Source organism: Mytilus californianus, unplaced genomic scaffold (genome assembly GCF_021869535.1).
Source record: "Mytilus californianus isolate M0D057914Y unplaced genomic scaffold, xbMytCali1.0.p SCAF_1, whole genome shotgun sequence".
NCBI lineage: Eukaryota > Metazoa > Mollusca > Bivalvia > Mytilida > Mytilidae > Mytilus > Mytilus californianus.
In genome coordinates, this window is record NW_026262581.1 from 115801448 (window position 1) to 115945626 (window position 144179).

A 144179-nucleotide genomic window follows, 5' to 3' on the forward strand; every position below is an offset into this window, starting at 1 on the left:
ATGACCCTTATTCAATAGGAAAACATAATCTAACACCTTGTTCATTTATGATGCAAATAAGCTGAATGACCGAGTGTGTTCAATTTGAAAATAAAGAGTTAAAATGCCGGAATCGCGAAAACAGATGTTGGACACCAGAGTTATCTCGGACTATGAGTATGAGTTTTGGGCAATTTGTAAGGAGGGGGGAGGGTTCAAGGGAAGCAAATGCTCTTTAAATTATGCATGTTTCAAAAATTGGGGAAAAATTACACAGAGAGTTGAGTCATTTTTTTTCAGACTAAATTCAAATAATGACTAATGTAGAATTACCTTCTAATTCTATAAAAAAAATTCACAACTACTGAACAGGAACAATCATGGTACTTTTTTACCTATGAAACTACACTATGACATCTGTCGATGATCTGATCTGCAAAACCTACAAACAGACACAGAAATATCATCAAATAGTGAAATAAAAGATTGATTGCACCTTGTATGGATAGTTCCGACACGTGTTACATGGGGAGCCCGTTTGTTTACAAATAATAATGTCACGTGATCACGCACTGACCGTCACAAATTTTTATCACACAATATTACTGTACTTACACAATTCACAAATGCATAAGCATAACCCATTTATCTTGCGGACATGCAATGGGAATGTGCACGGTTATCAAAAACTACAAAAATATTGCATGTACAGTTAATGAAGAAGTTATTTCATCAAATAGATAAGATTTTCACTCATGACACAAATCGACTGGGTGTCGTCGCCATCGGGGATAATTGATAAATGGGATTAAATTGACCGCCAAGATGGTGTAGAGAACCACCTCTGGAGAACCTTAACATTAATAAGTAATACTCACCAAAATTTCTCTATAATTAACGCTATTTTCTTTTGGAAAATTTCAGAACGATGCTGCCAATCTTATTCCTCATTTACATAAATGATTTCCCAGAATATTTACAACACAGCACCTTAAGGTTATTTGCCGATGACAGCATCATCTATAGAAACATCAAAAACATAGATGATGCATCCAAACTACAACAGGATTTAAATTCAGCGGCACAATGGGAAAAAGACTGGTTAATGTCATTTCACCCAGACAAATGCTCCATACTTAGAATTACACAAAAAAAGAAACCAGTCAACCATGACTACATCCTTCATGGTCACATTCTCCAAACTGAAACAGCTACAAAATATTTAGGCATAACCATCCAATCTGATCTCAAATGGAATAAACACATAAATAATATAACAGCTAATGCAAATCGACAACTTAATTTCCTAAAACGTAACCTTAAAGTTTCATCCAAACAAATTAAAGAAAGGGCATACATGTCATTAGTTAGACCTAAGCTTGAGTACAGCTCTTGCGTCTGGGACCCTCACAATAAAAACCAAATCAATCAAATTGAGATGGTCCAACGAAGAGCTGCTCGCTATACATGTAATAGATATCACAATACCAGCTCAGTCTCAAATATGCTTGATCACTTACAGTGGCCTACATTAGAATTGAGACGTATACAAACAAGACTAGTGGTATTCTATAAGATCATACATCAACACATAGCAATCTACCCTAAAGATCTTCTCGTTAAATCAGACAGTAGAACAAGATATAAACATACCAACCACTTTAAACAAATTCAAACAAATAAAGATTCTTACAAGTTCTCATTTTATCCACATACAATAGTACAATGGAACCTACTTCCTACACCAGCAATCCTTTGTACAACAGTCGAAGGCTTCAAAGAGCAGATTTCTATATCTGCTCTTTCACAAATATTCTAAAAACTGCATAACATGTACATAGTTTTACCATGAAATATACATAGGATAACAATCCACAAAAAAATTTATTAAATCACTGTTATATTTTTACTTCATTTTCTATGCACCAATGCAATGTAACGTAAAATTACTGAAAATTTATTTCTTTTAAATTGTAAATAAGCCACGCATGCAACGGCACGTAATAGTCAAAGTTGTGACTGAGTGCGGAAATATGAAGATAGATAGATAGATGATAAACTTATTTGGTGACACAGATTATTTTCTTGTAATGAAACAAAATTTGTATATAATTATATTTAACTAAAGCTCAGCGTAAATTTGCAGAAGCATGACAAAACATTAATAATAAAATGTGTAAATATTTCTGTAAAAGAACATAATTTTACTTTACCAGTATACTTCACTTAGAATTACATTTGAGCGCAAGAAAATCTCTATGTGAATCGGCTCGGGGTCGAAGTTCAACATTTCAACGGAAATTTTTGCGTGTGCTTGCGTTGCTTTAGATCGAGGCCACAGCTTTTCAACCAATCGGGGAATGTTTACTTGGGGCATACATCTATTTTTACTGCAGGTTTCGACATGTTTAAATCGGGATTATAGAAAAATGAAATGTTGTTGGTAGATACAGAACAGAAAATGATGAACACTTTTAGCAAAAGATCAATTGGATCGGGGGTCTGTGAATTCACATTATTTGTACAACTCTCCTTACTCTTGGGAAGCGTGTGCTTTACATCGAGGCTTGCGTTGCTTTACATCGAGGCTTTCGTTGCTTTACATCGACGCCATAGTAGTTCAACCAATCGGGGAATGTTTATTTGGGGCATACATCTATTTTTACTGCAGGTTTTGGCATATTTTAATCGAAATTAGAGAAAAATGGAATGATGTTAGGAGATATAAAACAGAAAATGATAAATATTTTTAGCAAAAGATGAATTGGATCGGGGTTCTGTGTATTCACATTATTTGTACAACTCTCCTTACTGATGGCAAAAAATGGAATTTCCGTGACCTAAATGGTTCGCGAAAATTAATATTTTTATATATATATATAGTAATAAGATATCTTATAAACTAAATACGAGATCTTATAAACTAAATAAGATATGTTATAAACTAAATAAGATATATTATTAAGCAGTATATAAAGGATATCTTATATACTTTATAAGATATCTTATTTACTTGATATGATCTCTTGAAATTGAATAAATATAAAAACGGTTTGCCATATATAAAGAATAGGGAATATTTTATTATTCCAATCAAGGGCCCCAGCATGACATGTATACGCACAAAACAATACATTGTGATTTGTAACAATTTTTTTTTTTTTTTTTTTTTTTACATTGAAATGAAATATTAAAAGTTCATATAGATGTTATCATGATAGATCACATATATTTCTTCATTTTATATAAAGTATGTACATTTAATTCCAGGCAGGACAGGAACCAGACAATCATTACAATAATCATCGTCATTACGTTTATTAACTTACATTTCGTCTAACATCTAGACATTTAATGATATAGTTCCCTAAATATTTTAGGACATTCAAATTTTCATTAGTAAATATCCAAACAAATTTTGACTCATTTGAGAGATATTAAGAATCATGACAAATACTGTTTATCTCCTTGAAAAATATCTCCCTATCATCTTTGTATGCTGGACAACTCAGTAGTAATAAAATGTTGTTCATCTTCAACCAAATTTCTTACCAAGCCTTTGATCTCTTTCTATATATAAAGTTTTATACCTGTCCCTTTCTATTTTGAGATCATGGGCACTAATTATGATTTTACATATGGCACTTCTCAGTTGATAATTGTTTAAAGATAGATGCATTTCTTTAGAAAAACAAGTTTTTAGTTTGAAATAAGTTTGTTCATTGATGTATCATTGTCATTTTGCTTAGTTTCTTTTGTTACCTATTCTGACATCGGAATCGGATTTCTTTTAAACTGAGTTTTACTGTGCGTATTGCTATGTGTTTCTTTATTCTACATTAGCTAGAGGTATAGGGGGAGGGTTGAGATCTCACAAAACATGTTTAACCCCGCCGCATTTTTGCGCCTGTCCCAAGTCAGGAGCCTCTGGCCTTTGTTAGTCTAGTATGTTTTTTAATTTTAGTTCATTTATATGTTTTGGAGTTTAGTGTGACGTCTATTTTCACTGAACTAGCACACAATTTTATTTAGGGGCCAGCTGAGGACCACCTCCCGGGGTGCGGGATTTTCTCGCTGCATTGAAGACCCATTGGTGGCCTTCGGCTGTTTTCTGCTCTTTGGTCGGGTTGTTGTCTCTTTGACATATTCCCCATTTCCATTCTCAATTTTATCTAATTTACTACTTCTTGTATCTGTTCTTTTTGTGTTCCAAAATTTTACAAAACTATTACAAAGTTTTTGCTTAACTGACTTGATAAAAAAGTTTAGCTTTACCTCCAAATTTTTAATATTCAGCTTTTTAAAAATATAATGTATGGATGAATACCAGCATTCAATATTATTAGTAAACATGTTTTTGTTACACATATAGGTATCATACAGTAAACCATCTTTCATATTTTTTATTCTAAACCAATATGTCAACATTGATAATACAACCGAAAAATATAGATAGAATCTACCAAGTTCTCCTAGCACAGTTAAGTTTGAAGACATTTTGTTTACACCTAAAATATACTGTATATAACTTGAATTGGATTTATCTAAAAAAATCATTAATATAAATGTGCTGTACTAAATATTCACTTTCTTTCTGGCATGCTGCAGAGCTATTTTTAAACATACCTGTAATTTCACTGCCATACATTAAAATAGGTTTTATTGTACGGTCATATATATGTATAGAGTAGAAATACTTGGATTGGAAGATGATAAAGATCTTTGCAATTTGAATACTGTTACAGCTTTTAGTGATTTTTTGTATAATTCTTCCTTTCCTTGCTTAAAAAGTCCACTAGATATAAATTTTAACCCTAATTACTTATAACTGTTTACACATTCTATAGTATCTTTCTCGAAATAGAATTATTCTTTTAAAAGTTTACCAGGTTTGTTAAATATAATAACTTTGGTTTTTGATAGATTGACCTCTAAACACCATTTAGTACAAGATGTGGATAAACCATCAAGTCGTTGTTGTGAAGACATGCTTGGAACTAGAAAAAATAACAATATCATCTGCATACATGAGGCAATCAATTCTGCGGCCATTAATATCCGCAGCATCTGGACTTTCATTAAATACATCCGGTAAATCATTTATAAAAATCTTGAAAAGGTTGGGACTCCCCTTGCTTTACTCCAATTTGAGAATGAAAATTTGGATTAAGCACATTGTCTATTTGAACACATAATTCACTTTTATTGTACATATCTCTCTGGATTGCATAGAAATTTCCACCTTTATTATGTTTTAATGACTTATATTTTAGACCAGAATGAATGACTTTGTCAAATGCATTTTTGAAATCGACAAAGCAAGCAAAAAGTTTCCCACCTGTCATACTGGTGTACTTATCAATTATAGTTTTTAATACATGTGATCAGATGTCCTACTTTTACTTGAAAAACCAATCTGACATGGATTTATGATATTATTTGTTTCTAAATATTTATCAAGCCTTTTGTTTAGTATTGAAGTGAACAGTTTTCCAATACACATATTAATTGCAATACCTCTGTAGTTTTCAGGTTTAGATGGATCTTCAGCTTTAAAAATTGGACAAATATAGCTGATGGTCATTTTTTTTATATATATGTTTATGCTGTATAGTTTTTTAAACCCTAATTGTTTTGTTACTTACATAGAAGTGTTATCATTTATCAGCAAAAAGTTCAGATTTTAGCAATTAAACCAGAAAAGACAAGATAGTACAGCAATTCATATTGCCTTACAACAGCAGTGATAATGTATCTATTTGATGACAAAAAATAGACGCAATTGAGATTTCATTCCAAATCCATTATTACTTACACCTAGATACCCTGTATGTATTATGCTTTTCAATAACATATGATCAAATCGCTGAAAGAACCCCTCCTTAAGGGAGCTATCATTTTAATTTTTTATGGGGAAAAAGGGGGGGGGGGGCTAGGATGAAATTTAAAAAAAAAAGGCAGGATGAGCAACTTGGCAAAAAAAAGCAGGATGAGACAATTTATGTAAAAAAAGTCAGGATAAACCAATTAAAAAAAGGCATGACCGAATAGAGTGATAAATAAAAAGGCAGGACAAAAATTTTTCATCCTAGCCCCCCATAAAAATCAAATGGTAGCTCCCTAAATTATTGAAAACTATCATTCTGCATTGCTAATGATATCTTGTTGTAAATTAGATACACCCATTCGGGCTAACGCCGTCAATGTGTATCTAATACAAAACATATTCTGTTACTGCATCTGGAAAATCTTAGATAATGACACTTTTCCTGTTAAATCAAAACTAATAGCTCTTTTTAGAACAATGCATGAACGTTTCACAGGCTAATTAACACCTTATTTCATGGTTGTAGTTGTTTTTACAAGTTGTCAGCGACTCATTTAGAAAAAAAAATCTAACAAGAAAAAATGCGCGTAAGTCATGAAAATTTCAGTATAACTTACGATCAATTTTAGTTGAAAGATTTTTTGTGAAAAGAGCCCCATGTTTGTTTTTATGTTTTATTGGTTATTATTTTTAGAGGGGCGAATATAAAACTATTGTATAACAATGAGAACAGAATAGATAGATGTCTACAATTTCGGTCCAGAATTGTCAAAACGAGGATGGCAGTTTTGTGCTGAGTGGGCTGAATTCTGAACATCTATCGAGCCGTTAAAAAATATAAGTATTTGGCTCAGTTTCGTTTTGTTCTCAAACGTTGTCATATTCGCATTTCAAGTACCAAAAAAAAGCAAAGAGGCTCATGCAGCTCTGGTGAAACAGAACAGGATGGTAATGAAGATGTAGTATTAAAATGAAGTTGTATTGGTAAGAAAATAAAAATAATATTCAACAATTAAGAGACAACCTCTAAAAATCCGATTTTAAAAGGACATTAACAAAGATTATTTTTAATTCATCGTCTAAAGACACCATTTTGTGCCAGGTAGAGTAAGATCATGTGACCATCGGGAGTACAGCAATTTAGTTCCAATTCATGTTTTGTAAGAAAGACACGTTAAATTCTATTGTAATTTTTTCTTTTTATTATGAATCCACCAATACAGAAAAAGGAGACACTATTGTTTATGTTTTAAAATTATGATGTAAAAACAAACAACATTTAACAGGACAAAGGACAATTGTAAACTTGTTTGTTTGTTTGTATTCTACAAGCAGTTTTTCATGTTTCACTAATGTCTAACTGACAAAGGAAAATGTAGTGAAAGCTTGATTGCACGAGTTAATGCCTACAAAACGCTACAATTGATACAATTCTCTCACTTGAAAATTATGAAAAATGATATCAAAATTAAATATTATAATATCTAATAAACATTCAAAACCACTTTACATAACCTTTCGTAAATTTAACAGATGAAAACAAAGTTAAAAGTGTGAAAAACATTGGAAAAGAGATTGAACAGACGTATGTTTACAAGTCAGCTGGTTTCCGCTTCAGATTATCTTTCAAAGTACAGCGCAGACTTGTGTTGTTTCATATGTGAATCAGGAAAAATAGATTGAAACTGATAAGAACAACTGATCAAATTTCTGAAATTGTTTTTAATATTAAGTACGCGAACTCTGCAGCATTTCAAGATTGAAGACATGGGAAGTATTAGTTCCATTTTTGTATTTGTGCTTTTGTGGATAAATTCAAGCTCGGTATGTATGCAACTTTAAAAAATTGTTTTTTTCTCTCTCTCTCTCTTAACCTCAGCTCTTAACTAATAGAAAATTAAGCTTATCGTGTCATTATCATAATTGAGCAGTAAATGTTGATTGTTCAAACAACACCAATTCGGAACTTAAAAAATGAACGATTGTCACGATTTTTCAATTTTCATATTATGACAGAATTTCCGCCTCTTTATTTTTTTCTTTCTTTTTTTATATATATATTTTTTTTAAGGGGTGGGGTAGTTAAATTTCAATAATTGGGATTTTTCTTCATTAAATATATGGTTTGTTCTGAAGATATATGTAATAATATATTTATTATTGATATAGTTTCGTGTTGTACTTGTATTATAGACATTTTTCTACAATTTACAACTTTGTCCATTCATAACGATGCAAGCCTGGTACTCGGCCTGGTATTTATGAAGCTGATTCATAATCCATTAATTTAAATTGAGTTTGACATTTTGCAGTATCTGTTCATTCTACTGATTTAGATTTTATGCTTTTCAGGACGGGAAATGTAGTAAAAAAATTAACTTAAGCTTTAAAATGTTAGTCTTTCTAATTTTGAAGGTTTATCATCAACAAAGATAGTTTTATCAACTATGTTGATACCATGATAATTCGTTGGAATGTAGATATCGTTCAAAATATAAAATACGCCTCTCCTTATTTATAATAAGATATGGCACAACCGTCTGGTAAATTTAATAGTACTTCTGTCTTATATAAACAAGCGTTACCCACAGTTGACCTTTCTTTGTGTGCAAGAAGTAACCACTCATATAAACAAGATAGATATGTATATGCACTTAGATTTAATTGAAAATTTATGGAAGGAAATAATGCTGATATATTTGTAACGTTGATGTATCAATTTGTCATCTCGTTGATACTTTATTGACATGTCATATGTTCTATAAATACTCTTTCCACACTAAAAAAAAGGTTAAACTGTAATAAACTACTGTCTTGGATTAGCGCAGTTTTGACAATCGCACTACAATAATATGGGTCAATTAGTTTACCTGATGTTTTTGTTGATAAAACTAAAGTGCGAACATATCCCAAAAATCTATTAAATTTTCCGCCTTGTGATTTGCGAAAGATTTTTAGATTTTGTTATAAAGTATATGAATCTATGTCTTGAAACAAATTTGGTCTGCGTTCAAAACTAACTGTTGTGTTTACATAAGATTTGGACGAAAGCAATAAAGCCAGGCTTATAATGAGATCATACTAGGGCGGTAGAATAAGTAAGTCGGCATTTCTCTGTCAGCCATCATATCTCTTGTTAAACTTATTGCTCTACGTCACTGATTCCTTTGAGACATGTTGCTTATCGATAAAAAAAACAGCACCATATCTATAAGAGATATGATTTATAGCACGTGGCTAACATACAAACTGGCGAATCTCTGCTTTGCTCTTATCTTTTTTTTTTAATTATATTTTTCACAAAGTTTAACAAATTACGTAACCGTTTGATGTTAATCATTTTAAACTGTCAGTTCATGTTGAAGAGTAAATCCTTTATTCATTTTTTTTAAATAACTTTCCTAGTTTGAAGGAAATAAGAAATTACGCTACAGCAGCCAATCTTAATCTTCATTTTAACATTGAAATTGCATACAAGTACTAAAAGATTGAGATAAAGATATTTTTTTCTCCAAGTTAGGTCCCAGGGGGGCATACACATATAACAAATATAATCTTCACAACATACAAAATTGGACATGACATTCATATTAGATTTCTAATATACAATGTACCTAAAAAATTGATATAGAGTGATATATGTTAAATAAATTTTCAAAAAAGTATTTAAGGGTTGCTACTCCAGAGATGTGTCAAATGTTCTCTCCTTGATTTTATTTGCAGTTATTTTTTCCTTTTTTTTTCTTTATTTTTTTATATTTGCTGGAAATATATATATATATATTTGATTGTTTACCTGCAACAGGTACCAAGGAATGATGCTCTAGGATTTGGAGCTTACGAGCTCTAGCAAACCTCCTCGTATCTGATGCAGAGAAACAAACATAAAGGTAACAAAGGTACAATTTTATTGACAGCAAATAACATATACTGCAGTAATAGGTTTTGAGAATAGTGTAGGTTTTCTTACTGCAACAGACACTAGGGATGGAGCTCAAGGAGGTGTGTTATTCACACAGTCCTCGTGTCTGAAGCAGACAGAAAAACCACACCATTAACAGTTTTTTTAAATAAATTTACCAGCAGCAGTGAGAATTAACTTATCTTCTGTGTTCATAAGCCATATCAGTTTATCCCTAAAGTTAGATTTAGAACATAAGGGCAACTTTTACTTATTTCTTGAAATAGATGAATGCAGCCATCATCAAATTTAACATATTGAGATAGAAAATGATATTCATCCTCCACATCTCCAGAGTTACAACGAGTACAAGTTCTGTCATTTTTTAGAGTACCCCGATACCTTCCGGAAAAAAAAGACAGAAAAGTAACCAGTTCCTACTTTAGGATACGTAGAATGTTATCAATTTTTATAAAAGTCCGATCTTTATCTCAGGCCTTATAATTACTAAGAAACTAAGGTTCCAACTCCCTCTGGCAAAATGGACCGCGTAGATGGTTTGGGCTATTCTGTTTAGGTCCCTTTTCGTAGTGTCTTTCAAGTATATAAACATCCTTAGCTGTAAACGTTTTAGTTTAGAGCGTTCCTAATAAAGGTTTGTCAAGAAAAGTGCTTCACACAATATTCATAGAGTTATTCTTATTTTGTACTATTGAAAGATACCGGTAGTTTAGTATCGTCTAACAGGTGAATAATAGAAATAAACACTTTTTTATGCCCCGCTGTCACCGTAAGGGGGAATAAAGTGTTACACTTCTCCGTCCGTACGTCCTTACGTCCCGAAATTGGTTTTCGTTCTCTAACTTTAGTTTGCCTCAACCAAATGTTATACACAATACTTATTATCACAAAAAAAATAATCAGTTCGAATTTTGGTGGCGTCACTTTAACCGTTCTCGAGTTATGCCCCTTTATAACGTTATATGCAAGCGGGGGTATCATCTGTGTCCCAGGGACACATTCTCCATTTATTTTTCAATATTTTCAAGTCTTTTTATGATGATCTTTTGAAACTCAACCATGTATACTTTCATTCTTGCAGTGTATACTACTATTTAAAGATGCAAATTTTTATCAATCGTTATATAAGCATTGATTTTTTTTTCATTGTAGAAAAATTAACGTATTACTAAATGTTATCTTTATTAGCGCTTGAGAAGCGATACAATTTTTGAAGCAAGCTGTCAGACAGGTGTGAAAATTTATGATTTACATTTTGTTTTCTACTGATCACCTGCTGCAAAATTGAAGTCATGGTATCACAGAAACTCGCTGTATGCACGTCCATACCATAACATCTTATCACTGTGTTTTAATATAAAATGCGTGCATCATTTTTGATTTGTGACTATTGCACCTCTTACGTTTTTCCATTCGGCAGTGATGTAATTGCTGAGAATATGAAAGACAGCAAACAACGACAACCGCTGAATTACAAGCTCTTGGCTTGGGACAGGCACACACAGAATATTGCGGGGTTAAACATGTTTGTGAGCGCTCAAACCTTCCCTTACCTTGGACAGTGGTATAACAGCACAACATAAGACCAAACTGTTTTTTCAGAGAAGTCTCAGTCTTGTCTGAGATGTACATCTGTCACGGAAGAACGTCCGTTCAAAGTAGTCTCAGTCTGGTCTTGTCACATGAAGTGTATACACCTGTCTGTAGTATTTTCAGCCTCTTCTTTTCCTGTGAAATGAACATCTATCACGGATGTCTGTGAGTTAAGAGTCTCCTTCGGTCGTCTTCATACCATTTTTTTTTTATATCTTGATATCAGATGTATTGTCTCACAAAAACACCATTAAACATAAAAAGGCATCCGGGTCTTTTTAGTCCCCTACCGACGAAGTCGAAGAGGACTTTAGGTTTGCACTCCGTCCGTCTGTCTGTCCTTCTGTCAGTCCGGCAAATCAGTTTTCCACACTTGAAGCTCATGCTTGAAGATATTGATTTGATATTTGGTATATTGTTTTATCATGACAAGTTACAGATCAAGTTCGAATTATGTACCGGTCTGATAATTTTGTGCAGAGTTATGGTCCTTGGACTTGGAAAATTCACTCAAATATTCAGTTTTCCGCACTTTTTTCGTCATTCTTGAAGATATTGATTTAATAATTGGTACATTGTTTTATCACGACAAGTTACAGATCAAGTTCGAATTTTGTTCCGGTTTGATGATTTTGTGCAGAGTTATGGTCCTTGGACTTAGAAAATTCACTCAAATAATCAGTTTTCCGCACTTTTTTTTGTCATGCTTGAAGATATTGATTTGATAATTGGTATATTGTTTTATCACGACAAGTTACAGATCAAGTTCGAATTTTGTTCCGGTTTGATGATTTTGTGCAGAGTTATGGTCCTTGGACTTAGAAAATTCACTCAAATAATCAGTTTTCCGCACTTTTTTTTGTCATGCTTGAAGATATTGATTTGATAATTGGTATATTGTTTTATCATGACAAGTTACAGACCAAGTTTGAATTTTGTTTCGGTTTGATGATTTTTTGCAGAGTTATGGTCCTTGGACTTAGAAAATTCACTTAAATTATCAGTTTTCCGCACTTTTTTCGTCATGCTTGAAGATATTGACTTGGTATTTGTTATATATAGTTTACACCATGACAAGTTATAGATCAAGTTAGCATTTTGTTCCAGTACAATTAATTTTTAACCGGTAGGGGACTATGTATTGCCATGCAATACTCTCAGAATGCTTGTTATATTTGTTTCATCTAAACATATACATTTGTCAGGGGATGCGATATGCTTACCAATGAGACAAATATCCACCAAAGTTCAACTGAATGGATATAAGCAGTTATAGGCAACCGTACGGGCTTCAACAACGAGAAAATCCCATACCGTATAGTCGTCTATAAGAGGCCCCGACATGAAAAATATGAAACAATTCAATTGAGATAACTAAGGGCCTAAAATATAACAAAACAATTTACGAAAAACAAATATGACAGACATAAACAAACGACGACAAACTATATACTACTGACTTGGGAAATTTAGACTGTGTCGAATGAGATAATTTTCATTACTTTACGTTCTTGTCGTGGCTCATTAAGCTTTAGAAAATTAAATGTAGACAGAATTAATGAGTCTGATATGTAACATATAGCATTGTCTAAAAATGATTTTCTCGGATCGTACATTCTTAAAGATCAAATACGCAGATACATTTATGACTGTGTAGATACGGTGCTAAATGTATATGGTTATATATATATATGGAATCTTGCTTACTAAAATTGAGAATGGAAATGAGGAATGTGTCAAAGAGACAACAACCCGACCATAGAGCAGACTACTAGTCTATATACATGTAGGTGTGATATAGTTATTGACAGAATATGGTGTTATTGCTTCACGTATTTTTAAATATTTCATTGAGGTGCATGAATACTATTAAAGAGGGTCTAGATGGGGTTTACAGAATAGAGAATAATGGACTAATACTACATAATAATAGACAAAAAATAAAGACTATATTATACAGAAAATTAACACAAAACAATAAAAAATAGACAAACTTTAAAATGGGGTGATAAAATATATAGAATAGAGAACAATGGGCAAAAGTATAAAGAGTAGAAAAATATGGCTTAAAAAAATGAAGAATATAGAATTGAGGGACCCCCATCCAGACCCTAAAAAAAAGAACAAAAATATGGATTAACTTCTGTCGTTCGGCTAAAATTGGCTAAAAATATGGCAATAAAACGTCCGATATTTTCGCTAAATTGTCCTACAACGGTTCGCTAAAATGTCACCCGCCGACTATAACTCCAGTCTAATCATCATTTTTTTAAATAAAGAAAAACACTTCTTTATTTGAAATTAACCATTTTTAATTGACATACATGAAACTAACCATTATTAAGATTACCAAACACTTGTAAATGAAAGCTCTTCCGTGTAATTTACATCTTGTTGTTATAGAGAAGGTAACATGAAAGCTTTCAATATACATATAGAAAGAGGGTGGGTTTACGTCTTTGTGTAATGTAACCTTATGTTAGGATATATCACGATATCCAATTACATTAATAAATGAAATCATGCTACAAAAACTTGTAACTTATATAGTATCATCTTATTTTATTTCAGGGACAAAATTACACCATAACTTCAGTACTGGTAAGTATTTTCCATTGACAATTTTTATATAGTTCCAGACTTGCTAAACTCATTACCACATCAAATTCTCATTACGACAAAGCATACACACTACATCTGTTTATATTATCTGTTCTAATTGACAAAAGACAATTCCAAGACTATGTTACAATTGGAAAGAGAACCTGATAGATCCATTGATTACGTGAGAATTAAATCTAACCAAAAATACTTCAACATTCATCTTATTGTATAGCTAAATATCAATTCCTTCTAAAATGGTTTCATGAATTATCAGTCTGCATTTAAAAACTGAAGCAACTTGTGATATGTAAACTGTATGCATTGCTTCACATAGCAAATGTGTTAGATGATCTCAGTTTTAACACTATAACAATATGACAAGCATGCATGTGCTACAATTTCCCTGATTAAAATAAACTGATAAAGGAAAGACCATTTGATAGACGACGTGGGGAAGTGGTACATGAGGGATGCACCTGTCCTTACAACAACAACAACAAAAAATAACGAAAACAAATCATCTGTTCAAGAGGTTGCTTGACAATAATTTGTTTGTTTGTTTAACTCTAGATGGCTTTTGGGTTTTTTCCTGATGTGATGTTGTCTCATAAGTTACGTCTCTTTTGGGAACAAATTCATGTGGCATTGTACTTGAAATGTACATCTTGTAATTAATGACTGAAAATCAACAATGTTGTCAGAAAAAAACCCTCATCTGCATCTCCTTTACACATGACTAATGATTGTGTCTAAAGTTACATCAAATTGAGCACAATATATCAGCTTCCTCATTAAAACTACCATTAGTATGAATACAAACTGACGAAAATAATCCGCGAATTAAATTTTGTCCCCGTCTCACGTGTACAATTCTTGCCAGATTTTTATGAAACTGATATCATAGATTTATATCAACAATGTCTTGGACGAGCTCGAAAATCAATGCCGATCAATTATTTTTAGAAGAGTTATGCCCTTGGAAACATTTAATTTTATAGAAAATTGCATCGTTAGCGCTCTCGTGTATTCAATTCTTGCCAGATTTTTATGAAACTTATATCATAGGCTTATATCAGCAATGTCTTGGACGAGTTCGAAAATCAGTGCCAAGCAATTATTTTTAAGAGAGTTATGCCCCTTGGAAATATAAATTATATGGAGAATTGCATTGTTAGCGCTATCATATGTACAATTCTTTCCATAATTTTATGAAATTTAGATCATAGGCTTATATTAGCAATATTTTGGACGAATACTCTGTTCTATTATCGTCATTGATTATCATAAAATAAGTATGTCACTTTTTACCTCTGTGCGTTATCATAAAGTTGTTACATAGAAATACAGAAAAAAAACTTCAGATATCTTTGCACTTACATAACCACTTATCATACCGACAAATTGTTAAACTGTTTCAGTCGAACGAAAATATTTTATAAGATCTAGTTAAGCTACCAAGTGTTATTCTAATTGCTTTAAAAGTAGTCAGATCGTAGATAGCTGGGTTTTTTTCTCTCTCTCTTTTTACACCTTAAACATATATATGAATAGTATTTTAATCAAACTAGAGTATTGTTCGTTTTAGGAGGATCCTTATTTGATAGATAATGGTGATGGAACATTTTCTGGTTTCATGATAGATCTTTTAGATGCTCTATCAAAAGGAGGTGGATTTTCCTATGAAATAGGTTTAAATCCTGATGACAAGTATGGGTCACAAGATGGCTCAGGTAACTGGGATGGCATGATAGGTGAAGTACTTCAAGATGTAAGTAATAATCATTTAAAATCTTATATGAGGGTCTAGAAGGATTTTTCTGAAAAGAGAAAAATGGGTAATAAGTGCAGAATAAATGTTTAAAAAAATAAAAAATAGAGAAAAAAATAAGAATAGAGAATAATAGGGTGCTGATATATAAAGAATAGAGAAAAATGACCAAGAAATATAAAGAATCGAGAAAAATGACATAGAAATATAAAGAATAGAGAAAAGGGGCCTTAAAATTAAAGAATACAAAAATGAAAGACCCCTCCCCATCCAGACCCTCTAATATCCTTTTTTCAAAGAGATTAAATATCCTACCTCTTTATAAAGTTTACATTGAATTTGATCATTAGCCTAAGAAAATAGAACCACATTGCTCTCATAATAGATATAGGAAGATGTGGCATGAGTGCCAATGAGACAACTCTCCATCCAAGTAACAATTTATAAAAGTAAACCATTATAGGTCAAGGCAAGTTCTTTATTAAAATATATATGCCTGTACTTCCCCAAGTTTATTTATGGCAGGTAGTAACTCCATTGTTTTATTGTATTTCTATGTTAACTGCTTCACTATAAATTGATATGTTTCAAATTCAAAGTTTTACCTCAATTTACTACATCGCTTGGTATCACTCCCTCAGGTAAAGTTGTTAAACTCTCCAATGAAAGTTAAGTTTATCAGCCGTCTTTGACTATGTACCAATGTGTTTTTTTCTTCAATTTTTTGTTTTATTGGTGAACCTAGTGAGTTCTTACTGTTGATATTTAACCCGAAACAAAGGGAACACTTATATAAAAAATAAGAAGATGTGGTATGAAGTCGCCATTGAGACAACTTCCCACCAGAGACCAAATGACGTAGGTTAGCAACTATAGATCACCGTAGGCCTTCAACAATGAGCAAAATCCATACCGCATAGCAAGCTATAGATGGCCCCGACATGACAAATTTAAAAAAATTCAATAGAGAAAACTAACGGCTTAATTTATGTCCAAAACAATAAACGAAATACAAATATGATACAGCAAAAAACGACAACCAATGAATTACAAGCTCCTGACTTGGGACAGTCTCATGCAGAATGAGTCGGGGTTAAATATTTTTTCGGGCGCGCCAACCTTCCCGTAGTCTTATGCTTGACAACAGCTCTGCTTGGAATGACAACAGCATAACTAGATTACTTGTAGTGATGTTTTGTATTTTGTTGATATTTAACAATAATACTGAAAAATGTCTAATCAAATATTTTACTAGTAACAAATGAATAAAAAAAAAATGAAAATAACACTTTATAAATTGGGTGCATTCGAAGCGCTTTTCTTGATTTACCTTTATCAGAAACTGTCAACCAGAAATACTAAAATATGATAAAAAAAAAGAAAGAAAATAACTCTTTATAAATTTGGTGCATTCTTGATTTACTATCAAACCTCAAAAATTTGATAGCCAAGGATGTATAAGTACTTGAAAACGTTAGGAGCTACATGAACAAAAGGCACACAAAAAGAAGCCAAATTCAAATTTCAAAAAAAGTTAGAAGGCTAAAACAAACATGAAGTTGAAGAACATTGGAAACACCCCAAAATCCAATTGCAAAAAGTTGTGCCAAATAAGACTAAGATTGTCTATACCTGCGGGATAGAAAAACCTAAGTAAGCCGGATAATTCAAATTTCTATAAACAGAAAATGACCATATCAATGATATTTCATGTCAGCGAAAGTGCTGACTACTAGGCTGGTGAAAGCCCTTGGATATGAAACGTCTACCAGCAGTGGCATTGACCCAGTGGTGTGAAAACTCATCAAAGATAACAGGTTTATAATTTGTAATGCCAGACGCTCGTTTCCTCTACATAAGACTCATCAGTGGCGCTGGAAGGCCAAAATCAAACATGAAGAATAAGCACTGCAAGCTCAGGCTGTAGAAAAGCACCCAACTACGTATTTGGAAATTTTTATACCGTGAGATTTAAAAAATGTAAAAAGATAGAAATAATTAATTATTTTTTAAAGTGTTTATTATTGGATCAATCTTCAGGTAGGATTCATCAATATTTTCATTTTTAAATTATCTTATAGCCGGATATTCAAATTGCTGCAGCGCCAATATTAATAACAGACGAAAGAAAATCAGCAGTTCCGTTCACGAGACCGTTTCTTAATGTTGGTCACCGTATAGTAATCAAGAAACCAGTGGTGAAATTTCAAACCTTGAGTGTTTTATTCGAGCCCTTTAGTTTACAGCTATGGATTATGGTTATCGTCATATGTTTCATTGTTTCTGCACTCTTGTTTATCGTTAACAAGTTTAGTCCTTCAGAGTGGAGTAGGATCCGCCCGGAAGACGACCCGACAAACGCCAAAGATAGTTTTTCAGCTAACAACGCATTTTTCTTTGTCCACAGCACACTAACATGGCAAGGTAAATTATAATTAAGAAGAAAAATAATGAACAAATAGCAGAATGAAATGAATTAGGAGGCTACTGACAACTTTAAAGAATCATGATAACATTGGAATAAAATAATACAAGTATGGTTATCAGGAACTAGTAAGGCACCGATCATTTATCTTGTGTAGGGGGACATTTCAAATATTACACCATTCTTTTTTTATTCCAAAATTCTTTGAGAAAATAGTTTGTTTCAGATGGGAAGTGAAAAAAGGTCTGTTTTCATTAAAAAATTGAAAATAACAAAAATAATAAATACTTTGAGTTTTAAAAATCTTGTTCCCGTATATTATTAAAAAAGCTATTGTTAAGTCGAAAAAAGTTTGTCCAGAGAAAAAAAATCCATCCCCCTCCAACGGAATATGAATGGTTGTTGCCTTGATATTTTAAACACGATATTTGTGGAAAAGAATGGATACGAGTGTACCTCTTCTATCACTCCATCCATTTTAAACATCTTATATACGCAACACTTAGTTTACGTTGTTTTATATAACTTTTGAAAAATATCTACAGAGAAACACACAGATAAAATGGCATCTATTGGCCTACGAAGTTTAAGACTTTGAACAGATGTTTAGATAAATGAAACGGTCCAAATCCTAAACGCTTGTAAACGTTGAACTTAAGTTACAAAATTTCCTCTTTTCTATTGGCTTCTGTATCCGATATTTTACTCGCATCTGTATTCTTATGTTTGTGTTTCTATTTCAGGATACAAAGAAGTACCACGGTCTCCGGCAGGTAGAATTTTAGTAACAATGTGGTTTAGCTTTATATTTTTCATGGTCATTGCCTACATCGCCAATCTCACGGCATTCTTTTTAGCCAGAGAAACAGAAAAGCCAGTCGTTCCTTTCAAAACCTGGCAGGAAATGACAACACAGTCAAATGTTTTATATGGCGTCAAACCATATGGTGTTATGCATAGAAGTATGAAAGTTTCGAAAGATCCCATTCTGCAACATGCTATTCAAACTATTGAAACATATTCTACGACATTTAGTTCTTCTGAGGATGGAATAAAGAGAGTCAGGGAATCAGATGGATCATTCGCAGCCATTGTTCCTGTAGATGAGGGTTCAAAATATATCAACAATGAACCATGTGACCTTATGTTTGTTGGAGCAAATATTGTGAATACACCATATGGAATGGCTTGTAAATCAGTTGACATATGTAACAGACTTACTGTCGCGTTGATAGAAGAAGCAGAACTTGGAGGTTTATATTTGCTGGAGCAGAAATGGCTTTCTCCAAAGTCAAATTACAAGTGTCCAGCTGCCAGTTTAGAGAACTATATTAGTAAACAAGAAACAGCACGTCTTTCAGCACGACCATTGACTATTGCTGATGCATCTCTGGCTTTTGTTGTTCTTCTCATCGGTATAGTCTTCTGTATCATCTTTCTCGTCATCGAAGTTATTATACACAGACGACGTAAAATGGTAAGTATTAGTATTGATTTGGAATTAGAACAACAGTAAAGCTACATGTTAAATATTGAATATTCAACGAATAACTCTGCAGATCAGAGGAAGGGTACGTAAAGTAATGATTTCCTTTGTATCTAGTTAAATTATGAGTTCAACATTCTATAATGAAAAGATCGCATCCATGCATTCTCTGTAAAATTCATCATTTATAAATAAAAACAAAACAATTTTCGTCTCAAGATAATGTATACATGTCTGCCTTCATACGTCTTTTTCACACGTCACATTGGAGGAAGATATTTCAGAAAATAAAAGAAATGGAAATTAAACTATTTTTTGACATTTTAGAAATGAGTTTGTTAAAGTAGTGACATGTGTTCATTGATCACAGAAAGCTCTGCGAGAAGTCAATTTAACTTAAAATTTAACTTAAACACTTGCGGTTGTCACATGCTTCGCTATCATTGCGATAAACAGCATTAAAGCAAAGTTATGGTTTCTTTTGAATTTTTCTTAATAATTGTTGTTAACTAGTATATCAGTAGGTTCAGAGCCAGGTTGTTATATTTGATTCAAGATTCAAGATTTATTGATAACGCTCAGACACATAAATGTGTAACATGAGGTCAAAGTATAATACATAAACAATTGAATGACGAATTGAGCATGCAGTACTATTTAAACACATAGAATTACATTTGTAAATATTTTAGAATAAACAAGCAATTTTCTTAATAAAAAATGATAGTCGTTTGTAGACTTCCATATTACATATGGACAATAATCCTTCCATTTTAATGTATTGCGGATTAATAGTATAATATCTAGGTAAGTATTGGTTTCTATAATTAACAATAGAATCATGTTGACATACAAATAAAATATGAAATTCATCACCAACAAATTTATGACATAAAGTATATATTCTCTCTGGTCTAGGTATATTTTGCCAACGGCCTGTCTCGATTGGAATACGTAAGTTCGATGTCCTTAATTTAGTTACCCACCCTCTGTTCTGTTCAGATAGTCTGTTCAGATATTTTTCTAATCCAAAGTCCTTTTTAAATGTCCCATAAAATTGTCCCCGAGATGAATTTTCTATATCGCCAAACCATGAGGTAATAAACTGATAACTCAATATTCGGTCGAGATAATTTTTATCACAAAAGCCAATTTGATTCATGAAAATGTATCCTAGACCAGTGTTGTTAAATATTGATTCTACAGAATCAATCCATTTGAAAGCATAATAACCATGATTCTTCAATGATAACATCAGCCTGTACAAAGCACTACTAAGTTTACTGCTATTGTTTACAACTTTACACCAATACGAAATCATTCTACATTTAACTCGAATTTGCAGAGGAAATCTTCCCAATTCTCCATACACCATAAAATTGGGTGTAGTATTTCGAACTTTTAAAATTCGTTTGCAATATTTTAAATGCATCTGTTCAATAATTTTCAAATTCTCAAAACCCCAAACTTCAGAACCATATAAAAGAATTGGTTCTATCATGGAATCAAATAATTTCAGTTGCAAATCTATAGGAATGTTTTCGTTTCTAACAATTCTATGTATAAAATGCATCGATTTTTGTGCTTGATCAATAAGTTTCTTTTTGGTATCTAAAAAAGTACCGTTATATTTAAAGATAACACCTAAATAAGAAAATTTTTCAACAATCTCAAGTTCTTTGTCTTGTAATAAAAATTTAAATTTCTTTTTACTTTTCCTCTTTCTAAAAATCATAACCTTTGTTTTATTTAAATTTACTTCTAATTTCCACTTTTCACAATATAACTGAAAAATGTTTAGTGATCGCTGCATACCTTCTTCTGTTTCAGATAAAATTACAGTATCATCTGCATATAATATAACAAATAATTAAAAAAATATGTGCAATTCACTTTGAAACTTCTCTTTTACAGTTTCTAGTGGAATCCCATCTAGACTCTTAAAGTAGTCTTCTAAGTCATTAAGAAAAATTGAAAACAAAAAAGGCGATAAATTCTCCCCCTGTCTTACACCTGCTAAACAGGGGAAAAAATCTGACTGACATCCATTATATTTTACACATGATTTGATTTCTTGGTACATATTAAAAATAACTTTGAAGCACTTCCCTTTGATATTACTCAATTGAAGTTTTCCCCATAAACCAGATCTTGATACCGTATCAAATGCTTTCCGAAAGTCTACAAAAGTACAAAAAAGTTTTTTGCCAAATGAGAAATACAGCTCTATGAGTGCATGAAGTACAAAAATATTGTCTACAGTTGAATACCCCTTTCATGTATAAGTGAAATTTCATTTGCAAAAAAATCCAATCGAGTATTGATTATGGAAGTAAATAATTTCCCTATACAACTAATTAATGTTATAGCTCTATAATTATCTGGATCCTTTGGACAACCTTTATTTTTAAAAACTGGTATATTTATTCCTGCTGTCCAAGTTTCAGGTATAATACCTGTATCCAATATCACATTAAATAGTTTAGTGTAAATACATATCAAAAATGGTGGAGAGTTTTTCAAAAACTCATTCAGTATCCTGTCAGTACCAGAGGCTTTACCATGTTTCAAGTTCTTAATGGCATCCACAACCTCTTGTTCTGTAATGACGCCATTTAAAATTTCATTATAAATTGGGTCACTACACAACGCATTGATGTCAATGCCATCAATATCTTCTTCGTCACTTGCATTCATGTTTTTAAAATATTCATGAAATGCTTCATTACTGATAGAGGGATTGTCTTTTTTGTAGCCAGAATATTTTTTAAGTGTCTTCCAAAATCCCTTAGGGTCATTTTTTGATAGTGCTCTCAGTTCATCCGAACTTTTTTCTTTATACTGCTGATAGTTAATGTTAAGTGTCTTGCGGTATTCCTTGGCCTTACTATTCATTGCCAGTTTATTAACACCTGATTTCACTCTGCTATATAAGTTTCTAGCCTTGTGAAACTCATTACGTTTGTCTTGACAATCTTTATCAGAACATGGGTTTTTTTTGCGGTCGGGATAAACCGGTCTTTTTTTAGTCTTGCCTAGTACTCCTTCTGCCGTATCTAACAGTACATTGCCAAGGTCATCAACTAGACCGTTTACCTTTTCAAGAGTAACATTATTTGTGTCAATACTACTCAAAACGTGATCAATCTGTTGTAAAATACCTGAGGCACTGGATAACGCTTGAAAATATTCGTCTGCTTTTCTACAGTCCCATTTGATGTGAGTTTCTGTGTTACCTGTATTTTTTTCTGTGTTCGCCTTATTAGTGTAGTTACTATCAGTATTGAATGACAATGTAAAAAATATACTGTTATGGACATCTGAAAACATGGGATTAAACTCATCTATTCTAAATTCAGAGATATAATCAAACATGTGAGGAGATACAATTGACAAAGTGAAGTTGCAGGGATTGGAAGGTTAACAGTGTTATTCTTCAAATGAAACTAGTCTTGATTTCACATGGAATAATCAAATAACACAATGCAATTATTTTAGCCGTTTTTTTGTGTTTCAAGTTTCAGTGTTGATAACACATATTTTTCTTATATCCAAAACTGTTAGTATAAGAATTGAATGCTTAATGCAAAATATGATGGTCAATTGGTTTCATTTTGCGTATATTCAAAAAGAAAAAAAAACAGCATTCAACTATAAACATTACAAACATATTATTTATGTTTAGAAAGAATACATGATCTGATCTATCGTTTCAGTTTCCTGTATGTAGTTAACTGACTGCAACTGATTTGACAAATATTTAACATGTTACTAGTATAGCAATATGAGATTGCAATTATTATAGTTAAAAAAAAAGCATCAGAATTTATATTCATTTAAAAAAAAAATGATGTTTCATGGTCAAACAAGATAATTGAACATTGTGAATAATTGTTAAAATATGATTTCACTTGAATGAATCCAATAAAAAGTGGTATTTCTCACCCAGCCGTGTAATAAATCAAATTAATTTCGGAAATGCTACTTCAAATTTATCATTTAATCTCTATAAACTTATTTAATAAAGATATAGTTACACTGCTATTATTAAATCATTGCGCATGATATTTGATTTAGAATTTAGAATTTTCTAATTTAAAATAAGTATAACTGAATCTAGGAAAATAGCTTCAGATCACGTCTGTTGATGTTGTTTAATTATGTCTGTTTATGTTTTTTATGTCTGTTGATGTTGTTTATGTCTGTTTATGTTTTTTATGTCTGTTGATGTTGTTTATGTCTGTTTATGATGTTGCTGTAAGAATTCTTATACGGAGTAGAACTGCTGATATTAGAGTATAGGGCTGCATGATTTAATAACAACAGGTTATGTATTTATAACTGTCTTTCAGTAAGTGCATTCTTTGATACGGTATACGGTATAATTTAGTACTTTTTCCGTGTCGCTTTACCGGCATCAGTACTTCCTTTTTGAACAGATTTATGTACATTGACTATAGTTCTGTTTACTTTTTGTTTATTAAAAAATGACCGAGATTGAAAAAAATGCTTTATAAGATTAAATTCACTCCGCCACAATTTGCTTTGCCTGTCACAAGACAGGAATCTTGTCAGTGATTGTCTTTAGTTATATAGGACGATTTAGATATTGACATACTCTATAGACAAATCTGTATATGATGACCTCTAGAAGCCGTTTGGTTTTTATGCCGTTTAGTTGTTGTGCCTTTGATGTACACACCACGTTTCTTGTTATTATTATCACTATAGCATTCGATTTACTTTCTTCTTTTAGAAATCAACAAGAATCAGTAAACAAGGTCAAACAAACAAGAGTGCTGATGTTGAACAGGCAACAGACGAACAAGAAAAGGCGCCAATTGCTACTAACGAGGCTACAAACAATATAGACTGAACTAAAATATACCTAATTATAAAACGTTTGTCAATATTGAGAATATTTCACGGGCACAAAGTTCGGCGCTACTAAAATATTTTTCCACAACTTCAAAATGTAAAGTCAAATATGATTACTAAAATGACGTGACGATTATTTATTTTATTTTAAAATTGAAAAGCGGATTACATTTAAAAAAGAATAACGGGGTGTACATTGAATTATAAAAAAAATACTCGATTTATATAATTATTTGATTTGTTGGCTACAAAGCCTAAAATAAAGTAGAATGTTTTATAAAACAGATTTTGCTTTTTATGTTGGTCCTTACCGTTTTTTAAGATCTTGCCGGGTTCGCTGACTTGTGGTCACGATTGCCGCGTGAATTGGTGAGGTTGATTCCAGTAAAACTTCTTGTGCGCATAGGAATCATTGTTTTATTGGAGCTTGATAGTATATGTTATAGTAAGTCAATTTCTTAGCATTCAGTGCCTAATGTCTCTGATTCTCCGGACGTTCAAGTCCATCTCCATCTCAATTATCCGCAGTTGAACTAAACCGGTTTGCCATACTTGTTAGTCTGGCGCTGTAGTAACAGTATTAAACAAGAACCCTTTCTGGAACATTATTAGTTTGATAACAGTATTATAGACGATAAATATGACATATGGAAGGAGAATATGTTACTCTTATCCGTTTGACCGTCCATATATCTCAATTTGTTTATTTTTAAGATAACTATATATGGACACCAAAATCTTACTACCTTTTAATGACTTTGATTTACCTTGGTGATTTATTCCATAAAATAGAGCCATATTCTAAATCACAAAAAAAAACTGTTTTCTTTTACTGCCACATGATCATTTTATATAAGCCTTACGAACTGATAATTTGATTAAGAACTTTCCTATACCAAAGAGAGATAGGGACATACAAGTATGGCGAGTCATATAACCAAAAGCGGTAATCGAGAAAATATTCAAAACCAAGTAAGATTTACTTTGCATAACGTTCTTACGGCTTTAGTTTTAATAATATATCACAAAATAATCAGGTGATAATTTAAAACAAAAATATAAGTCATGAATTTCGATTAATACCGGAAAATTTACAACCTGGCTGCCAATGAAAAAAAACATTGCAAAAACAAAACAATGGAAGAAAACAAAACAAAAAATTACCCAATAGATATAATAAAAACGAGCGAAAAAAATTAAGAAGAAAGAAAGGTTTTTTCCCAACTTGAACAATCTTTTGAACACTTTCTGTATATTGTTCAAGTTAAACGTACTTCATGTTGGCCTTAACATCCGCAAAAGCTGATCAAACATAAAGACAATAAATCCTGATAAGTGGATTTTTCAACATTCAGTTCAACATAGTTTTCACAGTAAGGAACAAAATCACATCTGCAAAACTGAATGATATGATGATATTAACTATGGATAGTTTAGATTAATTGGTATTAAACATGATAAAAGGGAAATCTTTCCAAACAAAATGTCTCCTGATATTGATTATTACCGCTAAGTGTCTTCTTATATATTATTGTTGTTGGAAAAGTTCATATGCCCATCCATCACATTACCTTAACTGATTTACAGTCTTGACGTTGTGTTGTTTTACCACTGTTTCAGGTTTGGCGAAGATTCAGCGTTAACAAAAATGTTAAACCCTGCCATATTCTTTGTGTGCCTGTCCCAAGCAAGGGACATGTAATCCAGTGATTGCCATTGATTGCTGTTTATCATATTTGTTTCTTCGGTCATTTTTGTAGTACAAATCAGTGTGATGATTTTCTCTTTTTAATTGCTCACTATTCGGTATGGGTTTTGCTCATCGAAGGCCAAACTTTGACAGGTAATTGTTCATCTCTTTATGGCTAATTATATCATCGGCAATCATACAGTATCAGACTCCTCATTTCTTTTCTACCTCAAGTTTAGATTACCTTAGCTGTATTTGGCAAAACTTTTAGGAATTTTTGGTCCTAAATGCTCTTCAACTTCGTACTTTATTTGGCCTTTTTAACTTTTTTTTAATTCGAGCGTCACTGATGAGTCTTTTGTAGACGAAACGCGCGTCTGGCGCAAATACAAAATTTCAATCCTGGTATCTATGATGAGTTTATTTCTATATTGTAAAACAAAACCTTACAAATCATGTTTAGAAAATAAGGAAATATGTTTAATTTTTTTCTTGTGTATATAGAAATATGGTTATCCCTATATACTTCTGTCGTCCGTCTGCAAAACGTTAAATAAAGTAGGACGTCCGTCCGTTTGGCTGCGCGGAATAAATAAATATTCAGTCACGTCGGGTCGAAATATGGACTTACTGAATCCGATGCCTCGTGCAGGGAAGGTGCTGTGCTATCTGCACGATAAAGAACCTTTGTAACAGCTGTTTGAGAGGTCGGTAGAATGTTAGTTATCTTGGTGTAATCAGGGGTGTACAGAATTTTACACCGTTGTGGAAAATTCATACACCCTGAGGCGCAGCCGAATGGGTGTATGAATTTTCAACACCGGTGTAAAATTCCGTACACCCCTGATTTCACCAAGATAACGAATTTATTTCTTATGAACAATTCCTTTACTCATTTTTAAACCAGGATGTAAAATTGAAAAATGGTAATGAAAAATTTCCAATGTAAAATTTTTTCAACGTCGATGTTGCTGCCCATAATTTGTCAAATACTTTTTTTCTTTATTTTTGGGAAAATTCAGAAATTTTTGTGTTCTTTTGAACTTTCGGGAAAAAAATTTAAATATTTTTTTTAATTTTTTGTCCTCAAATTTATTTATTTTTTATTTTTATTTATTTATTTTTTTTGTTGACATTTTATTATTTTTTTCTTTATTTTGGCAAAATTTTATTTTTTGAAATTTTTTGGCAAAATTTTATTTATCCCGGGGTGAACAAGGGTGGTGTGTTATTTACACCGGGGTAATTAACCAATCAGATTGTAGTATTTTTGCTGCATAAGAAATAAGGCCTTTTGCAAGGAGAAATGACTGTCCTTATCCAGCATATTCCCATTTACAAGTGTCAGTCCAGGTTTCCAACTCTTCATCCAGTTTGGCCCTTTTTACAGAAGATTCCATATGCACGAGATATTTGCCACTAAACGTAAGCGAGCAGCAATCAATAAATTAATGTTTCTCTATAGTAAACCTACAATGCCGTATAACAGGGATAAGTCGGTTAATTCTTGACTGAAAGTCTTCCTTGAATTGCTGACAAAGATCAATATCTGATAAACATTAATTCGAATGACAAATGCCCAATGCAAGAATTACTTTCAAATAAGAGCATAAAGCAGAATTGTTTTGTTCATTATCCGAAAGTGACATTCGTAATTACACAAATAATTATACAATGATTTGTTGTCTTTACCGAATGAGAAATAAATCAAATGAGTCTGAATGTTAGATTCTCTTGGGCACTGATATAGTGAATTTATCAACTTTTATCAATTTGCTCACGTGCATATTTATGAAATATCAAATCTAATTTTGTCAGAAAATAAAAAACTCTTTTAAGATATGGAATATTTTCATATTGTTTTACACTGTCGCTACATTTTTTCCAAGGCTTCAAGGCTTCGAACTCGCATATTGCAGACTTGAAAACATAGGGAAATAACGTACATTGACATTAAAATTACTTGTCTGATTTTCAGAAACAATTAGTACGCACTAATTATGGCGTACTTGTACATTGTCCATGAGATTTAGAAATACAACTACTTGGACTTCCCCGTCGGCCAGTAAGACCTTACAATAACTATTTCAGGCGTTTGTAAGTATGTGACCTATTGCAACCAAATGTTTCTTTAAATCGATCTGCAAGTTTAGAAGGCGCAAAATCTTGACTGCCACTGGAAAAAGAATATAAGGTGGGTAGGTGGAAACCTGCATAACTTTTTTATTATTTATTTGTTCTGGTATCATCAGATTTCCTTGTGTCACAGTGAAATCTATTGTTTCGATTATGATCAATTCAGAAGCATAAGATTTTAACAACAGATTTTTACTGGACATTAACTTTTTGATAACTTCATTTTGAAAGTGATATGCTATGTCGATGTTTCCTTTTCAAGTACTAGTACATTGTAAATCTACTTTTCAAATTCACTTCCACAACATAAAATATCATTCTTCTTCACATTTATAAAACATCTTACATCACTTTATAGCATTGACCATTCAGAACTTTTAACATATTTTGAATCCTCTTTAAATCATCAATGACAACGTTCGATTAAAAGATCGTCTGTCATGATGTGTTCTTGATGCAAGCACTGACAGTTTTTCTCAAAGTTAGAATAGATTTTGGAATACAATGTAAGCTTTAAATAAAATATGACAATTTGAATATATGATGCTTTATACACGAATTAAAGGAATGTGAAAAGTAAGTTATTGTACTTTAATTTATAAATAAAGTAAGACAATTTATTCTTCCAATGGAAAGGTTCAATGAACTGTCATTTTTCGTCATAATTCGAAAAAATTTAATAAAATAATATGTTTCTTCTTAACCCTATATATGATTTTAACTTTAACTTTCACTTAAACGAGGACCACATGAAACATTGAAATGCAAACATTTTGAAAGAAACATAAAAGAGAAACATGACTCAACTTTTTGATAACCGCCTTTCTTTCAAGATGACTGACCGTGTAATATTGTTAATTTAATATGGAAGGAAATGATTAAAACAGACCAACACTTTGATGTTAGCTGTAAATTAGTCTGTTTAAAAGACACAAAGTAAACTTTGGTTAACAGGATTCATGTTGCTTGATTATTATATTTTTAGACTTTTGTTTTTCTTCGTCTGTTTTGTTTAGCCATGGCTTTCTTTTGTCCTTTATAACACGTTCATGTGGGTTATTGGACATTCTAAGTTTCCTTTTCTTATTTGTTTCAGGCGACTAACAGTTTCAAAACAAGGACGCAGGCGGGTAAAAACAACACTGATCATCAAGTTACCTGAAACGAACACCTTGCTTGATACTTTTATTGACAACATATGTGTTGTTATCAGTGAGGCAAAAGAGACAAAAGACAAAAAAGCGGCAATATAAAATCATAAGTCGAAGAACCGACACAACAATGACAAAATAAGTGGAGAATCATGGACACAGATGATGTCCCCTCTTGCATATAACGTTATAAAGGGCATAACTCTAGAACCGTAAAAGTCACCCAAATTCGAACTTGATCTGTGTTATGTGGTAATAAGCATTGTGTATAAGTTTCATAACATTTGGTTGAGGCAAACTAAAGTTAGTGAATGGAAACCAATTTTGGGACGTACGTACGTACGGACAAGGGTAACACTTAATGCCCCCTCCGGTGACATATAACAATCCACAAAACACTGCATAGAAAATAAACTGAGCAACATGAACGCCGCCAAAAACCAGTGATGGTATCAGGTGCTCTGGAAGCGTAAGCAGATCCGGTCCACAAGTGGCATCCGTGTTTTTCAACAGTTACCGAAGTCGTCATTCATAACGAAACCAATTGTGCTCCTCTGCCCTCAGACTAGTTCTGTTATTCAAGGAGGCTGACTTTGCATAAGGGTTTGTGAGTAAAAGTAAAATAATTCAATAAAAAAGCCTTATCATATGCTGAATTAAAAATAAAATGTTACTATTTGGATGTTGACACCTTTGACCTATTACCTATAAAATCGAGGCCATTATACGACTTCATAACGTATAAAAATGTCTTTATGGTCGTACTTATCTAGCGGCAAAAAAAATGTAAAACAGATCTTACCATGTATTTAACATAGAAGCCTACTAAATTACAGCAGAGATTTACAACTGAGTACTAAAACAATTTTGGGTCTGAAGCTGGCCATGGTTCAAGAGAGTCCGAGACAACAAAATCAATTTGAAACTTTAAATTCTTTTATTGCATTTTTACTTTAAAAAACGATATAAAAATGTAAAATTAAGTATACAGTTAATATAAGAATAGAAAAAAATCATTCATATAGATGAACATTAAAATCTTTGGACACCTACTGTGTATAAAAAAAATCATGACGAATTAAAATCAATTAAATCTCAACAATGTATACATTATTAACAAGATAATTTTGTACTGAAGCAACCAAACTATACTATATTGATGAAGACATAATAAAAAAAAAACCAACTGTGTCAAGAGCACTGGTTACTTCCGTCAACAAATCAGCTAGACTGGACATTGCTTGTAGACTAAGATGTGATTAGATGAAAGCAAATTTTGCAATCATACCAATGATCTCCATATTTTTATATTGAGTTATCACCAGACATGAAACATTGTCTATGTTTACAATTTAAGTCAAGTATGTCTGGAACAACTCAACTGAAAATCGTTAGATACTTTTCATGGAACTTAACATTGTGTAACAGTTTGAAAAGAATTAAGTAAATAATACCGGCGAAATCACAAGACATGGTCGGACGAATAGATGTTTGAATGCACAGACCGACAATGGTATACCAAAATACACCTATGACAGACATACAAATACTCATCAAATATACCAGGTACGTCAGACGTGCATTTTGTCTACACAATACTTACACAAAACTGGAATATTTTAAGCATAGAAATTCAAGTCGAATAAAATCGTATATACCGGTATATGATTTAGGAATTAACTCCAGAGAAAGCAACTATGTTTACTCTATGATAAAAAGACATTTTTATATGATTAATTGATGATGTTGCTTAATGTCCCGTGGCAAATATTTCATGCTCGTCATTTTCACTTCATGTGATATGCAGAGCCCGATTGTAATACAAATGTTAACATATATTATATAAAGTAAAATCCTTTATCATGACAACAGTGAACAGCAGGAATAATTGGGAAGCAGTAGATTTAAGCATGTTTGCCAATACGAAGTATTCATAATCCACATATCCGTGACAGTTCAATCAGCATCTGTATAATCAGCTGCCCAAGTAAAATTGTTTATTTTTGCAGAACTTCTCCTTCTAAGTGATGATGTAGGTGATATATTCTGGCTCAATGAAACTCCTGTAGCCCAGGGAAGTGCCTGATCTATTCCTGCTTGTATCAAACTATCATATGCTTCATCTCTGTATACAATGGCACCAAATGTAAACACCTACAAAAAAATAAACCTATAATTGCATCTTGCCACATAACTATTGAGGTCCATCAAACAAGGGTATGCTAAGACAACTTTTTTCAAGTACTAAATGTATAATAAACAGACCCAAGATTCTTTTTTTTTTTTGCCCTGTTGCCTTTAAGCTCTAAACACATTTATATTTTTGGTTTTCAAAAATCTTGGTGTTCAGTATACTTGATAACGTTTGTTAAAATAAGTTTCTATTCATATCACCAATAGAAGTTCACAGCTTGCAGTAGGTGTCTGACAGAACCGAAAAAAAGCTGACACGTTACAAGTCATCACTGTCGAGTTGCAGACCAGATATCTACAATCTGCAACTAAGGGATTTAATGGAGGGATTATCCACAATTTCTCCCAGTTCCCTCCCAAAATTATGGGAGAGTTTCTGGAGTTTTTTTGGTGTGATACCATTTTTAATACGACCGCAAAAAAATTTTTGTGGTCGTATATTGGTATGACGTTGGCGTCGTCGTCGTCGTCGTCGTCGTCCGGCGTCGTCCGAAGACACATTAGTTTTCGCACTCTAACTTTAGTTAAAGTGAACGGATCTCAATGAAATTTTACCATAAGGTTCAATACCACAAAAGGAGGGGATTGATTTTGGGGGTTATGGTACCAACAGTTAAGGAATTAGGGGCCAAAAATAAGCATTTTTGTAACTTCCAGACATAACTTGTGTGTAAGTGTATGGATCTCTCTGATATTGTACCACAAGGTTCCATATTACAAAGGGAATGCTGGGATTGATTTTGGGGGTAATTGCCTCCAAATTTTAGGAATTAGGGGCCAAAAAGGGGCAAAAAACAAGCATTTTTCTAGTTTCATAACAATAACTTTTGTGTAAGTGTATGGATCTCTCTGACATTGTATCACAAGGTTCCATATCACAAAGGGAATGCTGGGATTGATTTTGGGGGTAATTGGCTCCAAATTTTAGGAATTAGGGGCCAAAAAGGGGCAAAAAACAAGCATTTTCTAGTTTCATGACAATAATTTGTGTGTAAGTGTATCGATCTTTATGAAATTGTACTACAAGGTTCCATATCACAAAGGGAAAGCTGGAATTGATTTTGGGGGTAATTCCCTCAAAATTTTAGTAATTAGGGGCCATAAAAGGGCAAAAAAACAAGCATTTTTCTAGTTTCAGGACAATAACGTGTGTGTAAGTGTATCGATCTTTATGAAATTGTACTGCAAGGTTCCATATCACAAAGGGAAAGCTGGGTTTGAGTTTGGGGGTAATTGCCCTAAACGTTTAGGAATTTCGGGCCAAAAAGGGGCCAAAAAACAAGCATTTTTCTAGTTTCCAGACAATAACTTGTGTTCAAGTGTATGGATCTCTCTGAAATTGTACTGCAAGGTACCATACCACAAAGGGAAAGCTGGGATTGAGTTTGGGGGTGATGAATCATAAGTGGGTTCAAAAAATTTGGGGGGGGATTATTTTTTCCTTTTTTTTTTCTTTAAAATTTTCCATTTTAAATTGGTTATTTCTGATTTATATATAAAAGCAAATAATAATGATATGGTTTGAATAGGTAAATTAAAATTTTTTAAGTTCTTAGACCACTTTCATTCTGTGTCAGAAACCTATGCTGTGTCAAATATTTAATTATAATCCAAATTCAGTGCTGTATCAAGCTTGAATGGTGTGTCCATACTTGCCCCAACTGTTCAGGGTTCGACCTCTGCGGTCGTATCAAGCTGTGCCCCAGCGGAGCATTTTATTACAATGTGTTTGGGGTATGAGATCTATTATCATATTTCCGCACTAATTACGTTATATTTGGTGAACAGAAAAATAAAATATATTACATTGATTTTTTGAAATTTTTTGTGGATTATTATCCTATGTATATTTCTTGGTAAAACAATGTTCATGTTATGCAGTGTTTATAATATTTGTTAAAGAACAGATATAAAAAGCCGTCAATTGATGTACAAAGGACTGCTGATGTTGGTAGTAGGTTCCAATATATAAAATGAAACGTTATGAATCTTTATTGGTTTGAATTTGTTTACAGCGGTTAGTATGTTTGAGGCTTGTTCTGCTGTCTGATGTAATAAGAATGGCAGATTGCTGTATAATTTTATAGAATATAGATATGAAGTCATTCTCTACAGGAGTACTTGGGAAATGTGTGAGGAAAATGTTAAGTTCATTCAACATTCGCCGAATGTGTTGCAGCATTTACTTGATAAGTTACTATTGTATTGTAATAAATGGAACATAGCGGTAAACACGGAGAAGACAAAAGATGTTGTTTTTCGAAATGGATGGAGGCCTGTGGTAAACCATTTTTATTTCAACGATAGTGAATTGGAAATTGAGAACTCCTATGTATACCTCGGTGTGTTGCTCCACTATAATGGAAAATGTTTGCAAACTCAAAAATATTTATCTCAACAAGGATCAAGAGCGTTGTCTTCACTTATAAATTCACTGAAACAAATGTATGTGACTACTGAACAACATATATTTCTATTTGATAGTATGGTTTGATCCGTTTTAAGTTATGCGGCTGAAGTATAGGGTTTTCATCGTGCTGGTGATATAGAGCTAATATTTAATCGATTTTGTAGATTTGTTTTAAAACTTGGCAAGAAAGTCCCTACAATTCTTTTATACGGTGAACTTGGACATTTGCCATTGCATATTTTGATAAAATCTAAAATCCTGAAAAATTGGATTCATATTGTAACTAATAAACCTCATATTGTATATGAAGTTTATAAACTTTTGTACGAAAATGCAAATAATGGTAAAATTAATTGGGCGTCGAACTTCAAAAATTTGTTATGTAACCTTAGATTTAACGATGTATGGATTTCACCAGATTCTGGTAAATTATCATTTGATTATGTTAAAACACGTATTAAAGATCTTTTTTTACAAAGCTGGACTACAGTTTTAGAAGAATGTAACAAACTATGTATTTATAGACGATATAAACCAGTATTTGGTATTGAAAAATACTTAGATTTTCATTTTAATGTATCTATGTTAACTAAATTGCGTAGCGGCACACTTAAATTAAATGTTGAAGTTGGTCGTTATCAAAATACACAAAGAGAAAATAGAATTTGTATATGTTGCAATATGAATGTTTTAGAGGACGAATATCATTTTGTTTTATCATGTCCAGCATATAGATCTGTGCGAATAGAATTTGTACCTAATTTTTACTATGCATGGCCAAATCGGCACAAGTTATATATTTTATTACAAACTCGTTGTAAATCTCTGACAGTAAAACTATGCAATTGTTTAAAAGCAGCTTGGAAAATAAGATCACATATATTATAGAATTATTGTATACTCTGTTACTACTGTTCTCTGCTGTCTTTTGTTTGTCATGTATTGTATATATTTTCGTTTGCCATAGCATGTACATGCTTCTTGCAAATATAGTATTCATTCATTCATTCATTCATTCAACATAGTAATGTAATGTGCTATTAATGATTTATCTTATTATAATGTGTTGTTTACATATGAAATTATATATCTTTTTTCTTTCTTCTTCTAATAACACTGACACTGACAGGCCGTATCTAAAATACGTGCTTTTGAAATTGCCTATGACTTTTGTGTGAGGTGACATTTGGGATATTTAAACATAATCAAACTGAGACTTATATTTTGGTATGCAAGCTGCGTTTTTCTTCAACACACGACTAACTGGAAACAAAACAGTAACAAACCTAACGAAGTTGAAGAGCACTGAAAACCCCTGAAACTCTCAAAGTGCCAAATCTGGCTATCGACATCTACAAAACCTTAGTCTTTAATATAGTTTTAGCGTTTTATGAATAGTTTATTAAAAAGCAATTGATCGATATGTCCACCAGCAGTGGCATCAACCCAGTGGTCGTAAATACTCATCAAAGATACTTGGCTTGTATTTTAGTATTCTAAAAGCACTGTTCGTCAACTTAAGACTCGTCAGTGGTGCTCGTAAAGAAAATAATTTGAAGGCCAAATAAAATTAGAAATTGAAGACCCCTGAAAACCTATTGGTAGAAATCAGCAACGGAGCGCGGACTACTTAGTTAATAGGTAAATGTGTCCGAAGAAACGCCCACCAGCAGTAGCATCGACACAGTGGTTGTGATAAATCATCGAACTTTAAAAGACTCATAATATAGTAAGTATGCTAAACGCAATACCCCCATCACACTAGGACCACGATCCAACTACAGACTTATAATATAGTAAGTATGCTACACGTAATACCCCCTCACACTAGAACCATAATCCCACCACGACCTAATGAAACATTTTGGAAGTCGTAGTAAGATCGTGGTGGTCGTGGAAGGACATGTATAAATGTCTTCATGATCGTGGAGGTCCACGACCAACTTTGAACATGCTCAAAACATTCGTAGTGCAGTCGTGGCCAACACTAGTCGAAGTAGAAGCGTAGGAAGGTCGGGATGGTGTAGAAGCATCGTATTGGAAATCGTGGTGCAATCGGGTAGCCAATGGAAAAGATTTCGCTGCGACCTTACTACGATTTCACTGCGACTATCCCGATTTCACTACGTCTTTATTACGCTTCTAATACGATATTGATAAGACTATACTACGACGAGGAAAACAATAGTACGCTGCTACTACGCGCTTGCCGTCCTTATGATACTACTACGTCCTAGACACGATAATTGCACAACCTCATTCTGTTATAAAAAAAATTGCTTCGCCCAGCGCAGCTGGAAACGACCGCAGAGGTCCAACCCTGAACAGTTGGGGCAAAAATGGACACAATATTCGCGCTTGATACAGGTCTGAATTTGGATTGTAATTGAATATTTGACACATAATAGGTTTCTGACACAGAATAACTGAAGTCAAAGAACTTAGAATTGGTTATATGATTTGAATTGATATTCAATTTTTTTGCTTTTGTGCAATACACTAAGCTGTTGCGCATTGACCTCCCCCCCAAAAAATGTTTGTTTACCCCCCCCCCCCCCTTTTTCTGTTTGATTTCTTAAATCTTGAGGAGAAAAAATTGTCCCCATCCCCCCCCGGCCCAATTTTTTTTAACTCCCCCCCCCCTTTTCCAAAAAAAAAATCTTTCCCTCAAGATATGGTCATAATCTCAATTCAAATTTCCAATGGAATTTGCAACCATAATAATCCATTTAAATACATCATAAAAGTCTTGAAATAGAAAATGACATACATAATCATGGCTAAAATTAATTTACCTTAATCAGCATTTTTAAAATTATTAAAATAGTAACTTCTAGAAATAAATTGAAAGCTAATCACCTCAAGACAATACAACATTCCTTTACACATAATTTAAAAGCAGTGTAAGGGAGGTAATTCAAACACAACATTGAATTACCTCCCTTACACTGTAATTTGTACTGAAGTAATTGTCCATTAACCAGGACACCCTTGTTTTTTCTCACTTTTTTGCCCCTAATTCCTAAACGGTTTGAGCCAAAAAAAAACCAAAGCCAATCCTAACCATCCCTTTGTGGTATGGAAACTTGTATAATTTCAGAGAGATCCATACACCGTTCCACAAGTTATTGTCTGGAAACTAGAAAAATGCTTATTTGGGCCCCTTGTTGGCCCCTAATGCCTAACGGATGCAATAACTTCTACCTGTAGTTCAACCATGGACACACATGAGCAAAACCTACTTCTGCAATCTTTAATTCAGCTGCACTATATCTATTTGGCTGATCAGGCTACACTCTTAGTTATAAGAAGTAGGTGAAGACATACTAGACAGCGTAGGTCATAAAGATGAAGTCATATCCTGTCCAACAGAACCAAATGAAAAGCAAGCTATTGCCGAAGAATTTCAGAGAAGATAGAACGTGCCACACGCTTGTGGTGCACTCGATGGAAAGTATGTTGCTATTAGAAGCCCGTCTAAAAGCGGATCCGTGTTTCATAACTATAAAGGTTTTTTTTATGGCACTGGCTACGGTTACATGGAAATGTAACAATAATAGAATAATTATTGATACATTGGAGACTAATTGCCGGAATGCAGTGTTGGGTAAGGAACCGATTAATTACGAGTGTAACAATAATAATTGAGTCTACGGTTACATTGCGTTATTGTTACATTAATGCAAAATAAAACTTGAAAACTTTTATTTGAATATTGCAATATTGCATACAATTTTTAATTTTTTTATTTACAATGTCAATTCTACAAATCCCGTATGTTGTTTATGGAAGCATGATTTAGTCCCACGCATTTTAGTGAAACCACTAAGCAGCCATCACAAACAAGTGATGCAGCAATGTCCACGTCTGTATTGCATACTGTACAATTACATTTTGCACTATCCCTTTTTGAAGTATAAAGAAACTTTCAATGTCTGTCATGATTCATATGAAATTTTTTTTTTTTAATCTTGATATGTTTATGTTATATTGTGAAGGCAATTCAGTAATGTTAACATTTGCCGACATGGTAAAACTGGTGGAATCAGTGCTTTCATTTTCTGAGTCCAGATATTATGTGATCGTAACTTCGTTCTTATTGGCGAAAACAATTCAGCATCAAAACTATAAGGTTTAAGTTTAATAAATCTAGCTTACATTGAAGTGCATAATCAATAACGATAACGCAATGTAACCGTAGACTCAAATATTATTGTTACATAATTAATCGGATCCTTACCCAACCTTGTATTCCGGCAAATAGTCTCCAATGTAACAATAATTTTATTATTATTGTTACATTTCCATGTAACCGTAGCCAGTGCCTTTTTTCATTACTACGGTGCTCCTTGCCTTGGTGGATGCAGACAACACATTTTTATGGATAGATGTAGGAGGATATGGTTCCATGTCGGACGCCCAAGATTTACAACGCGGCAGAATTAAAGGAGTGTTTGGAAGATAAGACTATTGGATTTCCAGAGTCAGATCCCTCACCTATAATGACGACCTGAATATGCCATACTTCATCTTGGGTGACCACGCATTTTGGGTTGAGAACTTATTTGATGAAGCCATATTCTAGAGCACAGTGACAACGTAATGGAAATATAGTGGAGTCGTGGTTCGATCGTATAGTAGACTTGTATTGAGATCGTAATGCGATCGGGAAGGTCTTGCTAGAAGCGTACATAGATCGTGTAAGTCGTTGTATATTAGACGTAGCAAGAGCGTGACAAGATCGTAACTAGAGCGTGTTACTATCGTAGCGGAATCGTAGCAGGATCTTATCAGGATCATGGCATGGTCGTGGTTTGAATGTGAAAACTATGAAATATTGAATATTCAAGCCAACCATAGCACGATCTCACCGCGATCTTAATTTTTTTTATAGATCGTAGTGGTATCTTCATGGTCTTGGTCTAGTGTGACGGGGGCTTTACGTGATGCTTGTTGAATAAAAAATGGAGAATGTGTCCATGGGACACAGATGATGCCCTTGCATGCTTGCATATAACGTTATGGGACATAACTCAAGAACAGTAAAAGTGACGCCACCCAAATTCAATCTTGATCTGAATTTTGTGGTAATAAGCATTGTGTTGAAGTTTCATAACATTTGGTTGAGGCAAACTTAAGTTAGAGAACGGAAACGAAAATTCAGCAATTTTTTTCATTTTTAAAGGGACATAACTCTAGAACGGTAAACGTGACACCTCCCAAATTCAAACATGATCTGTGTTTTGTGGTAATAAGCATTGTGTATAAGTTTCATAACATTTGGTTGAGGCAATTTGCCAAATTAAAGATAGAGAACGGAAACCAATTTCGGGACGTACGTACGGACAAGGGTAACACTTAAAATTGATAAGAAATAACAAATATGAAGTTGAGGAGCACAAAAAATCCATGATTGAAATGAAACGTTATGACCGTAAATTCCTTGTTCATGTAATTCAACTAAAAACTAATGTTGGAACTCTTTCCTGCAAGATTGACCTCAAATGACCCTAAACGGGTTTGCTTTCGGTTTAAGCATATTTGGTTCTCATGCCCCAAAAGTAAAAGATGTATGGCTTGAAGTGTACTTGATGAAGTTTTCACCAGAAATCACTTTAAAATAAATCTATCAATGTCGTCTAGAATCAGAAGAAAATCATGGTAAAAAAAAACAATTGTATTTAAGGTTTAAATACTAGTATGCTTGGAGGGACAAATATCATGTACTATTATTGCCAATTTTCCACCTGTTTAAATGTGTTTCAATTCATAGTGGGATACCATACCAAAAGCAATAATAAACCAATACATATATTTTTTTTATCAACAGTGCCCTTTATTTTTTTTACCTGACACCAAAACCAATAGGCTTCTTCTACTTTCCTATATCTTCCATCAGTATAAGTTTCATTCAAATCAAGCAAGGGAAACTGAATCTACCAATCTGAAACCTTTTTTTTTTAATATTGAAAATGACCCCTTACCTTTCTCCAATTTACCAAAAAAACTCAATAGGCATTCACACTGCCAGAGGCATATATGTCTCTGGCACTGCCTATATCTTCTAACTGTATAAATTCCATTGCAATCAAGGAAGAGAAAATCAAGTTACCATCCAGAAACCTTTATTCTAAAATATGTTTTAGTCACAGAGACCTTGACATCTGACCTAAGTCATCATTGGAAACATTTTTAGTTTTATTTTGCTATTCTAGCAACTGCTACATGGACCTTTGATGCATTGACCCCAAAATCAAAAGTCATCTTGCCCTTCCCAATATCTCCCATATGTATAAGTTTTGTTCCAATCAAGTAATGGATACTCAAGTCACAGAAGGACAAGTGATAACTATATGTTCCCAAAATGTTAACAAAATCAACTTGGTTCATATGAATTTCCTTCTATAATTCAGCATTCTTTTTAAAATGTTGGTGTAGACACCATTATCAATGTGGCCTCAAATTTGCTCCTCATAAATGTAAAAACTTTATTCAGATAAAATTATAATACATTTTGAAACACTTTTGTTTATACACAATTTCTGATTTCTAATGTTAGGCAAATAGAAATGGTTAATTTTCAGACAAGATTTTTACTTAAGGCTATTCCATTAAAATGTATGTGGGCGGGTAGGAAGGGACTTCAAAATATCCCTACAACCAAGAACCATTTTTTAGATAATTTTGCATAATGGTAATAGACGCATACTGAAAAAAGACCCATGACCCACATTCAATAATTAAAATTCCCTTCCTACCCTCCCACATACATTTTAATGGAATAGCCCTTATAGTAATCCAAAGTAAAATATCTTCAGTAAAGGAACAAGGAATTCGCAAAAGGCTTCAATGATTAAATAAATAAGATATGTTGGAACTGCTTAACACTTCATTTGTGACTGAAGACAACCTTTTTCCATTAGAAATTTGATGCATCAGTAATTGTCTGTTTCAGACCTAGCATTAACATTCTCTAATGTGCTCTAAAACTGACAGAAATTCAGAATTCCATGTATATTTCACAACCTCATTCGAAAGTATCACTATCAATTTAAAATTAGAAATCATTAATGTGATCAGTGATTACTAAAACTGGCATCCATTCAAAACAGATAAATAAATCTGCACTTAAATGTTAAGTTTAATGTTTTATTAAAACCATAAAAAATGTCTTTATTGCATAAGATGTTTTGAAGAATAAAGTTCAAGACTAGTGTATAGCAGCCAAATAAAACATTTATAAGTGATAAAATATCACATTCAAATATATTGCAATAGCTTGATAATATATTCATCCAATAGTTTGATGTATTAGTTATCTTTGGTAATATAATGAGGAAATTGTGCATACACTGACATTTCTAATGATGTTTGAAGTTATGAATTGTTGGTTAAAGCGTAATTATTATTGTTATTATGAGAAGCATGATAAATTGTAACATCTCATTCATGTGTTGAGGAGTAAACATCATCATTATGTCAGTAAGATATTTTTTTTAAGATATCATATCAGCTTTCACTGAAAGTTAGGGATTTTTGTAAAAAAGCTAAATGCTTATCTCAAACAATATTATTATCTGACTTATAATAGACATTTAGTTTAACAAAAATCAGACAGTGATGGCCATAGTGCATGACTGGTAGAAATATCTAATATTTAACTCCAATCAAATGATAAAGATCAGTATAATATACTAAGTAATTCATCAGAGATTTTGCATGTATGAAAAGAAAACATTGATCAGCCATTATAGACAATTTGTAAAAAATCCTAACAATAATCCTATTATATTCACTATTACTCTGAGCACAGACTAACCTGTGCATTTGGAAAAGTTTTAAGGCATAGCATGCCTTAGATGAATAAAATTCAAAGGCATTTTATGTTTTAGAAAATTTAAAACTTAACTGGATTTTGCTGTGGACTTTTTTTTCATCCCGGCAGAAGATGATAAAATTAACGAACAGCTGAGTTTCACTTGATATGGTCCACTCATGTACACAGTTTAAATCACAAATTATTGTCAGGTATCTATTGTCCCTCTATTGTCCATGTTAATCAATACAGTTTACCTCAATTATTAGCTGTGGGGAAGTTCTCAAACCTCTTTCCCAACTTTTAGTTTGGCACCTTCTGGAGGAATGAAAAAAGTGCACTGCAAAATTCAGTTAAGTATTTAATTTTCTAAAAGAGAAAATGCATTTGAATTTCATTTATCTAGAGCATTTTATGCCTTAAAATTTTTCCAGATACTCAGGTTTGTCTGTACTTAGAGTAAATTTTGAGGTGAAAATGCAGCCATTTTAACCAAAGGGTCCACATGAACCTTAAGGAGACTAGCCAAACCATTCAATGGTTATTGTTAAATGGAAATCACCCACTTCATTTGGACTCTGGTGGAAAGTTGATTCATTGGCAATCATACCACATCTCCTTATTTCATATCAAGTTATATAAATGTTTAACAAAGCTCTTTATCTTAGGCTAAAAATATTTCTTATTGTGTTTCCCTGTCCAGGCTTTAAAATACCTGCCATAAATTGTATTAATATTTTTTAGTTATCTTTTTTCCTTCATAACCCTTCATAAATCAGCTAATTGTGAAAAATTATGATCAGATGTAGATATGGTTGGTACCCGGTTAGTCTAAATGACCATAATCAATTAGAATGCTTGCTGTACAAATCAATGTTTGGTTGTATTCATCACATGATTTAGTTTCCATGTTAATCAACGTACCATATAAAACATTATTATACTTCCTGTAAGAATGCCCTTCTATAGTAAAATTGCTCTATTTTTGCACAGTTTTTGAAAGAAATATATAGTGTTAACTGCATTATGCGAAAATAGTATGCCTTGCTGTTGCAACAGACTATTGATTTTCACGTCAATCATTTTCAATTTCACGTGCAAAGGCGGAGCTTAGTTGCTTTGACAGACAAGTGGGATGGATTTATTAGCCTGACAATTAATTAACTATTACAATTGAACAATAAGGGGAAAAAAGTAGATATCATTTAAATTTTTCTGACATTTTAAGAGACTTTAAAATACTGTAGTTTCTGTTAGAACGTTTTTGTTCTTTGTTTACTTCTGCTTACTGCCGTTGAAGCCAAAATTGTTTGAATACTTTATAAGTCATTTGTTACAGATAAATAGTTATGATCACATCAATGTTTTTTTTGGTAAGTTATTAAGTACTATGGAAAATATTAATGAGAATGAAATGGAAGGGGTATGAAGTAAACCTTGTTTAGACAATATCCAAAATAATACCGGGAAATCAAAGCTATGACACAATGTCTTTTTGGTACTTTTTCATCTTGAAGTCAACATGAGTTCATGCCTTCAAAATTAAGCAAAATAAAGGTACCTCATAACAAGTTTAAGACAACCTCTAGCACCAGCTTAAGCAGAATTCTACTTGTTTAACTACTCAATAATGATTAATATTCAGAAAGAGTTAAAATCAATCATTTCACCTCAAAACACATACTTTTGAATCTATTTATTTGTAACTCTTTCTAACAGTAAAGTAGACAAAATCAACTTTCTTTAAGACAGCATATATATATGCAGAGTTACATAAAGGGCTTCTTTTCATACTATAAAGCATTTTTTTTACATAGAAATACACAATTAGCACTATTTGAAATAATAAACAGTCAGCATAATAATGATATTAATGTTGTGTTTAACATTGACTATGGAAAATAGTAGCCAGGGTGAGAGACAATAGTGCACTCCCCTTCAGGTTGTGCACTATTGTGTCTCACCCTGGCTACTATTTTCGCATAGTCAATGTTAAACATAACATTATTTTATAAATATTGGCTGAACATATGTACAAAAAAGGTGAACAGACAAACAAGCTAAGAAGATGACTCTAAGGAACCTGAATCCTTCAACTGGTACCTATACATCATTCATCTCTATAAGATGTTAAAAATAGCATGGTGATTAGGCAGGGGAAAGTGTCTTAAATTGCAAAACACCTCCTTTGGAAAAAAATTTCATTAAAACTTCTTGAGATGTTTCCTATTCCAAGTTTAACTTGGTGCTCCTGAATATAGTCATCAAATGAAGCCCTGAAAAGACTTTTTGATACCCTAATTAATATGATTACACAGACAGATACACTTTCAGTCAGGGAGATCTTACTGGATCAACTATGTCATCAAAGTGCTAAATAAACTTCAAATCTGCTGTTTACCAGTTCCCAACTTTTTCAGTAAAAAATTATCTGTACTGTCAGCTATTGCTGACTTATCATACCAGGACTCATATGTGATGAACATTTCATATTTGTGCATGACATTTCTAAAATATAAGTCTTTGGCAAACAGGTAGTAGAATATAGAAGGAAATAAAAATGTGTCTCACAGTATTGCATAACCAAATGGAGCATGTGTCATATATGAAGAAGCTATGACTTGTAGATGCTGATATAAAGGCAAAAACAATAAAATGCTTCGCTGAGCGCAGCCTGATACGACCGCAGAGGTCAAACCCTGAACAGTTGGGGCAAATTTGGACACAATATTCATGCTTGATACTGTCTGAATTTGGATTACGATCAAATTTTTGACATAATATAGGTTTCTGACACAAAATTAATGTGGTCAAAGATCTTATAAATCCATTGCACAATACTGTGCAATTAAAGATTTCTTCTTGAAACTTTTCAAAAATTTGAAATTCTAAAAATTTTGAAAAAAAAATATGAATCCCTTAAAAAATTGGGAAAAAAATTCCCCCACCCCCAACTTTTTTAACCCCCCCCCCCCCCTTGGAGCAATAACCCCAAAACTCAATCCCAGTCTTTCCTTTGTAGTATGGAACCTTGTAGTACAATTTCAGAGAGATCCATACACTTACACACATGTTATTGTCTGGAAACTAGAAAAATGCTTGTGTTTGGCCCTTTTTTGGCCCCTAATTCCTACATGTTTGGGGCAATTAACCCCAAACTCAATCCCATCCTTCCCTTTGTTATATGGAACCTTGTGGTACAATGTCAGAAAGATCCATACACTTACACACAAGTTATTGTCTGGAAACTAGAAAAATGCTTGTTTTTGGCCCCTTTTTGGCCCTTAATTCCTATAGTGTTGGCCCCATAACCCCTAAAATGAATCCCAACCTTCTACTTGTGGTATTAAACATTGTGGTACAATTTCAGAGCAATGGAAATACTTATACACAAGTTATTATCCTGAAACTAGAAAAATGCTTGTTTTGGGCCCCTAATTCCTAAACGGTTCGTACAATCATCCCCAAAATCAATCATAACCATCCTTTTGTGGTACTGAACCTTCTTAAAAAATTTCATAGAGATCCATTCACTAAAACTAAAGTTATTGTCCGGAAACCAATGTGTCTTCGGACGACGACGCAGACGATGACGACATCATACCATTATACGATCCCAAAAAATTTTTTGCGGTCGTATAAAAACGTTTTATGGAAAAACAGAGGTGAACTAGTGAATTTCTATCTCTGAAGGGGTTTAACAAAAAGTAAATAGAATAGTTTGATATCAAATAACAAAATAATGTTATGTTCATGTTATACATTTTTTTGCAAAATATGCATTATAATTGTGTCTCAACCTTTTATATTTCATAATACATATAAATATTCTGACATACTTCAATGCAAATGATGTTGTTTGTGATATTCCATTCTATACAAGATATTCTTTTAAAGTTTTAAACAAAACATTAAGATCACTGATTAAGATAATACAGTACATTCTGGTTATTTGCATAGCCTATTTGTCAGACAAAATTATGCAATAAAGCGGAGTATGCTTATATCCGAAATGACAAATGACGAAGTCAAAGAACATCGATAGAACAGATCAGTAAAGGAAATCCCTGAAGAAAGATGAACGTCTATAATCCATATTGAATGTTGATTTATTCTAATAAAAGTTATATGTCTATTGTCATTCATGTTATTTTATTTTGTATTATTTCAATAAAGATTATAAACACATTTTGTTTTAGTTTATTTGCGTACCGACGTTTCCTCTACCAGTTTACCTGGGATACGAAAATAAATTCATTCTAAAAATAGATTTGTTTCTATGACCCGTATGTACAATGTACATTGTTACGCTTTGATTAAAATAAACAGTTTAACAAAACTACACAGTTTATAATCATTTTAACAATAGATGTGTACTAAACTGCCTTTGATATACAATATTTACAGCTTGCAGAGTGAAGTAACACTGTTTATTTGTATATTTATACTAAAAATAAACATTCACATCTATTTAAACACTGCTATAAATCTATTCATTGCATAATTTTATCAAAACTTGTGGAACATACATGTTGATTGTATTCTACCATGATTGTCATCTCTCTTTTTCTTTTTAATATTACAAATAACAAACCTGTTGTTGCCTGGATACTTTTGCTCATTAAATACGACAAAGTATTACTTATTGCTTGGTAAATACATTCCAAAGGAACATTTCTTTAGTACCACAGTGAACTTTTCTGACATATTGGTTTCATTTGTTTGAGTAATATCATGAGGAAAATTTATCTATGTATTACAATAGGAAATAACTTCAATCTAAACATCATACTGGTGGTCATGTTTGCAGGATGTATATGCACCAAATTAAAAACTCATTTTCCTTACAAGGAACCTTCCATGCATAACAGCCAACAATTTCACAAAATTAAAATGTGAAAATTCTACAGCTAGGTGATGTATACCAAATAGCTCATCAAGTCTTTGGCTATGGAGGTGACAACCTACCGGTCACTTTAAGGCCTTAAAAAATGAGTGATCCATTTACAACATTCAGGTCAAACATGCAACATCAAACGTAATCAAAAGCTTTTACCAGTTCTCACGCTAGGTATATTTTCAGAATCAACTTTGATTATGAAGATTCATCCAAATGCTGGAATGTATTTTTTTTCAGTTTACCTACCTTGCCACCAACTAATTTTATTTCTATTGACATTCCACTGCCTGGTAATATTGCATATGGTTTGGCCTTAAAAATAAAGGATATTATGTCTTTACTCCACAAGGCAATATTGCATATATGGTTTGGCCTTAAAAACAAGAGGCTCTCAAGAGCCTGAATTGCTTGCCTGTAATTTTTTGCTTAAATCTTTCATCATTGATTATTTTTGCTTTTCAATATATATTAATGAGTGGCTTAAAAATGCCATTTAAATGTTCTTTGTATCTGTCATATTTTCTTCAAAAGCAAAAAAATGCAGTTTACCACTATGTTCCATTTTAGCCATAGTGGCTATGTTTCTTGACGTACAGGAAATTGAATAAAAAATTATACTAGATACTCTGAAACTCATTCAGCCCAAGTTTGGCTGAAATTGATTCAGCAGTTTCAAAGGAGAAGATTTTTTAAAGTAAGCAAACTAGATGAACAAATTGTGAAAAATTGTCTTTAAAGGGCAATAACTCCTTAAGGGGTCAATTGACAATTTTGTTCATTAAACTTATTTGTAGATCTTACTTTGCTGAACATTTTTGCTGTTTACAGTTTATCTTAATCTATAATAATATTCAAGATAAAACTGAAAACTGCAAAATTTCCTTAAAATTACCAATTTAGTGGCAGCAACCCAATAATGGGTTGTTCGATTCATCTGAAAATTTCAGGAATGATAGAACTTGACCTAATTTTTAATGAACATTTTACCCCATGTCAGATTTGCTCTAAATGCTTTAGTTTTTGAGATATAAGCCAAAAACTGCATTTTACCCCTATGTTCTATTTTTAGCCATTGCGGCCATGTTTTTTGACGAAACAGAAAATAAAACATAAATTTTATTCTAGATATCCTAAGGATCATCCGATTAAGTTTGGTTGGAATTGGTTCAGAAGTTTCAGAGAAGAAGATTTTTTAAAGTTAGAAAACATGATAAACAAATTGTGTAAAATTGTCCTTAAAGGGCAATTACTCCTTAAGGGGTCAATTGACAGTTTTGGTCATAGGAACTTATTTGTAGATCTTACTTTGCTGAACATTTTTGCTGTTTACAGATTATCTTTATCTATAATAATATTCAAGATAATAATAACCAATAAAAACTGCAAAATTTCCTTAAAATTACCAATTAAGTGGCAGCAACCCAACAATGGGTTGTTAGATTCATCTGAAAATTTCAGGAATGATAGCACTTGACCTAATGAACATTTTTACTCCAGTCAGATTTGCTCTAAATGCTTTAGTTTTTGAGTTATAAGCCAAAAACTGCATTTTACCCCTATGTTCTATTTTTAGCCATGGCGGCCATGTTTTTTGACGAAACAGAAAATAAAACACAAACTTTCTAGATACCCTAAGGATCATTTAGCTTAAGTTTGGTTGGAATTGGAATTGGTTCAGTAGTTTCAGAGGAGAAGATGTTTGAAATAGTTTACACCGGACGTACGATGACAGACGCCAAGTGATGGCAAAAGCTCACATTTCCTTTGGAAAGGTGAGCTAATAAAAGGATATTATTCCACTGTATGTTAAATTTGATAGCTTAATCAATATTTGATTGGTTGAGACCATTCCACGTGACATTGAACAAAACTTCATATTCACCTCTGAGTATCATATTCCCCTCTGAACATACAGACTTCCTCATGTGCTGTTACGTGCGGTTAATGCAAATAAGGTTTTGAATAGTAAATGTACTATCGTGTTCAAAATTATTTCAGACGTAAATTCAAAACATAAATAATAGATTATTATCTTTTGATCGGTACTGTTTATCAATGTTTTAAATTATGTTGTGTTTAGTGATGAAAACAAGTGGTTGAGAAAAATGTATTTAAATTAATGTTTTATGTTCAGGTATTTAGTAGTAAACAAAATATAGGCAGTGGAATAAAACATTCATTTCCCTTGGCTTAGGGAGATATGAAGATTTCTTCACCCTCGAAAAGTCATATTTCCCTCAGGCATGGCCCTTTGGAAATTTGAATTTTCTTGAGTGAACAAATCTTCATATCTCCCTCAGGCATGGGAAATAAATGTATAATATGTCTTTACTCCACAATGTTATATTGCATATGATTTGGCCTTAAAAATAAAGGATAAAAATTGCATACAGTTTGGCCTTAAAGATAAAGGATATTATATCTTTACTCCACAAAGTAAAATTACATATGGATTGGCCTTAAAAATAAAGGATAATATGTCTTTACTTGGCATTAAAATTAGAAAGATCATATCATAGGGAACATGTGTACTAAGTTTCAAGTTGATTGGACTTCAACTTCATCAAAAACTACCTTGACCAAAAACTTTAACCTGACACGGGACAGACGGACGGACGGACGGACGAACAAACGGACGAACGAACGAAGGGACGCACAGACCAGAAAACATAATGCCCCTACTACTATCGTAGGCGGGGCATAAAAACCCAATACTCAATTTTGCCATTATTGGTCATAAATCAATGCAATATCAAACTTACTTTTGACATTTCTGTTATATCTGCTAATGGTATAACAATATTCTTCTTTGATGGCGTCTTTGATCTTTCAAAGCAAAGAAAACTAAAGAAAAAAATTAATACATCTAACTTGTCAGAATATCTTGCTTTTTTCCAAAATGAATTCTGAGTTAAACATTTTTCTTTGAACAAAGCACTCTTGTTAAATCCAAACTTATGTCAAAAATGACAATCACCACATCCAATATAGCCTACTTAACTTCCTGAAGGTCTGTAGCAATTTGTTCATTAAAAATATCTTGTACAGTATTGCTTTTATAATTTTTTGTTTTAGCAACAGAGGCAGCTAACTATGAGGTCTTAACTGCAGTCATCAAGCATATCTCATCAAAATGATGGATGTTTGGGATCCTTAACACACATTCTTAAGGGAGATTACAATTGCAGCATTTCCAAAGTTTGATGGAACTAGCTATTTAAAGGATCACAGAATTATTTGCTAAATGTTCTATTTATAGAAGTGATGACCAACCATAATTCTTAAAGCGATCCCAAATGTATATTTTCCCAAATTTATCATGTCAATTGTCTCATTTCAAAATTTTGAACAGCAAATTTTAAATCAAAGGTTTGGTCCAAACAGACACAGTGGATTCAGAACAAATAAATGTGGAATGTGTCCATGGGACACAAATGATGCCCCCGCTTGCATATCATATAAATTATAAACGGACATAACTGAAGAACTGTAAAAGTGACCCTACCCAAGTTTGAACTTGATCTGTATTTTGTGGTAATAAGCATTGTGTATAAGTTTCATAGCATTTGGTTGCGGCAAACTAAAGTTAGAGAACGGAAACAAAAAATTCAGCAATTATTCCATTTGTAAATGGGCATAACTCAAGAACGGTTAAAGTGACACCACCAAAATTCAAACTTGATCTGTATTTTGTGGTAATAAGCATTGTATATAAGTTTCATAGCATTTGGTTGGGGCAAACTAAAGTTAGAGAACGGAAACGAAAAATTCAGCAATTTTTCCCTTTGTAAAGGGGCATAACTCTAGAACGGTTAAAGAAACACCACCAAAATTCAAACTTGATCTGTGTTTTGTGGTAATAAGCATTGTGTATAAGTTTATAGCATTTGGTTGAGGCAAACTAAAGTTAGAGAACGGAAACCAACTTTGGGACGTGCATACGGACGGACTGACATACGGACGGACTGACATACGGACAGACGTACGTACAGACGGACAAGGGTAAAACTTAATGCCCCCTCCGCTACAGCGGGGGCATAAAAATTAATGACAGCCAATGTAATAAATTACTTCGCTGAGCGCAGCTGGATACGACCGCAGAGGTCCAACCCTGAACAGTTGGGGCAAAAATGGACACAATGTTCCCACTTGATACAGGTCTGAATTTGGATTGGTATTAAATATTTGACACATAATAGGTTTCTGACACAGAATAACTGCAGTCAAAGAACTTAGAATTGGTTATATGTTTTGAATTTATATTCAATTTTTTGCTTTTGTGCAATACACTTTGCTGTTGCGAATTGACCCCCCTCCCCCCCCCCCCCCCCCCCCCACAAACAAAAAGAAAAAATTTACCCCCCTTTTTTTTTGCTTTTGTGCAATACACTATGCTGTTGCGTATTGACCCCCCCCCCCCCCCCCCCCCCCCCCCCCCCCCACACACACACACACACTTTTTTTTTGGCAAAAAAATAATATTTGAAGAATTTTTCTTTTTAATTTCTGAAATCTGAAATCTTTTTACCCACCCCCCCCCCCCCCCCCCCCCCCTTTTTCCCCCCCCAAAAAATTCTTTCCCTCAAGATATGGTCATAATCTCAATTCAAATTTCCAATGGAGTTTGCAACCATAATTACCCATTTAAATACATCATAAAAGTCTTAAAATAGAAAATGACATACATAATCATGGCTAAAATTAATATTCCTTAATAGTAACATCTAAAAATAAATTGACAGCTAATCATCTCAAGACAATACAACATTTTAATTTAAAAGCAGTGTAAGGGAGGTAATCAAAATGTTGTGTTTGGATAACCTCCCTTACACTGCTCTTAAATTGTCTTAAGTAATTGTCCATTAACCAGGAAACCCTTGTTTTTCCCCCTTTTTTGCCCCTAATTCCTAAACGGTTTGAGCCATAACCCCCCAAAGCAAATACTAACCCTCCCTTTGTGGTATGGAAACTTGTAGTATAATTTCAGAGAGATCCATACACGGTTCCACAAGTTATTGTCTGGAAACTAGAAAAATGCTTATTTGGGCCCCTTTTTGGCCCTTAGTTCCTAAACTGTTAGGACCATAACCCTGAAAATCAATCCCAACCTTCCTTTTGTGGTTATAAACCTTGTGTTTAAATTTCATAGATTTCTATTTAGTTATACTAAAGTTATTGTCCAGAAACCAACTGTCTTCGGACGACACTGACGACGACAACAACGTGATACCAATATACGACCGCAAAGTTTTTTGCGGTCGTATAAAAAGGAAGGCAGACCATGGACAAAATATATAAGTGATGGAAATAGCTCACACTGGTTCTTTGGACCTAGTATAAAATCAATTCAAAATTGAACAGCATAAGAAACCAAAAATTTTATGTGAAAAAATCAATAAATCTACGTTTTAAGTAATGTAGCAATAATTTTACAGTTAATGGTCAAAGTTTACTTGCAGTGAGGTGAGAGTTTTTGCTCTGTGTTGAAGGCCTTACTGCGACTTTGAGATGAAGAACAGCTATAAAGAGCTGTTTCTTTGCTTTTTGTGTTTTTTCTGTGCGTATACTGATTTTGTGTCATGGATGGATACCCCATATCATTTCTTTTCTATATAACATACCTCCTTGTAAGATATAATTTTCCATTTTTTAATCCTGATAAAACTGACTTTTCTTTGTTAACAAGAGAACATCTCTTCCCTCCTTGCCATCCTACAATAGTATAGTAGTGATTTTATGCATTTATCTTTTTCTGATCAAAATTGTCATTTTACAAATGACTATATGGTTCACATATATAATCATATAATATCAAAATGTAAATCCTTTTTTCCAAGTACATTGGTTGACTCATGTAAACTTTTTCTTTCTTAGTTGATAAGAGGTATTTTTAACAGAATATCCCTGATGCTAATCTTCATCATAAATTAGTTCTTGGCCTGTCCTGTTTAAGTAAATCTTTTAAAATTGCTGCTTTCCCAGAGATGACCTACCTGTTACTGGACATTCTGAGTCGGGTAATGAAAATAATTGACAGAATTCTGTATCTGTATCTTTGATTTTCTGTGTTTTTGTAGATGTTTCAGAGGCTGATTCTTCTGATGTTGTCTCTGTTTCTGACAATAAATACTGTAACACAAAGTTAAAATGCCTCTATTGTGAGTTCATAAAACTTTTTCAGTTTAAACAAGATATACTAAGAGCAGTATTGCACACTAATTTTACTCCCACTAAATGTTATTGACTGAAGAACATCTTCACAGAAACTGAAAACTTGACACATGGAACAGCATATCCATAGAAAGCAATGTATCAAGAAGCTACGACTTGAAGTTGAAGTTGCTGAGAAAAATGTGGAAAAAAATTACTTACAAGTATGAACAAATTTAAAGACATAAATTTTCTAAAAACCAGACCTAGAACATCAAAGGAACTTTTAATGTGTCAAATGTAATGGCATAACCAGATAAAGCTTGGTGCCTTACATCAGAAAGCTATGATTTGTAGTTTCTGAGGAAAATAACCATGTATATGCATGACTCTGTAAAGATATGTAACGAAACAGAAAGTAGAATATACATGGAACTGAAAATAGGCCATACAGAAGACTGCATCTAAATTTTAACTGTATAAAAACTAAATCCATTTATCAGTAACATACAGAACTAGAGGCTCTAAAGAGCCTGTCACGCTCACCTAGGTCTATGTGCATATTTAACAAGGACACTCTCAAACATTGTAGACAAGAACAGAATTCATGACAAACATTTCTTTTTTGTTGATCCTTTCGTCTGTTAAGTTTCTTTCTATCTTCTTTAGTTTTTGCTCAAAACACATAAGAGGGTAAAAAAAATCCTCATTTAAGGGCAATCACTCCTATAAAGAGTGACAGTCTACTATGATGCAGTCCGGTAAATCAGCAAACATAAGGCTTTGATCCTATGGTTTTCTGCTTAATTATATACAAATTGTATCAAATTTAAAATAAATCGATTCACTGACAAATCAACTTTGAGTAGTTTATCTCATTTTCCAAAAATATCTGAAATAAATTTTAAAATCAACAAAACAAGTGGGTCATCTGTGTTTTTTTTTGGGAAATGTGTTTGTCCGGTAAATCCGCCCATGTGCAGTAAATATGTATGGAGGGCCAGTTTATCACATATTTATGAAAGGAAAAGGTGATCTATTAATAGACCACTTATAAAGGGATTCCAGACAATCGAAAAAAAAAATTTCAAGTCAGAAACGAGTTTTGTAAGCAATAATATGATTATCGTTAGCTTTAGGAACTGTATTATATATATATCACTAGATATTTTCGTAATAAAGGATTTTTCTTTAAAATTTGACATGCAGTGATGATAAATACAGTTCATATGAATAAAATAGCAGACGAAATATTCACGGAAGTGACAATAACTGAAGTAAATAGGAGTGGGCGGGTTTACCGGACACTACTGTATAAAAAAAAGCTATAACTGCTTAATTTGACTTGATAGTAGATCTTGCCTTGCTGATCATTTTTGTTACTTAAAGTTTCTATTTATCTATAATTATTTTCATCATATAGGGTAAAACGCAAACATTGGTAAAAATCTTCATTAAAGGGCAATAACTCTAATAAGGAGTCATTGGTCAATTTCCTGCATGCATTTTCAATTGTAGATCTTGTCCTGCTGATCATTTTTGCTTTTTTATGCTTCTATCTATCTATTATAATTCTTAAGATATAAGGCAAAAACGCAAAAAATTGGTAAAAATCGTCATCAAAGTGCAATAACTCTAGTAAGGAGTAAATAGTTGATTTCGACCATAAGACTTATTGGTAGATCTTGTCTTGCTGATTATTTTTACAATTTAAAGTTTTCTGTATCTTTTATAGTTTTCAAGATAATAGCCAATAAAAATGAAAAAAAAGGTAAAATTTTTCATTTAAGGGCAAAAACTCCTATACGAAGCCCCCTGACAGTTTTGACTTAATGAACAATTGGTAGAGCTCAACATTCTGAACATTTTTGCCCTGTCTGATTTTCTCTATTTATAACGGTTTTCAAAATAATAGACATAGTTTGAATTTTACCCTATGTTCTATTTTTAGCCATGTCAGCCATCTTGGTTGGCTAGATACCCTAATGATGATTGTGGCCAAGTTTGGTTAAATTTGGTCCAGTAGTTTCAGAGGAGAAGATTTTTGTAAAAGTTAACAAACTACAGACGAGGGAAGACGGACAACAGACCCTAAGTGATGAGAAAAGCCCACTTGGGCATTTGGGTCAGGTGAGCTAAAAATGAAAAAGCAAATTAATTTCAATTTTTTTCTCTGGATAATGTCTTTTGTTTGTAAAATAGCTTCTGTCCAAGTTTCTTAAAATTCAATGTAGATTGGACAAAGTTATTGATGTCTTAAAAAACTTTAATCATCTGCAACCCTTAATGTTAATGACTAGACAACACTGGCACTGACGGTGGAATGTACTATTGCTGTGTCTGGCTTCTGCATCGCAGGCTTGTAAAAAAATGCGCTCCGCCTGGAGCAGCTGGATACAACCTCAGAGGTCTAACTCTGAACAGTTGGGGCAAGTATGGACACAATATTCAAGCTTGATACAGCTCTGAATTTGGTAGTGATTAATATTTGACACATTATAGATTTCTGACAGTTGGGGCAAGTATGGACACAATATTCAAGCTTGATACAGCTCTGAATTTGGTAGTGATTAAATATTTGACACATTATAGATTTCTGACACAGCATAAATGTGGTCTGATAACTTCCAAAATTTTAAATGGGACATTTAATCTACTTAAAATGGTCCAATATCCAAAATCTAATTCCATGGTTTGATTCAGCATATAAAAAAAATCCCATGAATTCAAACAAAGTTTAATTTTGGACCCTTTGGACCTTAATATGGACTAATTTGAAAACAGGACCCAAAATTAAAAATCTGAATGCACAGTTAGATTCAGCATATCATAGAATTACAAAAATTCAGTTTTTGATGAAATCAAACAAAGTCTAATTTTGGACCTCAATGTAGACCTATTTAAAAATGTCCAAATATCCAATATAGTAATACATGGTAAAAACCTTAAACAATTCAAGACTTTAAAATAATCCTCATTGAAATTGGTTAAAAGATTTGTATTTATTTTCAACTGAAAATTTCTTGCTGTTATGCAATACTTAGTAAATCTGTTTACAAATTAAATATAATAATTTACACACCCTGTTTGGTGAGTATCTCTTGCCATATCAGTATTTGTTGTTTCTTTATATAGATCAGAAATAATTTATGTTAGAACCAGCTTAGCCAGTATTTGAAAAGTCCTCCTATTTGGCCTCTAGTTTCTTAACGATTAAAGCTACAACCCACAAAATTGACCCCAACCTTCTGTGTGTGGTACTGTGGTATGGAACCTTGTGGTACAATTTCATAGAGATCCATTGACTCATACTTAAGTATTTGTCCGTAAACCAGAAAAACCTTGTTTTTCCCCCTTTTTTTTTGCCCCTAATTCCTGAACGGTTTGGGCCATAACCCCCAAAGTCAATCCCAACCTTCCCTTTGTGGTATGGAACCTTGTGGTACAATTTCATAGGGATCCATACACTAATACACAAGTTATTGTCCGGAAACTAGAAAAATGCCTTTTTTGGCCCCTTTTTGACCCCTAATTCCCAAACAGTTGAGACCATAACCCCCAAAATCAATCCCAACCTTCCTTTTGTGCTATTGAACCTTGTGGTTAAATTTTATAGAGATCCATACACTTATACTAAAGTTATTGTCTGGAAACCAAATGTCTTTGGACGACGATGACAACCACGACAACATGATAGCAAATTTTTTGAGGTCGTATAAAAATGAGCTTTACTTTATGACTCCAATCTTTAAGAATTTGAAAATTATGAGTATCCATAACAGCAAACCAGTTCTTGTATAAAGATTATCTACTCTTAGACCATTGAAGTCAAATAACTCTGTCGCCTCCCAAAACAAAATCTTCCAAATGAAAATGGGGGTTATCATGCCATGCTAATTAAATATCATGAAAATTTATCTATTCAAATGTTTATTGTATAACTCTAGAATGTCACATTAAAAAAAAATCAAAATTTAAAAGAACCCTCATTTCCAAACTTCAAACTGTGTTTAAACATTTTTTTGAACTTTTAAAGAAGTTATTGAAAATCTTGAAAATCAAATGGCAGCTTTGTTTTATTTATCTCTTAACTCTTTACAAAAAAGTATCTATATCTACAAATAACAGAAAGAGTGACTACTACAGGGTACTCTCTGAAGGTCCTGAGGCCTTTGTTAACTGTGTTTTCATACCTTATCAATTTCAGACTTAACCATTTTCTGTTCACTTTCTGCTGTTGTTGGAAGCTGTTGCCAGGTTTTGTAGGATGAATCATACCTTCTCTTCAATCGTGGATATCGATTATAAAAGTAGTTGATAATAAATATTTTGATTCCTAAAAATATACCTAAAATAAAAAGTAAAATACAAGTAGATAACTGAAACAAAAACTTTGTGATACAGTTCATGTTACTTAACCAATGAAACAATTACCTAATTTAAAAGTCAAAAGTCAACTCAAACTGGAAAGGAACCCATCACAAAATAGTATATTCTTTGAAATCAAATAACAACCCATCAATGGCTCCATACAACTATACTAACTATGAAATCAAAATCTTAATGGCCACAAACCAATGGTTTCCTTAAAATCAAACATTAGCCCACTATGTCAATACCAAAAGCTGGTTACATACCAATAGATAGTTAGTCTCTACACAATTACTTCAGATCAATTTCCTCAAGGAAAAGGTATAATTAGGCTTTTTTTGGACCACAGATAATTGGTAATCTTCAGCCAAAGTCAAGTATTTTCACTTAAATTTTCTTATTATCCTCAATTTGCTTAAATCAATACCACATACTAACCCATTATATAACTGTAGTTTTCTATAGATGCAGTCAACGACATGATAAAACAGATAAATAGCATCATAAATAACTTTCTAGTCACTGGTGTCTTCCAAGTTAATAAACTGAAATGCAACCAATATCATTAAAATCATTTAAGTAAATTATTTCATTCATAATGTTGGTAATTGTTAATTACAAAATAAGCCAAACATTACAATCAGTCATGATGTTGAAAATTGGTTATATGATTTGAATTTATATTCAATTGAAGATTTCTTGCTGTTGTGCAATACTTAGTAAATCTGTTTTCAGACTATATACAAAGAATTTGCAAAATATATTGTGACTCCCAATTTTTCTTTTGGAAAATTGATAATTTCTTAAATCTTGGGGGAAAAAAATTGACCCCCCCAAAAAAATTGACCCCTCTCCCCTTCCCCCTCCAAAAAAAATAATATTTGAAGAAATTTTCTTTTGTAAAATGTGGTACAATTTAAGTGACATCCATACATTTAAACACAAGTTATTGTCTGAAAACTAGAAAAATGCTTGTTTTGGCCCCTTTTTGGCCCCTAATTCCTGAACAGTTTGGGCAATTACCCCCAAACTGAATCCCAACCTTCTACTTGTGGTATTGAACCTTGTGGTACAATTTCAGAGCAATTAAAATACTTATACACAAGTTATTGTCCTGAAACTAGAAAAATGCTTGTTTTGGGCCCCTTTTTGGTCCCTTATTCCTAAACGGTTGGGACCATCATCCCCAAAAACAATCCCAACCTTCCTTTTGTGGTATTGAACCTTTTGCTTAACTTTCATAGAGATCCATATACTTAAACTAAAGTTATTGTACAGAAACCAAATGTCATTGGCCGCTGACGACGACATAACAATATACAACTACAAAAATTTTTGCGGTCGTATAAAAATAACCAGAAGACTTCTAGATGTCAACATACATTTTTCAACAATAGTCAGGTGTCCATACAATTTGTTATGCTCTAAATCATCCTGAGTTTATAAAGTTGTGAATAGATTTGACAGGGATAATAAAATATATGCCATCACTATTCCAATTCTCCAAATAATGAAAAACATTCAGGTATGACATTCGACAACATTTAACGGTACTGACAAGATTCCTGAATTGGAACAGGCACATAAAAATGTGGAGGGGTTAGACTAGTTTATTGAGATCTCAACCCTCTCCCTTTTCAATCTTGATCAGTTCATTAACAATATGTTCATTAAAAAACATATAATAAAAACAAGTACTGAAAAAAGCCCTTAACTCTAAAATATTGAGTATATGTCAGATTAAAGAATGCTCTCAGTTATTGAAAGGAAACTCAAAGTACTTAAAGGGAAAATTCGCGATTTTTTACTTATCATCTTATTATGTTCATAATACCATTAAAAACATATTCACCAAGTTTTATCTGGATATGAAAACTAATAAAGAAGAAAATTGGGAATTATTAATTCTATTTATTCAAACTTCCTGACTTATGTGACGTAGTTTAAGTCTTTTTGCATGCCGGGAGTGGATTAATCTCATTTAAAGTCTTGTTTACGTTAATCATCTAATAACGCGATTTAAAGCGCATCAACGACTTTTGGTGTAGCTATTAACCAACTAACAATTCAGAAAGAAAAGTGATCAGCCGTGCATTTTTTTAAATTAAAATTTACGATTTATATTTTAAGGATTTTGATATAATTATAGTAATAAAAGCAAATCATACAATCGAATTTTTTATGATTTTTTTTTCGACGGATATGTTGAACAACATATATAACTGATAGTATAATAGAAATTCACGTTTGTATTCTCCCCTATTACTTCAGTCGAGGATTTGTCTTACTATACAAATCCTGGCTTCAGTCTAGTACTGTGTAAATACAATGCATGTGTATTATGCTAACACCACCTGGTAAAGGCGTGGTTAAATTCACGGTAATTAAAAGATTAGCATTATGCAATTTTAATCCTTTGATCTTCACTAGAGTGGTGTTTGTCCTCAAGGGTTCACCGTTTCAGGTATGAGACAGATTTTTTTTAATTATTAAGGGAGGAATATGGTGGCAAAATACCTTAATCGCCGTTATATATATATTTTTTTAACATTTTGCATTTGCTCAGTTTTTAAATAAATAGGTGAGTATTTTGTTGTAACATCGAAATTCTGAATCACTTTTAATAAAATAATTATATAAATATTATAAATGGCCCACGAAAACGAGCGTATAAATCAAAACAGTACTATTTTAAATTATCATCGGTAACCTTGAATATTTAAATGTGCAGAGAAAATTATCAGTTACGAAAATATAGTTTTGTCGTCCAAAGCGATCTTCATTTACCTAATCAGGAATGCCCTTATTGAAATATTATAAATCTCACAACGTATTTATATAATTCTTAAGCTATTTGACCAACGATGTTTAAAAAAATTAACAGAATCAATCTAACGTCAACTTTCCTTTTTTAAATGTAGACAGAACGGCGAAATCAATTTTCAATGTGCTTGATATCTTGTACCTTTGTAAGACTTATCATTCATTCATAAACCCACTCTAAACCAGAGACATATATATACGTCTGTTTAAACTGACAAGAAAACTCCTAAAGCGGACAAGCAGTATATTCTGTAAATTTCTGAGATTTAATACAAAGAAATAAAAAAAATCCCGAAATTAATTTGATCCTGGAAAATATTCACATCCTCATTCGGTCTGGAAAAAAGATACGAATTTGGTATACAGAACATGCAGAAGTGTGAATGTTATAAAACCTAATTGTTATATCAGAAACCATTATAAATATGAACATGTATACGTAAGACCTCATGGGAGTCACCTAACCACATTCAGGTAATATACAAGTAGCTCTGTTATACCCGGAAATGTCAAGGTTAATCATAGATAGATAGACATGACCTCAGACCCCCCTCCCCCCCCCCCCCCCCCCCACCCCACCCCAAATCGAGGAACAGTATATCTTACAATGTGTATATTCCTGCAAAAATAAAAAAAAATGAGAAAAAAGAAAGAGATGAACGGTAAGTCACATCAGATTCAGATATTTATATAGTTGCTTGTCGTTAAATAGAGATCTAGTGTATACATGTCTCTGCGTTAACTTATAAAAATAAAAGGAAATAATAAACTTGAAATAGATTTATGATGAATACTTTGCAACTGCGACACCCCTTTTTATCACAGCGTACATGCATGCATTTAAATGACTGTCCGTTATGCGATTAAGAATGACAATCGTACGTACAATCCTATAGTTCATGGTGAGTCCTTTTCTATCAGATATGCGACTTTTCGTATTTATATTTTCTCTTATATTACCGGTACTGTCATTTAATATCTAATGCATAAGTGCAATATTAAGAGTGGTTAAATCCCCTACAAGCTAACTAAATAAATTACTCAACCCTCTAGCTGACCAGACGTTAATACAACTACCATCAGTCTATCCTGAGTGAAGTTTCTTTATTTCTTCAAATAGGATTTTGGGGATCATTAGTGCACGTCCAGTGGCATATATATATAACATGCATGTCGGACCAGGAAAATGTGATGATGACGAATTTCATAAACTGTTCGAAATAATCTTATTGAAATATAAATCTGTGATCTTACTATGTCTATAGCTTCGATGAACCAAAGCAAGTTAGATATCGACCTGTATTTAAATCAGATTGGTTCTGGATGTTTCTCTCGTATATTCAATATACTTGTATCTATCAGTTCTATATTGCGACTATCCATAGTTCCCTATAAACCTTCCATCTAGGCGTGTAAACCAATGATCGACAAGTGCCGCACATTTTGTTAAATCAATATTTGTATGTTTGAAAATGTCCATAATTATTGACAACGAGTATATACTTACATTTTCCCCAATTTACCCTTGGAAAATGTGTTAATAGATTTTTATTTCATCAAATCTTTTTTTTTTTTTTTTTAATTATTTAAATTTTCATAAATATCATTCTTTACACCAAAAATGTTATTTATAAACAAGCGTATGAGTTTAACAATGACTAGTATATCACTATCGGATACGCTAGACAAAGTTGTATATTACACCTGATAGATTCAAAATGGAAGTTACATGTTATCGGCCGTGTACACTGATCAATACCCCCAGAAAAAAAGTGATGCACGAACTTGTTTTATGTAATTGTGTAATAACAGTTTTAAAGCCCGACAGGAAATCGCTTGAATACCTGTACGTGTCACCTCACAATACCTCTGGGAACAATTCCTTTAGCCATTCTGGTGATCAGATAAGTGAAGGTCCGAATTTATTTTAAAAAGTTTATTACATAAAACAATTATGAACAAACTAGATTTTCAAAAACAATTTTACACGGAACACTTATTTATGACTTTGAACTTTGACTTTTTAACTAATTTCAATTTCTTGTTTTAAATACTTCGTAAACAAAACAGTTTCAAAACGACAGACCATACTATTAGTACTAGTTATTTAAAAAATAATATATATAAAATTACATTTTCCGTATCAAGTTAGTTAGGAAAGGTTGCACAACCATGTCTATCATAATCTTTTTTGTGACCCGGGAAACTGTTTATGCTTTCCTTGTCGGATAAAACAACCGTACGCTTGACAAGATATCGACACTCTATTACGGCTACGTTAGGTTACTGCTTGTTTTGGTCCTTTGTGGTTTATAGATATATCGTGGTGGATGTCAAAATGGCCGCATGTGGAGAATTGATACTCTAAATTTAAAATCGATGGTGATCTCTTAACTTACAGAATAAAACTTTAATATCTATGAATTTGTGCTTTTTTATACATAATGAACAGAATATGAATTTTTCATTTTTTTGCGAAGTTTCCCTTTAACCTGTTGATAAGAAAACATGCAGTCCTACATTTAATTATATAAGTTATAAATGCTTTAAAATTCCAATTGCTACTATAAAGTTCAGCTTTTATTACCTTTGTATTTTCTCTAAACCATCTGCTGCAGCCCCTAGTCCATTCTGAAATAAAGATTTATACTATTTGCTGAACAAGGATAATTTGCACATAAAGGGAATAAAGTAAACCATGGATTAAAAAAATATTGCAGAAGATCAAAATCAAAAACTCCATAATTTTATGCATCTAGGAACAAGAGGCTCTGAAGAGCCTGAATCGCTCACCTGTATTTCAGAGGAGAAGATTTTTAAATGTTAGCAAACTTGATGAACAAATTGTGTAAAATTGTCTTTAAAGGGCAAGAACTCCTTAAGGGGTCAATTGACAATTTTGGTCATATTAACTTTTTTGTAGATCTTACTTTGCTGAACATTATTGCTGCTTACAGTTTATATATATCTATAATAATATTCAAAATAATAACAAAAAACTGAAAATTTTTGTTAAAACTACCAATTTGGTGGCAGCAACCCAACAATGGGTTGTTCGATTCGTCTGATAATTTCAGGGCTGATAGATCTTGACCAATTAAACAATTTTACCCCATGTCACATTTGCTCTAAAAGATTTAGTTTTTGAGATATAAGCCAAAAACTGCATTTGACCCTTATGTTCTATTTTTGGCCATGGCGGCCATGTTTGTCGATAGATACAAACTTCGGATACAATTTATAAACAAGATACGCTAAGGAACATTAAAGACCAAACAGCCTATTCAGTTTTACCAGTGATATTTCCTTAAAATTTTGTGTGAAGGTATTTCATGATTTGAGGAACAAAATATGACAAAAAAATTTGGGGGTCACCGACTTAGTTTTGTCACTATAGCAACCTCAGTTTCGTGTTTTCCCGAATATTAACATGATATTTGCTTGTTATTTAAACTCTCAAAAAATCCCATTATATCAAACCTACAAGCATAATTCTTGTTTCATGTTAAACAGCAGATTTGTGTCTATCAAATACAGGTTCAAGAGTTTAAGACTCTTATTGTTTTGATCTTAAAAAATATGATTTATTTCATTCCTGCCAAAAATAAAACGCAAGAATGAAAAACGTTTCAAGTATTAAAAAATATCTACCAGTGAATTTTTCATAAAAATTTCAAGAAGGAAAGTGACATGTGTACTCTTCAAAATAAAGCAAAAAAATGTATATGTCACCGACCTTTCAAAAAAGTTATGATTAATTTTCATGTTTTTTTCTCGTTCGTTTTGAAGAAAAGAGTTGTCTTTCTTCAGAACATTGAATCTGACGTCATAGTACAAGTTTTCCTTGCTGGCATACTGTTTGAAAAAAATTGCAAATTGGACGTTTGAAACCCACATTTGAATTTTCAAGAATCAAGAATAACAACTATATTCACCTACTTTATTATCCGGTAATACAAGATATCACATGTATTTATCAGTATCAGATCTCATGATGTTGTTGCCGCACAAAATTAACCTTCAGAAACACTATCCTTCGGAATGAAAAATTGTTCGAAATAACCTTTTACGACGCTTTAGAAAGGAAAGTCTGTTTTTGTCCTCTCCCACTCATTAGCAAAATCATTGAAAATAAAAAGAGAAATGAAAGATGACACTGGCTAACTTACAGACTATTTGACTATATTAGACTAGATGTGTGGGTTTTTTTTGTCGCGTCAATTTCAGAACTTCGCCCTAGCGCACTCGTTCGCTACTGTTGCCAGACGGACAGACATTAGCACGGACGGACTTCTTTATATCATTATGTGTCCCGACTAAGACGAGCGTATACAAATTATTCCATCAAGTTTGTGGATTCATTATTTCTGAATATTTGAAATATAAGAAAATTAAAATTATAGGTATAATATATGAATTAAAGTTTTTGATTCTAAAACGTTATACATCCATTTATCATAAAAGATGATCCCCGTTATTACTACCTCACGTGTTTTGAATAAACGAGACAGTAAATATAAAATACAAATAATTTTTTAATTCAAAAATTGATTTAGAATCTAAGAAATAATTTTCCGTTGAAAACTATAAAGTATTTCTCAAAACTGGATGAAATATTATGAATCTAAATAGCTCATTTTGGAAATTAAAACAAAGACAAGGTTGTATGTATAGATTGCCGGCATTGAAAATCAAATTTGTTTTCAATCTTTCCGGTCATTGTAGCTTTTTGAAAGTGAGAAATTTCATGTTGGATCTTATTCTTGAAGCAATTGTTTTTGTCATAAGTTAAATTTACAACAAGTTTAGTTTTAAAAACCTTAATTTTTTATTTTAATTCACATTATTATTTTCTTACATTTTTTGCCTTAAGCTTCTGTGAGATCAGGCGAAATCTTTATCATTTCTCCTTGAGACAATTTGAAATGAAACAAATGACAAAAGACAATGAACCTTTATCATTTTTATTTTACTATAAGATTTTGTCAATTAAGCAGTATAGATAAAATTTAACTTCATTGCAAGATCACCATTATTTTACGAGAATCTTAAAGAAATAAGTTAATCTCAACATGCATACGTTGCCAGTATATCGAAACTTCTAGAAAGTATTGTTTATCGGCCTAACCTTACACGGGCGTACGAGATTTGCGCCGATTTAAAAAAAAAATCGATCTTTAATTTGTGCCGATTTGATTCTTTCATTAGCGCCTATTTTTTTATCACTTGCCCCGATACTGTATTTGCTATACGAGTAAATACATGTACATGTAGTTAACCTAGAATGTATATTGCATGGTAATATATGGATATAAATAGTGTTCCCTTTTGTTTAAGATAATTTTGGTCATATTGTTCGAGAACTTCGTTTTGACACGAGAAAGAAAAGATGGACTTCGTTATTGGCAAGTACAACAAGTATAGAAAAGATAAAATGACAAGAAAGGAATATATCAGATGTGTGGCATATAAATTCTCGGCAAGATAATAATTCATTGTACTAGTATTACATTTTTATGGATTTTATTGTGGTGCTTTAAAATGCTGTAAATAGAATTTTACTCCGAGATTTTAGTGAATGTAAACAGAGTGCACAAATATCTTTTAAATTGACTTATCCTGCTCGAAATTCTACTCCCATCTCCACTTTGTGAGCAGGGGACAACAGTTATATAATTGACAATTCATAACATATGTATAACTGGCTAACAGAAGAGGTCTATATGATAAATAAAAAAATACCTTTCACCTATAATTTACCTGTACACAATCGGTGCAAATAAAAGACAAAATCGGCGCTTAAGCGTACATCATGTTGGAGTCCGTGAAAAACGCGTAATAGGACGTTATAATTTGACGTTTTTTTATCATGGCTAGAAACAACGTCATAGAGCTTTTATGTCACTACCAAGTTGCGTTAGTTGATGCGCATCAACAATAGGCTGTTTGGTCTTTAAGTTAAAGTTTGAAGGTATTTGGCCCAGTAGTTTCAGAGGAGAAGATTTTTAAATGTTAGCAAACTTGATGAACAAATTGTGTAAAATTGTCTTTAAAAGGCAATAACTCCTTAAGGGGTCAATTGACAATTATGGTCATATTAACTTTTTTGTAGATCTTACTTTGCTGAACATTATTGCTGCTTACAGTTTATATATATCTATAATAGTATTCAAAATAATAACAAAAAACTGCAAAATTTTGTTAAAACTACCAATTCGGTGGCAGCAACCCAACAATGGGTTGTTCGATTCATCTGAAAATTTCAGAGCTGATAGATCTTGACCAATTAAACAATTTGCTCTAAAAGCTTTAGTTTTTGAGATATAAGCCAAAAACTGCATTTGACCCCTATGTTCTATTTTTAGCCATGGCGGCCATGTTTGTCGATGGATCAAAACTTCGGATACAACTTGCAAACTAGATACCCTAAGGAACATTTAGTTAAAGTTTGAAGGTATTTGGCCCAGTAGTTTCAGAGGAGAAGATTTTTGAAATAGTTTATGACGACAGACGATGACGACCACAGACGACGGACAACGACGGACGCCAAGTGATGGCATAAGCTCACATGGGGCCCTTCGGGCCCCGGTGAGCTTAAAAGTATAAAATTATTCAATGAATTAGTAAGTTTCCATTTCTATCTATATGCCCTTTCCAACAGCCATTTTGTTTAATACAAAGGCCTTACTTCCATCATGAGTGCTTCCATCTAACAAACTACCAAGTGATATGATTCCATTAAAGGCAAGAAAACCAGAACAAACACATAGTGCTGTTTCATTGATATGTAACCCATGGTTTCTTTCATTCATTCATACATATATTCATTGATCTGTAAAAACAAATTAAACTATATACCAAACTTTTAAAAAAAATGAAATGAAGGAGAATTTTAAAAATTAGGAAGAATTTCTTTTTTGTCATCTAGAAATTTAAGTGTGATTGACAAATTCAACTTAAAAATACCAATACTTGGCAAAAAAAAAGTATGAACAAAAATACGGAACTCCAAGGTAAAGTAAATAAAATGCTCCGCTGGGGCGCAGCTTGATACGATATTCAAACCATATCATTATTATTTGCTTTTATATATAAATCAGAAATAACCAATTTGAAATGGAAAATTTTAAAGAAAAAAAAGGAAAAAAAAATCCCCCCCCCAATTTTTTGAACCCCCTTATGATTCATCACCCCCAAACTCAATCCCAGCCTTCCCTTTGTGGTATGGTACCTTGGAGTACAATTTCAGAGAGAATCATACACTTGAACACAAGTTATTGTCTGGAAACTAGAAAAATGCTTGTTTTTTGGCCCCTTTTTGGCCCCAAATTCCTAAACGTTTAGGGCAATTACCCCCAAACTCAAACCCAGCCTTCCCTTTGTGATATGAACCTTGCAGTACAATTTCATAAAGATCCATACACTTACACACAATTTATTGTCCTGAAACTAAAAAAATGCTTGTTTTTTTGCCCTTTTATGGCCCCTATTTACTAAAATTTTGAGGGAATTACCCCCAAAATCAATCCCAGCCTTCCCTTTGTGGTATGGTACCTTGGAGTACAATTTCAGAGAGATCCATACACTTGAACACAAGTTATTGTCTGGAAACTAGAAAAATGCTTATTTTTGGCCCCTTTTTTGGCCCCTTATTCCTAAACTTTTTGGGCAATTACCCCTAAACTCAATTCCAGCTTTCCCTTTGTGATATGGAACCTTGTAGTACAATTTCATAAAGATCCATACACTTACACACAAGTTATTGTCATGAAACTAGAAAAATGCTTGTTTTTTGCCCCTTTTTGGCCCCTAATTCCTAAAATTTGGAGGCAATTACCCCCAAAATCAATCCCAGCATTCCCTTTGTGATATAGAACCTTGTGATACAATGTCAGAGAGATCCATACACTTACACACAAGTTATTGTCATGAAACTAGAAAAATGCTTGTTTTTTGCCCCTTTTTGGACCCTAATTCCTAAAATTTGGAGGCAATTACCCCCAAAATCAATCCCAGCATTCCCTTTGTGATATGGAACCTTGTGGTACAATGTCAGAGAGATCCATACACTTACACACAAGTTATGTCTGGAAGTTACAAAAATGCTTATTTTTGGCCCCTAATTCCTTAACTGTGGGTACCATAACCCCCAAAATCAATCCCCACCTTCCTTTTGTGGTATTGAACCTTATGGTAAAATTTCATTGAGATCCATTCACTTAAACTAAAGTTAGAGTGTGAAAACTAATGTGTCTTTGGACGACGACGACGCCAACGTCATACCAATATACGACCACAAAATTTTTTTTGCAGTCGTATAAAAAGGTGAAAGTCCATAAAACATAACAAAATGAAAGGCTTAATTCTATCAACCAACAGAAAGAATGGAAAACAACTGTCAAATTGTTGACTTGTAACAGGCATTTTGAAAAGAAAACGGTGTTAAAACCTGGCTTTATAGCTAGCTAAACCTCCCACTTGTATAACAGTTGCGTTATATCATATTGAATAAAAATGCTTCGCTGAGCGCAGCCAGATACGACCGCAGAGGTCTAACCCTGAACAGTTGGGGCAAGTTTGGACACAATATTCAAGCTTGATACTGTCTGAATTTGGATTGTTATCAAATTTTTGACATAATATAGGTTTCTGACACAAAATAAATGTGGTCAAAGATCTTTAAAATTTGAAATGGGACATTTAATCTACCTAGAATGGTCTGATATCCAAAATCTAACAACATGGTTAGATTCAGCATATAAAAAAACACCAAAAATTTAATTTTAGTTGAAATCAAACAAAGTTTAATTTTAAATCCTTCAAACCTTAGTATGGACTAATTTGGAAACAGGGCCAAAAATAAATAAACTGTTAACTCAGAGATATGTCTTGCCTATTTGTTATTTTGATAATGCAAATGTTGAAATTAAAATAGCAATACTTTATTAATATGTAAGTTATGCAAATATTCAAAGTCAATGACTGAAGGTATAGGGCTCAACAATCTCCATGGAAATGAGATGTGCCAATCTAATACAAATGTATACCAAATACCACTGAAACCTCATAAGTCGTTCCCTTTAAACAAACACAAATATTAACTTGTAAACTATGTAAAAGTTTCAAAGTCAATGAACCATAATGAGGGTGTGGGGTTATATAATCTCCATGGAAATAAAACTTGTAAATGCCAATACATTTGCATACCAAATATCATTGACTTAACATTAGTGGTTCATCTTAAACTGACCTAATCACAAACTAATACATGTAAACGAAGCAAAAGTTTCAAAGTCAATAGACCATGACTGAGGGGCAGGGCCAAATAATCTCCATGGAAATGAGATATGCCAATGCTTATACAACTGCATACCAAATATCATTGACCTACCACTAGTGGTTCCCCATAAACTGACCTAATCACAAACTAATACATGTAAACAAAGCAAAAGTTTCAAAGTAAATAGACCATGACTGAGGGGGCAGGCCCAAATAATCTCCATGGAAATGAGATATGCCAATGCTAATACAACTGCATACCAAATATCATTGACCTACCACTAGTGGTTCATCATAAACTAGACCTAATCACAAACTAATACATAGTTAATGACGACATCAACGCCTGAAACAGCATAAATATGTCTCACTTTTCAACTCCCTCAAGGCAAGACAAAAATATAAATGCACAATAAGATTCAGCATATCATACACGCCGCAATAATTCAGTTTTTGATAAAATCAAACAAATTTTAATTTTGGATCCTTTTGACCTCAATGTAGACCAATTTAAAAATGGGGCCCAATATCCAAAAAAGTAATACAAGGTTAGAACCCCCCAAAATTAAAGACTTTAAATTAATCCAATTGAAATTGTTTAAAAGTATTGTATTTATTTTCAATTGAAGATTTCTTGCTATTGCGCAATACTGTGCAATTGAAGATTTCTTGCTATTGCGCAATACTGCGCTATTGTGCAATACTGGCCAATTGAAGATTTCTTGCTATTGCGCAATACTGTATAATTGAAGATTTCTTGCTATTGCGCAATACTGTGCAATTGAAGATTTCTTGCTATTGCACAATACTGTGCAATTGATGATTTCTTGCTATTGCGCAATACTGTGCAATTGAAGATTTCTTGCTATTGCGCAATACTGTGCAATTGAAGATTTCTTGCTATTGCGCAATACTGTGCAATTGAAGATTTCTTGCTATTGCGCAATACTGTGCAATTGAAGATTTCTTGCTATTGCCCAATACAGTGCAATTGAAAATTTCATGCTATTGCGCAATACCGTGCTATTGCTCAATACTGTGCTATTGTGCAATACTGTGTTATTGCGCATTACTGTGCAATTGAAGATTTCTTACTATTGTGCAATACTGTGCTATTGCGCAATACTGTGCAATTGATGATTTCTTGCTATTGTGCAATACTGTGCAATTGAAGATTTCTTGCTATTGCGCAATACTGTGCAATTGAATATTTCTTGCTATTGCCCAATACTGTGGTATTGAACAATACTGTGCTTTTGCGCAATACTTTGCAATTGAAGATTTCTTGCTATTGTGCAATACTGTGCAATCATTTGAAAAATTTCAAAAATTTTGAAGAAAAAAAATATGAACCCCCAAAAAAATTGGAAAAAAAAATCCTACCAAACTTTTTGAACCCCCTCCCTCTTAGAGTAAACACCCCCAAATTAATCCCAGCCTTCCCTTTGTGGTATGAAACCTTATAGTACAATTTTAGAGAGATCCATACACTTAAACACAAGTTACTGTCTGGAAACTAGAAAAATGCTTGTTTTTGGCCCCTTTTTTGCCCCTAATTCCTGAACCATTAGGGCAATTACCCCCAAACTTAATTCCAGCCTTCCCTTTGATATATGGAACCTTGTGGCACAATTTCTGAGAGATCTATACACTAACACACAAGTTATTGTCCGGAAACTACAAAAATGCTTGTTTTTGGCCCCTAACCCCTAAACTGTTGGTACCATAACCCCCAAAATCAATCCCAACCTTCCTTTTTTGGTATTGAACCTTCTGGTAAAATTTCTTAGAGATCCATTCACTTAAACTAAAGTTATTGTCTGGAAACCAAATGTGTCTTCATACGTCGCCGCCAACAACAACGACACCATAGCATTATACGACGCAAAACATTTTTTGCGGTCGTATAAAAAATTAAGTGAGCAACACAAAACAACATAGTTAGTTAAGGTGACAATACTTGGGATCCAGCAGCCAAAAAAGTGTAAACATACAACACAGAAATACAAACACAACAGACTTAAAATTCAAACAAATATACCAATAAATCCGAGCCAAAACAGTGTAAACATACAACACAGAAATACAAACACAACAGACTTAAAATTCATACAATATACCAATAAATCTGAGCCAAAACAGTGTAAACATACAACACAGAAATACAAACACAACAGACTTAAAATTCAAACAAATATACCAATAAATCCGAGCCAAAACAGTGTAAACATACAACACAGAAATACAAACACAACAGACTTAAAATTCATACAATATACCAATAAATCTGAGCCAAAACAGTGTAAACATACAACACAGAAATACAAACACAACAGACTTAAAATTCAAACAAATATACCAATAAATCCGAGCCAAAACAGTGTAAACATACAACACAGAAATACAAACACAACAGACTTAAAATTCAAACAAATATACCAATAAATCTGAGCCAAAACAGTGTAAACATACAACACAGAAATACAAACACAACAGACTTAAAATTCAAACAAATATACCAATAAATCCGAGCCAAAACAGTGTAAACATACAACACAGAAATACAAACACAACAGACTTAAAATTCATACAATATACCAATAAATCTGAGCCAAAACAGTGTAAACATACAACACAGAAATACAAACACAACAGACTTAAAATTCAAACAAATATACCAATAAATCTGAGCCAAAACAGTGTAAACATACAACACAGAAATACAAACACAACAGACTTAAAATTCAAACAAATATACCAATAAATCCGAGCTAAAACAGTGTAAACATACAACACAGAAATACAAACACAACAGACTTAAAATTCAAACAAATATACCAATAAATCTGAGCCAAAACAGTGTAAACATACAACACAGAAATACAAACACAACAGACTTAAAATTCATACAATATACCAATAAATCTGAGCCAAAACAGTGTAAATATACAACACAGAAATACAAACACAACAGACTTAAAATTCATACAATATACCAATAAATCTGAGCCAAAACAGTGTAAATATAGGCATCAATATAATATGCTCTATTTCATAGCCTCATTTTATCTTGAAAAAATACAATTATTGCAAAAAAATATTCCAATCACTTCATTAAGGCAAGCATTTTAGAACTTGACTTGATTTAACAGAATAAACAATGTCTTAAGATTTTTTTTCTATACTTCTGATTAATCTGATTTAAAAGATTTACATTTGTCAATGGTTTGTATTAAATACCTGAACCTTTCTTGCCACTTGTATCACCAGGCTGAATTTATCTGTAAGTCCAGTACTGCTTTCTTCTTTTTGCTAAAAATAGTATAGGTGTTTTACAGTTTTTCCTATCCTGCTACTAATCTACTACATACAACAACCATAATGGTACTTGATATATTTTCTTTAAAGCTAATGCCACAATTTGTTTAGAAACATGAATGTTTTTATGTATTCAATGATGCCAAAAACAAACCTTAAAGGGTAGCAAAAAATGGAACATAAGTGTTAGAAGCTATGATTTTGAGAATACAAGTTTTAAGAGTTGGTTAGCTTTTTCCTCTTTTTAATGTTCCTTTAATATGTAACAGATGTGATAAATGTACTTTAATATATATATTCAATACAAGGTTTAAAAGGTATTTTTACATAGCAGTACCTTGTGTTCTTCCAGTGGCTGGAAAAAGTTGAATTTGATTTGGAATCCTCTAAAAATATAATGTAAAAAAGCATGTTCAGAAAAATCTCTTACTTTATGAATAATATCTGAAAACATAATCTACAGATTAGTTACAGACAGAATTCATAGAACCATTTTCCTTTTGTTTGCATAAATTTCTGTGGCTCCCATACATAACTTTGTTTTTCAATAAAATTGTGGATGCCAAGCATGTAGTCATAAACCAGTAATAAAATTGTGAAAAAGAAAAAAGATGGAATGGGACTTTCACAAAGTATCAATTATTTAAAAATAAGTAACAAAACACAAACTCACATTCATTATAAGAACATCACTATTAAGGTTTTTACACACATACCAGTAATCTATTTTTATTCAGAATTCAACAGCCCTTCACTCATTAACACCTAGTGGTTTTTTGTAAGAAGAATAACATGCTTTTTTAAGCTAAAGTTAAATAGGAGAAAATCCTTACTGTTAATTCTTTTAACCCATATGTTCAACTTATTTTAATGAAAATTCATAATTTAAATAATTATCACATAAAAGTACTTACAAATGATTTAAATAACTAACTATCATTCTAATGACCAAACAAAACAATATCACAGATACAAAACAACCATGCCATATGGCAATCAAATAAATCTGAAATTAAAATAAACATTAAAAATAATTTTGGAGGATCTAAATGATGATAATCTTAGGGTGAAAGTTACTTAATAAGACAAGAACTTAGAAATGGAAATACATCAATTAGTGTAACTCAGTCTCACTTTCATTAAATTCAGACACAAAACTTGATTTTCAGAATATTTTAATTATAATGTTTTGTTTATCAATTTTTAGTTACATTGGTACACATTTTTGAAATGGCTGGGATTATCAACCATTGAACATTTGATTCCTAGCTTTGGAATGCACTACACATAATTATGTTTTGAAATAGCAGTCATATTGATAACCCAAATAATTTAGTCCCTCCCCGTAATAGATCTCTCCTACTTGTCAGGGCATGAAGTCCAAACACACTAAAAACTCCTCACTTAATCCTGGATTTTAATTGTTGTTCTGTGCATTTAGGCATTAATGTAGTCATCGTAGAGCAGCAGAATATACTACATATTATTTGGGCTATCATATTGGATGTCCAGCAGTATCTGAAAGCAGGACATGTATCTATACCAAAATTGTTCTTTTTGTTTTCAAATAATTTTTCTGAATATCTATTTATAGTATTAAAATGACAAAAAGTAAAAAAAAATCTGTCATACAAACCATAAACATAAGTAAAGTATAAGATGGAGTCTTCCAAGCTAGTAACTGCTGTATTCCTTTGATTGTGTCTATATAAGGTTTTAGATCTGAACCTACAATGAGAATATTGTTCTGATTACAGAGAAGCAATATTTTAAAAACCTAATCAATATCTAATCCTTAATAAAATATTTTTCTCTATAATTCCTATTGGTTAATAATGAACATGATCATGAACAAAGTCATATTTTCTTTAAAAAAATATTTTTACTATAATTTTTCTATTCTGTATCTTTAATAGTGCCATAAAAAGCACCGAAATATCTTGTACACAGAATACTATATCAATAAATGGGGAATGTGTCCATGGGACACAGATGATGCCCCCGCTTGCATAAAACATTATAAAGAGACATAACTGAAGAATGGTAAAAGCGAAGTTACCCAAATTTGTACTTGATCTGAGTTTTGTAGTAATAAGCATTGTGTAAAAGTTTCATAACATTTGGTTGAAGCAAACTAAGGTAAGAGAACGGAAACGAAAAATTCAGCAATTTTTCCATTTGTAAAGGGGCATAAATCTAGAACGGTAAAAGTGACACCACCAAAATTCAAGATTGATCTGTGTTTTGTGGTAATAAGCATTGTGCATAAGTTTCATAACATTTGGTTAAGGCAAACTAAAGTAAGAGAAGGGAAATGAAAAAATTCAGCAATTTTTCCATTTTGAAGGGCATAACTCAAGAACAGTAAAAGTGACGCCACCAAAATTCAAGCGTGATCTGTGTTTTGTGGTAATAAGCATTTCGTATAAGTTTCATAACATTTGGTTGAGGCAAACTAAAGTTAGAGAACGGAAACATTTGTAAAGGGGCATAACTCTAGAACAGTAAAAGTGACACCACCAAATTTCAAACTTGATCTGTGTTTTGTGGTAATAAGCATTGTGTATAAGTTTCATAAAATTTGGTTGAGGCAAACTAAAGTTAGAGAATGGAAACCAATTTTTGGATGTACGGACGGACATACAGACAGACAAGGGTAATACTTAATGCGCCCTTCGCTACGGCAGGGGCATAAAAATAAGAAAAATAGTTAAGCCAACTTACTGAATCTGGTAATATTTGCTTTTAATCTACAAGAAAAAAAATGTCAACATAAACAATACACGTGATTACATAGATCTAATTGTAAAGACTAACTGATATGAATGTATGATATTAATCACTAAGTCTTGTTCACAATATGTTTCTGAATGGCTTTTATCAGATACTCCCAACACCAATAGTTTTGAAGCAAAATGTGTGTTTAAACCTGTGATTCCCTTAGTTTTTGTATCTTAATAACTTGATTTACGAGATTTGAACATTGGTAAACTACTGTTGCCTCAATTCAGTATTAATAAATGTTTTAAACTACAATATATTCTTTAAATTTTTTTTTATGCTAAAGCTTTGGCTGGATAAACAGTACCCTTATATTATACCTTTGTTAGACAATTAATTTGTGACAGTTGATGTTAACCACTGATTTGTACAATTGATGTGAAGTAGTGAATATTGCAGATGATAATTAAAGAACCTTAGTGAGCGCGCTCACATACCCCACGTCCCCACATTGTCACTGGAGAAATAAAATAACTGTAAGAAAAAAAAAATGTATAAGAAAAAAAAAATGAATCATAATTTCCTGTCGATATGCACATCTACTTAGTATGTCCTTATTATCTACAAAGTTTCATGAAATTCTGTTGTGTGGTTGGAGAGGAGTTGCGATGACAAAAGGTTGCAGTAGTATATTGGGCAAATATGTTCAAAGGGGCGTAACTCCTGGAAAAATAATTGAATTGTAATTTCCTGTCGATATGCACATCTACGTAGTATGTCCTTATTATCTACAAAGTTTCATGAAATTTTGTTATGTGGTTTCAGAGGAGTTGAGATGACAAACTGTTGCAGTAGTACATTAAAGTAAATAAGTTCAAAGGGGCGTAACTCCTAGAAAAAAAAATTGAAACATAATTTCCTGTCGATATGCACAACTACATAGTATGTCCTTATTATCTACAAAGTTTCATGAAATTTTGTTGAGTGGTTTTAGAGAAGTTGAGATGACAAACTGTTGCAGTAGTACATTAAAGTAAATAAGTTCAAAGGGTTGTAACTCCTAGAAAAAAAAATTGTAACGTAATTTCCTGTAGATATGCACATCTACCTAGTATGTCCTTATTATCTACAAAGTTTCATGAAATTCTGTTTAGTGGTTTCAGAGGAGTTGCGATGACAAACTGTTGCAGAGGTATATTGAAGCAAATAAGTTCAAAGGGGTGTAACTCCTAGAAAAAAAATTGAATCGTAATTTCCTGTCTATATGCACATCTAAGTAGTATGTCCTTATTATCTGGAAAGGTTTCATGAAATTCTGTTGTGTGGTTTGAGAGAAGTTGCAATGACAAATGCAGTAGTATATTGGGCAAATAAGTTCAAAGGGGCGTAACTCCTGGAAAAAAAATTAAATCGTAATTTCCTGTCGATATGCACATCTAAGTAGTATGTCCTTATTATCTACAAAGTTTCATGAAATTTTGTTATGTGGTTTCAGAGGAGTTGAGATGACAAACTGTTGCAGTAGTACATTAAAGTAAATAAGTTCAAAGGGGCGTAACTCCTAGAAAAAAAATTGAATCGTAATTTCCTGTCGATATACACAACTACATAGTATGTCCTTATTATCTAAAAAGGTTTCATGAAATTCTGTTGAGTGGTTTTAGAGGAGTTGAGATGACAAACTGTTGCAGTAGTACATTAAAGTAAATAAGTTCAAAGGGTTGTAACTCCTAGAAAAAAAAATTGAATCGTAATTTCCTGTAGATATGCACATCTACCTAGTATGTCCTTATTATCTACAAAGTTTCATGAAATTCTGTTGTGTGGTTTCAGAGGAGTTGCGATGACAAACTGTTGCAGAGGTATATTGAAGCAAATAAGTTCAAAGGGGCGTAACTCCTAGAAAAAAAATTGAATCGTAATTTCCTGTCTATATGCACATCTAAGTAGTATGTCCTTATTATCTGGAAAGGTTTCATGAAATTCTGTTGTGTGGTTTGAGAGAAGTTGCAATGACAAATGCAGTAGTATATTGGGCAAATGAGTTCAAAGGGGCGTAACTCCTGGAAAAAAATTAAATCGTAATTTCCTGTCGATATGCACATCTAAGTAGTATGTCCTTATTATCTACAAAGTTTCATGAAATTTTGTTATGTGGTTTCAGAGGAGTTGAGATGACAAACTGTTGCAGTAGTACATTAAAGTAAATAAGTTCAAAGGGGCGTAACTCCTAGAAAAATAAAATGCTTTGCTGGGGCGCAGCTTGATACGACCGCAGAGGTCGATTCCTGAACATTTGGGGCAAATATGGACACAACATTCAAGCTTGATACAGCTCTGAATTTGGATTGTTATTAAATATTTGACACAGCATAGGTTTCTGACACAGAAAGAATGTGGTCTAAGAACTTGAATTTTTTTTAATTTACCTATTATGGTCCAATGTCCAAAATCAAAATACATGGTTAGATTCAGCATATCAAAGAACCCCATATGTTCAATTTTTGTTAAAATCAAACAAAGTTTGATTTTGGACCCCAACTTGGACAAACTTGAAAACTGGGCCCATAATCAAAAATCTAAACACATGTTTAGATTCAGCATATCAAAGAACCCCAAGAATTCAATTTTTGCTAAAATCAAACTAAGTTTAATTTTGGACCCTTTGGACCTTAATGTAGACCAATTTAAAAAACGGGACTTAAAATTAAAAATCTAAATACACGGTTAGATTTGGAATATCAAAGAACCCCAATAATTCAATTTTTGATGAAATCAAACAAAGTTTAATATTGGACCCTTTTGACCTCAATATGAACCAATTTGATAGCGGGGCCCACAAATAAAAAATCTAAATACATGGTTAGATTCAGCATATCAAAGAACCCCATATATTCAATTTTTGTTGAAATCAAAAAAAGTTTAATTTTGGACCCCAACTTGGACCAACTTGAAAACTGGGCCCATAATCAAAAATCTAAACACATGTTTAGATTCAGCATATCAAAGAACCCCAAGAATTCAATTTTTGTTAAAATCAAACTAAGTTTAATTTTGGACCCTTTGGACGTCAATGAAGACCAATTTAAAAAACGGGACCCAAATTAAAAATCTAAAAACACGGTTAGATTTGGCATATCAAAGAACCCCAATAATTCAATTTTTGATGAAATCAAACAAAGTTTAATTTTGGACCCTTTTGACCTCAATATGAACCAATTTGAAAGCGGGGCCTACAAATAGAAAATCTAAATACATGGTTAGATTCAGCATATCAAAGAACCTCATATATTCAATTTTTGTTGAAATCAAACAAAGTTTAATTTTGGACCCCAATATGGACCAACTTGAAAACTGGGCCCATAATCAAAAATCTAAATACATGTTTAGATTCAGCATATCAAAGAACCCCATATATTCAATTTTTGTTGAAATCAAACAAAGTTTAAATACTGGACCCTATCTTGGACCAACTTGAAAACTGGGCCCATAATCAAAAATTCTAAACACATGTTAAGATTCAGCATATCAAAGAACCCCAAGAATTCAATTTTTGTTAAAATCAAACTAAGTTTCATTTTGGACCCTTTGGACCTTAATGTAGACCAATTTAAAAAACAGGACCCAAAATTAAAAATCTAAATACATGGTTAGATTTGGAATATCAAAGAACCCCAATAATTCAATTTTTGATGAAATCAAACAAAGTTTAATTTTGGACCCTTTTGACCTCAATATGAACCAATTTGATAACGGGGTCCACAAATAAAAAATCTAAATACATGGTTAGATTCAGCATATCAAAGAACCCCATATATTCAATTTTTGTTGAAATCAAACAAAGTTTAATTTTGGACCCCAATTTGGACCAACTTGAAAACTGGGCCAAAAATCAAAAATCTAAATACATGTTTAGATTCAGCATATCAAAGAACCTCATATATTCAATTTTTGCTAAAATCAAACAAATTTTTATTTTGGACCCTTTGGACCTTAAGTCTACAATTTGAAAACTGGACCCAAAATTAAAAATCTAAATACACTGTTAGATTCGGCATAACAAATAAATAAATGTGATCAAAGATTTTACAAATCTAATGCGCCATTCTGTGCAATTAAAGACTTCTAGAAATTTTTCAATATTTGAAATTTGAAAGAAAAAAAAATTTTTGAAGAATAATTCTTTTAAATTTCTGAAATCTGAAATGAGAAAAAATTGACCCCCCACAATTTCTTTTTATCCCCCCCCCCCTTTTTTCCCCCAAAAAATTCTTTCCCTCAAGATATGGTCATAATCTCAATTCAAATTTCCAATGGAGTTGGCAACCATAATTACCCATTTAAATTTACCATAGTGCTAACTTAATCTATTTTATAATAGAATTAAAAATATAGTGTCAAATCTTTCATATGGATTTTTTTTGTAAAAAAAAAAGATGCAACATTTGCAGATATTTTTAGTGGTCTTCCTTTATAAATATGCATTTCTTTAAACATAATTTAAAAGCAGTGTAAGGGAAGTAACCAAAACGTTGTATTTGGATTACCTCCCTTACACTGTTTTAAATTATCTTTATTGTTCATTAAGCATTACTTTATACATAATTTAAAAGCAGTGTAAGGGAGATAATTTCAATGATGTATTTGATTTATCTCCCTTACACTGCTTTAAATTATGTTTTGTACTAAAGTATTTGTCCATTAACCAGGACAACCCTGTTTTTCCCCCTTTTTTGCCCCTAATTCCTAAACGGTTTGAGCCATAACCCCCCAAAGCAAATCCTAACCATCCCTTTGTGGTATGGAAACTTGTAGTATAATTTCAGAGAGATCCATAAACCGTTCCACAGTTATTGTCTGGAAACTAGAAAATGCTTATTTTTGGCCCCTTTTTGGCCCCTAATTCCTTAACTGTTGGTACCATAACCCCCAAAATCAATCCCAACCTTCCTTTTGTGGTATTTAACCTTATGGTCAAATTTCAAAAAGATCCATTCACTTAAACTAAAGTTAGAGTGCGAAAACCAATGTGTCTTCGGACAACGACGACGACGACGACGGACGACGACGACGACGCCAACGTCATACCAATATACGACCACAAAATTTTTTTGCAGTCGTATAAAAATTGAATTGTAATTTCCTGTCGATATACACAACTACATAGTATGTCCTTATTATCTAAAAAGGTTTCATGAAATTTTGTTGTGTGGTTTAAGAGGAGTTGCGATGATAAGAAACAGGACTGACGGACGGACAGACGGACGGACAGACAGACAGATGGGTCAAAAACTTTATACCCTCCGCAACTCAGTGCATGGGGTATAATAAGCAGTGGTGAATCATTATCTAAACTAACTGTTTAACAGTGAGTGGATCTCCTTCATCATTTTCATTCTGTTCTTCAGGCTCCTCTATAAAATCATCCATAAATGTATATATAGAATCCACTATTCTTCTCCATAAAACATCAAACTTTTTATTTCTTGGTCGTCCTTTCTTTGTTGACTTTGGTGGTGAAGGGGTTTTTGCAGCTAAAAAGTTAAAATAGATTTGAGGCTCTGAAATGCAGCTTAAATTATAGATAATTGGTTCAGTGTTCCTAGCTCTACTTGTGGTATTTAGGTTTTTTTTTGGTTTTTTTAACTACATAATCATATGTATTGATCATTTAGTTTTTAGCATAGATCATGTTGTTGACTTTGACCTTTGGATTGTTCCACATATTTCATGCCTTTGAAAGCCTACTATATAAGAAAGGTTAGTCAGAGTTTTGAAATGAAATGTCAAATATGCATTTCTCGTATTTTAAATAGATTAGACCGTTGGTTTTCCCGTTTGAATGGTTTGACACTAGTAATTTGTGGGGCCCTTTATAGCTTGCTGTTTGGTGTGAGCCAAGGCTCCGTGTTGAAGACCGTACTTTGACCTATAATGGTTTACTTTTATAAATTTTGACTTGGATGGAGAGCTGTCTCATTGGCACTCATACCACATCTTCTTATATCTATATATATATTTCACCTTCTTCATATACAATTAAAATCTGTAAAAACAAATTTTGATGTTTACCTACCCATAGATAAACTCATTTTAAGCAGTAAGATTTTATTTACCCCATTCATTATACTTCAAGTTAAAATGCCAGATTTTGATTGGTTTATACAAGGGAGACATTCTACTCTATCCCATAGCTTTTATATTTTATTACCCTTCACAGATCATTTAGAATAATACATTGAATAACACATAGCTGAGAACGGGTGATAGAGCAGATTGTTACCCCTCAAAAAATGTTGCCAATCTTGGCCTCAACTCGGTTGACAATGTTTTTTTCAGGGTAACAATCTACTCTTTCACCCTCTCAGCTATGTATACCTTATATATTGTTTACCTTATGTACTTGATTTAAAGATACTTAAGTTCATTTGTCTATATGAAGTACTATTTCTTCTCTACTAACCTGATTATTTGATAAATACATTGACCCTTCCCTCAGCACTATCAAAGCTCTGACATACTATTCTTCACTACTGACATGACTTACTGGACTTAATGGATACATTGACCCTTCCCTGAGCACTATCAAAGCTCTGACATACTATTCTTTACTACTGACCTGAATTACTGGACTTGATGGATACATCAACCCATCCCTGGGCACTATCAAAGCTCTGAATACGTTTGTTATCACAATCAATCTCATATTTTCTGTAATAACAAAAAAAAAGTGTTCATATTTGCTTACTGTAAATTCAGAAATTAATGCGTGCATTTATTATTGCGATTTTGTCATTTTAGACTAAAATGCGATTTTAATTTTTGCGATATTGAGAAAAATCCTGTTTAATTCATATAAAAAATTTCAAAATGCGAGTTTAAATTATTGCGATTATAACCCTGTCGCATTTTTCGCAATAATAAAAACATCGCAATAATTTCTGAATTTACAGTAATTTTTTTTTAAATCTGGTATCTTTGTCAACTTTTTATTCCAACCTGTTTAACCAAAGAAGCCTATCATTCTAACTAATTCTCTTTATATAAATACACCTGTAATTTTTAAGAGAATATTGAATTTGAAATGTTATAAGAATTAAAAATTTGCCTGTAATCAAGAAGTTTATTATCTCATGATCATACTTTGCAAACAAAGAAAGCTTCATCTGATCTTTAATAATTATCACAGAATTGATAATAATAAAATAAGAAAATGTGGTATGATTATAAGATGTAGTATAATTGCCAATGAGACAACTATCCACCAAATGACATAGATGTTTGTAATTATAGGCCACCATACAACCTTCAACAATTGAGCAAAACCCATACTGTATAGCAAACTATAAAAGGCCCTGACATGACAAATGTAAAACTATTCAAAAGAGAAAACCAATGGCCTGATTCATGACATTAAAGAAACCATTTTATCAAAAGAACAGTGCTTGTATTGCCTTTCATCATCTTAAAAAATGCTGGAAGGTCTTCAGTCATGGAATAGGACTTAAAGCTCATACCTTTCAGTATTGTCACATTGACTAATTGGCAGTAATCTTAATATGTTATATACAACTTTATATGTTATTCAACAAACATTTGCATGAGTTAATATAAACTACCTATAGAACTGGTGACATCTCCAATAAATTCTATCATAATGTACATTTTTACATTACAATGTTAATACAGGTCAGTAACTGTATAGGACCAGTTACCATTACCTGCCATTTTATACCATACTAATCTTTTGAGTAAATACCGCTAACAGCTGTTAATTGAAGACAATCTGCCACATCATTCCAAAATTTTATATCTGATAGTATCGAGTAGAATGATGTAAAATCGCTGCTTAAGACGCTCTCCTTTCAGCAAACTAACATTTACAGGCAAGAAATTAATTTTAAATAAAACAAAAATTAGTATACAAATTTCAAAATTAAACTGTCTGCTCCTTTAAATGACAGTACATTATCTTTCTTTCAAGCTACATCAAATCTTTATTTAATGATGAGTGAGAGAAGAAAACATGTTTCATCAAAATTCATGGACAGATTAACATGTGTTTGGTCAATCTATCAAGCACTTCTCTCTTTGCTTTTAAAACAGCAAAACATGATATCACAATGGAAATGCAGAGAACAACATATCCATATAATACCATGGTAACATCATCACATCAATCTTCTTTTCATTGATAAATAAAATGATTAAAAGACCAAGACTATGATGCTAAATCAAACTTTTGGTAACATTTATATGTAAAAAGAGTATTTTAAAAAGAACTATTTATAAAGGTATTTGCAATTTGTGATTTTTTTATGGAAGGACTGTCTTTTGGACCCCCTCTGCCCATGGAATAAGCATAGACATAAGACAAGATTATTTCAAAAGGAGGTCTTGCAAATTATTAAACTACCAAAACAAATAATTCTTTTTTTTAACAGATTATACTCACTTAAATTTCTCTTCTAACTTTTTGTATCTGTTTCTTTCAATATCAATCTCTGCTTTTAGTCTATCCAATGATTCTTTGTCTTTATAACCACATAGTTCACTTACTGAATAAAAAATCATATAGCTATGGTTACCTATTGCTCATCTGAATGATACCCAAAGATAGTTAAAGTTACTTGTTTATTCATATGTATTATATCTCATACAGTTATCATTAACTATTGTCCATATGAGTTATAACTCATACAGTTTTGGTTAACTATTGTCCATATGAGTTATAACTCATACAGTTTAATGGTTAACTATTGTCCATATGAATTATAACTCATATGGTTATGGTAAACTATGGTCCATATGAATTATAACTCATACAGTTATGGTTAACTATTGTCCATATGAATTATAACTCATACAGTTATCATTAACTATTGTCCATATGAACTATAACTCATACAGTTGTGGTTAACTATTGTCCATATGAATTATAACTCATACAGTTGTGGTTAACTATTGTCCATATGAACTATAACTCATACAGTTATGGTTAACTATTGTCCATATGAATTATAACTCATACAGTTATAGTTAACTATTGTCCATATGAGTTATAACTCATACAGTTTTGGTTAACTATTGTCCATATGAGTTATAACTCATACAGTTATGGTTAACTATTGTCCATATGAATTATAACTCATACAGTTATGGTAAACTATTGTCCATATGAATTATAACTCATACAGTTATGGTTAACTATTGTCCATATGAATTATAACTCATACAGTTATCATTAACTATTGTCCATATGAACTATAACTCATACAGTTGTGGTTAACTATTGTCCATATGAATTATAACTCATACAGTTGTGGTTAACTATTGTCCATATGAACTATAACTCATACAGTTATGGTTAACTATTGTCCATATGAATTATAACTCATACAGTTATAGTTAACTATTGTCCATATGAACTATAACTCATACAGTTATGGTTAACTATTGTCCATATGAACTATAACTCATACAGTTATGGTTAACTATTGTCCATATGAACTATAACTCATACAGTTATGGTTAACTATTGTCCATATGAATTATAACTCATACAGTTGTGGTTAACTATTGTCCATATGAATTATAACTCATACAGTTATGGTTAACTATTGTCCATATGAATTATAACTCGTACAGTTGTGGTTAACTATTGTCCATATGAATTATAACTCATACAGTTGTGGTTAACTATTGTCCATATGAATTATAACTCATACAGTTATGGTTCATTTTTTTCCATATGAACTATAACTCATACAGTTGTGGTTAACTATTGTCCATATGAATTATAACTCATACAGTTGTGGTTAACTATTGTCCATATGAATTATAACTCATACAGTTATGGTTAACTATTGTCCATAAGAATTATAACTCAAACTGTTTTGGTTACATTTTGTCAATATAATTTGCAACTCATACAGTTATGATTAACTATTGTCCATATGAATACTGCATTTAGCTGATTCAATGCCGTGTAGACTAGCAAATCCTCCTCCAATACTATTAAATAAAGATATGACTGTGTTGAAATATACAATCAGACCTATTGTTCTATTGCACTTCCAGTGCAAATATTAGTCCAACAGCATTAATCAGCAACTGTTTGAAATTCAGTTCCTAGTAAAAATTTTCAAATGCTTTCATATAATCCATTTTTGCAAATAAGCATCTGGTAACTTTAGTTATGTGTTTGAAAGTCTTAAGCTTGAGTATTAAAAAAAGTTTATAGTTGGTGCCTGATTTAAAATTTCAGTTGTTGAGTTCAGTTTGTTTCCCTGTTTGCTTAGTTAAGTGTTTTTGTTTTTGTTATGAACTTGTTGTGCTGGAAGGAAGGCTAGGCTTTGTCTTAGACATGCAGGCAACTCAAAATATAATTCATGTATGCACATCCATTCATTTTCAATCTTATTTGACTAAATATTGTAAATACTCAAAATTGAACTTGGCCTTTTATATTATTCAGTATTGACATAAAAACAGTGCTTTAATCATGCAAGATTATATTCATGTGAAAAATGTGTTACTAACTATTGAGACATGGAAACAATTCTGGTCATGGAAATAATATATTTTCAGAAAACTATGTTAACTGGGCTTGGATTGACTAGAGACTTGTAAACTGTAGAGAGAATGATATTAAAGCCTATGTAGTTTAATAAAATTATGAGCAGCTCAAAGAAATTTGTATGAAATCTTTAACTTGGGCTGCTGAGAATTTATCAAGAAATTTCTTTGCAGGTTTTTATTCATTGGTTACCATAAAATAATTATAAGAAACATTCTTACTCTAAATAATTCCTTGTTCTTATGTAAAATTGAGAATGGAAATGGGGAATGTGTCAAAGAGACAACAACCCGACATAGAGCAGACAACAGCTGAAGGCCACCAATGGGTCTTCAATGCAGCGAGAAACTCCCGCACCCGGGGGCGTCCTTCAGCTGGCCCCTAAACAAATAAGTATACTAGTTCAGTGATAATGGACGTCATACTAAACTCCAAATTATACACAGGAAACTAAAATTAAAAATGATACAAGACTAACAAAGGTACATGTATGAGCAAAAAATCTCAGATAAATATATAGTGATTCAAAATTGATTTAAACACACAAGTGACCAATCTAACACACAACTTACCAAGGCTTTGATTTTCAATGGTAACTGTAACAAGTTGTTCTTCTAAATGTTTCAGGTGCTCTTCATATACTTCATAGCTGCTAGCATCCATTTTCTGACAAAATATATTACAAATGTAATCTGGTAACTGTAGTGAAAGACTAGAATTTTAACTATCTTTGACATTATATATACAACAATCTCCAAAACAGAGCTTTAAAATTTCATTATATTTTTTTATTTTTGTTGATATTAAAAAATACAAAATTTTTCTCAAATGACAAATTACAGTAACTAATTAGCCAAGTAAAATTGCTTCTTCACAAAATCTGTCTGTCAAAAAAATATTCCATCACCTGAAGGATGGTAACTGATAGATTCTCTTTTGTGAATTTTCAAATTCAAAAGGTAAAAACAAAGCTTAAGAATACATTCTCTTTTATCATGTTAAATAAGTTATGTCTTAATATTTTGTTGTACCTACAAGTACAGCATACCCAGAGCACATCCCTTTACATATAAAATGGGACCATGTTGCATACCAAATATCATTGACTTAACATTAGTGGTTCATCTTAAACTGACCTAAACACAAACTAATACAGGTAAACGAAGCAAAAGTTTAAAAGTTTAAAAGTCAATAGACCATGACTGAGGGGGCGGGGCCAAATAATCTCCATGGAAATGAGATATGCCAATGCTTAAACAACTGTATACCAAATATCATTGACCTACCACTAGTGGTTCCCCATAAACTGACCTAATACATGTAAACTAAGCAAAGTTTAAAAGTCAATAGACCATGACTGAGGGGGCGGGGCCAAACAATCTCCTTGGTAATGAGATGTGCCAATGCTAATACAACTGCATACCAAATATCATTGACTTACCACTAGTGGTTCACCATAAACTATACCTAAATCACAAACTAATACATTGTAGACGACGCCGCCGCCTACGCTGGAAACAGCATACCTATGTCTTGCTTTTTGAGTATGTAAGGCTTTCTGCATTTTAAGAACCGTTATTTCCACACATTATGGTAGATTTTTTTGCTCTTTATACTTTTAAACATTTCTTTTTTTTGCTTTGTGGGAAACGTTCACATCCAGTCTGATAGGAGTGTTACATGGGATCAGGTCGTTTAGTCCAAAAACAATCTGGCCCCAAGTTGAACAACCAAAGTAAAATATAGTATGAGTAGGACAATCTTTGAGAAGTGTATATAATATAATAACAGAAAAGCTGATGGATATACATGTACAGTGCATAGGTATACCCTATTGTTTGCTATACATGACATGTACATGTCACTTGTTATATTATTTTTACCTAGACGTCATAATTATTTGGACTAACCTTGATCTTGATACAAAATGACACTGGGGATCGACAGTGCTTTTTTAATTGCTTTAAACGATTAGGTTTGGAAGCTGACAAAACAACGTGTCGATCAAATTTTCACAGTTTTACCAAGGATTTGTATAGTAAGATACTTGGTTTTACGTTTATATTTAGTAGCGTTTGTGGACTTTATTCAATCAAACTTACTTTTTAGATACACGGTCAGACCAGAGTGCAGAATAAAACATATAGGATTATTTTATCACAAGTTTGGTCGATAGGCATTTAGAATATAAACACGGGTATTCTAAATAAACTCATTAATTCATAAACATGTGACTTTTGTTTACAAATACTGTCGACTGGTACTGAAATAATTAGTGTATCATCGCTTATCTCAACTAAAGTACAGAAATATATTGGAATCCAGGTTAGGGTGAGTTTAAAAATAGGTACAACAACGGTTATGAATCCGGAAAAAGGAAGTAACATCAGAGACATAATACAATGTTATATGTCTCTGGAAACACACACACACAAATAATCAACAAACCCATAAAAGATATACCAGAATAGTTTTGACAAGTAAGTACACTGACGTGAGAGTTATTTCTATTCTTATTTTTTGGCAAACCCTAATACTTTTATGATGACATGGGGGTCCAGGTCTGGTTGTCCGATGGAGTTCACAGGCACTTATCTCTGATTTTTTTTACCTATATACTATAATATATAAAAGTATAAAGGTGTTTTTTTTCTCAGACAAGTATGTATGTATGAATGTACGCAGATCCCTCCGTTTTCGGAACACCCCTCGAGAGCTGCGAGGGTACAGTGGAGTCCGTGTACACTCCTTATAAGGATTAATGGAGATGTGTCACTGACGTATTTACAACAATATTTACAAGGACAATCCCCAACCCAACACAAAGGGAGTGCCAGGACACCGGGCAGAGTCTGTTATTATGGTGGAGGAAGCCGAAGTACTCGGAGAGAACCACCAGGCTGCTCGGCGGGAACAGACAAACCGAAGAGATATCAGCAGATTGATCTCCAGGTCAAAGTCGGTGGCAACTTTGACCAACAGAGGCCTCCAAAGTACCCATTCTAGTTTAAAGTTCGGTCTGGGTACCAGAGATGTGTGTGAGAGGGTGAAAATCACCCTCTTCTGATGTACTGAAATTTCCAGCGCCCCGACTCAGAATCGAACTCGGGACCGCTTCAGCACTGTAGCCATCGGTCTTAACCACTAGACTACAATTAAACCCACAGAAAAAGTGCCTGTGGTGGGGTTTCTAGGATAGACAATCATGGACAAAAGTTGCAGAATAAAGGGTGGACTATGCTCCCTCTGCTCTGTCATATACATGAGTATAGTTCCACATACTTTAGATTTGACAAACAGTGATGTTGAAGTACAACTTGAAATTGTTACGCTGTCTGTAAGACACAAATGATGCCCAGCCTAACCATAAAAAATATAAAAACACTATTTATGATGATCTATCTTTTATTTTTATTCTGAATGTCTACACTTGAAGGACTGAATGTCCAGCCAAAAGGTTTCAACTTTCAGTTTTAGTAGTCACCAAGTTCAACTTTCTATTTCCAGTGGTCAGACATCAAGTTCAACTTCCCGGTAGTGATTAAATATTTGACAATACTAAAAAATCTTATCGATTGCATTAGGGACATTAAACTGTAGTAGTACAAACGATGTTTTCAATTATATAGCAAGTGAGAAGGAAATGAAGTCCAACTACCGGTTTTTGTGAATATCTAACATCCCCCTTTCTGACTTTTAGTACAAAAAAATACTAAGTCCAAATACCTGGCATTTTAAGAATATTTGACAAAAAAGTCTAAATCCTGTAGACATGCGCACTTCTATTATGTGTACAAACAACCTACAAAATATTTTTTTTTAAAAAGCTGTAGCTCAAACACTGTAGAAGGAGATAGCCGGACACACGATGTATCTATGTACGAACGGACAGAAGGACGGCCGAACGGGTGGACGGACAGGGTTAAAAATAGAGAAAAATAGGCCAAACAAATAATGAGTAGAGAATAATAGGGTGTAAAAATATTTTAAACAAAATAGAGAATAATGGGCAAACAAGATAAATAATAGAGAAAAAATGGTCTAAAAATTAAAGAACAAAGAAATGAAGGACCCCCATCTAGACCCCCATGCGTGCAGAGCGATTAGTTTCATAAAATGTGTTTTGAGAAATTACTAGCAAACACTTAAACACCCAAAACTCATAAAAAATAAAACAATTTTAAATCTATAAACATATGGGTACCAATACATTTTTATTCTCTGGTTGTAATCACAACCTGAATTCCAGAACAAACTGTTAAAATCAGTTTGAAATGGCTTGTCACTTCAGATTGGCACAAAACACAAAAAAAACCAGCTAAGATAAAGACAAAAGATACAAACTATCGTTCTAGGAATAGTAACTGGAAACAAGTCTAAAGCTAATCACAGCTATTAAATCAATCATGTTCTCCCATACTAAAGTATCAATCAGAACATATCAATCGGATTTAGTAATCAATCGGATAGGCGTTCTGAAAAAAGCATGGCCTTGTGCAAGGCCAAAATATATGTGCGTTGTATCAACAGAACAATAAAAAAAAATTCAGCAATTTTTCCATTTGTAAAGGTGCAAAAATCTAAAATTCAAACTTGATCTGTATTTTGTGGTAATAAGTATTGTGTATAATTTTCATAACATTTGGTTGAGGCAAACTAAAGTTAGGGAACGGAAACGATAAATTAGGCAGTTTTTCCATTTGTAAAGGGGTATAACTCTAGAACGGTTAAAGTGACGCCACCAAATTTCAAGCTTGATCTGTGTTTTGTGGTAATAAGCATTGTGTATAAGTTTCATAACATTTGGTTGAGGCAAACTAAAGTTAGAGAACGGAAACGAAAAATTCAGCATTTTTTTCCATTTGTAAAGGGGCATAACTCCAGAGCGGTTAAAGTGACGCCACCAAAATTAAAATTTGATCTGTGTTTTGTGGTAATAAGCATTGTGTATAAGTTTCATAACATTTGGTTGTGGCAAACTAAAGTGAGAGAACGGAAACGAAAAATTCAGCATTTTTTTCCATTTGTAAAGGGGCATAACTCCAGAGCGGTTAAAGTGACGCCACTTAAATTAAAATTTTATCTGTGTTTTCTAGTAATAAGCATTGTGTATAAGTTTCATAACATTTGGTTGAGGCAAACTAAAGTTAGAGAACGGAAACGAAGAATTCAGCATGTTTTTCCATTTGTAAAGGGGCATAACTCCAGAGCGGTTAAAGTGACGCCACCAAAATTCAAACTTAATTTGTGTTTTGTGGTAATAAGCATTATGTATAAGTTTCAGAACATTTGGTTGAGGAAAACTAAAGTTAGAGAACGGAAACCAACTTTGGAACGTACGTACGTACGTACGGACGGACGACGGACGGACGGAAGTACGGACGGACAAGGGTAAAACTTAATGCCCCCTCCGCTACGGCGGGGGCATAAAAAAACTGTATAAACAATACATATTTAGTTATGTGATGATTTATTAAAATCAACATTAGTACCGATAAAACAATATCAAAAGATCTTTCTAAAATGTTGAATTCCAGAGCTTGCACTTCCTATCATGATTTCCTTGATAGAGGGTTGCTGCTCACAAGGAAGATATTAAACCAAGAGTTCCAAGTGGTGAAGTTGAAATCATTCCTTCGAAATTTTTACGAGTTGGTTGACCGATATGGAATATCGGTGTCACAGATGAAGACGGATATCTTCCAATTGTCGTAATCACAATCCCGTCCTCTTTTCCTCGAATGTGACATACTGAGTTAGACGTACCACCGGGTTTGTACTTACCTTAGTAACAGGACGGGTCCAACATGTGGCGCAAAGGTTCGGCTTACCCTTCTGGAGCACCTGAGATCACCCCCGGTTTTATGGTGAGTTTCGTGTTGCTCAGTCTTTATTTTTCTATGTTGTGTTTTGTATATATATACTGTTGTTTGTCTTTTGGTCGTTTTATTTTGTTATGGGGATGTCACTTTGTTTTCGACTTGTGAGCTTGAAAGAAAAAGTTTTTTCAAAGAATAAATAAGTTTACATGGGTCATATATAAAACCAATTTTCAAACTCCGTACTTCACCGTTAAACAATAGGATTTAGTATTCCATGTGTACAAAGAATTCAACAGGTACTATTAGTACAACCAAACTTCCAAACTTAATCTTTGTATCTATCAAGGATTTATATAGTAAGATACTTTATAAATCCTTGTATCTATGAAAGAATTAAGTAAACAGTTTATTAATAGTAATCTGTGGTAACGAAACCCCTGTCTTATTATTTACCAGTTATGCATAGATCGCGTTCATTGAAAAACAGTCACAGACTTAACGAACGAGTTGTTCAATATACACACCATATAATTAATAAACAGCTGCGCAATGAGCGCATGATACGCCCGTAGCATTTTTTAAAGAATAAATTTCAATAACTTCTCAATGTCATATCAGAAATTTGTGAAAAACTAAAGGGAGGTTATCTTAATTGATATAAACCAGTCACCAAAGTTTAATGAAAACTGCTCAAAGCACTTTAAAGGTATTGTCCGAAAACTGGAAAATCACCCCTTTTTATGAATAAAATCCCATAACTCGGAAGGGTAAAATCTAAAATTTATAGAAATTGAAAGGGAGCTTACATCAATAGACATAAACAATTTTCCAAAGTTTCATGAGAACTGCTGAAAGCATTTTTGAGTTATTGTCCGAAAACAGGAAAATCCCCCTTTTTTATGAATAAAACTCCATAACTCGGAAACGTAAAATCTAAAGTTTATAAAAATCAAAAGGGAGCTCATGTCAATAGAGATAAACAATTGACCAAAGTTTCTTGCAAATCGGTGAAAGCATTTTTGAGTTATTGTCCGAAAACTGGAAAATCCTCCTTTTTTTAATGAATAAAACCCCATAACTCAGAAAAAGAAAATCTAAAATTTATAAAAAACGAAAGGGAGCTCACGTCAATAGATATGAACAATTCACTAAAGTTTTATGCAAACTGGTTGAAGAGTTTTTGAGTTAATGTCCGAAATGTTGACGACGGACGGACGGACAGACGGACAACGGTATACCATAATACGTCCCGTAAACGGGGGTATAAAAATGGGACGAAAGGAACATCAACGTATTGTCAACCCTTTTATCAATTTTCTAAAGTATATTCTATAAATTTTTCCCTATTTTCAGTTAAGAACATTCAATTTTGTAGGCCTTGTAATGCATGCTTTTCCTATCAAATGCAAAGAAAACTTCAAGTTAACATTTAAAATAAATGGTTATTATAATTATGTATTTTCAGTGTGAATAAAAGTTGGTTTACAACATATATTGTCACTATATCTACGCCCTATATTTAACACAACCCAGGTGGCCATTTACCCTGTGACATAGACAACTGCGGGATCAAAAAATAACGAAAGTTCGCAACCGAGTGTCATTTCCTAAAAGTACGAGTTGGGTACCTTGTTTTATAGGGGGAACAAATTTCAGAGGCAAATGCCTGGTGCAAGTGTAAAATTGTTATCTGTTTTAAATCTATGTACTATGTAAATTTCATGTGTTGGGATGTGGAAGGTCAAAAGTAATGTCGGTTTGATGCAAGGAGAATCTGCACCTCCTTTTCTGTATTCATCCTATGTAAATTAATGACATGGAAATTGAGCTTACAAGTTAGACTGTCAGTCCAAATTAATTGAAGATGCTAAATTATAGTATTTGGTTATGTATGCAGATGATACAGTGAAAGCGTTGATGGGTTAAAACAAAACTGAGTGTTAACATATTTCTAGAGACTATGATTTGAACATTAATAACTTGTCTAAAACCAAAATTGTTGTGTTTAAGAATGATTGCCACGTTGGAGCAAACGAACTAGAGGCCCACCTGGTAAAACAGATGTGGTCTACTTTTGATGACTTTTAAATGCACGGACTAGTTATTTTTTTGTCACATTGAATATTTCCGTAATTTGTACCTTTAACCTAGCAACGGTAGTATTAAGAAAATAACCTTAAACTGCAGCAACAAAAAATCCCAACTTTTAAGATTAATAAATTCAGAACAGGTTGCCATTATTTTCTAAAATTCAGCGTAGATTTGCAATTAAATTTTCAACTTAGGTCCTTCAATTTTCAAATCAGGTTAACAGATTTTTTTAAGTTTCAAGGTAGATAGAGCTTGTCGTGCTGGACATTTTTACACTGTTGGTTTTCCTCTTATTGCTAAAGTTTCGAAATATTGGCCAAAAACTGCAGTTTGAACCCTTTGTTCTAGTTTTAGCTACAGTGACTAGATTGATTAGAGTAGAAGATTTGCAAAGAAAAGTTTATGGACGACAGACAAAGGATGACCGAATGAGGACACACAGTGATGTCTTTTTTATAGTTATATAGACTATCCAGATACTTTACAATATCATCGACAAAACTGACAACTATTAATATGAGCCGCATATATTTGTAAATATATATTAGTTTCACACCCGGCTTAAAGAGTGAAACCAGAAGGTTTTATAATAGTTGTTCTCAAACATCACCGAAGACACTATTAGTCGACAAATTCGTAAGGTGTTCTGCGAAACACTGTGTTTCGCCTGCGATTCCTGCTGTCATTGTAAAAGTGTTATTGTTGACTTTAAAAGTGAGTCCATTTATCAGTAATTTAGAATTTAAAAAAAATTTCTTTAGATGCTATTTCTTGGTCTTGAAGATTAGCTTCTGTCCAAGTTTCATAACAATCCATGATGGTTAACAAATCTATCTTGTAAAAAGATTTAATCCCAGACTGTCTGTAAATGTTAACTGTAAAAGACGAAGTCCATCTATCAGAAAAATACTGAAAATGAAAGCAAAATATTTTCAATAGTTTGTTTCAGACAATATATCATAATCATAAAAAAAGCTTCTCCAAAAGTTTCATAATATTCTACATGTATGAAGGTTTGAAAAAGTAATTGATGTGTAACAAACTTTAACCCCAGACTGTATCTACTTGTTAACTGTAAAAAAATCCAAGTCTTTTTATCAGTTAAATACAGAAAAATGAAAAATAAATATTTTCAAAATATCACTCTGGATACTGTATTTTGGTAATTAACAAGTTTCTGTCCAAATTTTATAAAATTCCATGAAGGTTTGACAAAGTTATTGGTGACTGAAAAACTTTAATCTCAGGCTAAATCTGAATATATTAATGTTAACTGTAAAAAAAAACAAACTAAGTCCATTTATGAGTAAAATACAGAAAAATGAAAATAAATATTTTCAAAATTTAGCTCTAAATACTGTATTTTTGTAAACAAGCTTCTGTCCAAATTTCATAAAATTCCATGAAGGTTTGAAAAGTTATTGATGTCCAAAAAAACTTTAACCACAGACTGAACTTAAATGTTGATGCCACCGAAGCCGGAATCTAGGATCGCTGTATCTCACTTTCGTGACATAAATATCGCAGACTCAACAAAAAGCTCATCTGTGGAGTAAAACTGGTGCGGTTTAATGTTATTGTTTCTGCTTTTTATGGACTTGTTCCAGTTGATGTATTTTTCATTATACAACATATGGTCCAGATATGCAAAGAGGGGAAGGTGTGCGATCTTTAAAAACTGGTTAAACCCCACGATTATTTGTGTTTGTCCAAGTTAGACTATCTAGATCAAAGAATCAGGTGTTGGTAGTTGGTACAATCCATTGTACTGTCTAAATTTTTGGTAATTCATGTTATCCTTTGTATGTGTAATACATGTACAACAATATGCCATGCTATTGTCACTCAAAAACCCATTTTTTAAAGGCATCTTCCTTGTAAACTCACAACATCTTTAAAAACTATCATCCTGAAATTTCTTTATTGAATGTATGATTTGATGAAGATTTCTTACCAACTGATCCAGATTGCAATATAATTAGACAAGGTTGGTAAGAACATACCAGCCCAGCAACTGATCCAAACCTCGATACATCTAGAAAGGATGGCAAGGAATACCAGCCCAGTATCTGATCCTAACCTCTATATACCAAGAAAGGATGGCAAGGACATACCAGCCCATTAACTGACCAAGACCTCAATATACCTAGAAAGGTGGAGATTGGCAAGGACATAACAGCCCAACAACTGTCCAGACCTCAATATAACTAGAAAGGTTGGCAAGGTCATACCAGCCCAACAACTAATCCAGCCCTCATAAACCTAGAAAGGTTGGCAAGGATATACCAGACTGGCAACTGCTTAACACATCAATATACCCAAAAAGGTTGGCAAGGACATACCAGCCCAGCAACTGATCCAGACCGCAATATCCCTAGAAAAGTTGGCAAGGACATACTAGTCTAGTAACTGATCCAAGCCTCAATATAACTAAAATATTCGTAAGGGTTCCGCGGAACCCAGTGTCTCGCCTACTTTTGCTGTTAGTTGCATGCTCAACAAAAATGGGGAAAAAATTATAAAAATTTTCCTCCAGATACTATCTTTTGATTGTAAGAAGCTTCTATCCAAGTTTGGTAAAAATCCAGGATGGTTTATGAATCTAATAAGTGTTTTAAAAACTTTAACTGCAGACTATATGTAATGTTAACTAAAAGAAAAACTAAGTCCATTTATAAGTAATATACGGAAAAACAGGAATTTTTTTTTTACCAAATTTCCTTCTAGATACTAGCTTTTGATCATAAACAAGCTTCTGTCCAAGTTTGGTACAAACCCAGGATAGTTTAAGAAAGTTATTAAAATTTTAAAAACTTTAACCACAGAGTGAATGTAATGTTAACTGGCAGAAAAACTAAATCCATTTTAAGTAAAATACGGATAAACAGTATTTTTTTTTTACAAAATTTACTTCTGGATACTATCTTATGATCATAAACAAGCTTCTGTCCAAGTTTGGTAGAAATCCAGGTTAGTTTAAGAAAGTTATTAAAATTTCAAAAACTTTAACCACAGAGTGAATGTAATGTTGACTGGCAGAAAAACTAAGTCCATTTTTAAGTAAAATATGGATAAACAGGTTTTTTTTTACAAAATTACTCTGGATACTATCTTATGATCATAAACAAGCGTCTGTCCAAGTTTGGTAGAAATCCAGGATAGTTTAAGAAAGTTATTAAAATTCCAAAAACTTTAACCACAGAGTGAATATTTGTGGATGCCGCCAACCACAACGACGACGGAATGTAGGATCGCTATGTCTCGCTTTTGCGACAAAAGTCGCAGGCTCGACAAAAAGGATGACAAGGGCAACTGATCCAGAATTCAATTAAACTACAAAAGTTGGCAAGGTTCATTCAATCTTGTTAATTGATCCTGAACTCTTCTAAAATGGAAAGGATAAACAAGTGCATTGACCCCATCAACAGAACCAGGGTTAACTGAAAAGTAAGACAGAAGAAAGCAAAAACAAGGAAAAACAAGTCATTGATATTGTAAATGATCTATGTTTCCTTTGTTAACAAAAACTCTGTAAAGACTTTTTTTCCCGTTTAAAAAAACCTTTTATTAAAAATATCACAAAAAATACATTATTATATTTAACAATAATTTATTGTTATAGATTTTCAATAGAACTGATTTCCTCATTGGGAGGAAAATTATCTTTAAATCACTTTAAAAAAATGTGATTTTCCAAAATCAGCAACAATAATCTGTTGTATGTTGAAATTCTACATTAAGCAATTAAAGTCTCACAGTAGCCTATATCTCTCACCTGACAATCATCATGAATTTGACATCAGTAGGGGCAGATCCAGGGTTTGAGGAATGGGGACATATTTGTCCACAATGGTTACAACAGCAAGGGCAGCGAGGCCAATATTTTCTGGTGATCATCCAGAAACCTTTAATCTTTAATGTCAACATTTTCTATTCAATCATGGACACTTACTTTACAACAGTTAAATTGTAACTTTCACTTGACCTATACTTAACTGTTCATAACAATGCCAAAAAAGTATGAAATTATTTGTTCTAGTTATATTCTGGTTAACATCCAATAATCATCAATATCAGCATTTTTGTTCAATTAAGGGCTATAACTCTAACACATAAATGTTAAAACTTAGAACTTGACCTGTATTCACTGTATTCAATGGTTTATGGCACCTGAATTCAAAAGTATTTGGTCCCAAGGTACTTTTAAAATTATCATCCAAAACCAAGATATCAGGAGTCTACGATTTACCAAACAATATTTAGAAATTCATGAAGACTTCAATATTTAAATTTATCTAGTTTTCATTATTCCAAATTTCTTCTATATAATAAAATGGCTATCTGCTTTGTTCATATTAATAAATCATAAATATTGATAAAGATTTGACCCAATATTATATCACAAGATTGTCATATATCAATGGCTTATTCTTTAGACTTGTTCTTAAGGCCATCTACAACAAAACATCGCAGTTAACTTAAATAAAGCTTTAAATGGGTCAATGGTCTATGTTTGAGGGAATAAGGTTCACATCTTCTGAAAAGGAGTTGGAACAGATTAGTACATGTTATACACCATAAAAATATGAATCAGCCATACACCTATCATTAGCCAACAAGCTAATACTATGACTGATTTATGTCCATATTATAAAGATATGCATTTAACATAAATGTTCTGTCAATTGTATCTTTCTAGTCATACCTCATATGAAAAAATAAATGGGGAATGTGTCCATGGGACACAGATGATGCCCCCACTTGCATATCTTATAAAGTTATAAAGGGACATAATTGAAGAACGGTAAAAGTGACACTACCCAAATTTGTACTTGATCTGAGTTTTGTGGTAATAAGTATTGTGTATAAGTTTCATAACATTTGGTTGAGGCAAACTTAAGTTAGAGAACGGAAACGAAAAATTTAGCAATTTTTCCGTTTGTAAAGGGGCATAACTCTAGAACAGTAAAAGTGACACCACCAAAATTCAAACTTGAGCTGTGTTTTGTGGTAATAAGCATTGTGTATAAGTTTCATAAAATTTGGTTGAGACAAACTAAAGTTAGAGAAGGGAAACGAAAAATTGAGCCATTTGTAAAGGGACATAACTCTAGAACGGTTAAAGTGACGCCACCAAAATTCAAACTTGATCTGTGTTTTGTGGTAATAAGCATTGTGTATAAGCTTCATAACATTTGGTTGAGGCAAACTGAAGTTAGAGAACGAAAAATTCAGCAATATTTCCATTTGTAAAGGGCATAACTCTAGAACGATTTAAGTGACGCCACCTAAATTCAAATTTAATCTGTGTTTTGTGGTAATAAGCATTGTGTATAAGTTTCATAACATTTGGTTGAGGCAAACTTAAGTTAGAGAACGGAAACCAACTTTGGGACATACGTTGTACGTACGTACGTACGAACAGACAGACAAGGGTAAAACTTAATGCCCCCACCGCTACAGAGGTTTAAAGTTTAAAGATCTGTTCATCAGAACTGGTCATAATTGGTTTGCTAATATGAAAAATCTTGACTCGATAATTAAAACAAAGAAGAAGTGCATAGCATAAATAACTTACAAGTTCAGCAACATTTATTCTGCATTTAAATGGCTTTGATTTCTAACACCTATCTATATCTTAAACCTTATTATTGAAAAAAAACTTATTGAATACATACAATAAATGAGTTCAAATAATCTAAAAGAGCTATGTAATTTGGGTAACTTCACATTTTGTGCACAAAAATTAAGGTCTGGCATGAAATATGTTTCACAACACCTTTTGCTATTCTATGTATACTATGTGTATTTTATGTTGTATGTCACATAGTTGTTACGTCTTGGGAAATAAAGATCATTACTATTATATCACAATTCTATCATAGTAAAACTGTGCATAAAAATAACAGGGCTTGAAAAATCCTACCTGGTAAATCATAATTACCGATAAATCTTTTACTATCTACAAGTATCTATAAAATAGGCACAATAGAAATATGTATTTCAACATGATATTTTTGTTGTTGTTGATAATTTATTGTTTAACTAGTGTATATACTGTGTACAAGTTCACCAGGTGTTACAATTTTATAATTTAACCATTATTTACCATGAATAATTTGAAAATTAACAGTGGTGGATCCAGGGGGGGGTTCTGGGGGTTGAAACCCCCCCCTTTTTTTGACAATCAATGCTTTAGAATGGGGGCATATGGTTGGAACCCCCCTTTTAAAAATGGCTGGATCAGCCCCTGATTAACATATTTTAACCTTACATTTAGCCTTATCCTCTTCGGCATATTCTGCAAATAAGGACACCGGATTGGGACAAATGTCATCAAAATATCTTTTGGTGATTGTTATAAACTTTGAATCAGTGTTATGCATATGATTGAAGCATGCAGTCATATGGTTGTTATAAGCCAAATCAAAGACAGTGTGCCCAGTTTATCATATTATATTTTGAAGTTCACAAAAGTTTGACAAAATAATGATGATCTTGTACCGAAATTCGATACCAATTATAATTTGTACACAATATATATACTTATGCACCTCCTTACTTATAATGAACAGAGTATTTTGTACATCAACTTAAGAATTAATTAATTATGCAGTTCAAAATAATATTCTGTCTTCTTGCTGTTGTATTTTCAAAAACATGATTTGATGGTTTTAATTCAATTCTGTCTTTTTAACTTATAATTTGTCATTTTACATTTTCTTTCTGTTAAGGATAACAGCACACACTGAAGATTTGTAACAATTACATTTCCCCTTCGAATTTCTGAGCAAAATAAATTTTTGAAATTGACAAAGGAAATGCTGATAGAAAATTGTTGATTTTTGAGAAACATTAATAAAGCATTAGAAACCAAACACTCTGAATGACATTATGGCACATATAAATCACAGCTATGATCTAATTAATTTAAAGCCATGTCCAGTATCAATTTGCTTTGGAGGAAGCCATTTCATTCGCTTCCTTTTCAAACACCTTGTTAGACAGTGACAACAGAAGCAAAGGCTTCCTGTACCTCCAATATTCACAGCTTTTATCAAAGGCTTCATACATCTTGGGAAGCTACTATCCCAATGATTATATATTTCATCTACTGTTGGTAAATGGAATGTGAAATCTGTCCAACATTTAGAAACTTTATATACTGCTTTCACTGTTCTCTCTTTCGCTGACCATCCAGGGAAAATTTCTGCCTCAGCATTAAAATGTACATAATCTTGTGTAAAAGTTCCAACTTGAGCACAGTTACCAAATTCTATGTCCTTGGATTTCTGGAATGTACAAGTTTGTATTGCAACATATTCTCCCCAAACTCTCTGAACATCTTTTGCCCACATATAGGAATGTGTTGTATCTAGAATCAAGATTAATCTGGTACCACAACCTGAGTTTTTAGATGCCCACCATTCTAACAAAGTCTCTAGTTTCAAGCCACTATTATCTGTAACAAATTTATAATAAGATATGTTTTAAATCATAAACAATTTCCATATCTTAAGATGTTTTATGATAAGTGATTGCAAAAGCAATATTTTAATAAATGTATGCTATCAATTCAGTGATTACCACACTTTAAAAGTTCACACATTGAACAGAACCTCAACAAATCTACATTGTATACACTTGACAAAAATTCTAGTTGGAAATTTAAGATGATTATCATTTTTAAAAGTTGAACCTCCTAAAAAAATGTTTAATAGCCATAAGTGATATCCTTAAGTAAGACACTTGTACCCTTAAGTAATCTGATTATAATAAAGAAATTACAAATTTTAGGAAATCTCAATAAATCACAGGATAATCTATAATAAACTGTTGACACAGAGATATCTCTCACGTTTTGTAATTTTGATAGTATAATCATACAGGTAAATGTTGAAATTAAAATTTAGACATGTTAACTATGCAAATCATTCAAAGTCAATGCACCATGACTGGAGATGCAAAGCCAAATAACCTCAATGGAAATGAGAAATGCCAATGCTTATAAAACTGCATACCAAATACCATTGACTTATAATTATCATGAGTGGTTCCTTTTAAACTAACCTTAACACAAACTTTGACTTGTAAACTATGTAAAAGTTTCAAAGTCAATAAACCCTGAGAGGGTAGGGCCATATAATCTCTATTGAAATGAGACTTGCAAATGCCAATATATCTGCATACCATGCAAACTATCATTGACTTAACATTAGTGGTTCATCTTAAACTTAAACTAATCACAAACTTTAACATGTAAACTATCCAAAGCATTCAGTCAATAGACCATGACTGGGAGGGGTGTGTGACCTACCAATAAAGATTCCTCATAAACTACCTAATCACAAACTAATACATGTACATGTAAACTAAGCAAAAGTTTCAATGTCAATAGACCATTACTGAGGGGGCAGTGCCATATAATCTCCATGGAAATGACATGCGCCAATGCTTATACACCTTCACACCAAATATCACTGTCCTACCACTAGTGGTTCCCCATAAATTGACCTAATCACAAAATAAATATTGTTGATGACACCGCCGACACTGGAAACAGCACTTCTAAGTCTCACTTTTCTACTTTGAGATGTTAGGATTTAATTTAGATCTGTACCTATTTATTGTAATCATATTTTTTCTATAATATCAGGACTTTCATTAAAAACAATAAAAAAAAACAACATTTAAATATAATTAATTTTTCACATTTTCCCTTTTTCATGTTTAATTTCTGTATTTTACTTTGTCGTGTTCATCCATGGTAGTGATTTGTGTTTTTTTCTCTCTCTGTTTATTTTGCCAATTTTCTATTTAGTATTTCTGTATTTGTATTCTCTCCTGTGACTGTTGTGTTCTTTCAATGTCCACTTTGGCATGTTCTACTTAGTATTTCCGTATTTGCTATGCTCTTTGGTGACTTTTCTGTTGTGATCTTTCCATGTCTGTTTTGCCATGTTCTATTTAGTATTTCTGTATTTGGTGTGCTCTTCAGTGACTTTTCTGTTGTGTTCTTTTAATGGCTGTCTGTTTTGTCATGTTCTATCTAGTATTTCTGTATTTGCTATGCTCTTAAGTTACTGTTCTGTTGTGTTCTTTCCATGTCTGTTTTGCCATGTTTTGTATAGTATTTCTGTATTTGGTATTCTCTCCTGTGACTGTTGTGTTCTTTCAATGTCCACCTTGGAATGTTCTATTTAGTATTTCTGTATTTGTTATGCTCTTTGGTGACTTTTCTGTTGGGTTCTTTTAATGGCTGTCTGTTTTGTCATGTTCCATCTAATATTTCTGTATTTGCTATGCTCTTTCCATGTCTGTTTTGCCATGTTTTGTATAGTATTTCTGTATTTGGTGTGCTCTTCTTAAAGACTGTTCTGTTGTGTTCCTTTCATTGTGCATGTTTTGCCAGGTTCTATTTAGTATTTCTCCATTTTTTATGCTCTTCTGTGACTTTTCTGTTTTGTTCTTACAATGTTCTATTATTATTTCTACATTTGGTGTGTTCTTCTGTGACTATTCTTGTCATGTTTTATTTATTATTTTTGTATTTGTTATGGTCTTCTGTGACTTTTCAGTTCTGTTTTCTATCAATGCCTGTACTGCCATGTTCTATTTAGTATTTCTTTATTTTGTATGATCTTCTGTGACTGTTCCTTTGTGTTCCTTTCGTTGTCATTTTTTATCTAACTTCTGTATTTTCAAATCTTCTACTATACTTCTTCTTGCTGTGTTGCCATATTTTATTTAGTATTTCTGTAATTGGTATGCTCTTCTGTTACTATTCTGTTTACTTGTGTTCTTTTCACCATTTTTTGTTGTTGTGTTCTGTATTTGCTATAACTGTGACTGCTCTGTTGTGTTTCTTCAACTTTTTTTTGTCAAGTTCTATTAAATATTTCTGCTTATAGTATAGCATGGAATTCTGTTAAAGTTCTGTTGTGTTCTTTTGGATCTCTTTATGGTTTTACCTTTCACAGCTGTGTTGTTGAATCCTGTGTTTGTGTTTTTTAAAGTTGTTTTTGTTGTTGATTTGTGTGTCTGTGCTTTTTGAAGTTATTGTCGTTAATTTGTGTTTTTGAGTTTTTTAAAGTTATTTTTGTTGTTGATTACTATTCCAGTGTCAGACTATGTTGTTGATAGGTGGGGTTTTTAATGTGCAAGTATTGTCTTCTTCCAGTTTCCATGGTGGAAATGTCAATTGTTTTTGATTTGTGTAATCTCTATTTTGCCTTGTAAATTTCTTATTATTTTTGCATGTTACAAACTTCTTCTAATCTTTATTAAGGGCACATGATACAGTTTTGATCCCACAGTGAATTTTTGAAGAAAATGTGCATACCAGCTATTTTCACCTGGTCAATTCAAATATGTAATAAAAAAATACCTTCATGTGCTACATTTAGAGATAAATAGGGTAGAAATTTTAAATATTTAATGAAAGTTTTGGTTTCTTGGAACTTCTATCCTTTCAACAGACATACCTAACTTTTGTTTCAAAAGATAATCACAAGCAGACTTTTGTAAAAAAAAATTCAGAATATCGTCTACACATAAGTTTATTTTAATTTGAGTAACAAAATTTTGGAAATATTCAATTTTTTTCTCTCATGATTATAGAAACAAACAGGTTTTTTTTTGTTGTATATTTATATAATTATTCAATTTAAAAAAAAATCATCGGAGATTTTTTTCATTAAAATCGGTACACATAATCTTCATACATAATAAATCTGAATGTCATTTAAAAAAAAGGGGTCAATGTACTCGTTTTCAAGCTAATGATCAAAATCAGCCAATATGCATCTTTTACCGATATGTCACAGTTTGACGTCGCGAAAAACATCATTTTACGTTAGCAACGTCATTACTTCCCCTGTAACTGTATCGTATGCCCTTAAGTCAATCATCTTTAAGTATAACTTTCATTTGAAAAATATATTAGTTTTTCAATTACATGAATTATTTTCTATGCTTTTCAATGCGTACAACTTTTAATGAATTTGTGTGTATTTCAAACTTACCAGATAAAGCCCATTCACCATTTTCATATACATCTCCACTGAAATACAAGATATAAGAGTCATACTTTGGTCCATCTGACATTCTTCTGTCAAAGAAGGCCTTCAGTTTAGACTCTAAATAGTCAATTGCTAGCCCACTTGTTGAGTAATCACAGCCATAGTTGTCTATCATGTGATAGTTGAAGAAATAACTGACTTTGTTCAAAGTGGTTGTTGCCCTTGTCCCCATATCTTGCATTGCCTCTTGTGACATAATATTTACCCTAGATCCTCTCCTGAAATAAATAAAAATGGTAGAATAAAATATAGGTACATGACCTATGCATATTATTCGCCATATACGTGTGAATAGCTACAACAGTAATAATATCAACAGAAATAAATAATGTATTCATTCAACCAGCAAAACTTTGATTAAAAACACAAATCTATCATATCTGTGTATAAAATTACACTTGTGTATTGTTGAAGACTGAGGAATCATACAATGTATTCTAGATGTCTTTTGGTAATTTGTGCCATTGGGTTTCTATCATGTCCTTATGTTCACAGTCATCAACAATTGTTTTTTTTTTTATGATTTAGTAATTTGAAGTTTTGAACTTGTTTTCTACTCACTGCATGCCAAGCCAACTCCTTACAAGAGATGACCCAGGTCAAATGAAAACTGTCAAAGAGCATATTATGCTTATGTGCATGTTATAAATATTCACATACAAAACATTTTCTATGATCTTCTATTAATGTTCATGTAATATTATTTCCTATGAATGAAACTTAAGAACTGGAAAATAAAAATTGATAGACCCCCTCCTAAAAAATGTTCAGCACAATCATTCTAAGAACCATTCATATCAAATGTTGTTTAGCTATAATGTTTAGCTACTACATGTACTGTTAATCATAAGAAAAATATGATCTCATTTAATTAATTTCTTACAATCACCAGTGGCGGATCCAGAACTTTTCATAAGGGGGGGGGCCCGCTGACTGACCTAAGGGGGAGCCCCCCCCCCCCCCCACCCCCCCCCCACCCCCCCGGATTCGCCTATGATCACTAATGTCATACCAATCCAGTAAGGATCTCTGCCTAAAAGTGGCTCAATGCATCATCTAACATTTAAATTTGTATAGTTTAAATCTTGATGTTTTCAGCTTGGATGATTTGATTAAAGTTTAAGTCCAGAGACAAATATTACATGCATATCAGGATGAGAACAAGTTAATGTAGTATGAATATGAACCCTGCTTTGTACTAGACAGATATACTGAGCCAGATATTTAACATGCTAGTTACACAAAGCAAGAGTCTGCATGAAGACATAACATCATAAATTGGTATCCACAAAACTAAAAGAAGCCACAGTGTATGATAAATCATAACTGTAACCTTAAGTACTAAGAGATCCCTGTAATGTCATGAATGTTTTATAAAAATAATGTTGAAAGTTTTCTTCAATTTTTTCTTCAAATATATGCAAGTTTATAAAAGTTACATTCACATTTTTCTTGCATATATTTGTACATACACTTAGGCTTATAGAATATCACAACTACAGAAATTATCTTACTTATGACCAGTTACAGGAGCAATAACAGCATAGCCTGTTGCTGTGCCACCAAGATTATCGCCAAGGTACCAGAACAAACTAAGTGTCATACATTCTATTGGAAGTACCAGCAATATCATTCCTAAACTGTATGACTTTCTGGTTTCCCATCCTAATCCTCCAAGTAGAACTGTAGTCAACAAAGTTATACAGATGAGTCTTTGTGAAATCAAACTGAAATGGCGAACTCCTTTTGAAGCCATTATTCTGCTCATATTCTTACGCTCGTCAGTCAAGCTGTTATATGTAAGATTGCATTCAGTGATTTTGGACATCAGTTTCCAGCATGTTATAAAGTACGTCAAATGAAAACACAGCCAGATACAGGCAAAGACAACAGTTAAAGGTACAACAATGTACCACTCTTTGTGAGTGGCTGACAATTTGCCAATCACAGCACCAGTAGCAATGTTAAAGGCAAATACAACAAGAACGAAAATGTATCTTAAAAATTTGGAAAGATTAAAAAATCCTTGCCATCTTTGAAGTGTTGTTAAACCAGAAAAATATAAATCAATAAATGGTTCAAAGGAATGCCTTGCTGCAAAACAGGCTAGTCCATAAAAGTTTCCTGACAACCCAACCTCCTGAAAAATCACAAAAACAGAAACACACACCATTGCTATAAAACTCAGTAATCCTAGGAATGATTTTAGTCTAATAGACGCTAAATTTACATTAAATGCAAGCACCAAAAGTGAAAAAGATAAGGCATCTTTTCCAGTTACAAGTGTTGAGATCATTAATCCAATACTTTCTAGAATTTGTACTGTTGTAAACATCTTTGCTTCATGTTTGACTAAATGTAACATCCTCTCTAACAGATTCCAACACCATGTTAATACAGCACTTGTTACCAACAAAACATTTGTCACTTCTTGTGACATTACAAACTCTATCTCTTTTTGATCTGCAAATATTATTATGCCAAGTATACATCCTAGCCATATATGTAATAATGTTTGTCCAATAAGTTCAAAGTTAAAGTAATATCGCAAAGCACAGGAGACTGCAAAAATGAAAAATCCAAGTATGGCAAATCCTAGAATCACATTGTTCTGTGTAAACTGCCATTGTGTGTACAGTCCCAAACCTAATGCTACAACTAATACTACACTAGGCAAATATCCCAGGTAAGTCAGATTAGCTTTTGCTTTACGGTCAACCATGTCATCCTCTTTGGCAGCTTCTGTCTCCATCATGGAACTTTATTATATATGTATTGTTCTTGTTCTTGATTGAAAACCTACAAAATAATCATAATATTCTATATCAAAGTAGGAAATGGAGCAAAAATTATATACACAACAGTGTGGGGGAGGGGATCCCCTACCAGGTCCATTTCAACTATTCAAAGCTATGTCACATGTTACCAATTGCTTGAGGTGTTTCTGTATTTGTTGGTTACAAATACATAAGTGCATACACTGAAATGTCTCGCCTGCTTTACTGACCAATGATTTTATGTTGATAGTCCTAAATATAGTTTTACTACAAGTATTGCATAAACTTCACATGATCCAAGAAAATGAGGTCAAGTTCTGATAAACCAAGCCAGAAATACATGTACACCTTACAATCATTTCATACACCAAATATAGTTGACCTATTGCTTATAGTATATACATGTACAAGAAACAGACCATGGAAACTTTATAGTGACCAATGAACAATGAAGATGAGGTCAAGGTCAGATTAACCCTGCCAGTCAGACATGTACACCTTACAATCATTCCATGCTTTAAATATAGTTGACCTATTGTATATAGTATCTGAGAAACAAATTTAACCAGGAAAACTTAACATTGACCACTGAACCATGAAAATGAGGTCAAGGTCAGATGATAACTGCTAGACAGAACTGTCGGAGTGAGACGTATACACCTTACAATCATTCCATACACCAAATATAGTTGACCTATTGCTTATAGTTTAAGAAAAACAGACCAAAACATAAAAACTTAACATTTAGCAATAAACCGTAAAAATGAGGTCAAGGTTGAATAAAACCTGCCAGACCAGAGGCCGATTTAGTGGAACCCCCTCCCTTCCCCCTTTTTGGAAAAAATTTGGTTGATTATTTAGGGAATCACTGAAGCATGACTGGAGTGGGCCCCCTCTTTAGCAGTCAGTAGGCCCCTCTTATGAAAATTTCTGGATCCGCCACTGCAGACTTGTACATCTTGTAAAATATTTCCATACATCAACTACATGTATAGTTGACCTATTGCATACAGTATTAGAAAAACAGACCAAAACACAAAAACTTAAATTTAATCACTGAACTGTGAAAATGAGGTCAAGGTGAGATGACACCTGCCAGTTGGACATGTACATGTACACCTTACAATCATTCCATACATCAAATAAAGTTGACCTTTTGCTTATACGTGTGTAGTATCTGAGACATGACTTGACCACGAAAACTTAACCTTGTTCACTGATCCATGATGAAATAAGGTGGAGGTCAACTCCTGACCGTCAAGTGAAAACAGGCATGAGGACCTTGCAAGGTACGCACATATCAAATATAGTTATCCTATTACTCACAGTAAGAGAGAAATTAAGATTACAAAAAATTTTAACTTTTTTTTCAAGTAGTCACTTAACCATGAAAATGAGGTCAAGGACAATGGACATATAACAAAACATAAGGCATCTATATACAAAGTATGAAGCATCCAGGTCTTCTACCTTCTGAAATATTAAGCTTTTAAGAAGTCAGTTAAACATTATTTATTCTGTTTGTGTACGTAACAAAATGAGTAATGCTCATTTAACATAAGTTTTTATAGCAGTCAAAATTAATTAGTTCTCTGGGGAAACTCACCTCAGATCAATCAGCCTGGAAGATTTCTGTAAATTAATAGTTATTCGATGAGGACGCGGTGTGTCAGTGTAAGATCACCCCGATGGCCGGAGGCCAGAGGGTGATCTTACACTGACACACCAAATTCGAATGTGATAACTATTTCACATCCCAGCTGTTCTAGAATGTATAAAAAAAACATTTATGCTTCATCAAATCTAGTTTAGAACGCTACACAATCATTATAATATACTTTATATATTACTATATAGTATATGCCCTTTATGAGCCCCAGACACAATGTTTAAATATGTTAAATTAACAGTGAGTTTGTATCCCGTCTTCCTGGTGTAGGGGTATGAATCGTGGGTCTATATGCTAAAGGTCTTGAGTTCAAACCCAACATAGACACTGGATTTTTTTCTACATAAATTTTGATAGTTAATCTTTTCCATATAAATTTATGTAAGTTTTATTGTGGATTTGATATTCCCGCCAAAATGATACAGAACAAAGGTAAGCATGCAGAACAAAGAAACTCAAGCTAGGGTGATCTGGTAGAGGTGATCCAGCTCAGATCACTCCTGGTAGAACAAAGGAGCTCGGATGTAAGTACAAAGATCATTAATAAGCTGATTGTTAAATTTGTAGTTTTTAATTAAACTTTACTATAAAACAAGCTTTATATATAAAAAAGAAGATGTGGTACAACATAAGAACAAACTATAATAAACTGCTTCGCTGAGCGCAACTGGATACGCCCGCAAAGGTCCAACCCTGAACAGTTGGGACAAAAATGGACACAATATTCCAGCTTGATACAGGTCTGAATTTGGATTGTATTAAATATTTAACATATTATAGGTTTCTGAATAAATGTAGTCAAAGAACTTGAAATTGGTAATATGAATTGAGTTTATATTCAATTAAAGATTTCTTGCTGTTGTGCAATACACTGTGCTGTTGCCCAATACTAAGTAAATTTGTTGTCAGACTATAAACAATTAAAGTTCAATTAATTCTCAATGTCATATTAAAAATTTATGAAAATGTAAAGGGAGCTTAAATCAATAGATATAAATAATTCACTACAGTTTCATGAGAATTTCTGACAGCATTTTTGAGTTATTGTCCAAAAACTGGAAAATCCCCCCTTTTTTAATGAATAAAACCCCATAACTCAGAAATGTAAAATGTAAAATTTATAAAATTCTAAACGGAGCTTACATCAATAGATATAAACAATTCACCAAAGTTTCATAAGAACTGCTGAAAGCATTTTTGATTTTTTGTCTGAAAACTGAAAAATCCCCCTTTTTTTTATGAATAAAACCCTGTAACTCGGAAATGTAAAATCTGAAATATATAAAAATCAAAAGGGAGCTCTTGTCAATAGATATAAACAATTCACCACAATTTCTTGCAAGTTGGTGATAGCATTCTCGAGTTATTGTCCGAAAACTGGAAAATCCCCCTTTTTTTAATGAATAAAACCCCATAACTCAGAAACGTAAAATCTAAAATTTATAAAAAACGAAAGGGAGCTCACGTCAATAGATATAAACAATTCACTAAAGTTTTATGCAAATTGATTAAAGCGTTTTTGAATTAATGTCCGACATGTTGACGACGGACAGACGGACAGACAGACGGACAACGGTATACCATAATACGTCCCGTAAACGGGCGTATAAAAATCAGTTGAAAAAGGCTTAACTCATCAGATGGATACAAATAGAAATACACCTTAAAAAAAACACAGAGTGGACGTGGCCGGGTACAAATGTACTTGTACATCCCAACAACAAAAAGACACTAAGTACCAATCTGAGAGTACTCGCAGTTATTGACAGCTAGTTCAAAGCCAATTACAACTAGTAAAAAAAATCTTGCATCTAAGACTAAATTATCAATCAGTACACATCCAACATCCAAATGATTTAGTGTATCATGTGTATAGACGTCATAAACAGTCGGAGAATAACATGACCTTGTGCAATGCCAAGATACAGGTATCGACAGATTGTAGATCCATGAAAGTGCATATGTATATAACAATAATATTTAGTTTGCTTTTAATTTACTGATAACAAAATCAATATTAATACCAATAAAAACAATATTCAAAGATCTAATTACAGTGTTGAATTGGTAACCTTTTAGAATAAGTTTATTTAAAGGATCGATAAGTTTACCAGGATCATTTCTAAATTTCCGGGCACGCTAAACAATATCTCCGTAAAAATGAGGATGTGCTATCCCGTTTGAAATAAGTTTTCTACAGGTACAACCAATCTCAAAACCAAATCTTTATATCTATGGAAGAATTTAGTAAAGGTTTTAAGTAATTTTTGGTAACGAAATTCCTGACTTAATAATTTACCAGTAATACATAGATTACGTTCATTAAAATCTAAAACGTCACAACAGACACGGGCATAGCGAACGAGTTGTGAAATATAAACACCGTAAGATGGTGCCAAAACATCACCATCCAAAAAAGGTAAATTAACAATAGGGAATGAAAAATCGTCCCTTTTGTCGTAAATTTTAGTGTGGAGTTTCCCGTGTAAAACTGAAATATCTAAATCTAAGCAAGGACAATTATTACCATTTACATTTGATTTATTTAAAGTAAGTTCCTTTGTTTACATTGAAAATGAAGTCATATATGAATTCCTAACAGTCATTCCAACATTGGATACATTTCTGTAATTCAGTTATTTTTTCACCAGAAATTATGCTGGGAATTTAATTTTTTTTGGCAATTTGTAAAAGACTTATTAATTGTTCAGCCCCAGTCGTGAAATCAATTACAATGTACATGTATGTAGGTTATCTAGTTGTTTTAAATGATAGTGATTTTTGGTTTCAAATGTCTTAATTTGTAAAATTGCAAATAAATGGTGGCCTTAGTTATATACTAATAAGATTCAAAATCATTTAACTGTAGTTTTATTTTAGGAAAAAAATCAGTATTTAAATAGTTATTTATATACAGACTTAGTTCTCTTTCACACTCAGGGTTCTCACTTAGGCGAGTCCATGAGTCCTAGACTCATGAAAATCTGTCTGGACTCACCATTTTCAAAACTGGTGAGTCCAAAGATGCATCAAGATTGAAATATTTTGTATAAACTGAACACACATATCATCATTTTAAAGCAAAAGTTTAAAAGAAATCTGAATTTCATTTCTCTATTAGCATGATTAGGTCATGGAGACTAAAATGATAAATTATATTGCAATAAAATATCTTCTTCTTACTGTTGGACTCACCATGGCCAAAAATGACGAGTCCCTGGACTCGCCTTCAAAAATCCTTAGTGAGAACCCTGATACTTGCCTCATATTATCCTTATTAATGGGTATTACATGTATTATACCCTGAAATGGGTATCAATTTAATTTACAGTTATAAAAAATTAAACTTTCGATATCAGGATATTTGTTGTCATGCCATGTAATTATGAATTACTTTTCTATTACTTTCAAATATTTGCTTGGACATTTAAATCATTTTTGGCTTTTCTGATGCAATCACACATCATGCACTTGTATATCGTAATTTTGTGTATGCAATATGTCAAATATGAATAATGATGTGAGGCAAACACAAATAACAGATGCCCTTGTATTATTTGTTGATGCCAGGTGACTTTATTCAGTTGTCATTGGTAGACAGCAAATACTTTTGACATTAAATGGAAAAGGTCAATTTAAAGAACCAAGTGGCAAGTAGGAACGTCTATCCCTAAAAATAATAAAGGAAATATAAAAAAGAAGATGTGGTATGATTGCCAATAAGACAACTCTTCACAAGAGACCAAATGACACAGAAATAACAACTATAGGTCACCATACTGCCTTCAACAATGAGCAAAGCCCATACCGCAAAGTCAGCTATAAAAGGCCCCGAAATGACAAATGTTTTGTAAAACAATTCAAATGAGAAAACTAACGGCCTAATTTATGTACAAAATAATGTACGAAAAACAAATATGTAACACAGCAACAAACAACAACCACTGAATTACAGGCTCCTGACTTGGGACAGGCACATACAGAATGTGGCATGGTTAAACATGTTAGAAAGCGCCCAACCCTCCCCCTAACCTGGGACAGTGGTGTAACAGTACAACATACATATAAGAATGAATTATAAAAATCAGTTGAAAAAGGCTTAACTCATCAGATGGATACAAATAGAAATACATCTAACAAAAACACAGAGTGGACGTGGCCGGGAAAGTCAAGTGAATTACATTTTAATTTAAAGCATCCTTGAAATTAGACAAAAAAAATTATACCTACAATTAGTAAATTGAGGGGGTTCCTATATTTGTACAATGTAGGTATAACATGTTAAACAGTGCACGTATAAAAGTTTGTCATTTATTTCTATTATGATACAAGGGTAGAAATGGCCTTTATTGTTCAGCATCCATTTTTCCTACAATTTCCTTAATTTTTTATCATCATTCGTCAAATCTCATTATCTAGCTTCCATTTAATAGCATCAAATGGAGTTAAATGTTAAATTGTTAATCGTTGACGTTATTCTAACAAATATTTTACTGTCATTCGTCAAGTTGGGTTCCCCATTCCTAACCTACATGTATGATAAGATCATAGTCGACCTTCCCATGGATAGAAACAAGTGCCTGTGCTCTGATATAATTTACAGATATAGCTATTTAAATTTAACATGTTTTTTTTTAAAGAAGTAAATAGTGGAATGTAATCAATTACACTTAAAAACAATTTTATTGTAATGTAATCAATTACACTTAAAAACAATTTTATTGTAATGTAATTAATTACTAAAATGGCATGTTATAATTTTCCCCAGGTCTGATGACAGCTATTATCATGAACTTAATAAATGTTTTTTAAGAATGAAAATTCTGAGGTGGATAGTGTTTGAACTGTAAACTTGTATCCAATATTTATGAGAAGTCAATTGATTTTAGATTTTAAGTACTACATTATTTGATGTGCATGTTATTTATATAAAATTAAGGCTCAACTGTACAGCAGTGGAAAGCTTTTAGAATTTTATGATAAAGAGGATAGTGTTTGAACAGTAAACGTTTATCAGTGGGCAGGAGTTATTCGTTGGCAGAATATATAGATTGTGAAAGGCTGGACAATTAGATTAAGTATTAAATATTTAATTTCGTTTATATGGTGATGGATTAGTCTGCATGCTGTAATTAAGTTAGTGTTTTATTAACTTTAAGTTTATGAAAATAAACTGTAAGCCAATTTAAGAGTGCTCCGTGTGTAAAGGTTAGGGTGCAAATAAGCACGCTTTAGAAGCGAAGCTTCTGGTAGAGGAGGAAGATAAAGACTAGGTAACATGTAACAGTCTTAGCCCTAACAGGATCTACCCACTTTCAGAACCATAGAGGCTTTAAAACTAAACTAGGGTAGTCCACCCGTATACATACATGCTGAATTCATTTCAATATACATTCGTTTTCCATTCAGTTCAGCTACTAAGTGTCATTTGTTTGCATAAGTAACCCCGTTGCTTGCTATCACCATGCCGGAAGTGTCATTTGACAAATAAAATACATGCTATTCGGGAACACTCCGAATTTCCGTAAATTAAAAAGATGATTTTTCAGTGTTGCAAGCAAAGTTCTGTAGCGGAGTATTCAGTGGCGGATTTACCGGGGGGGCACAGGGGGCACGTGCCCCCCCAGTCGAGGTCACCAAAAACATTTTCTCACATAGTTTTATTGCTACTGTATCTGCTTATCTAGATATCTAGATAGAAAATCAAGACACAGCTTGATTTTACTTCCTAAACTGGTCATTAATTAACCCCAGCTTCAACATGCGTGATTTATGACAAGTTATCGATGGGTGTGTAAATATTGACACCTTTGTGTAATGTCTATAATATCCAAAAGCATTTATGTAAACTACATGTACATGTACATGCTGGTTGGAATTAATACGAATATATTAACAGGATCAATATCGATTAACAAGTGAAATCTTCTTATCAGGAAAGAAATTACCAACTAAAATCGGTCTTAAAAGAATATGTAAAAATAGATGTTTAGTGTCAAGAAGGTTAGTATCGATATGAGATATACGTCTTTATTACCAAACACTCACATTGTATACGGTTTCTGGGGAATGTGTCTTTCTCAGGACAGTCTTTTTCGAACTTTATTAAACAACTGTTACAAACAATTTTTTCAATGCATACAGCATTTTTATTTAAACTCAAATGTCGTGTTTCTTTTCCTCATATTTTTTATGGAAACAATCGATTTGTCTTTAAAAAAACATCCCGTTCCACAAAACATGAATGGTCTGTGCCTGATATATAATCATCAATAAAATGATATTGTATTTTTGAAAACCTACTTATAGTACAGTAATATTTGTATATTTTTTCTTGTTTCAATTACCGTGTATGAGGGTATGAATAGGTTACCGTGAATAAGGGTATGTATAGGTTACCGTGAATGAGGGTATGAATGGTTTACCGTGAATGAGGGTATGAATGGGGTTTACAGATTAGAGAATACTAGTAATGGTCAAAAAGTAAAGACTAGAAAAAAAAATGGGCCCAAAAAATATAGAAAACAGATTAAGGGTGTTGAACTATAAAGAATAGAGGACATTATGCAGCAAATAAAAGAGTAGAAAGAAATGGACCCAAAATTAATTAAAAGATATAGAAATGAAGACCTGAACCCCCCCCCCCCCCCCACACACACACACACACGACCACCATCATCCCCAATACATGACACCACCACCATATATACATCTCTAAACAAATCTTTAAATTTGGTTTCATGGTGCCCCCCCAGACATCGAGGTTCTGGATCCGCCCCTGAGTATTGTATATTTACTGACTTGGGTCAAGTCTAGAAGGGTTGTGTTTAAAACAAAGAAAATTCCGTATTTTTGAGATTTACAAGTAATATCACCGTATTAAATATATTTGTGCGAAATACCACTTTTGGAATTCAGCTTCAAATCCTTGCACAGAGTAATAAATATTACTGACCAAAAAGTTTTGATCAAATTATGATATCAAATTCTGTTGTACTAAAATATTTGAGTTTTCGTTCGTGAAATTGTAGGAGTCGATTCAAACACGAAAATAGAACTAGCAAAGAAAATGACACTATATACAGGCTTGAACATCTTCTTCTTCTTCCGAATACGGGAGTAGACTCCTAGGTAGGAGTGTAAAACTTCCCGGAACAACACGAAAGGAAAGTTATAAAATTTGGTATTATAATTACCATGAAATATTTTTATTTGTGCTTTTGTTTTTATTTTTTAGAATGTTTTCATTCTTTTGCCGTTACCAATGTGCTCTTTGTGTTTAACTTATATGTTAAATGCTATGCTTTGATATTCAAGTGGTTTATGTTTTCCATATATGTATGCACATATATTGTATACAATGTAATCCATTTGAAAAATGAATCTAGAGTTTGTGTTTTGTAGCTTAATTGTTGAAAATTCACTTTAGTTGAATAGAACCTAAATGAAATAAGATTGAACTAAACAACTAAAATCAAGTTCTTTAAAACGTTTCCACTGCCAAAGATTTATGTTATCTTACTATACAAATCCTTGACAGTACATAAGTATTCAAATATAGTGTGAATACCTTTATCAAAATATTTTATTAAGTCAAACTGTTCTCAAACTGGATTAACTTCTTGAAAATAGAAAATAAGATGTAGTATGACTTCCAGTGAGACGACTATAGCAACTAAAGACCAAAGAATATCATCAACTTCAGTTCATCGTACGGGTTTTAACCTTTGGCTAGCGAAGATGTGAATGTCTCAATTCAGATTTCTTACAATAAATTAAGACGATTACTTTATCCTTGACCACGGCATGTGGTTTCTAGTTTCTTCATTGATTTAAAAGAAAAGACGATGGGGAAACTACAATAAAACTGAGTATTTTTTACAGTTGTACTTGCCATATAGTTGTTGATGCATTTGTTATCTCTGAAACAATTTAATTTTATATAACTCATTAAATAAGGCACCAGCATTTGATCTTAACTGGACCAACCTCGATATCTTCTGAAACACGTGTAACGTACATTGCCTTATCATATATACATATATGCGACCAATGAATGTATATTTAAACTGTAAGTATTTCTACCTGTCAACATTCAATACATTTTATTTACAAACAGCCTTTAGAATATATGAACAATTAACTCAAAGAGCGTATGGAATAACCTTCTAAAAAGACGGTCGTTTAAAATCTTTTGGGACCTTTTCAAGCATACCATGATTTATTTATTTAGTTTTCACTCATTGTAACGTTACTATTACATTTTGTTTGTTTTTTAATAGAAGTCTGAGGTCACGAAATTTTAATAAATTTGTCTCTTGAAAAGAAATATAATAACAATGCTGTTGGAAACAATTATTTAAAGCTACCATTATTGTTCAAAAATGAATTGAACTCGGAAATATTTTGTTTGATGTGAAGGAACTATCATGATTTATCAACAGATATACGGGAAAACGGACCACGATAAACTTACAAATGTATAAAAAGTTAGAAACGAACTTTGGTCTTACTTTAACTGTGAATCTGACTATACAAGCTAACTTCTTGCATTCCTGTGATGTAATATGATGTCTGTACATTAGTTGAAAATGACAAATAATTCAAATCATTCTAGACCTGGATTGCCCGACAGGATAGATAGATTATCAGACAGGGGAACAATTGTTAGAATAGATAGATTAACAGACAGAGGAACAAGTGGGAGAACAGAAACGACAGATACAACTTTAGTACTTCCAGAATATACACTGAATGGCAGACATGCTAATTTTGCTAGTCAACGTGAACTTGTGGAAACAGAGGACGATGAATTCACAGTACCAATACTTCCTATGGGATTAGCCGTTACCTGTGGTGTTCTTAACTTTATTTTACCTGGATTCGGTAAATATATCTTCATTTTTGCTTTTTAGTTAAACACAGTACCCTATTTTGATATTTTGATATATACTGGTATAATCTTGTATCCAAAACTATATTATAAATCTGTTGTAATTGACATGTACATCCATCGTGGATTAAGTAGAGAAGCTTACAAGGTACTTCTTACATCCGCATCTTATATATTTTACACAATAATCTTGCCCAAACACTATCAATGCTGTGTACAGAGATCCGTCGAAAATCAAATATAAGACTGTTATTGAAATTTATAGGTATATTCTCTGCATTTTCAGGGACTATTATAGCTGGACTATGTGCTCCTTGTTGTGCGAGATCTGAACTAGGAATAAAAGATTACAGTTGTGTGTCTGCTTGTGTTATTATAGGAGTAGGATTTCTTCAACTTCTCTTGACAGCTTGCTTTCTGATAGGTTGGGTATGGAGTGCAATATGGGGAATAGCATTGATAGGAACAGCATGTAAGTATAAAATATAACTCCATTGATAGGCATAATTATATACACATCGGAAGTTTTAAGTGTTTGAATATAAAAAAAGACAATTTGTTTTTAACGTGTAATATTTCTATTAAGTTCAATATGACATTTTCAATAGAAAGACTGATAGGCTTTTTATTTTTCATATACAAAGATTTTCGTCTTAATAGTAATGAAATAAATTAGCGATCAAGAATAACTGTACACCAAAAAGCTAATCTCAGCACAGGAATACCTCCATGATATTAACTTAAGTATATGAAGTTGATATGTGTTAATACGAGGTCAAACGTTTTTCAAAAATCCTTTTCATATGAATTCATTTGATTCATAATTATATGTTGTTCGGAAATAAAAGAAATAAAAGAATTTTGATGGGAAAAGTTTGATTTAATAGTTTTAAAGCTAAAGAATTCAATATTCTTTCAAATAAAAACAGCACATAGCCTTTGTACTCCGTGCTAGCGAAGTCGAATTGAGCCTTTGGAGTAAAAGCAAGACTTCCAAATTGGCACAATATTCATTTGCTGCGTATCACGTTAAAATTAAGAACCCTTGCAACAGCTCTTTAATGTGTCCATAGGCGGCCTGTTGCATAGCAAAATATCTGCTCCTTTCCAACATATTCCAGTGTCAGTCAAAATTTCCGCTCATCATCCCGCGTTAGACACACTTTGCAGAACTTATACATACTCTATTTATTTTTAATGTTATATCGTCATGAAAATGTTTGAAATATTTGTAACTGGGCGATAAGCAAACAACAGACAAGAATCATAACAATACATTGCTCTTTGGTCGAGTTGTTGTCTCTTTGACACATTCCCCATTTCCATTCTCAATTTTAAGACTTAATAAAAGGATGAAGAAGTTACTCAAGCAGAAGGGGTGTACTTACACGAGTAGGCGAATAAAACTTGACCTGTTGATTTAAAAAGAGCATTTCAATTTGAAATACCTAAGTAAACATTAGTCCCCTATGATAAAATATCGACCCTTTATGGTTTGTAGTCGCTTATCTGACATACGAATTGAATACAAGTATTTATTTTTCTCACGGTTTTTTGCTCTGACTTAAACTTTTTGACTCCCAGATACCAAGCATGTGCAAAAGATGCAATCAATCTGCAAAGAAGAAAAAACTGGATGTATAGAACCTGGTACATATAAAAACATGTTTCTTGGTTTAGATTGGACTGTCTTTTTTCTTTCCTTTTTTAACAAATGTAAGGTTTATTCTAATGTATATTACAATATGCTTTATTTTGTCTTCTGCAGCTGATTTTTCAAATTACAATCCGTTAGATCCAGAATCAACATACTGGCGTAATAGACCGTCATCAAACCGATCCCGGCGAAGTATCAGGCCTCGATCAAACTTCATCTATCCTATGAGAGCACCATCAAACGTGGACTATAATAGTCCTCCTCCTCCATACCAAATGTTCGGAACACCCCCACCTCGTTACGCATCTAGACCTTCATCCGAAAGATACAGAAGTACTACAGCATCACCATTAACAACAAGACGGCTAAATGAGGTGTCATCTGCAAGAACTGTAAGTTTGAAATAAACTTAACATGAATAGGCCTCTTATAAGGTATTTTTTATGATTATTGTGTTTTAGTTAATTGAATCGAAGAAACACAAACCTTTTAACCTTCTATCTATCCGGTTGAATTTAAATGTGGTTATTTTTATGCCCCACTTAGGGGCATTATGTTTTTCGGTCTGTGCGTCCGTTCGTCCGTCCGTCCGTCTGTCCCGCTTCAGATTAACGTTTTTGGTCAAGGTCGTTTTTGATGAAGTTGAAGTCCAATCAACTTGAAACTAAGTACACATGTTCCCTATGATATGATCTTTCTTAATTTTAATGCCAAATTAGAGTTTTGACCCCAATTTCACGGTCCACTGAACATAGAAAATGATAGTGCGAGTGGGGCATCCGTGTACTATGGACACATTCTTGTTTTTTATTCTTTTTAAATATAATTATAATAACAGAAACCGCAGAAAAATTTAGACAACACACCAACAATTTGCCCATGGCCAAGTAAAATCGATTGCCAAATTGATTTTTTGGCTGTGGTTAAGTAAGCAGCACATATTTGTCTACATATATTGAAGTGGGAGAGATAACATGAAACAAGTTGCAATATGAATATATCGATTCCCAGATTCTGAATTTTGGGTGGAATGGAGAAAAACGACCTTTTTTTATTACTTCCACCGGAAAAAAGCACGGTGTATTATATGGACTGTGGTAGATGGTAACTTAACACTTCTTCGTATTTTTATATGTATCGTATGGTCTTATAATCGCGAATAGAAACAGTCTCTTAGCGACATTTCTTTAACATTGCTACCATCGTGTGGATGTGGTTTACAGAATATACAATAATAGGCCAAAAAATAAATAATAGCAACAGTCTCTTAGCGATATTTCTGTAACATTGCTACCATCGTGTGGATGGGGTTTACAGAATAGACAATAATATACCAAAAAATAAAGAATAGAAACAGTCTCTTACCGATATTTCTGTAGCATTGCTACCATTGTGTGGATGGGGTTTACAGAATAGACAATAATAGGCCAAAAAATAAAGAATAGAAACAAATGTCAAACAAACAAAACTAGAGAATAAAGGGTGCAAAAGTATGAAGACTAGAGAATAAAGGGTGCAAAAGTATAAAGACTAGAGAATAATAGGCAAAAGTATAAAGACTAGAGAATAAAGGTGCAAAAGTATAAAGACTAGAGAATAAGGGTGCAAAAGTATAAAGACTAGAGAATAAAGGGTGCAAAAGTATAAAGACTAGAGAATAATAGGCAAAAGTATAAAGACTAGAGAATAAAGGTGCAAAAGTATAAAGACTAGAGAATAAAGGGTGCAAAAGTATAAAGACTAGAGAATAAAGGGTGCAAAAGTATAAAGACTAGAGAATAATAGGCAAAAGTATAAAGACTAGAGAATAAAGGGAGCAAAAGTATAAAGACTAGAGAATAAAGGGTGCAAAAGTATAAAGACTAGAGAACAATAGGCAAAAGTATAAAGACTAGAGAATAAAGGGTGCAAAAGTATAAAGACTTGAGAATAATAGGCAAAAGTATAAAGACTAGAGAATAAAGGGTGCAAAAGTATAAAGACTAGAGAATAAAGGGTGCAAAAGTATAAAGACTAGAGAATAATAGGCAAAAGTATAAAGACTAGAGAATAAAGGGTGCAAAAGTATAAAGACTAGAGAATAAAGGGTGCAAAAGTATAAAGACTAGAGAATAAAGGGTGCAAAAGTATAAAGACTAGAGAATAAAGGGAGCAAAAGTATAAAGACTAGAGAATAAAGGGTGCAAAAGTTTAAAGACTAGAGAATAAAGGGTGCAAAAGTATAAAGACTAGAGAATAAAGGGTGCAAAAGTATAAAGACTAGAGAATAATAGGCAAAAGTATAAAGACTAGAGAATAAAGGGTGCAAAAGTATAAAGACTAGAGAATAAAGGGTGCAAAAGTATAAAGACTAGAGAATAAAGGGAGCAAAAGTATAAAGACTAGAGAATAAAGGGAGCAAAGGTATAAAGACTAGAGAATAAAGGGTGCAAAAGTATAAAGACTAGAGAATAAAGGTGCAAAAGTATAAAGACTAGAGAATAAAGGGTGCAAAAGTATAAAGACTAGAGAATAAAGGGTGCAAAAGTATAAAGACTAGAGAATAATAGGCAAAAGTATAAAGACTAGAGAATAAAGGGAGCAAAAGTATAAAGACTAGAGAATAAAGGGTGCAAAAGTATAAAGACTAGAGAATAAAGGGAGCAAAAGTATAAAGACTAGAGAATAAAGGGAGCAAAGGTATAAAGACTAGAGAATAAAGGGTGCAAAAGTATAAAGACTAGAGAACAATAGGCAAAAGTATAAAGACTAGAGAATAAAGGGTGCAAAAGTATAAAGACTTGAGAATAATAGGCAAAAGTATAAAGACTAGAGAATAAAGGGTGCAAAAGTATAAAGACTAGAGAATAAAGGGTGCAAAAGTATAAAGACTAGAGAATAATAGGCAAAAGTATAAAGACTAGAGAATAAAGGGTGCAAAAGTATAAAGACTAGAGAATAAAGGGTGCAAAAGTATAAAGACTAGAGAATAAAGGGTGCAAAAGTATAAAGACTAGAGAATAAAGGGAGCAAAAGTATAAAGACTAGAGAATAAAGGGTGCAAAAGTTTAAAGACTAGAGAATAAAGGGTGCAAAAGTATAAAGACTAGAGAATAAAGGGTGCAAAAGTATAAAGACTAGAGAATAATAGGCAAAAGTATAAAGACTAGAGAATAAAGGGTGCAAAAGTATAAAGACTAGAGAATAAAGGGTGCAAAAGTATAAAGACTAGAGAATAAAGGGAGCAAAAGTATAAAGACTAGAGAATAAAGGGAGCAAAGGTATAAAGACTAGAGAATAAAGGGTGCAAAAGTATAAAGACTAGAGAATAAAGGTGCAAAAGTATAAAGACTAGAGAATAAAGGGTGCAAAAGTATAAAGACTAGAGAATAAAGGGTGCAAAAGTATAAAGACTAGAGAATAATAGGCAAAAGTATAAAGACTAGAGAATAAAGGGAGCAAAAGTATAAAGACTAGAGAATAAAGGGTGCAAAAGTATAAAGACTAGAGAACAATAGGCAAAAGTATAAAGACTAGAGAATAAAGGGTGCAAAAGTATAAAGACTTGAGAATAATAGGCAAAAGTATAAAGACTAGAGAATAAAGGGTGCAAAAGTATAAAGACTAGAGAATAATAGGCAAAAGTATAAAGACTAGAGAATAAAGGGTGCAAAAGTATAAAGACTAGAGAATAAAGGGTGCAAAAGTATAAAGACTAGAGAATAAAGGGTGCAAAAGTATAAAGACTAGAGAATAAAGGGAGCAAAAGTATAAAGACTAGAGAATAAAGGGTGCAAAAGTATAAAGACTGGAGAATAAAGGGTGCAAAAGTATAAAGACTAGAGAATAAAGGGTGCAAAAGTATAAAGACTAGAGAATAAAGGGTGCAAAAGTATAAAGACTAGAGAATAATAGGCAAAAGTATAAAGACTAGAGAATAAAGGGTGCAAAAGTATAAAGACTAGAGAATAAAGGGTGCAAAAGTATAAAGACTAGAGAATAAAGGGAGCAAAAGTATAAAGACTAGAGAATAAAGGGAGCAAAAGTATAAAGACTAGAGAATAAAGGGAGCAAAAGTATAAAGACTAGAGAATAAAGGGTGCAAAAGTATAAAGACTAGAGAATAAAGGGTGCAAAAGTATAAAGACTAGAGAATAAAGGGAGCAAAAGTATAAAGACTAGAGAATAAAGGTGCAAAAGTATAAAGACTAGAGAATAAAGGGTGCAAAAGTATAAAGACTAGAGAATAAAGGGTGCAAAAGTATAAAGACTAGAGAATAATAGGCAAAAGTATAAAGACTAGAGAATAAAGGGTGCAAAAGTATAAAGACTAGAGAATAAAGGGTGCAAAAGTATAAAGACTAAAGAATAAAGGGTGCAAAAGTATAAAGACTAGAGAATAAAGGTGCAAAAGTATAAAGACTAGAGAATAAAGGTGCAAAAGTATAAAGACTAGAGAATAAAGGGTGCAAAAGTATAAAGACTAGAGAATAAAGGGTGCAAAAGTATAAAGACTAGAGAATAATAGGCAAAAGTATAAAGACTATAGAATAAAGGGAGCAAAAGTATAAAGACTAGAAAATAAAGGGTGCAAAAGTATAAAGACTAGAGAACAATAGGCAAAAGTATAAAGACTAGAGAATAAAGGGTGCAAAAGTATAAAGACTTGAGAATAATAGGCAAAAGTATAAAGACTAGAGAATAAAGGGTGCAAAAGTATAAAGACTAGAGAATAAAGGGTGCAAAAGTATAAAGACTAGAGAATAATAGGCAAAAGTATAAAGACTAGAGAATAAAGGGTGCAAAAGTATAAAGACTAGAGAATAAAGGGTGCAAAAGTATAAAGACTAGAGAATAAAGGGTGCAAAAGTATAAAGACTAGAGAATAAAGGGAGCAAAAGTATAAAGACTAGAGAATAAAGGGTGCAAAAGTATAAAGACTAGAGAATAAAGGGTGCAAAAGTATAAAGACTAGAGAATAAAGGGTGCAAAAGTATAAAGACTAGAGAATAAAGGGTGCAAAAGTATAAAGACTAGAGAATAATAGGCAAAAGTATAAAGACTAGAGAATAAAGGGTGCAAAAGTATAAAGACTAGAGAATAAAGGGTGCAAAAGTATAAAGACTAGAGAATAAAGGGAGCAAAAGTATAAAGACTAGAGAATAAAGGGTGCAAAAGTATAAAGACTAGAGAATAAAGGGTGCAAAAGTATAAAGACTAGAGAATAAAGGGTGCAAAAGTATAAAGACTAGAGAATAAAGGGTGCAAAAGTATAAAGACTAGAGAATAAAGGGAGCAAAAGTATAAAGACTAGAGAATAATAGGCAAAAGTATAAAGACTAGAGAATAAAGGGTGCAAAAGTATAAAGACTAGAGAATAAAGGGTGCAAAAGTATAAAGACTAGAGAATAAAGGGTGCAAAAGTATAAAGACTAGAGAATAAAGGGTGTAAAAGTATAAAGACTAGAGAATAATAGGCAAAAGTATAAAGACTAGAGAATAAAGGGTGCAAAAGTATAAAGACTAGAGAATAATAGGCAAAAGTATAAAGACTAGAGAATAAAGGTGCAAAAGTATAAAGACTAGAGAATAAAGGGTGCAAAAGTATAAAGACTAGAGAATAAAGGGTGCAAAAGTATAAAGACTAGAGAATAAAGGGTGTAAAAGTATAAAGACTAGAGAATAAAGGGAGCAAAAGTATAAAGACTAGAGAATAAAGGGTGCAAAAGTTTAAAGACTAGAGAATAAAGGGTGCAAAAGTATAAAGACTAGAGAATAAAGGGTGCAAAAGTATAAAGACTAGAGAATAATAGGCAAAAGTATAAAGACTAGAGAATAAAGGGTGCAAAAGTATAAAGATTGAGAATAATAGGCAAAAGTATAAAGACTAGAGAATAAAGGGAGCAAAAGTATAAAGACTAGAGAATAAAGGGTGCAAAAGTATAAAGACTAGAGAACAATAGGCAAAAGTATAAAGACTAGAGAATAAAGGGTGCAAAAGTATAAAGACTTGAGAATAATAGGCAAAAGTATAAAGACTAGAGAATAAAGGGTGCAAAAGTATAAAGACTAGAGAACAATAGGCAAAAGTATAAAGACTAGAGAATAAAGGGTGCAAAAGTATAAAGACTTGAGAATAAGGGTGCAAAAGTATAAAGACTAGAGAATAAAGGGTGCAAAAGTATAAAGACTAGTCTAAGAGAATAAAGGGTGCAAAAGTATAAAGACTAGAGAATAATAGGCAAAAGTATAAAGACTAGAGAATAAAGGGAGCAAAAGTATAAAGACTAGAGAATAAAGGGTGCAAAAGTATAAAGACTAGAGAATAATAGGCAAAAGTATAAAGACTAGAGAATAAAGGGTGCAAAAGTATAAAGACTAGAGAATAATAGGCAAAAGTATAAAGACTAGAGAATAAAGGGTGCAAAAGTATAAAGACTAGAGAATAAAGGGTGCTAAAGTATAAAGACTAGAGAATAATGGGCAAAAGTATAAAGACTAGAGAATAAAGGGTGCAAAAGTATAAAGACTAGAGAATAAAGGGTGCAAAAGTATAAAGACTAGAGAATAAAGGGAGCAAAAGTATAAAGACTAGAGAATAAAGGTGCAAAAGTATAAAAACTAGAGAACAATAGGCAAAAGTATAAAGACTAGAGAATAAAGGGTGCAAAAGTATAAAGACTTGAGAATAATAGGCAAAAGTATAAAGACTAGAGAATAAAGGGTGCAAAAGTATAAAAACTAGAGAATAATAGGCAAAAAAATAAAGAAGAGAGAAAAATGACCTAACATTTAAAGAATACAGAAAGGAACGACTCCCAACCAGACCCACTCTTGAATGTGTACTATTAATTTATTAGTAGTTATAACTGCCATACCATCGTGAGATAGAATGCTCAAAACTTTTTCCAATAGCCTATACCCTTGCTGTTTGAGGATATATAAATTTTCCTTGTTTTAGTTCGAAGAGATTATCGGGCTGAAAGTACTTGCTTTATATGGAATTTGTTCGGGTAACAGCATACTTTACACATATGCTATTGATATCAACTGCATCTTTAACATCTTGGACTGATGTAAATGTATATGGCCAATTAACCTTGTTTAAAAGTAGCGTTTCTGTTGGTTCAAGGTTACAGTACTATGTGAAATAAGCCAAATAAAAAAAAACCCATTTCATAACCGTTTTGTCATACGTGTGTGACATTACAGATAAAATATGCTCTAAATTTTCTAAATTTCCCACGCTTCTGCATAATGAGAAACCGCAAATAGAAAATACATTTCTAAAATGATTGAAAATGGCGAGTAAAGGATAACCTTATAGAAACAATTCATATGCTTAAAGGCTATAAAAGGAATGCATTGCTATGGTATGAGTGCATGTTATATGTAAAAATAAGAAGACGTGGTATAATTGCCAATGAAACAACTCTCCACCAGAGACCAAATGACATAGAAATTAACAACTATAGGTCACCGTACGGCCTTCAACAACGAGCGAGACCTATATATAAATGGTTTGAAACACAAGTCCTAGAATAATTCAGACAGACAAAACATGTATATATTGGAGGTAACATGTAACTGTAAACATTCTTGTCCTCTGGTGGATAGTTGTCCCATTGGCAACCATACCTCGTCTCCTTATTTTTATATACCATATGTAATGTTGATATCACATAAGATTGTTTAATATACCCGTCTTATTCCCAATAACCGGACTTACCATTACATAGGAGATTTTGGCATCCTAAAAAGAAAAGAAAAAACAACTGATAACTTGAAAGGATCGCAGTGATTTTTTTTGTTGATTTTTTATAAGTTATGACAACATAACTTTCGTCAAACTGAATCAGATTGTAGTTTTGATGTTTTGAACTCCCGAACTGACTTAAATGTTTGTTTTTAATAGATGACAACGACACAAATAATGGAAGATTCTAGTGAAGTTATGTCTTGGGATTGTCCCCAGTGCAATAGAGTATATGAGGCTGATATTCGTAAAGTATGTTTATACTGAAAACAATTTAACAATTTTGTCGAAAATATATGTAAAACTTGGTCAAAGTTTCAAATAATAATCTTGTTATTCCTTCTGTGGCTGTATTTCACGTAAGCTGACGTAAACTGAATTACTATTACCACACCAGCAGTAAGAGTGTTACAAAAAACGTAAACAAAAATCCTACAAAAAATGCATCAGTTAATCTAAGATTGGCGAATGCTATGAACTAATCTCATTTAATGGGTGGTTCTTTTTAAGTATATACAGTTAAAGCAACTGCTCTCAATATGCTCAGTAGTCCTTCCTCACAATGATATTGGTTGTTTTGATACATATCAGAATAAGTTGTGTAAAATATATATTCTTCAAACAATTCCATAATAGCTGGTGCACAACTTCAACATGTGTTCAATCTTTCTGTGAAGTCGTCATGGTGGGTCTTGGTTGAAAACTTGTACCTCTGCCATAAATTTTGCTGAAAAATTACTGAGGTCCGAAGTCTGGAAAATGAGAAAACAGTCCTTAAACAATTTCATAACAGCAGTTGTACAACTTCAACAAATGTACAATCTTCCTATGAAGTTGCATGGACCTGGGTTGAAAACTATAGGCCGAGTAGTTGATAACACAAAACTTTTACCCTCATTCATAAATTTTGCTAAAAATTACTAGTTTCCAAGTCCGGAAAAATGAGCATAAATTCTTCAAACAATTCAATAATAGCAGGTCCACAACTTCAACATATGCGCAAACGTCCTGTGATGTTTCAGGAACTGGGTTTCAAACTGTGGGAGTTGATTACACAAATTAGGTACCAACTTTTCCCCTCTCAAATCCGCTCAACCCGGCCAAAAATCAAATAATCAGTTTGCATGTATATTGTTATTTTTTTTAAGTATTGCATACTATTTTACTTTTAACTAAGATCAATTAATCGAAATCCAAAATCACTTACCAAAAATCTTTTCAAATAACTAAACAAATAGAAAATTGTATTCCTGACTTGGTACAGGACTCTTTACGAAAACATAATATAATAATCATATATATATATATATATATAGGAACTTATATTACGAATCAAAACAACACAAAATACATTTGAAATTTGTTTCACAACGATCTTATGGAAATATAATTGGTCTAAGACAGGTCCATGATAAACGAAATAATTAAATCAACTGAAATCAAAGAAAATGATTCCTTTCTTTCAACAAAAGTTAATACTACAGATGCATAGCAACTTTTAGGCTGTTTCAATATTGAGTTAAACTCGAAGTAGTGTAAGTGTCCTCAACACGAAAACAATGTTAATTTTGATTAACAAAACATGACAATCTGATTCAAATTCCCGCGTCTTTTGCAGGTGTCGTCTAGCATATATATTAAAATAAATGTATAAACATATAAATTCGTCTTTTCCCGTTTTAGCATCTTTGTCGGCGTTGTTCAAGAGATGTTTGTGGAAGGTGTTATACTAAGGTATTGAGAACTCGTGCTGAAGACAGAGTAACCGTGTGTGATAAATGTTTTACAGAAATCTCACAGGATCCAAGGATGCAAAGAATCTGAAAAATTGAGAAACTAACATTTCAGTACTGCTGCTAGTCAGCGTTAATCAAAATAAGAAACTAATTCTAAAATAATAGCAATGAATTTAAGAATAGTATTTAAACTGTCTAGTCCGCTGGTTCGGATGTTCATGTGCAGTCGCAGTTCTTTTTATCAACTATATTACCTTATAAAATAAATAAATATTATTTGTTTGAAAACATTCTTTATTGGTACTCACAATTTCCAACCTGAAGTGATCTTGCATTATACTGACCGACGTTTAAAAGTGATCATCTCATCCTTTCATCGATCTTGAGATTAGATTTTCTCACTTTAATCATCATGAAATTTGTGACAAGCAGGACAACTTTTCATTTCCTATTGTCAGTTTTCCTTTCTTTTATGTTGATGAAGTGTATACATTTTTCAGTTGGATCGATGTGCACGCAATCGTAGTGACGAATCAGATTGAAATAACCACAAAATTGCCGTTGACAAATACATTCAAGGGGAAAACTTACGCAGCTACTTCGACGGCTGTTTTAATTCTATTAATGGCACAGAACTGTTAGCTCAGATCAGTGTATATACATGCGTATGTATTTTGTTGGTTTAACTGTTTAACCTTGATATATCGACCATGAATCTGACAGTTCTAATTTGTTTTTCCCCCTTTTAACCGTATAACAAATACTTCACTTCAAATTAACGAAGAAGAATGTTTTGAGACCTCATTGACAAACATTGGCTTACAGTTAATGTCATTTGTCAGCTTCCAAACTGACTGCTAGGACATTTTATTTTTACCTTCTCGACTATTTACAAACTAGATGTACCCCATACCTAATCACAAACTGATACATTGTCGACGCCGCTGCCGACGACGACGACGTCGCCAGAAACAGCACGCATAAGTCTGGCTTTTTTTACTTTGTCGATTCGAGTCAATAAAAATTTAGTTCAGGTGTATCATAATTTAAAGTGCAAATGTCCAATCAAAAAACGCAAACGTCCTGCGCCGGGACATTTGCGCTTTAAACTATGTTGCACCTGAACTAAATTGACCGGACATTTGCGCTCTATCTCTACCTATGATAGTTAATCGTAACCAAATTAAACAAAGTCATGGAAAGATATTCACATATCTTTTGAAAGTTCTTCTGAACAAACGACAAAATCAGAAAAGAATTATTCGGGTAAACGTTAGACAAAACGAAGTTTTTATGGATGGAACTTTAAATTTTGTCCTGAATTCCTCAATCAGCATTTATAATACAGTTCGTGGATTTAAAATTGGAAACTATATTATTTTGCGTGGATATTCCGTGAACTGTACCATCATGGCTTATCTAGTAAGCGTGTTTTAATTTGTGAAGACCGAAATTTGATTTTTTTAAACCACCTGCTATTCATGTTGTCTTTTAGAAAGAGTTATGGTTGATACAAGGAAATTATTACTTCCATTCCCCATCTTGAAGTGTTGTCGTTATCATCTGACACAAGCATGATGACCAAAACTGAAGTCTTTTGTGTTTTTGATATTAAAATTAATGATCTTTTAAACTTTTAACCATAATAAAACTCAAATGTTGTGTTGCTATTTAAAGCGCTAATGTCCTATTGAAAAAGGGCCAAATGTCCTTTTTTAAAAAGCGCAAATGTCCATTAAAAAAAGCACAAATGTCTATAAAAAAAGCGCAAATGTCGTTTCAAAAAGCAAAAACGTCCCGCGCCGCAGTAAAAGGTATGATTATATCATAACTATTTCTCAGGGAATAACAGCATAATTGCTTTAAAACTTTTTTAATAAACTTTTGTATATTGGATCCTGAATTTTAATTAGTTTATGGCTAGTATTTGTATTTGTCATATTTTTCATTATCAGACACCGTCCAACCTGGGAATAGTATACTGACAATATATTATGACCCGGGTCCGATTGAATGCATTAAGTTGCAGATTTTATCGTACATAAATATAAATAAGCAGATGTGGTATGAGTGCCAATGAGACAACTATCCATCCAAGTCACAATGTGTAAAAAGTAAACAATTATAGGGCAAAGTACGGCCTTCATCACGGAGCCTTGGCTCGCACCGAACAGCAAGCTATAAAAGCCCCCAAAATGACTAGTGTAAAACAATTCAAACAGGAAAACCAACGGTCTAATATTTATAAAAAACGAGAAACACTTATGAACCACACCAACAAACGACAACCACTGAACAACAGGCTCCTGACTTAGGACAGGTGCATAAAAATGCAGCGGGTTTAAACGTTTTAACAGGCGCCAACCTTCACCCTAACCTGAAACAGTGGTGTAACATTACAACATAAAAAGACACACAATAAAATATCAATTGAAATGGCTTAAATCTTTGTATCTATGAAAGAATTTAGTAAATGTTTTAAGTAATTTATGGTAACGAAGTCCTAGTTAAGTCGCACTGACTGTTCCAGACCACAATTATCCTCAAGTCCACTGACCTTTTTCAAGTATTGGTCTTCTCGAAGTATAATTTCTCTCTTTCTCCTTGATACGTGATATAAGAATATTTATTAATCCAATCAAGGGCCCTTGATGTGCAGCATGACATGTATACACACAAAACAATACATTGTGATTTGTAACAGAAAAACATTTTTTACATTGAAATGAAATATTAAAAGTTCACTTAGATGTTATCATGACAGAGCTACATATATATATTCATTTTATATAAATCATGTACATTTAATTCCAGGCACGACCAGAACCATAAAATCATTACAATAATCATCGTCATTATGTATATTAACTTACATTCGTCTAACATCTAGATATTTCCCTAAATATTTTAAGACAGACAAGTTTTCATTAGTAAATAACCAAACAAATTTTGCCTCATTTGAGCGATATGAAAAATTAGGACAAATACTGTTTATCTTCTTGAAAATATCTCCCTATCAACTTTGTATGCTGGACAACTAGTAATAAAATGTTGTTCATCTTCAACCAAATTAAGGGTACATTTCTTACAAAGCCTTTGATCTCTTTCTATATGTAAAGTTTTATACCTGTCTCTTTCTATTTTGAGATTATGGGCACTGATTCTGATTTTACATATGACACTTCTCAATTGAAAATTGTTTGAAGATAGATAAATTTCTTTATAAAAAACAAGTTTTTAGTTTGAAATAAGTATCTAATTTACTACTTTTTTTATCTGTTCTTTTTGTGTTCCAAATTTTTACAAAACTATTACAAAGTTTTTGCTTAACTGACTTGATAAAAAAGTTTAGCTTTACCTCCAAATTTTGAATATTCAGCTTTTTAAAAATGTAATTTATGGATGAATACCAGCATTCAATATTATTAGTAACCATGTTTTTGTAACACATATAGGTGTCATACAGTAAACTACTTTTCATATTTTTTTTATTATAAACCTGTATTTCAACATTGATAATACAACTGAAAAATATAAAGGGAATCTACCAAGTTCTCCTAACACAGCTAAGTTAGAAGACTTTTTGTTTACACCTAAAATATACTTCATATATCTTGAATTGGATTTATCTAAAAAAATCATTAATATAAATGTGCTGTACTAAATATTCACTTTCTTTCTGGCATGCTGCAGAGCTATTTTTAAACATACCTGTAATTTCACTGCCATACATTAAAATAGGTTTTATTGTACGGTCATATATATGTATAGAGTAGAAATACTTGGATTGGAAGATGATAAAGATCTTTGCAATTTGAATACTGTTACAGCTTTTAGTGATTTTTTGTATAATTCTTCCTTTCCTTGCTTAAAAAGTCCACTAGATATAAATTTTAAACCTAAATACTTATAACTGTTAAGACATTCTATAGTATCTTCCTCGAAATAGAAATATTCTTTTAAAAGTTTACAAGGTTTATTAAATATAATAACTTTGGTTTTAGATAGATTGACCTCTATAAACACCATTAAAATTTGGATAAACCATCAAGTCGTAACTTTGGTTTTAGATAGATTGACCTCTATAAACACCATTTAGTACAACATTTGTATAAACCATCAAGTCGTTGATATATTATCAATATGACTATTCCATTCCCCGTTGCTACTAGAGGTTACGCCGTAGAAGACAGTGTCTATGGGTGTATAGTAACTGGAATATTTGCTATTCTGTTGAATGCCTTTATTTTAGCTTAATTGACATAAAATGAAAATAGAAACAATTTCGTGTTGAATTCCGCCTTGAAGTTACATAGTCTTATCAATGCTAAGGGGTTACCCATTCATTTGATCTGAGAAGCCGGAGCAGGAGGATTTTGGAAATGAATATTTAGAGCCTTTCCTGGGCTGGCATTAATAACTAGAAAAATAACTGTTCCCAAGACTGTATGAAAATGAAGTCTACCTAATAAAATGCATCAATATATATGCAGGAAGAGTTGTGTACCTGTAAGCGTACTTTCATTCCGCCGTGTATTTATTCCGGGTAACTGTTTTTCACTAGAGAATATTGGATGTAAATAGTGTGAAAGCGTCGATCTTGATATCGATGTTTTGTTTATATTAGACCTGTTTATTGTTTACATAAATAAATGGGTTAAAATTAAAATAATTTTCAAGGAACCAGTTTAATTATTCTGAGTCAATCTAGTAAATAACATTGATGATGACGAGGAGGATATTTTTATAACTCAAAATACTTATAAATGATCAGGACATTGAACTTGATATACACCAAATTTAAAGGGGGGGGGGGGGGGGGGGCTAGGATGAAATTTGAAAAAAATAGGCAGGACAGGAGTTTTGAGTAAAAAAAAAGGCAGGATGAGATTATTTGCAAAAAAAAAGGCAGGATGACAATTTATGTAAAAAAAAAAGTCAGGAAAAACTAAAAAAAAAGGTAGGACCTTATAGAGTGAAAAATAAAAAGACAGGACCGAATAGAGGGAAAAATAAATAGGCAGTACAAATTTTTTATCCTAATATAAATATTTTTGTTGAGTTGTTCATATTTCCCGCTAGTTTTAACTTTAAAAAAATGTAAGTTACCTGTTACTAAAAATAACCAAATCAATAAAGCGTGATCAATTTTTACATGTTAGTGTATTAGTGTATTCAATACACATACACAGAAGTAAACAAAACAAGGAAAGAAAATGGGACTAGGAGAAGGTAGTGGTTGCAGGCCCAGGGCTAGGGCTAAGAAAGACAGGAAATATATTCCGGCAATGCCCATGCCCCTGGCAGTAATATGTTGTATATTAAATTTTCTAGTTCCAGGTATAGGTGAGTAATACAAATTATGTCATTCTGATTCATATTTTATGTGAAAGTGTCAACACGCATTGCATATGCACATTTATAGTAAAATTGAACGTATCGTGCATGTGGAATTTCATTCACTATCATTAGTAGTGTGAGGTATACATGTATTATTAAAGTGAGAGTCCAAATGACTTATATATATCTGGATATGAGCAACTAAAGGCCTATAGGTCACGTATATATGAATAGAGATGTCAATAGTCTAAATAATTTTGAATATTTATTACAAAACATTTACCCGGTATATCAATTATTTTTTAGATAAATACAATTCTAGGTTTGAAATGATAAGGTGTAAATAAAAAGTCCTCTAACTATAAAGCTGTTCTAGAAGAGCTTGGTAGAATCTCCTTATATTTTTCAGTTGTATTATCTTTGCTAAAATATTCCACTGAAATATTGGTTTAGAATATAAAAATATGGAACAAGGCTTACTGTCTGATACCTCCTATATTTTTAACAAAATATGTTTAATAGTAATATAGAATGCTGGTATTCATCTATATATATATATATGTTGTGTACAAGTTATTATTTTGTACAAATTATAATGTGTACAATAAAAACGTACAAATTATAATTTGTTTAAAAAGTTCTTGTACACATTATAATTTGTACAAAAAACTTAATTTCACTTATAACTTGTACAACAGTACTTAATATAGATAACTTTTATACGACCGCAAAAATTTTTTGCGGTCGTATATTGGTATGACATTGGCGTCGTCGTCCGAAGACACATTGGTTTTCGCACTCTAAACACTCTAAACAGTTAAGGAATAAGGGGGCCAAAAAGGGGCTAAAAATAAGCATTTTTGTAACTTCCAGACATAACTTGTGTGCTAGTGTATGAATCTCTCTGACATTGTACAACAAGGTTACATATCACACAGGGAATGCTGGGATTGATTTTGGGGGTAATTGCCTCAAAATATTAGGAATTAGGGGCCAAAAAAGGGGCAAAAAACAAGCATTTTTCTAGTTTAATGACAATAACTTGTGTGTAAGTGTATGGATCTTTCTGAAATTGTACTACAAAGTTCCATTTCATAAAGGGAATTGAGTTTGGGGGTAATTGTCTGAAACGTTTAGGAATGAGGGGCCAAAAAGGGGCCAAAAATAAGCATTTTTCTAGTTTCCAGACAATAACTTGTGTTCAAGTTGTATGGACCTCTCTGAAATTGTACTGCAAGGTACCATACCACAAATTGAAGGCTGTGATTGATTTTGGGGGTAATTGCTTCAAAATTTTAGGAATTAGGGGCCAAAAAAGGGGCAAAAAACAAGCATTTTTCTTGTTTTAGGACAATAACTTGTGTGTAAGTGTATGGATCTTTATGAAAGTGTACTACAAGGTTCCATATCACAAAGGGAAAGCTGGGTTTGAGTTTGGGGGTAATTGTCTTAAACGTTTAGGAATTTGGGGCCAAAAAGGGGCCAAAAACAAGCATTTTTCTAGTTTCCAGACAATAACTTGTGTTCAAGTGTATGAATCTCTCTGAAATTGTACTGCAGGTACCATACCACAAAGGGAAGGCTGGGATTGAGTTTGGGGGTGATGAGTCATAAGGGGGTTCAAAAAATTGGGGGGGGGGGGATTTTTTTTTCTTTAAAATTTTCCATTTTGAATTGGTTATTTCTGATTTATATATAAAAGCAAATAATAATGATATGGTTTGAATAGGTAAATTAAAAAATTTTAAGTTCTTAGACCACATTTATTCTGTGTTAGAAACCTGTGCTGTGTCAAATATTTAATCACAATCCGAATTCAGTGCTGTATCAAGCTTGAATGTTGTGTCTATACTTGCCCCAACTGTTCAGGGTTCGACCTCTGCGGTCGTATCAAGCTGCGCCAAGCGGAGCATTTTATTTACAGTAATTAATATAGATCATTTTTTACAGTAATTAATATAGATATTTTTTTTCAATATGCTTAGCAGACAAATAAATGGGAAAATATGAACTTTAAACAATTTACCGCATATTTATCAATGTGAGATTTAAAACTTTAAAACAACAAAATTGTTAAAGATTTTTAGGAATTTAACTTTTTAAGAAAGACAACCGAGCCCATTCATGTAAAACCAATGCAATTTTTAAAGTCATATTGATTCATTTATATTGCATTGAGGTTAAAATTGAACTCCTGTTCTCTGGTCTTTCGAATGGTCATTTGCAATAGATAAAGTTATAGTGTTCAATAAAATGGCCAGTATTGTTGATCAACATTTTAAATCAGCAATTTGCTTAGAATAACACATCAAAGCACAACCATCTTTATACTAAGGAAAAATTGCATAAAAATAACAAAGAACTCAAAAAGTATTTTGCAAACGTTTCTGTATCTGTATCGTTACGTCGAAGGTACCAATTCTGGCTTTAACTCGACGGGAGAGAGAGCGCCTATTGACGGTGTTAGAGAGCTGTTTTGAAGCTCTCAACTGACTTGGCGCACACTATGTCTTCTTCCAGTTGGTTCCAATGAATCACGGTCTTAACGAAGAATGAGTTCTTAAATTGCTCAGTTTTGCAGTTTGTTTGTTCAATTGCCTTTGAATTGTTCTTAACCGAGTTGTTTACTATGTTAGTACTTTCAAAGTCTACAAAGCGTTTCGGTTTGATAATCCTTTTGGTTTTGCTCTTTACCAAAAATTCGTCAGGTTTGATAGCTGGGACCAAACCCTCAACCACTTTGTACAGAAATACCAGCCTTTGGCTTGTTCTTCTGAACTGCAGGTTAGCCGAGAAGCAATACGCATATTTACAACCAACTGTGAACAGTGTATCCTGAAACGAAAACGTACTGAAATATCAAAACTTGTTGTTAAACCTATAATTTCTGCTGACTTCAACTGTAGAGAGCAGGTTGACCTTGTAGACCTTCAATCTGTCCCCGACAATGAATTTAAGTGGATAATGCACTATCAAGATCACCTGACCAAATTTAGTGTTCTTAGAGCTCTGAAATCTAAGAGAGCTGCTGGAGTTGCTGATCAATTAAGTACTTGACAATTTTCTTCTATTTGGTGCACCACATATCCTCCAAAGCGATAATGAGAGAGAGTTCACCAGGCATGGGGTAATGCTAATTTGTAATTGTAATGCCCTGTAATGCATTACATTTCCCCAAGTAACGCATGTAATGTGTAATGCTAAATTTTTTTGCTTTACATGTAATTGTACACCTGACAAAAACAACTAATTAGTTTTTATACGACCGCAAAAAAATTTTTGTGGTCGTATATTGGTATGACGTTGGCGTCGTCGTCGTCGTCGTCGTCGTCGTCGTCTGGCGTCGTCCGGCGTCGTCCGAAGACACATTGGTTTTCGCACTCTAACTTTAGTTTAAGTGAATGGATCTCTATGAAATTTTACCACAAGGTTCAATACCACAAAAGAAAGGTTGGGATTGATTTTTGGGGTTATGGTACAAACAGTAAAGGAATTAGGGGCCAAAAAGGGGCCAAAAATAAGCATTTTTGTAACTTCCAGACATAACTTGTGTGTTAGTGTATGGATCTCTCTGACATTGTACCACAAGGTTCCATATCACAAAAGGAATGCTGGGATTGATTTTGGGGGTAATTGCCTCAAAATTTTAGGAATTAGGGGCCAAAAAAGGGGCAAAAAACAAGCATTTTTCTAGTTTCATGACAATAACTTGTGTGTAAGTCTATGGATCTTTCTGAAATTGTACTACAAGGTTCCATATCACAAAGGGAAAGCTGGAATTGAGTTTTGGGGTAATTGCCGAAACCTTTTAGGAATTGGGGGCCAAAAAGGGGCCAAAAATAAGCATTTTTCTAGTTTCCAGACAATAACTTGTGTTCAAGTGTATGGATCTCTCTGAAATTGTACTGCAAGGTACCATACCACATAGGGAAGGCTGGGATTGATGATGGGGGTAATTGCCTCAATATTTTAGGAATTAGGGGCCAAAAAGGGGCAAAAAACAAGCATTTTTTCTAGTTTCAGGACAATAACTTGTGTGTAAGTGTATGGATCTTTCTGAAATTGTACTACAAGGTTCCATATCACAAAGGCAAAGCTGGGTTTGAGTTTGGGGGTAATTTCCCTAAACGTTTAGGAATTTGGGGCCAAAAAGGGGCCAAAAAACACATTTTTCTAGTTTCCAGACAATTACTTGTGTTCAAGTGTATGGATCTCTCTGAAATTGTACTGCAAGGTACCATACCACAAAGGGAAGGCTGGGATTGAGTTTGGGGGTGATGAATCATAAGGGGGTTCAAAAAATTTGGGGGGGGGGGGGGGTATCCTTTTTTTTCTTTTTTTCCTTTTTTTTTCTTTTAAAATTTTCCATTTTATGTTGTTTATTTCTGATTTATATTTAAAAGCAAATAATAATGATATGGTAGGAGATACACACCAAACAGGATGTGTAAATTATTATATAATTAGTATTGTGCAATAGCAAGAAATTTTCAATTGCACAGTATTGCACAATAGCAAGAAATATTCAATTGCACAGTATTGCGCAATAGCAAGAAATCTTCAATTGCACAGTAGCAAGAAATATCCAATAGCACAATATTGCGCAATAGCAAGAAATTGTCAATTGTACAGTATTGCACAATAGCAAGAAATATTTAATTGCACAGTATTGTGCAAAAGAAGATACTTCTTATAAATTGCTTATTTCTTGACCAATTTCAATGGGGTTTTATTCTTGAATTCTTGGGGTTCTTTAATATTCTGAATCTAACCGTGTATTTAGTTTTTGGATTTTGGGCCCCGTTTTTAAATTGGTCCACATTGAGGTCCAAAGGGTCCAAAATTAAACTTTGTTTGATTTCATCAAAAATTGAATTATTGGGGTTCTTTGATATGCCGAATCTAACCGTGTATTTAGATTCTTAATTTTTGGTTCTGTTTTCAAATTGGTCTACATTAAGGTCCAAAGGGTCCAAAATTAAACTTAGTTTGATTTTAACAAAAATTGAATTCTTAGGGTTCTTTGATATGCTGAATCTAAACATGTATTTAGATTTTTGATTATGGGCCCAGTTTTCAAGTTGGTCCAAATCGGGGTCCAAAATTAAACTTTGTTTGATTTCAACAAAAATTGAATATATCGGGTTCTTTGATATGCTGAATCTAACCATGTATTTAGATTTTTGATTTTTGGGCCCCTTTATCAGCTTTGTCCAAATTGAGGTCAAAAGGGTCCAAAATTAAACTTTGTTTGATTTCATCAAAAATTGAATTCTTGGGGTTCTTTGATATGCTGAATCTAACCGTGTATTTAGATTCTTAATTTTTGGTTCTGTTTTCATATTGGTCTACATTAAGGTCCAAAGGGTCCAAAATTAAACTTAGTTTGATTTTAACAAAAATTGAATTCTTAGGGTTCTTTGATATGCTGAATCTAAACATGTATTTAGATTTTTGTCGAGCCTTCGACTTTTGTCGAAAAAGCGAGACATAGCGATCCTACATTCCGTCGGCGTCGTCGTCGTCGTCGTCGTTGTCGTCGGCGGCGTCCACAAATATTCACTCTGTGGTTAAAGTTTTTGAAATTTTAATAACTTTCTTAAACTATCCTGGATTTCTACCAAACTTGGACAGAAGCTTGTTTATGTTCATAATATTATATTCAAAAGTAAATTTTGTAAAAAAAAAATTCCATTTTTTCCGTATTTTACTTATAAATGGACTTAGTTTTTCTGCCAGGAAACATTACATTCACTCTGTGGTTAAAGTTTTTGAAATTTTAATAACTTTCTTAAACTATCCTGGATTTCTACCAAACTTGGAAAGAAGCTTGTTTATGATCATAAGATAGTATCCAGAAGTAAATTTTGTAAAAAAAAAAATCCATTTTTTCCGTATTTTACTTATAAATGGACTTAGTTTTTCTGCCAGGAAACATTACATTCACTCTGTGGTTAAAGTTTTTAAAATTTTAATAACTTTCTTAAACTATCCTGGATTTCTACCAAACTTGGAAAGAAGCTTGTTTATGATCATAAGATAGTATCCAGAAGTAAATTTTGTAAAAAAAAAATTCCATTTTTTCCGTATTTTACTTATAAATGGACTTAGTTTTTCTGCCAGTTAACATTACATTCACTCTGTGGTTAAAGTTTTTAAAATTTTAACAACTTTCTTAAACTATCCTGGATTTGTACCACACTTGGACAGAAGCTTGTTTATGATCAAAAGCTAGTATCTAGAAGGAAATTTTGATAAAATTTTGTTCCATTTTTTCCGTATTTTACTTATAAATGGACTTAGTTTTTCTTCCAGTCAACATTACATACAGTCTGCAGTTTAAGTATTTAAAACATTTATTAGATTCATAAATTATCCTGGATTTTTACCAAACTTGGACAGAAGCTACTTACAATCAAAAGATAGTATAGAGAGGAATATTCTTATTTATTTTTTTCCACATTTTTGTTGAGCCTGCGATTAACAGTAAAAGTAGGCGAGACACTGGGTTCCGCGGAACCCTTACGAATTTTTGATTATGGGCCCGGTTTTTAAGTTGGTCCAAATCGGGGTCCAAAATTAAACTTTGTTTGATTTCAACAAAAATTGAATATATGGGGTTCTTTGATATGCTGAATCTAACCATGTATTTAGATTTTTGATTTTTGGGCCCCGTTATCAGCTTTGTCCACATTGAGGTCAAAAGGGTCCAAAATTAAACTTTGTTTGATTTCATCAAAAATTGAATTCTTGGGGTTCTTTGATATGCTGAATCTAACCATGTATTTAGATTTTGGATATTGGACCATAATAGGTGAATGTCCAATTTAAAATTTTTTAAAGTTCTTAGACCACATTCATTCTGTGTCAGAAACCTATGCTGTGTCAAATATTTAATCACAATCCAAATGCAAAGCTGTATCAAGCTTGAATGTTGTGTCCATACTTGCCCCAACTGTTCAGGGTTCGACCTCTGCGGTCGTATCAAGCTGCGCCCTGCGGAGCATTTTATTATAGCAATCAATTCCTTTCTTTTGACAAGTGAATTTGTGATTTTAAAGTAATTAATTATCATCGAGAATAAGTTAACAATATAATAAAAAAACATAATGGTAGAATAAATTCCTTACAACATTTCTGTTATTTCTTTTTTTGAGAAAACACAGAGGTGTACTACTTCGAAACACAAAAGCCTGACCGAGAAGAACAATCAAACTTGGCAAACTTTGTAAATCTGGTATTCAGAAATAGCAATTAAATGACCCAAAGCAAAACAAAACTTTAGATTCACTTTTCGAGTATATTGCTAGAAGTGATTAACTCTCATTTTCAACTGTTGAAAGTCAAAAGTTTAAATTCTTTATAGAAAATCTTAACCCAAAATTTCAAATTTCAAATTCCAATACATCTCTCATCTAAATTGATACAGACTAAGGCCAGGGATGTATGTCAAAAATTGTATGATAACCTTCAGGAAGCTGATCAAATTTGTTTGACCGTTGTCATTTGGTCAATTGGGCAACGAAAGGGATTTTTATAATACCTATTTTTAGAATACTTACCAAGATTGCAGTATAACATGCTGTATATATGTTTCTTTTGATAATAACATTTATAAAATGTAATGTGTAATATAATGCATTACTTTAGTAAAGTAATTGTAATTTAATGCATTACTTTCCAAAATACATGTAATTGCAATTGTAATATAATGCCCCTTTTGTCCAAGTGAATGTAATGTAATGCATTACATTTCAATGTAATTCGGCCCATGCCTGGAGTTCACTGCATATATAATCACTGAACTGAAATCGTTATGGACAAAATAAGTAATAGTTAATGGGCGACCAAACCATCTGCAAAGTCAAGGTTCTGTGGAACGAGCAAACGCAGACATCAAAGAAATGCTTATAACATGGATGAATGATAATGACACACGACAGTGGTCTGAAGGTTTGCGCTTTGTACAATTTCAGAATAATTGATCATATCACAAAGTAATCGATCATATCACAGGGTAATTGATCAGTCGCCTTATCATGCTCTGTTTGGTTCTGACCAAAGATAGGTTTGTCTTCATCTTATTTGCCCAAGAAACCTTTTTGTCAAATCTTGTAACTGCGGAAGATTTGGAGAAAGTGTTCGGAAAGGTTTCAGAGGAGAACAGTGAAATTGATGGCACGGATGAAAACACAGATGTTCAATCGATAGAATCAGAAAGAGAACCCAACGATTATGTGACTGATAGTGAAACTGGATCAACTAGTACAACTATTGAAGTTGAATCAGAGGATTTCGAAACCCCAATCATTCGTGCAAGAAAACGCGCATTGTCTGACCAACAAATCCAAGCCGATGTTCTAATAAGAAATACTAAACAAAATTGAGCGAGTTATCTGTTGGAGACAATGTTATCATCCCAATTCCACAGTAGGATCGAGAACCGACCAATCCGAGGAATATATAAGGTGTTGTTGTGGAAGTAAGAAATGTTGGCTATCGTGTAGGGACAATAGCTGGTAACTTATCAGGAGTCTTACGTAGAAACCAACTAGAATTTATTAATGACTCTTCTTTGTCCGTTACATAAGTTCCTGATTTACAACTTTCCCTGAGAGAAGCTGTGAAAAAAAAATTCAAAAACTGGTGGACAGGGTCATCTCTTGCAAATGTTAAGACAGTTGTAACAATTCCAAGTGTAAATGCAAAAAGCAGAATGTATTGTATAATTCGGGGTGTCATGATTCGCTCATCTGCTCCAACAAATAAGAGCATTGTATATTATTGTATAGTAGTGTAAATAGAGTTATCAGTGTGTTCATATTGATTCATAATTAAAATTAAATGATTTTTAACCGGATTTTCGAAGGAAAAATCGGTTATTGATTTGGGGATGTACGGCGGGCGGGCGGGCGGCTGCCAAACAGTGTCCGTTCATTAACATGAAAACGCTTTGACAATTTTTTTTTTCAAATTTAGATATGCTGTTTCCTGTGACTAGATGAAGGTCAAGTTCAATTTTCACGATTTTAGCTTTTCTCGTTGTTGAGTTGTAGCCCTTTTCAGTAGCCAAAAGTGGTACTTATTATGTGATTGAGTTATTTTCCTTTGAACAGAAATGGTTAATTATATATATGAAGTTTGATTACACTAAGCGTTTTTAAATAATTTCACCTGTTATCAGATTACAAAGTATATGGTAAATGTAGTTGGAGTGACAGATTTATTTGAACATTTTCTGTTTCCTAAGTGTTGATGATTATAAGCTCTGTAGGACAGTATAAATATAGTTAGAAATTTACTGTTCATTATTAGACATTTTGAAGATAATTACAGATAAGTTTTATAGATTTTTAAAA

General features: G+C 32.6%; 5 protein-coding genes across 54 annotated transcripts in view; 3 read left to right on the top strand and 2 right to left on the bottom strand.

Annotated features, from left to right (window-relative positions):
* The first annotated feature begins 7363 nt into the window (after window positions 1–7363).
* Window positions 7364–24764, top strand: LOC127731487 (glutamate receptor-like). Its single transcript, XM_052240328.1, has 6 exons — window positions 7364–7630; window positions 13893–13922; window positions 15511–15693; window positions 17775–18117; window positions 18862–19595; window positions 24361–24764. The coding sequence occupies exons 1-6, from the start codon at window positions 7574–7576 to the stop codon at window positions 24478–24480; spliced, it is 1467 nt and encodes a 488-aa protein (XP_052096288.1). The 5' UTR covers window positions 7364–7573; the 3' UTR covers window positions 24481–24764.
* Window positions 24765–30377: 5613 nt separating this feature from the next.
* On the bottom strand, window positions 30378–88261 carry LOC127731648 (GRAM domain-containing protein 4-like). Its single transcript, XM_052240404.1, has 18 exons — window positions 88122–88261; window positions 86592–86685; window positions 83896–83998; window positions 82060–82151; window positions 80800–80974; window positions 75444–75469; window positions 74356–74447; window positions 73634–73725; window positions 73057–73105; window positions 72642–72713; window positions 62710–62753; window positions 57738–57844; window positions 57122–57276; window positions 52772–52907; window positions 52400–52490; window positions 49541–49622; window positions 47025–47090; window positions 30378–31613 (listed from the first exon to the last, which is right to left on the bottom strand). Exons 2-18 carry the CDS (start codon window positions 86680–86682, stop codon window positions 31416–31418), a joined length of 1671 nt encoding a protein of 556 aa, XP_052096364.1. The 5' UTR covers window positions 86683–86685; window positions 88122–88261; the 3' UTR covers window positions 30378–31415.
* Window positions 88262–97471: 9210 nt separating this feature from the next.
* LOC127731609 (transmembrane protein 168-like) lies at window positions 97472–114953 on the bottom strand. The gene is made up of 4 exons (XM_052240396.1): window positions 114829–114953; window positions 106528–107812; window positions 104957–105231; window positions 97472–101394 (listed from the first exon to the last, which is right to left on the bottom strand). The coding sequence occupies exons 2-4, from the start codon at window positions 107766–107768 to the stop codon at window positions 100847–100849; spliced, it is 2064 nt and encodes a 687-aa protein (XP_052096356.1). The 5' UTR covers window positions 107769–107812; window positions 114829–114953; the 3' UTR covers window positions 97472–100846.
* A 2736-nt stretch (window positions 114954–117689) lies between these two features.
* On the top strand, window positions 117690–129768 carry LOC127731818 (uncharacterized). Of its 50 annotated transcripts, none has more exons than XM_052240744.1 (7): window positions 117690–118345; window positions 118639–118824; window positions 120121–121581; window positions 124056–124423; window positions 124696–125553; window positions 126652–127996; window positions 129428–129768. In XM_052240744.1, exons 1-3 carry the CDS (start codon window positions 118051–118053, stop codon window positions 120414–120416), a joined length of 777 nt encoding a protein of 258 aa, XP_052096704.1. In that variant the 5' UTR covers window positions 117690–118050; the 3' UTR covers window positions 120417–121581; window positions 124056–124423; window positions 124696–125553; window positions 126652–127996; window positions 129428–129768. The 50 variants fall into 50 exon arrangements, 40 of the variants coding, with proteins under 40 accessions (XP_052096704.1, XP_052096682.1, XP_052096680.1 ...); XM_052240722.1 differs by lacking the exons at window positions 126652–127996; window positions 129428–129768 and adding an exon at window positions 126198–126645 and having other exon boundaries at window positions 124056–124179; window positions 124241–124423; XM_052240720.1 differs by lacking the exons at window positions 126652–127996; window positions 129428–129768 and adding an exon at window positions 126289–126645.
* A 4529-nt stretch (window positions 129769–134297) lies between these two features.
* LOC127731986 (protein SPEC3-like) overlaps window positions 134298–144179 on the top strand; it is a 17402-nt gene continuing 7520 nt past the window's right edge. Inside the window, exon 1 of the mRNA XM_052240991.1 lies at window positions 134298–134826. Within this exon, the coding sequence (XP_052096951.1) occupies window positions 134697–134826 (130 nt within the window). The 5' untranslated portion in view covers window positions 134298–134696. The remainder of the gene's footprint in view (window positions 134827–144179) is intronic.

Coding starts and splice junctions, on each gene's coding strand:
- LOC127731487 (XM_052240328.1), top strand. CDS start 7,574: ATGGGAAGTATTAGTTCCATTTTTGTATTTGTGCTTTTGTGGATAAAT. Junction 7,631..13,892: donor TGTGGATAAATTCAAGCTCG/GTATGTATGCAA, acceptor ATTTTATTTCAG/GGACAAAATTACACCATAAC. Junction 18,118..18,861: donor CAGCACACTAACATGGCAAG/GTAAATTATAAT, acceptor TTTCTATTTCAG/GATACAAAGAAGTACCACGG.
- LOC127731648 (XM_052240404.1), bottom strand. CDS start 86,682: ATGGATGCTAGCAGCTATGAAGTATATGAAGAGCACCTGAAACATTTA. Junction 73,726..74,355: donor ATACTTTACTTATGTTTATG/GTTTGTATGACA, acceptor TTTTAATTTCAG/ATTTATTTGATTGCCATATG. Junction 57,277..57,737: donor AAACTACAGTTATATAATGG/GTTAGTATGTGG, acceptor TTTTTATTTTAG/GTATATTTTTAGGAATCAAA.
- LOC127731609 (XM_052240396.1), bottom strand. CDS start 107,768: ATGATGGAGACAGAAGCTGCCAAAGAGGATGACATGGTTGACCGTAAA. Junction 105,232..106,527: donor GCTCCTGTAACTGGTCATAA/GTAAGATAATTT, acceptor TATTTATTTCAG/GAGAGGATCTAGGGTAAATA. Junction 101,395..104,956: donor TGGTGAATGGGCTTTATCTG/GTAAGTTTGAAA, acceptor AATTTGTTACAG/ATAATAGTGGCTTGAAACTA.
- LOC127731818 (XM_052240744.1), top strand. CDS start 118,051: ATGACAAATAATTCAAATCATTCTAGACCTGGATTGCCCGACAGGATA. Junction 118,346..118,638: donor CTTTATTTTACCTGGATTCG/GTAAATATATCT, acceptor CTGCATTTTCAG/GGACTATTATAGCTGGACTA. Junction 118,825..120,120: donor AGCATTGATAGGAACAGCAT/GTAAGTATAAAA, acceptor TGTCTTCTGCAG/CTGATTTTTCAAATTACAAT.